Source organism: Mustela erminea, chromosome 15, assembly GCF_009829155.1.
Source record: "Mustela erminea isolate mMusErm1 chromosome 15, mMusErm1.Pri, whole genome shotgun sequence".
Classification (NCBI taxonomy): domain Eukaryota; kingdom Metazoa; phylum Chordata; class Mammalia; order Carnivora; family Mustelidae; genus Mustela; species Mustela erminea.
Genome location: NC_045628.1, coordinates 19920642 through 20064820, shown reverse-complemented (window position 1 = coordinate 20064820; position 144179 = coordinate 19920642). Strand labels below are relative to the sequence as shown.

General features: G+C 34.4%; 1 long non-coding RNA gene across 3 annotated transcripts; it reads right to left on the bottom strand.

Moving 5' to 3' along the window:
* Positions 1-28425: 28425 nt before the first annotated feature.
* On the bottom strand, positions 28426-138409 carry LOC116574545. Of its 3 annotated transcripts, none has more exons than XR_004279368.1 (5): positions 138297-138409; positions 137779-137897; positions 131216-131280; positions 116413-116534; positions 28426-28983 (listed from the first exon to the last, which is right to left on the bottom strand). It is a non-coding gene; the product is annotated as an uncharacterized LOC116574545 (long non-coding RNA). The 3 variants fall into 3 exon arrangements; XR_004279369.1 differs by lacking the exon at positions 28426-28983 and adding an exon at positions 113994-114072; XR_004279367.1 differs by lacking the exon at positions 28426-28983 and having other exon boundaries at positions 115958-116534.
* Between the last annotated feature and the right edge of the window lie 5770 nt (positions 138410-144179).

Below are 144179 nucleotides of genomic sequence, written 5' to 3'. Positions count from 1 at the left end.
ATTTCACTTCACAGATTTTTTTACAAATAAGTTAAATATTAATTAATTAATTGTATTTGTTTAATTCATCTCAACATCGAATAATAAAAATAGTTATATAAAATATAGCATATTCACGATTGAATATTGTTTATGCAACTAATGACATATGCAAAGACTCCAATGAATAACCAATAATAATAGCAATAATGAAGCAGTATAAGTATACAAACACTCCATGTAAAATTATATGAAAATATGAATAAACAAAAGTAGTAGAATCTAGAGAAATAAAAAAAAATCGTGTTTGAGAAGTAAGCATATGAATACAATCCTCTTTGGTCAAATATCTTTTAGGTTACTATATCAGTATTTAAATTATAATAAATATTAAAAGGTATTTGTGTAGGATAGCAGAAATTCAAGCTCGAATTATATCAGGTTCCACAGCATTCGGTAAATTAATCGGTGTAGGTAAGTTTGCATATTTTTTATCATCATTATAAAAATATAAAAGAGCAAATCTTCTAAAGGAAAACTATGTTTCGTTATATACAGTATATGTTCACCATTTCAGTTGCAGTCAGCACATATGTGAGCATGAATATAATGTATAATTAACTTTGTTTATCCACCCTAGAGCACAGGGTTGCTTTAAGTAGTGGAGAAATAAAGATAAAGAGAGAAAATACCATTTTAGCTTGTATCCCTATGAGATAAGTAATTCTCACCCCCCTTTTCATTGATGAAAAGACTGACATTTTATAATAACTTAGTAGGGTTGCCATAACAAAGTATTATACAGTGGGTGAGTTAAAGAAACAAATTTATTCTTTCAAAGTTCTGAAAGCTAGAAGCCCAAGGTCAAGGGGTCAGCAGGGTTGTTTTTTTCTGAAGCCTGTCTCCTCGGTTTATAGATGGTCGTGTTCTCCCTACATTTCACATGGCCATCTCTCTGTACATGTTTGTGTCCAACGTTCTCCTTATAAGGACACTAGTTATAATAGCATTAAGGCCCTCCTTAATGACTTCATTTAACTTCATTACCTCTTTAAAGATTCTTTATCTGACCACAGTCACAGCCGAGCTGCTGGAGGTTAAGATTTCAATACACGAATGTTTGGGGACACAATTCAGCCCATAACACACCTGGTAAAAATAAAGAAAATAACATGGAATGTCTTCTTTACAACGCTCTTAAGATCCATCCTCACAAAATGTTTCATCATAAACTGGAACATATATAAAAATAAATTGATCATCTGTGCCTCAGGCTGACATTATACAAACAATTGGCTTAGACTTTTTCCTTCCAGAAGTAGTCATCTGTATACCAGATATACGTTTATACAAATATACTATTTAGAAGTTTCCTTTCATGAATATTTCTCTTTTGTGGCTTATTAATCCATATCCTAAAGGTTTCAATACGTGCACTTTCGATTTCATCTACTTTTAAAAAAATATTCCTTTCAATATTGCCCATTTTAAAAAATCATATAATTGAGTGTATAGATAAAAAGCACTTTAAGCAACAGATAGTAGAGATTAAATATGTGTTGCAATAGTATTACATGATATGACTACTCTTGTCTGTGTGGTAAGGCAGGCAGTTGAATTCCTCTTTTCTCCTTTTTCTTGAGGAGAAAGAATCCACAATGTTGTATAGCTCATTGGTCTCCCTTCTTATTTATTTATTTATTTATTTTTATTATTAACATATAATGAGTTATTTGTTTCAGGGCCACAGGTCTGTGATTTCATCAGTCTTACACAGACGTGTTCACCATAGCACATACTTTCCCCAATGTCACCTCATCCTTCCCACCCCCTCCACTCCGGCAACCCTCAGTTTGTCTCCTGAGATTAAGAGTTTCTTATGGTCTGTCTCCCTCTCTGGTTTCTTCTTGTGCCATTCATTGGTTTCCCTCTATTCTGTTCGCCACCTTGGGCCTCAGAGCTGCCGCAGGAGCTAGCCAGGCCACCCTTCTGCCCACAGCACTAATCTCTTCCTTGCTTTCTGTCATGTTTGTCCTCTTTCAGGTTCCTGTTCTCACTTTTTCCTTCTCAGTTAAGAAATCTTTTTATTATAAATGGTCAGGTTAGGAGGCAGATCATCTGCTGAAGCAAATTGGTCCCCGACGGCCATCCACTGATGACTATTTGCATTTTATACTTTCATAGTTTTTAACAGAACACACTTCTTTCCACTTAGTAACCTTATAGATTAATTAACAAAAGGTAATCTAAAAATCTTCTTATTCTTTGGATGATACAGGATATTTGTAGTTACTCTCCTACTTCCTGGCTAATGAACCATAATATTTTTTAAACAGCAATGAGGCCCTCCATGATATGACTCATGCTTAATCTAAATCCATAAGCTAGAGTCCCGACAGTGACCGCTGAGGCACAGGGAGGCCTATTTTGCATTGGTGAGGGAAATCTTCAAGGGGTCCGAGTGCCCCTGCCCATTCTTGCTGGGTACACAGAAAGGCAAGACCCTGATTGCTCTTTCCCTGGGCTGATTTTCAGGTTGTGTTTGTAGGGATGAGTCTCGAGGGCTGAGATAATGTCTCCTTCTGGGAAAGACACAGACTTGCTTATGGTTTACTTGCTCACCAGTGATGGCCAGTTGTCCCACAAAACCAGAGCATGTACAACATTCATTGGGGCCCACATTGCATCCTCCCCATGGGACCTGGTGCAAAGGGAGCCAGAGCAAATGCTGATGGTCCTACACTTACATTGTAAGTTAAAAGGCCTATGACTCTGGCCTAGAAACCTTGTGTCTCTGCCAAATCCCTCAAGACTAAAGTTTCTAACATTTTATTGTACCCTACTTACAAGTCAATAAGTTAATCTGTTCCTTTTTCTGGATATTACCAGAATATCTGACAAATATTTATTTCCTGTTAGGAGAGAGGCCTGTGAAAAACTTACTTGGCTCCTCTCAACCCTGTCCCTCCAATAGGCAATTTGTTAATTTTAAATGCATTTTAAATGCCAAAGGAATTAAATGAAGGGTGTGGGATGAAAACTGGGGACAAAAAGGAAGGGGAAACCTCAGGAAAAGTTTAAGATTCATTTCAAGTGTGGGATGCTGGGAATGGCCAACAATCTCTGTACCCATGGATGGAAGATTAGTCCAAACTTTGCTGTGAAAATAGAGGGAAAAGCAAGGGGAGTCAACACTTAGAGACGAAGACCCTTTGCTCTTCTTTGTTCCTGCTTTTATTGGTCCTTCAGGATAATCACAAATCCTTATCACTGTTTCTTAAGCATGTGATGTGTGACAAGGGGTCTTAATGTAATGAGGAAGATATGTTTACGGGAAAGATACACTATGCTAATCTGCGCATTCTGTGTTCCATGAGTGCTGCTAAACATAGCCTAAAGGACAATGCATACATCTCTTAGATCACAGGGCAGCTGTTTGGGCTAAGAAAGCTCCAGGGAAGGCAAATCCCTTGGAGTTTCCAATGCCAGAGTGGTCACGCATTCCAAAGGCCTATGCCCTTCTCAGAAACCTTCCATCACCTTCAGCGGCCTCCATGTTGCAGTTTAGAAAACCAGGTATTGTGGCTGATTTCATGCTCTACATTAATCCCAACAGCGGGGCACCTGCTTGGTGCAGTCAGTTAAGCATCTAACTCTTGTCTTTAGCTGAGGTAGTGAACTAGTGTCATGAGATCAAGCCCTACATTGGGCTCCAGGCTCAGCTCAAGTGAGATTCTCTCTCCTTCTGCCCCTCCTGCTCATGCTCTCTCTCTAAAATAAATAAACAAAGAATATTTTTTTAAAAAGATTAATTTCAAGTGAATTAAACTTGAGTCAAAATTTAAGTGCTTGGGGCACCTGGGTGGCTCAGTGGGTTAAAGGTTAAAGCCTCTGCCTTCGGCTCAGGTCATGATCCCAGGGTCCTGGGATCGAGCCTCTCATCGGGCTCTCTGCTCAGCAGGAAGCCTGCTTCCTCCTCTCTCTCTCTCTGCTTGCCTCTCTACTTACTTGTAATCTCTGTCTGTCAAATAAAATTGTTGGGGTCGATTCCACATTAAAACATGTTAACCCCCTGGGCCTTCCTGGGCCTACTTAGCCATAGTGACTCCATGTTGCCTAGGTAGACATTTTGTTGTCTAGAAAAGTTACTGCTCTTAGTTCCAGGTAACTGTTACTAAAACACAACACCTAAAACAAGGTAACTGTTACTAAAACACACACCTAAAACAAGGCCAATTCCAGGTAACTATTATTAAAGCACATACCTAAAACAAGGCCATTGGTAACCGTTACTAAAACACACAGGTAGGAGACATCCAATCAGCCAAAGCCACATATGCAGATGTCTGCGATTGTGCCCTATAAAAACTAGCCTGTAAGACCAAGGGACGTCGCTCTCTTCCGAGGCGGCCCTGGCCGGTCAGTCTGACTTCTAATGCTTGGCATAGAATAAGGCTTTGCGTAACTTTGTCTCAGTCTCGTTCCTTTGATAACAGACCCAACAAAATAAATAAAATCTTTAAAAAAAAAAATTAAGTGCTGATGTCAGTAGGCATGACAATGGCATGGGCCACCACAGTTACTTAGGTCAATGAGCACAGCTGTCCTTATTTATTGTGTATTTTGGAACGTGTCACCACATTACATCTGTGTGCATTAACAGCCATTTGTGTATCACGTGGTGCCTACACTGTAAAGAAAGGAAGTGATATTTAGAGTCAGACCTATAGACACATCCTTTTCTAACACTTGTTCCTTTATCAAGTTATCATATTTCCCACATTAATATTGTTTGGCTGCGGTGGACAGCAAAACTGATTTATAGTAGGTCACCTAACAAGTCTGGAGAAGATTCCATTTAATGCAGCAAGACCCAATTTCTTGCTCAACTTCCCTATGGCTTATTCTATCATGTTTGCTTGTTTTCTTTAGTTTTCTTTCTCACGGTTACAAGAAGACTCTAAGTTCCAAACATCATATCCTCCTATAAGTATTTCCAAGGGGAAAAAAGACAAGGACAGGGCATCAAAAGTTATTTTGTCTGGCTATTTTATCAGGAAGGAAATGCTTATACACTAACTGTAGTGGAGGCTGGGAGAGGAAATTTGCATTTCTTTAATAATGAACAATTTTGACTCCCTCTTCATGTATCAATAGATATTCCTTCTTAGATGAAATGTAGATTCAAATTATTTATTTTTAACTGAGTCATTTCCTTTCTTCTTATTGAATTTCAAGAATTTTTCATAAATTCTGGGTGCAAATTCTTTATCATATCTGTGTATTTCAAATATTTTGTATCAATCCATTGCTTACCTTCTCATTTTCCTAACAGAGTGTCTTTTTTTTTTCATTTAATTTTTTATTTTTATAAACATATATTTTTATCCCCAGGGGTACAGGTCTGTGAATCACCAGGTTTACACACTTATCAGCACTCACCAAAACACATACCCTCCCCAATGTTCATAATCCCACCCCCTTCTCCCAAACCCCCTCCCCCCAACAACCCTCAGTTTGTTTTGTGAGATTAAGAGTCACTTATGGTTTGTCTCCCTCCCAATCCCATCTTGTTTCATTGATTCTTCTCCTAACAGAGTGTTTTTAAGACACTCTTAGCTTGCTGAAGTTCACATTATAATTTTTTCTTTTCACATTTCATGGTTTTGGTGTCACCCATAACTAATTCTCCATAACCACACATGACAAATTTCCCCCTATTTCCCCCAATAATTTTATAGCTTAGTTAATACATGTAGCTCCATGATTTATTTCACTTTTTTTTTATATCATGGGAATCAGAGTCTAAGTCATGTGTCTTCTATGGATAGGTAGTTAATCAAGCCCCATATGTTGAAAAGAAGATATTTACACGATTGAACTGTAGTGTTTTTGTTGTTGCTTTTGTTTGCTTTGTTTTGTTGTTTTGTTTTGGAAAATCAATTGTCCCTCAGTAGGTGAGGGTATATTTTGATTCTTTTTTCCAGCGATCTATGTTTCTGTCCTTTTGTCAGTACCAAAATGTCTTCATTGTATGACTTTATGATAAATTTTAACATCAGATAGTAGAACTCTACAAATTATGTTCTTCATTTTAAGACTGTACAACAATTTTAGTTCTTTTGCTCTTCCATGTATGTTTTATAACCCAATTATTGATTCTAAAACAGAAAAAGAAACAGTTTAAATTTGTATTGAGATTGCATTGAATGCAATGCAAAAAAATCATATCTTTTTTTTTTTTTAAAGATTTTATTTAATTATTTGACAGAAAGAGAGGGAACACAAGTAGGGGGGTGGGAGAGAGAGAAGGAAGCTTCCCTCTGAGCAGGGAGCCTGATGCAGGGCTCCATCCCAGGACCCTGGGATCATGACCTGAGCCTTAGGCAAATGCTTAACGACTGAGCCACCCAGGCTTCCCAGATCAATTGATATCTTAACATTATGGTCTCTTGTGTCTTCTGGTCAATACACTTCATATAACTCTGTTTTCTTAGGTTTCTTTATTTTTCCATCCATGTTTCTTAATTTCAGCATATATCTTGTGCATGTGTAGTTAGATCTATTTCCAAGTATTTTTTTGTTGATATTTAAATTTAATATATATGCACATTTAATACATGTAATACATTAAATATAAATATTTTCATGTTCCAAATGTTGGTTGCCAGTTAATAGAAATACAATTTATAATTTTATATATTGAATTTTATTTTTGGACCTTGTTAAATTCACTTATTTAAAAGTACAAATTTTTAAAGAGCTTTTAGAATTTTATTTTATAATATATATAATATATAATATATTTATTACATAAATATATATAATTATATATTTTATATAATATATTTATTACATAAATATATATATAATTATATATTTTATATAATTTAATTTACAACCAATCATGCTGCCTGTGAATACAACAGTTTTTCTTTTCTTCCTTTGTAATCATCTAGTATGCCTTCCACTAAAATGTTAAACAGAATGTTATTGGCTTGTTATTAAGCTTAGAGAAAAGCATCCATCTTTCACTATCAAATATGATTAGCTGTAAATTTTTATGGCAAGAGAACAAAATTTGTTGCAGTTTTCTATACCCTAACTGGAAGTCCTGAGGGACCTTTTTGATTGTCATAATGCCCTGGGAATACCATTGCTAACTAATATGCAAGGGCCAGAGTTGCTACAAAATGCCAGTAGTGATTCCCACTGAGCCAGTGTTGAGGCCAGGAAGAAAAAAAACGAGACTTTGCTGAGAAATAATGAAAAAAAAAAGAAGGGCTCTTTTGATAGGAAACTTTTAATGTCTTCTGCATCTCCTTTTTTTATTCAAATGGCTGTAATTCCCACAATATTTCCAACATTTTGTATTTATTTATGAAGTAAATACCCTTGTGTGTATTTACAAATAATATTTTATAAGAATATTACAAATTCATTTAGAATCTGTGTTTCATCAAGTTCTTAATATTTTTCATTCAGTGGTTGGATTACCAAAGATTATACACACACACGATATATTTTATATAAATTATATATATAATTTTTCCTAAACAGTTCATTGTAGGCACTAAGATGACATACTAGAACTAAAATATATGTAATATATGAAAATGAGACATATACATGAAATAAGATCTACAGTGCAATATTTAAAAATCAATATGGTAAATGTAAAATTGAAGGAATGCACTGAGTTCTAGTATTGCAGCACTCAAAATATTTTCAACTTTTATACTTTTATTGTGGATTCATATTAAATAGAGCACTTATTATATAATGAGAATTGGAGTTCTTCCAAAAATGTTCCTTACTCAAATATAACAAGTATTTTAGACTAGAGTAAATGGGAGTTGTTCAGGACATCTTGTGAAAAAAATCAGAATGAACAGAACATTAATCTTATAAGCACTTCTAAAAATTAAAAAAAAAAAAAAAAACAGAATATAAACAATTTGTAAATACTGAAGGCCATGCTTTGGGAAACAACCAGAAACAAGAATTATGAGTTGAATTTTACAGGGTAATATACTCTACAGAATTGAGATTTGTAAGTCATTATCTAAGAAGAAATAGAAAAAAGCCTTTAGCAGAATGTGTATCTACATTCAAAAAGCAAATAAGAATTGGAATCGAATTGCTAAAAGAGTTAATAGTAAAACAACAACAACAAAAGACAGGAGAATTGCTGTTTCAGAAATTAGCTAATATTCACTTAAATTGCTGAATCTCGTATTGGTCATGCTAACTTTACAATAGTGTATTTAGAAAGGATTCTTCATGGACTATCAAAAATGAATGCCAAATCCCTGATTAATTCTTTTTTTTTTTTAAGATTTTATTTATTTATTTGAGTAAGAGAGAGAGTGTGTATGAGAGAGAGAGAGAGAGCATGAAAAGGGGAGGGTCAGAGGGAGAATCAGACTCCCTGCAAAGCAGGGAGCCTGATGCCAGACTTGATCCTGGAACTCCAGGATCATGACCTGAGTCAAAGGCAGTCACTTAGCCAACTGAGCCACCCAGATGCCCATCTGATTCATTTTTAAGGGGAAAATGGAATGAATTTAGTCAAAAGGAGAGCAGATTGGGAGGAAAGAGAAAGTGTATTTCACTTTTTAAGATCATGGGAAATGTTTATTTCACTGAAAATAGACTGTTATTATTGACTTTATTCATCATGGCTGCAATACTTTGTCTTTCGTATGTGCTGTGCCATATTGAAGTAGTTACAGATGTCAGACAAAATGGGCACTAGGAAACATATAACAATGAATGGCTTCTGGACTACACGGCACCCTTACTTATCACCAGATGTGGTTAGAAAACAAATGCTAATTTCCCATTTCAGATCAGATTAAATAGCCAATAAATATTCTTTAAAACTCCTGGTATACGGCATTAAGAAAAACATTCTTTGAACAGTTTTGATTTGCATCCCCTGTTGGTCCCCAGAGCTTCACAGACCACTGGCATTCAGCTCTAACAGATGTCCTAACCCCCAGGGAATTTCAAGAGCCTACTGAACTATTATGCACCTTGTGAAGGTTAAAATATTTCATGTTGCTAACTGACTTTCCTTCTGTTTTGATACCTGCCTCAGATCCTTTCTACAACAGCGGGCCACATAGATAAGACTCTATATTAATAGATAGATAGATAGATAGATATGATAGATAGATGATAGATGATAGAAAGATAGATGATAGTTTATATAGCCATCCCCTCCACACAATAAACACTCATATATATTTACAGGTCAGTTCATTCAAAACTACTAAAAATGAATTACACCTGAGACCACTTAGAGTCAAGTTAGAATAAGCTTCTTGATTTGAAATAGTATTTTAATTAGCTTTGAATTACCTATATCAAGTACAATATTGGGCAGTAAATGATCAAATAGCAAACCCAAAATAACAACAAAAATGAAACAAACTAATGAAGAAAAGTGTTGTTTCAAGTGATAATACGATATACAAACACCCCAAAGAATACTTGATTAGTAAATAAACTGGTTATAGACATCCTACAATTTCCATTGCATAGCAGACAACTTATCACACTTAAATAATCACAAGAATCCAATGTACTATAAAAGCCGTCAGTAAGGAAAGAATTAAGGCTGCCATTTGAGAGTGAAGCATAGGAACAAAGTGTGGGAGTCTTTAATGAAAACTGAGATAGTTACCTCTGTAGGAGGTAACTCCTCAGTCAGGAAAGACTGAGCTAGGAGATATCAGCATCTCGTCTTGAGAGCAGCGAAGGTCCATTTAAGATGGAGATTCTCTATTTCAAGGACGTCTTTGGTCATATTCAGCAACATTGTGGTAGGTATTGTCTCAGTGAAAAATTGGACTTAAGTAGAATGGAAGCAGAAGAGTTGATGTGTATGCAATAGAATGATTTCAATGATTTATCATGGTACTTAAAAGCTAAGAGAAAGCATCAAGAGATCATGGGAAGTGAAAATAGCAGGACCAGTGGACTGAAGAACCTACTGTAAGACAAAGGATTCTTTAAGCTGAGGTTAAAAGGGGGGGTGGTGGTGAATGGAGAGTGTTAAGTGCAAAATTTAAAGCAGGAGATGAAGGATTGTTGATAAGAAGGTAGTGACTATGGGAGACAAATTGAGGTGGGGGGCAGATATAAAGATCATTAGAGAGAAGCTGAAGAAACTGAGAGCCTTAGACATTAAATGTTTCATCTATATGGACCTGGAAATCAATTTAAAAAATAGATTAGAGACCTATAGTGAACTATAATCACTCTTTTACTGATGATAGATGATTATGTCTTTCATTTAACAAAATTAAAATTGAAAATTAGCTAGGGTTTACAATTCGTCAGAGGTCATGCAATATGTAATCTATAAAATACATGATTTTGTGATGAGCAGGAATGCAATTTCTCCAATTTTTAAGTAATAATCTTGGCAACATAATACAACTTATTTGTTTTAAAGATTTTATTTATTTATTTGACAGAGAGAGATCACAAGTAGGCAGAGAGGCAGGCAGAGAGAGAGGAAGGGAAGCAGGCTCCCTGCTGAGCAGAGAGCCCGATGTGAGACTCGATCCCAGGTCCCCAAGATCACGACCTGAGCCAAAGGGAGCGGCCTAACCCACTGAGCTACCCAGGCACCCCAATACAACTTACTTTTAATGGAGGGTATGGTTTTACTTTGAGGGAAAAAGTAGGAAAACAAATCTTTGGAACATTAACTTCTACAATAATAATATAATGAGCTAATTTTGAAAGACTGTAGTTATTAATATCTGAGGTATATTCATAAATAATAACCTTGTTATAGAAATGAATATATGTTATTTAGGACTTTAAACTTATGAATATTTTACAAAATAAATACAGTGAATGGTTATTCAAAATCAAAATAATTTACAGAATATAAGAGTTTTTATATGTATATGCCTTTACAGCAGTTTGAGGAAATTTAATTTTAAAACTAATATTTTATTCTAACTTAATTTATATTTACCCTAATAAAAATGAGTCACTTAGAGGGCACCTGGCTAGTCCAGTGTTAGAACATGTGACTCTTCAACTTGGGGTCATGAGTTCAAGCCCTATGTTGGGCCTAGAGATTACTTAAAAAAAAAAAAAATTAAAAAAGGAGTCATTTAGTAAATATACTGGGCAAAAATGGGCCATTATTGGAAAATAAGTCAAGTGTGTTCATTCTAAGCTTATGGAGGAATAAAATATATACTGATATAATGAATATGCAATTTCTCTTTTATTTTCAAAATGAATTCCCACCACTTATAAAAATCTATAGGTCATACAAAAGAGAGAATATACCCATTTAAAATAGATTTCAAGTAGTACATTAGTCTCATTTTTTAAAAAGTTTTAAGGGTTTCCTGGTGGCACTGTTGGTTAAGCACCTGCCTTCAATTCAGGTCATTATCTCAAGGTCCTGGGATTGAGCCTTACTTGGAGTCCCACAGTTACCTCAGTGCTCAGTGAGCACTGCTTCTCCCCTCTCGGTGTGAATTCTCTCTTTCTTTTGCTCACTCTCTCTCTATAGTAAACAAATAAAATCTTAAAAAGTTCTAATAATGTAAAGGGAATTGAAGATTATGAAGTCAGATGACTGTTAATGTAGCTGCCTACAAATTTGAGTCCTAGTTAATTATATATGTTACATGTTTTCATAATGTTTTATTAGCTTTAAGGAATCATAACTACATTCAACTAAAATATGTTGCTAAATAGTCTACAAGACATGCACTCTATTTAATAGATAAAATATGCCAGGATTCCATTTCTGGTTTTGGTATTGATGCATCTTGTAATCTTATTCTCTCTGAACTAAAAATTTTTCATTAATAAGATGGTAGATTGACCAAGACCATTTTATATTGTTAACACCTTTCAAATTCAACATTGTATGAACAATTTAGATATAGTTAGATTTCTGCTGTGTGTGCATATAGTTAAAAAGAGCTTTGACGAAAAATGAATTTTGATGTTTATTAACACTATCAGCAACTCAGATGTAAGTAATTGGTCCCAAAACTATTCAAATTATAAGAGATTACACATTAGTGAAGTTAAAAAAGTGAAAAAGTTCGAAAAAGTGACTTTTCAGAGAGTCATGGTGATGAAAGGACACAGTTATATTCAGGTAAAGAGAATAGAGAACTTGATTTATTTGGGTTCACTATACATGGTAATATATTTAAGGTGCCTATTTATTTATTTATTTAGAACATGATCAGGGAGGAGGGGGCAGAGGGAAAGGGGCAGAGAGAGAATCTTAAGCAGGTTCCACACCCGGCATAGAGCTGGAGGCGGGGCTCAGTCTCACAACCTTGAGGTCATGACCTGAGCTGAAATAAAGTGTCAGCTGCTTAACTGACTGAGCCACCCAGGCACCCCTTACGGTGACCATTTGTAAGCTTGATTTTTTTTTTTTTTCAGTAACTGGACATTTCTAGATATGTAATCTGAACACTTGTGGGATTGATCTTTTCATTTTTTTTTTTAATCAATGAACTCAGAGAAACTAAGGAGAATCTAATATTTATTTTGGTGTGCTATGGATCACACTTGCTAAAATCACATGCTCTTGACTTCCCCTTCTATCCCAAAGATTACTGTTAACTGTGTTAAAAAATAATAAAAAGAAAAGATTGTTTCCTTAAATATTTAAAAGGAAAAAAATTGATGTAATTTTTTTGTTTTTATTTAAATTCCAGTTAGTTAACATACATTTTAATATTAGTTTCAAGTGTACAATATAGAAATTCAACAATTTCATATATTACCTGTGGTCATCTTAAGTACACACCTTAATCCCCATCACCTCTGGTAATCATCTTTTGTTGTTTATTCTTAAGAGTCTAATTTTTGGTTTACCTCCTTCTCTGTCTTTTTTCCGCATTTCACTTAGCATAATACATTGTAGTTCCATCCATGTGGTCGTAAATGGCAAGATTTCATTCTTTTTAACCACTGAGTAATATTCCATTATACATATATATCACATCATCTTTATCCATTTATCAGTACATGGACACTTGTGCTGTTTCCATAATATGGCTAGTATAGATAACCAGGGCATATGTATCCCTATGAATTAGTATTTTTGTAAATGTAATTATTTTTAAGCAGAAACAAATATTAAGTTCTAGGAAGTAAAATTAAATAACATCAACAAACACACAGATTATACACGTACACACATTTAACTCTGTTTATTTTGCCAGTAATCCAAACCTACACCCAAATTTTAGGTTTATGAATACAATTAATCAACCATTTTTATTACAGTCAAAATTTTCAAAACCAACAAAAACTGTCACTGAGATAATTTAACAGAATGTTTTTAAGTTTTAAAATTTAGAGAAATAGTTTTTAGATCCTGTTAATATTTTTCAGAATATAGTGTAAAACCAGGATCCATGATATGCCTTAGACCATACAATGTCACTGCATGAAAAGACATAGAAAAAAAAGAATGCCTTGAAAGTTAATAAAGCAATGTAGGAATGATGAATTCTGCTCCATTATTTAAATAACCTAGGTCCAACATTGCATAAGAACATAGGTCCAACATCACATTTAGAACATAGATTACATACTTAACTTGCAGTTTTGTTAAATTCTGACAAATTAAATTTAAAAAACTTATCATACCTTACACATTTCTGTAATTAATAAATAAATTAGAACCTTCATATATTAAAAAAATTTTTGATGCAAATTGGAAAATTGCTTATCCTGATAATTTACTTCATACTTTAGGTATTAATAGATTAAGCCATCATGGACCATATTTTAAACAAGTATCACAGTAATTTTGAATGGGCACTGTGTCTCTTATCTCCCTTTACTCATTAGCTTATTTTAGATAAATTATTCATATCTGCTACCTATTTCAAATTGATTATGCTATTACTTAAGATAATGTGATATCTCCAAGTTTAAATTGCAGAAAGAATATTGACAACTGGGCACAGTCTTCTTGAGAATGGTCTTTTTAGAGACTAGCAATGGTATTTTATTATGATTGTGCTCACTGAATGACAAAGGAGTTTATCCTATTAGGATTTGTGCAAATCAAGAACAGTTTTCTTTTGGCATTATCATTTGAGACCAGTAGAACCCTCATTGTGTAAAATGTATCTCTGATTAAAAATGTAGACGCATAGTTTAATGAAAATGCATACTTCTTACTGAGATTAGGATCAAATTCTAAGAAACAAAAACTAAATACTCCAATCTAACATCAATTAATGGGAAATCCTATCACTGTTTGGAACATTAAGATTTAAGAATTGTACTAACCAAAGAATAACAGTGACAAAAGCACAATGAAACAAAGGAGCAACAATAATATCTCTGTGAATTCATGTTTGTATGACCCCTTAGAGAGGTAAAGTGAAGAAACACACCAGGAGATTCATTAGTCCCTTCAGTGGAATGACAATGGAAGGTGTTTACTTTTTTTGTCCTTAAGCAGCTTTGCTTGTTTTAGTAGAACCAAATTTACCTAAAAAGGAGTTTTCACGCTACAATAAAAACTTATGATGTAGTACATGCTGGCTTACTGAACATAATAAAAAATAAAATAAAATAATTTTCTGTCTTTTTCTATAAGTCAAATGTTCAGATACTGTAACACATTATTTTATCTACAGTTTCAACACTTCTATTTTTGTATTATAGACTTTAAATAGTATAGACTTCTGATTATATTTGTTTTTTGTTAAAATTAACATATTAAAAGCAGTAGGTATTTATTGGATTTATTGTAAGGATTTTTTTTTTAATTTTATTTCTTTATTTGACAGAGAGAGACACAGTGAGAGAAAGAACAAAAGCAAGGGGAGTAGGAGAGGGAGAAGCAGGCTTCCCCACTGAGTAGGGAACCTGATGCAGGGTTTGATCCCAGGACCCCGGGATCATGACCTGAGCCAAAAGCAGACACTTAACAACTGAGCTACCCAGGTGCCCCTTATTGTAAGAATTTCTGAATAATTGTTTGTCTTCCTTAAATAGTAATATAGAAAAAGTGACCTTTAAAAATTTCTGTACTAATTTTGTTTCAGATACATTTAAAGATTTAAATCAAGCCAGCACGTTTTATTTTTAAACCTAATATTTAACACATATAATTATGTAAACTATCTTGCTGCCACTTTAAGCAAATCTGTTTTTCTTGCTATGCATTTGAATAATGATTTATGCAAACAGTGACCTTACATTTAGTTTTTCTCTTTCTAAATTTATATCATTCCAGACTTTACACCTCCATGTCATTTCTTACCTGCATATTCATGTTCTTTTTAATGGTTTTTTAATATGAAAAACATCTTTCATTTTTGTCTAGACAAGTAAATGACTAGAGAAAATTATTTGTACATTTTTTCAATTTAAAAAAATCATTTATTTTATAATTAAGTTTCATTTGTGCATTTTTTTCTAAGTTTTCTCTCCCATTTTGTCCCACAGATATTGTTATATTGTGTAATGCAATCTAAGTTGAGCTCTATGATAGCAATCTTTATATTGAATTGAAATTCTTTGTTCATGGAGCTCTCTCCTTTACCCATTTAGATACCAAGTAATTCAAAAGTAAAAATAACCATAACGTATTTCATGAAATGTAATAAATTTTTGTTAGTTATAAGATCACTTCTATTAGTTAATTTCTTTGGGTTTTATATAAGAGAAAAGAATTCTATATTGCTTTAATAAAAATAAATAAATAAAGGAGTAAAATTGAAACAGCATTTGCAAAGGTACCAATAAATACAGTGGAAAAATCTGGGAATAGCTTAAAAAGTTGTAAGGCCTGACTGATGAATCAAACCTGAGAAGACCAGGTAATAGGCCTGTTCTGAGGATATCAAATAAATTTATTAAGATTCCTTCTAAAGGCCAGTCATCAAGTGATACGAATCCAAGCTTTGGATGCCTTGGATTAATATTCTACTTCAATGCAGAGGAAAAAACAATGATAGTCATGGTGCAGTATAAATTTCTTCTTTTAAATTATCTATATTTCTATTTTATCCATACAGTTGAGAAATAATGGCTAGAGGCACTTTCTGGTATATTAAGAGTGATTCCCAGAGAAGATGAATTTGGAATTAAATAAGCAGCCAAACCAAGATGTGTCTAACACATTTGGATTCCAGAGGATTCTAGTGTTTGCTTTGAGGATTATTAATTATAATACTAATCATGATATATTGAGACCATAGTCTGTGCCAGATGATAGGTTGGAAACAATATCCTCCTAAATCCTCAAAGCCACCGTGCAAGGTAGGTAAGATTATAATAATCCCCATTTTATAGGTAATGAATCTAAGGCTTAGATGATTTCATTAGCAGTGTTCTAATATTTTCCCATGTGCATATTTTCCCCTCTGTTGTCACAATTACATTAAAAAAAGTTTCACATTTATTATGATGTATTGGGTTTGGTCACCTTTCAATACTATCATTGTGTGGTAAATGATTAAATAACTGACAAATTTATTGAAAATAAATACATGAAAATTATTTAAAGGCTATACTTATTCCTAATAATGGAGAAATGTACAAATTTACTTTGACAATAACTTTAATGATGAAATAAGAGAATATAATTTTACATTGAGTAAAAATCAATGTACCATTATTTGTATCTATGCCTAATGTAGGGGAGGAAATTTTTTCTCTCTACTCTCTTAGGATTTTTCAAGTGTGCTTGAGAATTAAATTGACCTAAGGTGGGTTAACAGGAGAAAAGCATACAAATTTATCTATGTATTTATGGGAGCACTCATAAGAGATGAAGTTTCTTTTATAGTCGGTCAGTGCTTTTATAGTAGGATAGTCAAACATAGGCAATTGGTGTTTTTGAATGGAATTCTCTGTCTTTACTTCTCATACTTTATGGCAAGAATGTTAGCTTTCCTTCTGGTAAAAGGAGGACATCTTTCACATGGGAATTTCATCCTCTGTTTCTAAGATAAAGAAGGAAGGTCAGAGTGATTTTTATGCAATTGTTATTTTTAAAGTGCCTTTAACTCAAAATAATCTTTATGCCAAAGTGGCATTACTTGGGGTGGCATATTCTGTCCCCCATCCCTTATACCTATACTTACTATGGCCATGCTAATACATATCTCTTATTTAACATCTATGTCATTATCTATCTACCTATATATCTATATCTATATCTGTCTATATCTATATATAAACCTCTATAATTGTATCTGTTTATAATTTACTACAAAACAATAAAAGTAACTTAATACTTTATTTTCTTGCATCAGAATTATTTCTTGCATTTTTCTTGCATCAGAATTGCATCAGAATTATTTCCAAAAAAATAATAATAACAGGGAAAAACTTGAAGAACTTTGGTTAAGATTATCATAAAGCAAAAATTTTATATCAATTTCTGTTGCTTTCATATATGATGTTAGGCATATGTTAGCAATGTCTATGTCCAAAATTGAATATTATCAAAAAATACTTTAAATTATGTTTCCGAGTTAGAAAAAGGACTCGTGTGTGTGTGTGTGTGTGCATGCATATGCACATGCAAGTTTATTTGCTTATTTTTTTAATCTAGGAAATGCAGAATGACATTTTTTTTTAATCCTAAGTAAACCCTTAAAAGAATAATAAACCAGTATGAAATAATGGTTGAAAAACCCACTCTTCAGAAAGTTCTTTTTGCATGTACTATTTGTTTTCTTTATTATTATTTATTTTTTATTCCTTAGACTAATAACAGGACTTGGACAGAAATAAATGATGGAGAAAAAATAATTTTCTCTTAAAGACTCATGTTTTAAAAGGCAAAGATATGCCCTAGTCAAAAATTGTGTGGGTTGGCCTCATTGTGAGTTTGTGTGAATAAAGTAAAAAATTCTTCAATTGCTGCTAAATCTTCCTTTTGTTGATGGTCTATTGACCCTTTTTATTACATAAATGTTCATGTTTAAAGCTGTAATTTGCATTTAAGCAGCACATCAACATTGTAATTTTCTGGAGTTTGGGCATTCTAGTTCTTTTAATTTGTGTACCTACTCCTTCTTGCCTATTACACCCTATACTTCCAGATTGTGAGTTCATGCTCAAAGTGATTTTTTAAGTGAAAATATTGAAAGTTCTGGGTTGAGGGTGTGTCCGTATAGACCGGCCTGTTTGACTGTATCCTAAGAGTTTTATTGCTTTGGAACCAATTTACAGGTGGTGGGAGGAGAGTGGATATTGTTTGGGGGATTTCTGGAACATATTTAGTATAAATTCCGTCCTCAGACTCCTTAAAGTCCAATTTAGGAGTTATAAATTCTAAGAATGAAGAAACGTGTACCCATGCATCTAGCAAAAGCAGTGAGTGTTCTTTGTGTTACTGGGCAGATTTTTTTCCTCAAATATAACTTTTATTTTAAGGTGCAGCTTGTTTTAAGGGTCATAGTCCCAAACCTCCATTAATATTTTATCTCTTTTTTCGTAAGAATGTATGTAAGTATATACTATATATACTTGATTATATATACTTCTATTTCCATAAAAGTATATATGAGGTGTGTATATATATATATATATATATATATATGTCATATATATATTTTTAACATAAATTATAATTCTGTTTTAGTAAATGTTGGGGTTTAATAAAATTAAAAAAGAACAAGTAATATGTCATTATAGCTTTTTTCTATGAGTATTGCAATTTTCATCAAAAGAAATGACTTAATAATGTGTATGTATGATTAAGTAGGGGTGTGTGTGTGTGTGTGTGTGTGTGTGTGTGTGTGTATTCACTATAATCCCATACCCCAAGGTCTGTGATAGCTCAGAATTCCTCCTTTGATTTCTATGAGTTCCATGATGTCATTCATTAGGTATTTTCTACTTCCATACTCAGCACTAAGGTAGCAATCCCAGCGTAAATGGCACTCCATCATCAGTTCCCACAGACAATCCATTCAAACTGAGCACGTCTTTCAATTAACTGCACCAGATTTTGCCTTTCCTGGCAAAGATTCAAATATCCGAGAGGGCAGGCTCCCAGTTCTCCTGCAGGTCTCACTGTCCTACATCTTCCTTCATTCTTTCCGAGTTAGAACACATCCTCATCACCCACTGCATGCTTTTCTCCATCTAAGAATTCTTTCCACACCTAGGTCTCATGCAGGATAAGTTTATATGTCCAAATGCTTTTCAGGATATTTTACAGACAAATGCAGATTCTTAAGAGGAATTCTAATGGCAAATATTGATGGGAAATGATTTCGTACTTTTGGCAAGTGTATATACAGCTATTTTTTTTTTTTTTCTGCTCTCTCTTTTTCTTCTTCCTAAGAGCAAAGAAAGGAAAACTCAATAAGATGAAGCTCATTGTGAGTGTTAAATTTCACTGTACATCAATAATATAGTTCATTAAGTGGTGGTGTTCTAAGGCTGAGGTAATCCCTTGCATCCTTGGATACCTGATCTGTCTCAACTGGTGATACTAGCAATGTTTTGGGATAGTGAAAATATCTTTGTTAAGAGAATATTACTCTCAGGCACTGTAGTAGACAAATGAAGGAGGCTTTTCCCCATCAACATAGAGACTGCAACTCGGAAAGCTATTGCAAATACGCAAATAGTCAGGCTAGTAAACCCCAAATCCAAATGTGCTGGTAACAGGGTGAGATTAACATTTGCTCCAATTGTATTGCTAGATATGCAAGAACAGAAGGCAATTCAAGTCAACCTAAACTTTCTAGGATAATTTTGTATATGAGGAGAAGTTTAATCCATTTCTCGTTTCCTAATCTATGATTTTATTTTAATTTGGGGGGACATATTTGATCCCAAATTTATCATGTTTATTTAGAGATGTATTCTGTTTTAAAAATACATAATCTTCATTTATCTTGTAATGATTTCTTAAAAGAGTGATGCTAACAAAATAAGTAAATAGAAGTTGCTTCAGCCATCTCTTTATAGACATGGCTTTCTTAGAATTGCGTTCCTGTTCCGGAAGTCCATATAACTAAATGCTTTTTTATCTGAAACGGTAAGAAAATAAGGCCCTGGAAATTGTAGTTTCTTTATCAACAATGTCATGTATATTATGAAACCCAATAGAAAAATAAATATGTCCTACCATGATCCTGTGATTTTTTTTTTTTTTTTTTTTTTTAAGAAGGGGTTCTATTTGCATTTTACTTTCTGAGCCAAATGTTTCCGCTTGTGGCCAAAGAGTGTCCTCTGAAAGGTGTCATTGTCAGAGAAAATTAATTCATGGCTCACACTCTGCACAGTCAGCATCAATTGTTATCTTTCTCTTCCTCCCTGTCATTCAGATTAATAACATAAGTGGCGCTATATGCTTACAGCTTTCTTCCCCTTGTCATTTGACTCACAATCTCCTCAGTACAGGTAATTTTTCTTCAGCAAATTTAAATGTTTTGCAATGTATCTGTGTTTAGTTAAAAGTGCTATACGATCATTTCTCTTCTGACTACTCTTATTAAAACCAACTTAATAGACCTCTTTCTGTTGTAGGTTTTTATTTCCTAAACACCTGATTGCAGAATGAATTTGAGGTCTTACAGCCATTTTTGGTTATTGTCTGGGACTAACATTATTTTAATGTTGTCTATGATGCCTCTTAAAGCAAGCTTTTTACTAAAAATATTAAATAACTAACATTATACATAATGTAGTCACTTTTATTAAGTCTCATGGTTATATGATTCTTGCCAGCTATTTATGGAAATCATCCACAAAATGTAAATTTATGCATAAATACAGTGGAAGTGGAAAATTATCTATATTCAAACATAAATGTAATCGAAGAAGTGTAATGCTTAAATGTGTAAGTTTTATGTTCAAAAGAAATTAAGTGCATGTTCCACTGAACAAAGAAAAGACCAGAAACCTTGGAATCATCTTCATTTATAAACCAAGAAGCTATTAAAGCAAGAGACATCATTTTTGAAAGATTTACAGGATAGACTTACATTTTTAAGATGCTTATACAAGTTTTAGTGCAAAAAAAAAAAAAGAAAAAGAAAAGAAAAATCTGCAACAAGTAGTTCACATTTTAATTGTTGGAAGATATCAGTTTGAAGTCAGATCATTGTCCCCAGGTTTCAAGTTCATGCTGTGGCAGCTATTGCTGCAATCCGGAAGTCATCAAAGTCTCCTACAACCACTCAGGCTTCAGGATGCTGCATAAAATTTGCTACTTTCAGAGCTGCCTTGCACCATAAAACTTGTTCTTACACACTGAAGCATAGAGGCTTTCTGTTCTACAAACGTGTATCAGTCTCCTCTACAGCTTAGGGGTGAATAGATCCTGCCTTCCCAATCTTGCATGGGCTCATTTCCTCCTAACAACCTAAGTCATATCTGACACATATATGGAAAGAATCTGGGATTGTGGTTTTTAGTCTTTCTGTCCTTGCAGTACAGTGAGAGCAGGATGGAGAGTAGGAATGAATGCTGGGTGTCTGTGACAATAACCAGGATAGGAAGTAGTCACTGATGCACAAGGCACTGTTATTTGAGGTGTTGAATGTCTCCACTTTGCAGTAGAGACTGGGGACGAATAGAGTCATAGGATGTGTTCTTCAGCACTGCAGTGACTTATCCTTCTGATTATGCACTTCAACTTTGTGAGAACAGTCTTTCCTAAAGAAGGAAATGAAAATCTGAACATCTAGGTTATGTCATCAGGGTCCTGGAGAGAGAGAGAGGAGGTGTGTAATCTTTACAGCTCTCTATTGTGTCCTGGTGAACCTGAAGAGCTCTGGGTTTCCAAAGCAGGGGAGAATGCCAAGGGACTTGTCGATCCTTCCCATATCCTCCTCTGTGACACCGGCATATGACAGAGACACCCGTTGGTAGTCACTCTTACTCCTTTGTAAAATCTTCATCTTTGTGTAGGCAGAATCTGTGACTTTCTTTTCACCAAAAGAATGCAGTTAGACGTGATTAGATGTCATTCCAGTGACTATATAACATCACATATCAAAGGCGAGGGGATTTCACATGATTGTTGTGTTGTGTAAAATACCATCTTGCTAACTGACCTGCTCTACAATCTCTCTCCCTTCCTCCATTGCTGACTTTGAAAACTCAAGCTTCCCTGAATTTTTCAGCTGCAGGAAAATGAAAACAACCAATAACCTGTATGAGTGGGAATTGTACCTTCTCTAATCAAGCCTTCAGATAAGAACCCAGTCCTGAGGACCATCCTGAAGAAGACACAGCCTAACCACACCCAGACTGGTGATCCACAGGTACTGTGTGGGATGTTTTAAGATGCTAAGTTTGTGGGTTATTTGTTATATACCAATATAAATCTAAATCAGGGGATATGGGGAATTGTAAATAAGCTGAAAAAAGAGCAATTTCAGGAGAAAAAAGCTTCAGAAGATCTTGCTATCTTAACAGTAAATAATTACAGTGAGTAAAAGAAATATTATATAGTACGCAAATTTGTGACATTGTGGATTGTCAGCTCCTCACCCTTTTCCCACAGTCTTTTCTTACGACAAGATAGAGATCAGCTATTTTGACATCAGTGAAAGGGATGCTAACATGGTCTTTGCCTTAATGAAAGAACAAAGAATCATTTGGGGGAGTATAGATCTAAGTGTGAATATTATCACAAAATATTAGGGCATTAGCATTGACTTGGTAATTGCTCACTTGTTATAATTTAAGTTAATTTACTGTTCAGTCTCATGAAGCATTTAATCTGTGGTGATTGAGTTTAATAAAAATAATGACAGAATTATGGAAAATACATACCATTTAAAGGTACAAGTGCATCAGAAAATATTTTGGGGTATTGGAAATAATAGCTGTCATGTGTTAAAACTATATTTACTTCATAGTTCAAATCCTAACAATAAAAATGATGGTATCATGCCCATTTAAAAGATGAAGAAAGTGAAGTTAAGTAAACTGAGTTTTCATTTTCTCCAATATAAATTTAATACATTCAATCTTGATTGCTCTCCAAATTATGCTTTATAAAATAAATTTCATGAAGGAAAAAAATACCTTAATCAAATATTTTTAGTCAGCACTAGGTTAAACGATTTCTGTTTGTGTTTTTGGTTGTGTGTTGATGAATTTGCTGTTGAATTATATATTTGGTTGTTTTACCTCCAACAAATTTCTGTGAGCCTTGACTGTGACGCAACAAGGATAAGCTCCTGGGGCATCTGGTTATCTCAGTTGGTTAAGCCTCTGGCTCTTGATTTCATCTCAGTTTCTTGGGATTGAGCCCCACATAGGGCTCCCCACTGAGTGGGGGAGGGTCTGCTTGTCTCCCTCTCCCTCTGCACATGTAATCATTCTCTTTCTCTTTCTATAATTTTTTTTAAAAAACTTTAAAAAAGGGTAAGTTCTTGTAAAGATTAATTTTTCAGATTTATTTGACTACAGAAAGCATTGATCACAGAACACCTAATATTATATAGAGCCAGAATTCACCAAAAACACTTTTCATGAATCATTTGTCTAGATAAATATATAACAACTAATTCCTTCCAAAATTCCTCAAAAAGCTTAATGATTTAAAACATTATATTATATCTTATTTGCCTAATTTAATATAAAGGAAAGCAAGGAAGTCTTACTCTCATATACATTGAAGCTATATGAAAACTATACATTTTTATTTGGTTACATTTATTGAAAGCCACTTATGCTATAAAGATGTGAAATATGTTGCATATTTGTGAAAATTTCAGCATATGGATTATAAAAATATAACACAAGTTATTTTCCACATTTTCTATATATATATGTAGAAAATCAATCTAAATATTCTTATAACAACAATACTTCTATAGTACAACAGTAAATTTATTTTAATAAATTTGGGATTAGAAATAAAGCAATTCAGTAGAATATATTAGTTCAACTATTACCTTAAATATGCCTTGAATGGCATGATTCAGCTCAGTCTATACAAATATTTTAAATAACAAGTTGCAAAATGTAAAATAAAATAACAAGTTGCAACATATATTTATTTGCTTCATTAATTACTTCAGACATTCTGAGTTTTGGTAAATTTGAGATTTTGTGCCTTAAATAAATAAGAATTCAAGAATCAATATATATATTATAGTATGGCTAATTGAAATTGAATACTACCTCATGGTGTTTTGTGGAAAAAAAGACAAAGTATGAAGGAAAAATCCACATAATGAAAAAGGTATTAAAAAACAAGAAGAGGAATGGGTGACCATTATAAATAGTTATGGAAAATCAGATCAATTTTATAAGTGTAATTATACCTGGTCAACCCTAAAATTGAAGCACATATAAGCATTTTCCAGTTCTTTGTATTATTTTTCTAGTTTTTATAATATATTGGTCAATTCTGAATTGTTTTTAACAACAAGAGTAACAATAGAAGTTGATCTCCACACAGGCCATTAATAATTTTCATGTAAATATATTTATATTAAAGACATTTATCAATGAGAGAACTTTCCTTTCAGTGGAACTAAAAAGCCAACAGGAAGTTTTGTTTTGTTTTTAACTAACCAAATATGTAGTTTCCCATATAATCCAGACTTCCAGATTGGCATTTTAAGGAAAACAGGCTATGCAGAGTGTTATGACATTTTATTGCAAAATACGTCTTAGACATTCGCACTAACAATCTCTTAGGAATAGCTAAGTGTATGTTTTTTTTTTTTTTAAGATTTTATTTACTTATTTGACAGAGAGAGATCACAAATAGGCAGAGAGGCAGGCAGAGAAAGAGGATGAAGCAGAGAGCCCAATGAGGGGCTCGATCCCAGGACCCTGAGATCATGACCTGAGCTGAGGGCAGAGGCTTAACCCACTGAGCCACCCAGGTGCCCCAGTGTATGGGTTTTTAAAACAGAAAGATATTATTGAATGAGCATCTATGATAGGTAAAAGACAATTTTGAGTAGGAGGAACCACTGAATTCCTTTCAGATTGTGTCTTCCATTTTTTATAAAATATTGACCCAATTGAGAACATTTCTACATCTAAGACTGGTGATCATTTTATTCAAATTAGATGCAACTCTTTAATTGCCTGGAGCTAATACTCAGTTATCAACATAGTGAGCATATTAGGACGTTTTAAATATTAACATAATACCAATAATAATAATAATTATAAGGACATTAATATATATTTCACCACATATGATGTAAGAATATTTCTAATAGCGTTGAATTGGTGAATTAGTGATATTTCTGATGTGAGTTTTCTTTTGAAACATTAATTTAAATTAAGACTGTTTTGTATCTAATGATGTACTGGATGGCAATTCGAACTTTTAAGACAGACTACTTGTACTGTAAGCTCTCAGTTACAATTTCTGTTCCATCTTCCATCCTTTCATTTTTATGGGGTAGACCCATAGCTAGCAGATTGGCTTGTGGTTTATGAAAAAGACTGTAATAAAAATTTCTGTGTAACCTCAATAGACTCTGTATTGAGAATGTTGATTAAGAAACAATGAGGGAACCATGTGGATGGAACTAGAAGGTATGATGCTGAGCGAAATGAGTCAATCAGGGAAAGATAATTATCACGTGATTTCCCTGATATGAGGAATTTGAGAGGCAAGGTGGGGGGCTTGGGGGTAGGAAAAGAATAAATGAAACAAAATGGGATCGGGGGGCAGATAAACCATAAGAGACTCTTAATCTCACAAAACAAACTGAAGGTTGAGGGTGGGGTGGAGAGGGGTAGGGAGAGGGTGGTTGGGTTCTAGACACTGGGGAGGGTAGGTGCTATGGTGAGTGCTGTGAAGTGTGTAAACCTGGCGATTCACAGACCTGTACCCCTGGAGCTAATAATACATATGTTAATAAAAAAATTTAAAAATTAAAAAATAAAAAAAAGGAACAATAATGGAATCTGCTGCATAGTACTGGGATAGTAGGCAAGAGTAACTGAGCCACATTAATAGTGATGTAACAAAATCATAATTAACGAGTAACTTCTAGAAGTGTCCTCTAGGGTGCCTTGAATTCAGTTACTGTCTCTGTGAAACCGCAACCACTGCCCTCAAGCTCCAGTGAGACACTTGTCTATCTTTAGTAATAAACACCTTTTTTTTTTTTCTGTAGCTAGCATGATGCTTAGCCAAAAATGAAGCAACACCCACAGTAAAACAATTTTAAATCTCACAATACCCAATTACCATGTGATTCTTGTCAGCATTACTTGCTATGTTGTCCTTCCTGGCTACCAAAGAGGATGATACTAATTTTTAAAGTTCTTGTCTGATATTGGCTTGAAGAAATAAAATACATTGAGAATTCACTGAGGGAAGATTTTAAGAATTGAACATTAACTGTGGAGATCTGTAAGACACATTTATAAGATCAAATTAGTGGAAGTCTAGCGCAGTTTACTTTGAAGTGAGTGCTTTGTCAGCCATGCTTATCTGTTATGTCAGCGCAGCGATTGTCAAACAGTAGGTATTTTGGTCACCGTATTACTGATAATGGGAAAACATCCAATTAACATTCCAAGGAAATGTTTTTAGTACTGTCAAGAGCAAACATAAATGTCTAAAACTGAAAATAATTTTTCAAGATTTTTCTCAGTCATTCTGTCTCTGAAGAGGACAGAAATCACTTTGCCGTATATTAATTCAGTAATTTCAGTTCCCCCTGCTCCTGATAGTCATTCTAATTTAAAATTCTAGTTGAAGCTGATTAGGTTAGGTGGCTCAGAGCCAGCAAGTTCTATGAGTTCTGATTTTTCCTAGTCTCAGTTTGATTCCTCGGGAGTTAAGTAGGGAGACCTGATGTGTGTGCTCTCTAATGGTGCATTCAGAAATGGTACTTTTGAGAAAATCAACCAATCTAGTGCACTACATTTTTAAACTTAATTCTGTTATCCCTTCTGTTTAATAGTTAAAAATTAGACTTGTGTAAAATGGAATCCTTGTCTGATAATCAGTATAGCAACGTCTCAAAAACGCATCAACCAAATCTCATGATACTGCTCATTGTGATCTATGTATATTACAATTTCACACATTTAACAGGCTGTGAACAAACAGAAGATGGCCAGCCAAATACTTTATTTCTTCATAATGCATTAAGAGATTCAGATCAGATAATGTATGCACAGCATTTCGAAAAGCACTTATTTAGTAAGTATAAAATAAAAGTTTATTCTCATTTTGTATTTATAAATATGCATCTTTGTTATTATTTACTTTAGCTGATGTCAGTAAAGGAAGATGTTTTGTTCAAATAAAAAAAGGTTTTTTTTAAGATTTTATTTATTTATTTGACAGAGAGAGATCACAAGTAGGCAGAGAAGGAGGCAGAGAGAGAGGGGAAAAATTATTTTTATCACTGTATAGATACTTGCTACTATTCTGTGAAAGAAGAGCTTTCCATATAAACCATCTATTTTTAGTCATCACTAAATATTGTACAGATGTGATCTCAGACACATCTGGATTCAGACAAATTGGCATTGCACCCTGCTCTGCTACATAGAAACTATGACTTTGAACCAGTCATCTAATTTCACTGACCTCACAACCCAACTCAAAGCAAAAGTAGTAAATATTAAGAGGATTATTATAAAAATTATAAACATTGAATAAAATGAAAGAATACAAACAAGGTACTGAACACATTGGCTCTCACAGCAAAGGCACCAGAAGAATTTTCTACCCCAATGTTCACTTTACTTGTTGTCTTAATTCTTCCAGTATACTTTATCTCCTTTCCTTGCTTTATTTTTCACCATAGCTCTTAAAAATTTCCTTCATACTAGATATGCTTATTATAACTGAATTTGTTGTCTGTTTCCTCCCCATATGAGATCTATGCAGCAAATTGTTGTGTACTGTGATCTTTGCTGAGTGTCTACCATCAAGGACAGTGTCCAAACATAACAGATATTGAATAAAGAGTTGTTGAATCAGTGGGCAATATTTCTTTTTTTTTTTTTTTTAAGATTTATTTATTTATATCAGAGACAGAGAGAGAGTGTGTGAGCGAGCAGGGGGAAGGGACAGAGGAAGAGGGAGAGAGAGACTCTCCAGCAGACTCCTCATTGAGTGAGGAACCTATTCAGGACTCCATCCCACTACCCTGAAACTAGGACTTGAGCCCAAATCAGGAGCTATGTGTTTAATTGACTAAGTCACCTAGACGCCCCAGCAGGTAATATTTCTGAACATCATTATTATCATTATTACCAAACAAAAATTGTTGGATTTTTTTTTCTAAAATACTTTATTTATTTATTTGACAGAGATCACAAGCAGGCAGAGAGAGAAGAGGAAGCAGGCTCCCCACTGAGCAGAGAGCCCAATGTGGGGCTCAATTCCAGGACCCCGGGATCATGACCCGAGCCGAAGGCAAAGGCCCTAACCTTTATGTGTTTACCATTCTCAGCCATCCAAATTGACTAAATGTATAATCCAAAATATCAATCCTTTTTTTAGACAAAAATAATTAAATAATTGCAAATTTCCTTATTAATTCAGGAGTTTAATATAGGATAGAGTTATGTTTTTAAAAACCCTTTAAGTAAATAATAAATGCTTAAATCCTATTTGCCTTTATTTGAGTTTTGAATAGACTAAAAGATACAAATTTTAGTATAGAACAGCAAATATCCATACACACTAAATTCACACAATCCTTTCTCGCAGGTGCTGGAGATGTAGTCGGGCAAAAGAATTCCCTCTCCTTGCAGAGTTCACATTTTATGTAGGGAGGTACACAACAAACAAGTTAAAATACAAAAGAATTAAAACAAGCAAATACAATAGAAAATTTGGGGTAGTTAGTAGTGATGGTACAAGAAACCCTTAAAGAAATAAACACTGATTGGTGACTTTATTATATGGAGTGTTCAGAATTGGTCTCTCTGAAGAGGTGACTGCTGAGCCAAATCCAGAGCAAAATGGCAGTGTTATCTCTGTGAATAAATGGTGGAAATACTTTCTGGATAGAAGGATCAGCCTCTGTAGAAAGCCTAAGGAAAAAAGCAAAGCAAAACAGTTGAGAACATTAATAAAATTATTTTGATTATAACTGAGAAAAATTAAGTTCAAAAATGAGATTTTTAGGCATTGGGAATAATTTCAATATTATTTTTAGTATAATAGGAAGTCAGTGAACATTTTAGTTCTAGAAATGAAGTCATGTTTATTTGTTAAGAGTACAGATTTTAGGAGACAAGGGTAAACACAGAAACACTAGCAGGAAAGCTATTGCAGTTGTTTCGGTGACAGATGACTGTAGCTCTCTGACTAGATTGTACTGATTGTGACAGGTGATGCGAAGTCACTGGGTTTGAGATAGATTTAAAAGTAGGGTTGAAAGGAATTACAAATGAATTGGATGTAAGCACGAGAACAGTAAAGGAATAGTGAGAATCCCCAAGGTTTTTAAGGCAAGCCATTCTATGAAGAGTGTCATAACTAACAGAAGATTAAAGAATGAATACGTGTGTAGTGGTCAGGAGCAGTGGTAGTTGAAATCCAAGAGTTCTTTTTGGACATACTAAATATGATAAGCTTTAAAATTTCCAAGGGAGTTGTCAAGTATTCAGGTGAATATATTATTCTGTGTCGGGGAAAGAGATGGGGGCTAAAGGTTAACATTTTGGGAGTCACTAGCAGAGAGACATGATTAAAGCTGTGGAAGTGAATGCTATCACCTAGGAAGTGAGCGTAAATAGAAAAGGCAAAAGATCTAAAGAGTGTGCCTTAGGCTGTGGCAGCATGTGTACTTTAGGAAGAAAAGGAGAGACCAGCAAAGGAAACTGAAAAAGAAAGGCTGGATGATGGTGGCAAGACAGGGTTATGTGTTCTGTAACTCATTGCCAGAAGTATTTCACGGAATAGAAACTGATCCAGTTTGTCACACTGGTGAAAGATTACATTCTAGAGTGACTAAAAATTAATGCTTGAAAATTTAGCATTTAGGTTAGCATGATAGAAGGAATGCACATTTAATTGGAGTAGGTTAATAAAGGATCATGTGTGATTAAGTATAGACATTGATGAAGAATTATAGTTTTGTTTTGGGTGTTTTGTTTTGTTTTGTTTTGTTTTGGCTGGGAAGATGGGTATACATTGAACAGAAGGTATACGATGACTTAAGTGAGTTCTTTTTTTCCTCTTATAATCTACTATGCTAAAGACAGTTGTTGAACAAATAAAAATATTGTAGAACATAAAAAATAACAACTACATGCTTTTTGTCCTTACTGTTGGGAACTAAAGAGAATCCGGTATACCTTAGAAAGGTTGTCTTTGACTGGAAACACTGACAGGTGAATGAATTTATAAAGGGGATGTACACACACACATACACAGAGGTTAGTGTATATGGACACATTGGAATTCAAGTAGCCTCATAAATTCATAAAACTGATAAGCATGATGATGATAATGAGGATAAGCACTTCTCCACTTTCCTTTTCTAAGTGAAATAAGAAAGATAATTCCCTAAAAGTGAAGAAGAGAGAATTTTATGGTAGTCTAAGGAGTTAGAGATTCTTTAGTTTATTAAATGAGTAGGAGAGTGAATATGATCATAATTTGAAACATCAACAACAACGACAACAAGACAGCATAATTAACTTTTCCCAGCCATTTTTAGCTATATGCAGGTAGAAATTTGGGTATAATCATGGCCAGGGTCTTGACCAGGTAAGCATATGGAAGACAATGACAAGAGAGTTTTGAACATGTGCTGGAGTGATTATATAACACTGGGTTTTGTAATCTAACGTGGATAAGAAGAAGAGGGATAGAAGCAGAGCAAGGGAGGGTGGAAAGTCAATTGATAGGATATCCAAGTAAGGTCAAAGACTCTTTGGAGAAGAGTTAATGGGCAGAGATCTGGGGTTCAAAGAATCTTTGGAGAAGAGTTAATGGGCAGAGATCTGGGGTTCAAAGAAAATGTTACTATAATCTCGGTATCAATAACAAGGCAGTAGTTGATGTCGACAAGGTCTAGAGTAGAATTTGTTGGCTGAAGTCCATTGAAGAAATAGATAGTGCGAGGAGGTCAAGGAATTAAAAATCAAGGGATTGGGATCAACTGACCATGTGACTGAGGAAGCTACAAAGAATAGGCTGTAGGAGCATGCAATAAATATTCCAGCATCTATTTAGGAAAATTCGATGTTTTTGGAGAGAGACCTAAGCTGTTTCTATAAATCATTCTCATTTTCTTACACTTCTTTATGTACACTATTTACTGAAATCCTTAACTGTATAAAAATACTTTAAATACATTCATTTAAATATATTCATTTATTCAATTTTTATAACAAACTTAATAAATAGGGAGCTGTTATGTTAATTTTAGAGAAATGCAAATCAAGACTCACTATTTAACTCTATCTTAATAGAGTCAAATGTAGTTTGTTTGTTTTTAATCTTTGTAGGATACCTGCTTCTTAAAATATTACTGATTAATATTCCTATCGTGTTAAAGTGCTATCTTTCTTTTAAAGAATCATGTTATCTTGGAAGTCAAAGACTTTTGCAACATGGTGCTAATTAAATTAATCTAATTAAATCTTCTCCGAACTCTGAACTCAAATTCCTGCTGCCTTCTTAAAACCTCCACTTGCACATATGAGAATCTCAAACAGTAGGTGTCCCAAAATGCAAATATTTGCTTACAAGATTTGTCCACCACCCACCCACCCACCCATTTCTTCTCCCATTTTAATAAGTGCATCCTACTTTGCTCTTCTGTCCAAGACATAAATCCAGGAACTATCTTTGATTTCTCCATTTCCCTAAGTTTCCACTCAAAGTCTGTTTAAAAAAATATCTAAACTTAGTTAATCTGTCTGCATTGTGATCATCCTAGGCTAGGCCCACATAACAGATTTTCCAAATTTTACATCTTATAACTGGTCCTTCTGATTCCTAATACAATCCATTTATCCCTCATAAGTCTGAATTTGCTTCTTTCTCTCTCTCTCTCTCTCTCTCTTTTTAAAAAAAATGTTTTATTTATATATTTGACAGAGAGATAGCACACGTAGGTAGAGTGGCAGGCAGAGGGAGAAGGAGAAGCAGGCTCTCTGCAGAGCAGGGAGCCTGATGCAGGACTTGATCCCAGGAGCCTGGGATCATGACCTGAACCACAGGCAGTCACTTAACCGATGGAGCCACCCAGGTGCCCCTGAATTGGCTTCTTAAAATATAAATTGAATTATGTATTGCCAACACACTTAGGGGAAAAAAAGCAAACGTTTTTTGCCATGGCCTTAATGTGTTACATAATCTGACACCATCTCTAGGAATTTGCTTGGAAAATTGCCCCTGGCTCATCAGTTTTCACCTACATAGGATTTGAATTAGTTTTTTAAACGTATCTTTGTCTATGTCATCTTAGGACTTCTTACATTTTATTCTTTGCACCTAAAACGTTTTCTCAACTTCATGTTACTTGAATACAATTTTCTCATCTTTGCTCTCTGTTCTTCAATATCATCCTTTTAGAAAGACTTGTAAAACCCTATTTAATGAATTCTGTAAACATTGTTCTTTATCACACACATAAAAACACAATAATAATACCAAGATCTACAAAGAAGAAAGAAAACTTACCCATAAGCCCACTACTTAGATAAATATTGAAGAGCATCACTTCTGTGTACAGTGTTTAAAAGGAGAAGCACAGAAAATATATTCAGATTTAATAAACATATACTATTATGCAATATGAGTATTTTATTCACTATTTACACAATTCTACATTTTCAACCTGCAGTTTCTCTTCAAAATATTTATGTCTTCTTCATTACAGAAGAAATAAAAATAAAAACTCATAAAAGCCAATTTATAGAAATGAGAGTCCTCAAAGGCAAATTTCTATTTCAAAAAACATAGAAAACTTTGTTCTCATCTCTAAATTCTTAAAGAATTTTGTAACAATCTATGATAGTATGAGCTAAATCAGACAAATCTAAATCAGACAAGGACTCCACGAAATAAAGAGAACTATAAGCCATATCTCTGATGAACGTGGATGCAAAAATTCTCAACAAAGTACTAGCAAATCGAATCCAATAGTATAGTACGAGAATCATTCACCATGATCAAATTATATATATTACTGGGCGCCTGGGTGGCTCAGTTGGTTAAGCAACTGCCTTCGGCTCAGGTCACGGTCCCGGAGTCCCAGGATCGAGTCCCGCATCGGGCTCCCAGCTCCATGGGGAGTCTGCTTCTCCCTCTGACCTTCTGGCCTCTCACGCTCTCTCTCACTGTCTTCTCTCAAATAAATAAATAAAATCTTTAAAAAAAAAAAAATTATATATATTACTGGGTTACAAGAGTGGGTCAATACTTACAAATCAACCAGCATAATATACTACATTTATAAAATAAAGGATAAGAACCATCTGATCCTCTCAATAGATGCAAAAAAAAAAGCATTTGACAAAGTACATCTATGCTTGATAAAAACCCTCTACCAATTAAGGATAGAGAGAATATAGTTCAACATAATAAAGCCCATATATGAAAAACCAACAGCTAATATCATCCTTAATGGGGTAAAACTGAGAACGTTTCTCCACAGTCAAAAAGACAAGGATGTCTACTCTCATCATTGTTATTTAACAGGTACTGGAAGTCCTAGCCTTAGCAACAAAAAGAAATTTAAATAAATAAATAAATAAATAAATAAATAATAGGCATCTAAATCATCAAGGAAGAAATCAAACTTTCACTATTGACAGATCACATGATACGTTATATAGAAAACCCAAAACACTTCACTGAAAGATTCCTAGAACTGATATATGAACTCAGTAAATCACAGGATGCAAGATCAATGTACAGAAATCTGCTGCATTTCTGTACACCTATAATAAAGCAACAGAAAGAGAAATCGAGGAATTGCTCCTATTCACAATTGAAACAAAAATGATAAGATATTTAAGAATAAACCTAACCAAAGAGGTAAAGAATCTGTACTCTGAATACTACAGAGCACTGATGTAATCGTAGATGACACAAAGAAATGGAAAAACACCCCATGCTCATGGATTGGAAGAACAATCTTTGCTTGTCTATACTACCCAAAACTGTATGTGTTTACCTTCTGCCCTGCAAACTTTTTAAATGGATTTATTAGCCCTAGATCTTTCTTGTGGATTCTTTTCCACTTTCTATACATAGGACCATGCCATCTGTGAGTAGAGATTTTAAAAAATTTATTCCTTTATAATTTGAAAACCTTTTCTATCTCTTGCTTGTCCAATTGCTCTGGCTAGAATTTCCAGTAGTATGTTGAATAGCAGGTGGTGGAAGAGGATATTCTTGTCATATTCTTGATATTAAGGGGAAATTTTTCAGTTTTTCAGTGTTGAGTATGATGCTAGCTATGGGTTTCTCATAGATGTCCTTCCTGATTTGGAGGCTCTTTTTTTCTTAAGCTTCTGAGTGTTTGTGTTATGAAGTATTGTTGAATCTTTTTTTCAAGTTACTTCATCAGTTGAGATGATCAAAAGTTGAGACTCTTACCCCATTCCATTAATGTGATATATCATATGGTATTAATTTTCTTACATCAAGTCACCCCTGCATTGTTTTTTTTTCTTTTTTTTTTTTAAAGGATTATTTATTTATTTATTGGACAAACAGAGATCACAAGTAGGCAGAGAGGCAGCCAGAGAGAGAGGAAGGGAAGCAGGCTCCCTGCTGAGCAGAGAGCCTAATGTGGGGATCTGTGATCATGACAAAGGCAGAGTCTTTAACCCACTGAGCCACCCAGGCACCCCTCACCCCTGCATTTTCTGGATAAATTCCACTTAGCCATGGTAAATAATAATTTTTTATATCCTTTTAGATTTGGTTTGCTAGTATTTTTTTTTATCAATTTTGACTCTGCATTTATAAACTGTATTTATAAGAGAAAAGATCTGTACATTTCTTTTTCTAGATAATGTTAGCCTTATAGAATGACATATTTCCTTCTCTTCACATCTTTTTTTGGAAAAGTTTGAGAAGGATTTCTGTTAATTTTTCTTTAAATGTTGAATAGAATTTTACCAGTGAAGCCATAGGGTCCTGGACTTCTTTTTGTTGGGAATTTTTGGTTAGAGATTCAGTCTGTTTACTTATTTTAGGTCTGTTGAAATTTCCACTTCCTCTTAAGCCAGTTTGGGTAATTTGTGCAATTTTCAGAAGCTTTCGCATTTCATCTGGTATGTCTAATTTGTTGGCATACAAATCTTTATAAACCTTTCCACAGTGTCCCACAAATTATCAGTTCTACTTTTGTCATTTGTTCAGTATAGAAAATTCTTATCAATCTGTCTTTGATTTCACTGATTTTATGTTCTGTGTTCTGCTGAATTCTATCAAGTACAATGATTTGTATTAATAATTAAATATAATTATTCAGTACAATGATTTAAGTACACCAACAATGATTTCTTGGTGTCAAATTTTAAATTTTTAATTATGTAATGTCCCTTTTTTCCAGAGGTATTTTCTTTTTTTTTTTTTTTTAAAAGATTTTATTTATTCAATTGTCACAGAGAGATCACAAGTAGGCAGAGAGGCAGGCAGAGAGAGACAGGAGGAAGCAGGCTCCCCGAGGAGCAGAGAACCCGATGCGGGACTCGATCCCAGGACCCTGAGATCATGACCCGAGCCGAAGGCAGCGGCTTAACCCACTGAGCCACCCAGGCGCCTACCAGAGGTATTTTCTTTGTTGAAATGTATCCTTTTATTCACTCTTTCTTATATCATTTAATTTTTTTTTACTAATTCTGACTTGGCTACCCTTGAGCCTACTTGTGTTGTCACATTTATTTCTGTTGATTTTGAATCTCATTTATTTTATTCTATATATGTTAGATTTTCCATATAAAAGAACCCTGGCATGAAAGTTATGTTACTTCTTTCCACAGAACATTGTTTTCTATTAGAAAAATAGCATAAGAAAACTGAATAGTTAGATCCATTTGGAACTGAACTAGGTCAGGGCTGGGTTGTATGTTTTGTTGACCCAAGTTCACTTGTGGCTTTAAATGTCTTGATGAAAGAACTGTTGGATAATTGTCTCTGCTTCTTCAGCCCAATACCCTATCCACAAATGTCACCTAAGCCCTCAACATGCTCAAGGGTCAGAACATCAGATGGGGAAACCAGTCATGTGTTCTAATCTGGTCACAAGGCCATTAAAAGCTTCCTTTCTTTTATTTTCACCAGCAGAGTCCTCTTACAGATGGCAATCCTGACCTCCTACGAGTGTTCAGAATCATACATGTACATCAACAGGAAAATAGCTATTGCTTTCACTGTGTGCAGGGGTCTGGTGCAAATTTCCATATCCTAAACAGAAGAAAACATCCTCTTTAGTTTTCTGATGTCCATTTTTTTCTCATATTTTAACATCTCTAACAATGGAATACATCTGAATCCTTGATATTGCACAACTACGGTTGGTTATCATTCAAACATAATTATATCAGCCATGCGTGTCTATGGATGTACAAACTAGGACATGACTTTTCATATTTTTGACATTTCAACTGAACTGTTATTGATGCTATATGTCTGCTGTATTTAATTGCTTCTCAAATGTTTTTGAAAGATGACATTATAAATTGGATTGAAATACTAAGTCATTTTAATTCAGAAAGGTACTAAAACAAAGGAGGGACAACAACTTTTACTAGTGAAGCAAATAATCATCGTCAGAATAATGATTACAATTTGGTAATTTATTTCAAGAAACAAAAACAAGTACTTAATGAAAACCAAGGACAAGGGTGTCTGGGTGGTACCATTGGTTAGCATCTGACTTGGTTTTGACTCTGGTCGTGATCGCCGGGTGAGATCAAGCCCTACACTGAGCTCCACACTCAGCACCGGGCTCCTAACTTGGCTTGAGTTTCTCTCTTCCTTGCCCTGCTTCCTCGTGCTCTGTCTCTCTCTCTCAAATAAATAAATCTTTAAAAAAAAAAAAGTAAGTAAAAAGAAAGAAAAAGAAAGGGGAAGGGAAGGATAGAAAAGGAAAAGAAAGGAATGGAAAGCCAAGTAATGCCCACAAGCAGATAAAACTTTATTTTGTTACTGAGATATGTGAAAAATATGGACTATTACAAACTGAGCAAAGATAGTCAAGACAGGAGAATTAGTCAAATCCCACAGAAGAGATGATAGATATTTTAAAGTAATATGAGGCTGATCACATTTTGCTTAGGACTGTCATTAAAACATGAATATCAAATTTGACAGTGGCTTCTTGTCCCTTACACAAAAGGGATTTAAAATTTAGATAAATGTGAATCTATTGAGGGACAGATAAAAAGGTGATTTTAGAAATAAGGAAAAGGGGCACCTGGTGGTTCAGTGGGTTAAAGCCTCTGCCTTAGGCTCAGGTCATGATCCCACGGTCCTTGGATCGAGCCCTGCATCAGGCTCTCTGCTCAGCAGGAATCTTGCTTCTTTCTCTCCTCCTGCCTCTCTGCCTACTTGTGATCTCTGGATGTCAAATAAATAAATGAAATATTTTTTAAAAAATAGAAATAAGGAAGAATTGGCATCTAAATTTATAGAATAGGGGGTCAGTGTCTTGGAAGACTTCTGGGAAAAAATAACCGAAATAATATTTTAAGAAAAAAACAGATGGGACAATATTTCAAGAAATGCTATATCACCAAGAGTTTTTGGATTGTGCCAACAATCCTTTGATGGAATAAAATGTCATATTATGTGGGGAAAGATGTTATTGATGACAATAAGTAGTAAATGACTAAAAACAGCCATTTTAAAAAATTTACTTTTTATGTGTATATGCACAAGAATTACAATGTTAAAAAGATAAACACTTTCAATAACTATAAAATAAATTTTAAGTAATAAAGGATAGCATTAAAGTTTAATTTATAGACATTTTTTCTTGATGTATAAAATAATGTTAATTTTTAATATTTATAACACCTTGGATTTGACTAAATGCTGCATAAACTAATATGTTAAATACCTGAAGAAGGTTTTCTCAATATCCTTGATAATGTGAAATTACCTGTTAAATAAATAATAATGTGCATATATGAATAATGTACATATACACTTCATATTATCTTTTACAATTAAATTTCCTATATTAAGTCACATTTTCTTTCTTTTTTGAAAGATCTTATTTATTCATTTGAGAGAGAGAGAGAGCATGAGTACAAGTAGGGGGAGAAGCAGTGGGAGAGAAAAAGGAAGAAACAGACTTTGCTGAGCAGGGAGCCCAGTCTGGGCATCCATCCCAGGCCCCTGGGATCATGACATGAGCTGAAAGCAAATGCTTAACTGACTGAGCCACCCAGGCACCCTTAGTCATATTTTTCTGTTGTTTATTAATACCCATCCCAACCATATTAGCCCCAGAATTTAGCACCTTGCTGGTACATCGCAGTTGCTTTGGAACTACGTATTTAGTGAATGAATGCACATAGTATGGAGGTTTGCTGAGGATGGAAAACCACTCAGATGGAGAGAAGAGTGAAAGTAAATATATGTGTCTTTCATGTACTGGGTTGAACTCTAGAAGAACCTATAGAGTTCAGAACTTCTAGAAGATATTGACATGATGACGAAAAGCTAAAATTAGGAGACTGTGTAGAAAATGAGGGCTTAAAACAATATTCAGTTTTTGTTTTGAATGTAACATGTATATGGTATCTGTATTATTTTATAACCCTGTTTTTCAAAAAAAGTTAGTAGTAAATTAAAATCATTAATCTACACTCACCTCACTATAAAAATTCTCTAATTATTATGAAATTTCATTGGGAGATTTTTAATAGTTTCACAATATTTTAGTGATTGTGTGATTCCACAGAGTAACCCAAGGAGGAAGACTTGTTCGGACTTCTAAAATGGAGGGTTTTTTTTTTTTTTTTTTAAGTTTTTATTTTTTAATTAATTTTTATCTATTTATTAACATATAATGTATTATTAGCCCCAGGGTGCAGGTCTGTGAATCTCCAGGCTTACACACTTCACAACACTTGCCATAGCACACACCCTCCCCAGTGTCCATAACCCAACCACCCTCTCCCTACCCCTTTCTCCCCTGGCAACCCTCTGTTTTGTGAGATTGAGATCTCTTATGGTTTGGTTTGTCTCCCTCCCAATCCCATCTTGTTTCCTTTTTTACCTTTCCTACCCCACAAACTCCCCACTTTGTCTCTCAATTTCCTCATATCAGGGAGATGATATGATAATTGTCTTTCTCTGATTGACTTTAAAATGGTGGTTTTAATATTGTTTGAGTCAAGCACTTCCATTTCTTATTTGATGAAGTGCATCCAACTTAATTTTATGCAAAACCATGATGCACTTGCATATCTGAATCAGCTCATGTTTCATTTGTTCAGTGGGCTTTAAAAATTAATTCAACCAATATTTGTTTATACTTATATCAAACAAGTACCAGGAACTGCTGTTAAAATGGAAAATAGGAAAACAAAGTTTCTCATTTCACAGTAGTAAGACAACATCAATAAAGTCATAAAAGTCATGGTACTTTTTATTTTAAAGGTAACTAAGTATCTGAGAAAGATAACTGGTGAGTGAGAGTCTACTTTACTTAAAACATATGCCAGGAAAAGTCTCCCAGTGAAATTTCATAATTCAACAGACATCTAAAGGATAAAAAACATAAAGCTACAGGACGAGGCAGGTATGGAGTTGTTTCCAGCCTCACGTGGATAAACGTCCCAATATGAGAAAAACCTTCTATGTTCAAAGAACTTCAAGAGGATCAAGCTAGAGAACAATAAGCTAAGGAGACATTGCAAAAGTTGGGTTACCGAGAAAATGATCACAAAGCAGAGAGAATCGGATGTTAAAACCATCATACAGATTTTTGCAACATTCAGTAGCACTTCAGCTGTTCCTTAATAGGAAAAAGTCTGAGAAGACTAAAATATCTATCGTTGAAGCAGATTTAAGTAGAAACAATAATTGAACACAACAAATAGCTTCTAAGGCAGTCAGATGTCAATGAGAACAGAAGCTCATCGAGCTAAGTGTAATTTTTTTGCACTCCACTTCTCCTCTTGGGCATTTACTATTTCTTCTATGGAGAAAGAAACTGATGAGAATCTGGACAGATAAAGGCTTCTGGGAGACAGAAGCTAGAATTGTTTAAGCAATCCAACGGGAGATACAAGCTGCAGTTTAAGGTTATCAAAGCAGCCAAGTCCTAAGTGACCAAGATATAGGAGGTAAGGGAATGCAGAGAAGCAGGCCTGATACTCATATCAGTTTTCCCCTTCAAAGAGTTAGCGAATTAAATTGCAAAGACAGAAAGTTTACAAAGTCTAGAATAGTTAAGATAGCTAGGATTTTGCTATTGTGAACATGGAAGCAATAGATCAATTTCTACGGATTATTTGCACATTTATTAGTTGACATATCCCTCAGTTGTATATTGATTCAGAGAGCACCTCCGTCCCTATATCCTGTACTGTTTTCCTTAAGTGTAACTTGCATGATCACCCTATTTAAGATGACAGCCTTTCCCCTTCTGTGCTTTATTCTCTTCACAGCAATTAGCATTATCTAATATGCTATATATTTCATCTATTTTATGTATTACTTTTTTTCATCCATTCCAGAGATTTTGTTGGGTTGTGTTAGTGCCTGGCAAAATTCATGTCCTTCCTGGAACTCTAGAATGTGGAGTTTAGAAATGGGGTCACTACAGATAAAATTAGTTAAGCAAGATTAGGTTGTGCTAGCGTAGTGTGGATTTTAAATTCAATATCCTCAGAAGAACAGGAGAAAAGACACAGGTAAAATGCCAAGTAAAGAAGGAAGCAGATATTAGAATCCTATTACCATAAGCCAAGGCATGCTGAGGCTTGCCAACAACCACTGGAAGCTGGGAGAGAGGCATGGAGCACCTTATTCTTCTGAGACCCCAAGAAGGAATGAACCTGCCAGCATCTTGATTTCTCACTTCTGAAATATATATATATATATATATATATATATATATATATACATACACACACACACACATATATATACATATATGTATATATTATATTATATATTACAATATTATATATTTATATTATATATTACATTATATATAATGTAATATTATATACATTAATGTATGTATATAATGTATACATTATATATAATATATGTACATATATAATGTATGTTAATGTGTATATATAGTAACAGATTGAGTAACTTAAAATAATAAAAATATACCCTTTCCTCTGACCCCAGGTGGTGGGTATCATGGAGGGCACGTATTGCATGGAGCACTGGGTGTGGTGCATAAACAATGAATTATTACACTGAAAAGAAATAAAAAAGAATATATATGTATATATATACACACACATATATGTATATATACATATATATGAATATATATAATTGTATTTATTTATATATAATTTATATATAATTTTATAAAAATTTATATATAATATATAATATATAATATATAATGTTATATATTATATATTATTATTAATTATATATTATATTATTATATTAATATCATATTATTATTTATATTAATAATATTATATTATTATAATATTATTATATCATTGTATATTATTATAGTATATTATTATATAATATATAATATTATATTATATATTATTATATATTATATTATATAATTATATATAATTAAATAATATAATATATAATTAAATTATGTAATTATATATGATTATATATATAATTCTGTTACACTGAAAAGAAATTAAAAAATATATATGTATACATATACGTATATATATACATATATATACACACATATACACATATATATACACACATACATATATATATTTTAATTTCTTTTCAGTGTTCTAGAATTCATTGTTTATGCACCACACCCAGTGCTCCATGCAGTATGTGCCCTCCATAATACCCACCACCTGGGGTAGGGGAAAAGAACATATTTTTATTATTTTAAGTTACTCAAATTCTGTTACTTTGTTCCAGTAGACCTAATAAACTAATACTATGGTATAAGATCCTTAAGGGCGAAGATTTTTATCTTTTTTTTCGTTGCTGAGACAGAACCTTCTAGTATGGACTGTATTGTTGTTATTACATAGCCTTCACTTCTTGAGATAATATACCATAAATTTATTGATACAGACTTTTTTTTTTTTTGACACAGAGAGAGTGAGAGAGCACAAGCAGTGGGAGCTGCAGGCAGAGGGAGAGGGAGAAGCAGGCTCCCTGCTCAGCAGGAAGCCTGCTGGGCCTGGATCCCAGGACCCTGGGATCATGACATGAGCCAAAAGCAGTGGCTTAACTGACTGGGCCACCCATGCGCCCCATACAGACTTTTAAAATTCACACAACACCTACGAACTACTTTCAGATGAGGAAACATTTTTTTGTTTTTTGTTAAGTCACATAGTTTAATGTTGATCTATAATTCATATTAGAGTTTATGTGTTTTCAAAGCCTTTATTGTCAAACAGCGCTGCATTGCAACAGTCAAGTTTCCTTTGTCTTTCTTCCCATTTTCCTTCCACCTTTCCACCCTTTTTTCCTCCCTCCCTCCCTCCTTCCTTCCTTTCCTCCATCTTTCCTTCCTTCCTTATCCCTCCCTTTACTCTTCCCTCTCTACCTCTGTCTCAGTCCTGAACTCGGATCTCTAGCCCCGCAGATCAGCTGCGGTACTGAAACTTTCCTCAATGTTTTCGTATTTGGTCAAAATGGATGTTATGTTTCCCTTTTGCTTTTGTCAAATGACTTTAACCAATAACTTTCTACTTAATGAAAGATCCAGAGTTTTAAATTAAGTAATTCAGTTCATCACCACCTCAATTACGTTTTCAAGTAATATATTACCAATTCTTACAAATTTGTTATTTGAGTAAATGTTAGTAGTGCATCTGTATTATATGACTCTGCCATAGGTTATATATATTTTGAATTCATATATATCTTTCCTGGAACCAACATTCACATTTTAAGAAGCCCAATATTTAATTTTTTCACTTTATCAACACCCCATCTTCTAAAGAATGTAAATGTTTTGTAAGATGAATGGATGTTTCTTCTGAAGTGTTAATGACTGATAAAATCATCATTTCATTTAAGTAAATTACACTCATTTTATTTAACAACATTGAGTATAATTTTCCAAATTTCTATTATGCCATGGTCAACCCATATTCAAATATAAACAACCAAATTTATCTTCAAACACACTTAAAATTACAGTAGAAGCAGTTGACCAAATATTTAAATTGGCCAGAGTGTACATTTAGCAGACTTCTATTTTATCTTGCTAAGTTCACTCCACCCATTATTAGAAGCAAATGCTTAGACATTATGTACGTTTAATTTATTTTTGGGGTATTATTTTAGTTGCAATGAACCTTCTCTGTGAAGATAAACTTTGGACATCCTGGCTTATAATGTGCTCTACCTGATTTTTGTATTACCTTTTATGCCTACAGAGATTTGCATTTATTATTATTGTAGAAGGCCTACAGATTACCTTTGAATATCTAACAGTGACATGTGCTTTTGATACATTATGGGTGTGAGATTTAATAGTCCTGGGAAGCTTAAATTGTATTAAACTTTTATTAAGTAAGGATTTTCTCCATATAATTGAATAACTCAAAGCTCTGACAGCTAACATGACTTAACAAAGATTAAATCTTCACATTAAGTTAAAAATAACTTTCATATTTTGAGCTAAGAAAGTAAATAAGTGGAGAAAAACTTCAGTAAACATCATTTATGTTTGTTGCTTAGTTATATTTACTTACATCACTCATGACCTAAATGATTCTTCATAAATATTAATTTAAAGTGTTTGTCTTTGAATATAGTTTTGGATTATAAATCCTGATGCACCATAAGCAATAAAAATTCATTTTTATTTCCTATCAAAGCAATTTTGCATTTTGCATTTGTTCATGAGCAAATGATACTTGCATATTTTGATGCAAATCATATTATCATATTTTCAAGATGTTTAGTTTTCTGGTATTAGCTTTTAAATAAACTAAATCAAACATATCACCTTATTATGTTCATCGACTTACTTCCCTTGATGCATTTTATGTTACTTAAATTCTTAAATTGTATTTCGGTGAGACCAGGAGAGCCTTTGGAAAAGCTTAATGTGCTTCATTGCCTGATTAACTTCTGAAAATTCATATTAAGATGTAATTTTACTACAAGTTAAGACTTCTTTATTAATTACTAATTGCCTTTTATGAATTGAGGTGATATAATTTGATACATAGTTTGAATCAGGAATTGTGCATATCCATGCATATTATATGTATATAAAATGATGAAATAACATTAAAACTACTTCTGCATGCTTTTTAATGGATTTAATTTTCTTCATATAAGATGAAATCCCCCTTTTTTTCCTTCTCTTTCTCAGTCTCCTCTTTATTTTCATATTTGTCTGTTTTTCTTATCCATTGTTTTTAACCTCTTACACTTAAAAATTAGCCAGTATTAGCACAGACATTGATTCAGATAGTCCTGAGCTGCACTCTTTTCTCCACCAATACTTACCTGTGCAAACTCAGAAAAGTTACTACTATTTTCCTATAGAATTTAAAGTTCTATAAAATAGGAATAATTACAGATTCTAACTCAAGGTTGCTGGAAGGAATATTGCAAAAATATATAGAGAGTATACACTATGCCCACACACATAACATTAATGTATTAATATACATTTAATACATTGCATATTAAAATTAATGTATTATAACATTAAGAATCTACTTATATGCTACCTAAGTTCTCAGTACCACTTATCTGATATTGATGATAAGGCTGATGAGAGTAATCATTTTATAGTACCATCTATGAGGCAGTAAGTTGACATATACTATCCAGTTCCATGTTAATGTTCCCCTTAGAGGTATTTGTTACTATGGGCTATTATGACCATTTCACAAATGGAGCTAGAGAGGTAAAGTGACTACCTCATGTTATACAGGTATTAAGTAACAAAGCTGATTTTAAAAACCATACTGTATTAAGAATATCATGCTATTTCCGCCTCATGAAGGATTTTTTTTTTAATTTATTTTTATTTCCAGCATAACAGTATTCATTATTTTTGCACCACACCCCGTGCTCCATGCAATCCGTGCCCTCTATAATACCCACCACCTGGTACCCCAACTCATGAAGGATTTTTAATTATTTTGAAGTAAATAACAGTTGGAAGATGAAGAAAAAAATATATATGTATCATCATGCGATATATGCCAATATATTATCGGGCATGGACCATGTTTTGAGTTCTGAGTGTTACAGACAATACAAAGACAATCAAGTTGTTTGCTTCTTTACTGAGGAGGATTTGTGGAGTCAAAGGAGCAGTAACTGGAAAGAGAATTCCAGTGACGGTGTGGGCACCGGAGACAGACCCATGGAAACGAGGCCCCTATACGGGGCATAGTGTTTGAAAACAGGATAGTGACAGTAGAAAGAAGAAAGGGAATGGAGTTGAGGAAAATAGAAGGATCAAACAGAAGATAGTGTGTTCCCTGACAGATGAGTCACCCAGCGGGTGATGGGACTCCCAGGACCATTTTAAAATCAGAGATCCAGGGGCTCCTGGGTGGCTCAGTGGGTTAAGCCTCTGCCTTCGGCTCAGGTCATGATCTCAGGGTCCTGGGATCGAGTCCCACATCGGGCTCTCTGCTCAGCAGGGAGCCTGCTTCTCTCTCTCTCTCTCTCTCTCTCTCTCTGCCTGCCTCTCTGTCTACTTGTGATCTCTCTCAGTCAAACAAATAAATAAATCTTTAAAAAAAAATAAAAAATAAAAAAATAAAATAAAATAAAATCAGAGATCCAAAATGACAACTATGCATTTGGAGTTTAGGAAAGTCGTTTAGATGTTAGCAGAGATTATACTATATGGGGGAAGACACTCTCCATATTTTTGAGGGAGAATAGCTTGAATTTAGGAAGTACTAGAAATAAACAACTAGAGCACTTCACCCACATGAAGAAAGGAGCATGAACACGGGCAAATGAGGCCTAACTACTAACTACTAACTATTCATCGACAGACTCAGGGCATAAGATGGACATCCTGTGACTTGAACAGATATGGCTCTAGCTCAAGTTCCTTGATTTACCCTTCCCTGAGCCACTGTTTGGCCTGAAATCTGAGCCTACCCACAGAAGTACTTTTCTTTGTGTTTATACCATAATAACCAAATAGAGGGTCTGCTATTCATTCATTATTTTCTCATTCATTTACACACTATTTATTTATAAATATGTGTTGAACAACTTCTTCCAGTCAGGCATTGGTTGACACACCAGGAACTTATAAATGAATTAAATGCCGTACTTGCTTTCAAGAAGCTTATTATTTAATGAGGTATTCAGAGAAATAAACAAACTATTACAACATAGTATGATGTATTTAAGTACATGTTTTTGGGAAAACACAGAGGAAAATTACTTAATCCAACATTCAGTATAGCAATGTTATTTGGAGAGGATGAAGCTTAACTTGTCTTGAGAATAAATTATCAGTTTTCTACTTGAAAGGAGAAGAGAATGCAACCTTTGAAAACACCTTAAAAAATCAAAGAATGTACTTATATTAGGGAACTCTCATATGTGCACTGAGACTAGATAATGGTCTGCTAATGATCAAAGTATGGAAACTGGTAAAATACTAGGCTAAAAAATGATCAAGAATCCAAAAATGCCATATATACCACACAAGTTAGTTTTCAGACTAACTCAATACAAGGGAGAGTAGGTAAGGTAGGGTTTTTAGAAAGGTTGCTGGGACTGATGTGAGAAAGATCAACTGAAGAGGAAAAGGTTCGAGAAGCAGAGCAAAGAGTATATAGTTACCATCTTAAAATGGCATTTAGGGCAGATGCCAGTACACGAGAGATAGAGAGATAGGTAGGTGACTGATAGATGGATGATTGACAGATGGACAGACGCGGCTTATACAGAGACTTCATTCCTCTGTGGTAAGAAAAACAAGGTCCCATTTCCTTAATTTCCATAACCAAGATATAAATACTTGAGCCTCAGACAAGCTACTTGTCAAAAATAATTTCAATAACACTTTATTTGGGAGAGGTTTCAAAGATATAGCCTCATATATGTGTTGCTGGCGGTGGGGGGGGGCAAAAAATCTTTCAGGTTATTATCAGGCTCTCTCATTGTCCACCAACCTGACGTTTTTGTTGTTAGCCAACAGCCTAATCCCAGCCACCTCATCTCTGTAACTACCGCTTTTGTTTGCCAGAAACCAGAGGGTACAGTGCCCTCTTCTGTACTTCTCAGTACGATCAGAAGTCCCTCCTAATTCTCCAAAGCACAAACTGATAACGGCATATAAATTTTAATGAGTATTTTCTCACAGTCCAACAATAATGAGGCACAGTGCAATAAGGACCAGTAGTTCAAGGTCAGTTTGCATAAGAATTGCCTGGAGAGCTCGTTAAAACAAACATGTCCAGACCCTTCTCCCAGGAATTTTGGTTCAGTGGGGCTGGAGTGGACTCCAGTGTACTGCATTTCTAATAAGCTTCCTGGTAATAATGATAATTCTAGTCTACAGACCTCACTGTGAATAACAGAGATCTATAGAACTGCCCAAACTAAGCCATAACCTCATGTCTCTTAAAAGATCTTGTTCTCTCATTTTTATCTGCCTTTAAATTGTACAGGAGTTGCTGATCCCATTTCTAAATGTAACTGACCCTATTTCTGAGAAATCTTAAAGGAAAAAAATAGCAATCCCTGGTCTTGAGAGGTTTCCTCTGATTTTATGTAAAGAATGTGTCCTTCGATTCCTCACATACTGTCCCAGATTATCCCTTTCTAAAGATAAATTCTAATAGAATATTTAGTTTCCTTTAGGAAACCTTCTTAAATACGTGGTCTGCTGTCATCAGGATACTCTTTATCCCATTTATTTAAGTATTTGTTAATACCTGTATAGAACTTACTATGTACTTCTAAACACTATACAAAGATGGATTCATTTAACCTTTATAAATTTATTATAAATTATAAAATGCTACTAACCCTCTATACAAATACAGAAACTGAGATATAAAGGGTTTAAGTCAATTTCTCATCCTCACCGTGGCTAATGACAGAGAATGTGGTCTGGTTCTAGACTCTATCCTCCTAGCTATTATTCTCTGTTTTCTCTCCATGTCTCTCTACAGCCATTAAACATCTGTATTATTTGTCCTAGAAGATCACTGAAGCTTGTGCAGAAGGCGGAGAGGCAATGGCACGGAGAACAGGGACCAAGGTGCAGAACGAGAGGTAAGCCCACAAGTGCAAGTTGCGTTTCTCCTGTATTTCTGGCATTATGAACGTAGAGCTTGTCTTTAAAGGGACCATTGTGACATAGGGGATAGAAAAGAAGGTTGATCTCAACTTCAGTCAAATTAACACAAGCAAAAGTCAGAGAATGAAGTATGAACCACCTCTAGAAAAAAATAAGGAAGACCTTGGGGGCTGGATTTCAATCATAAAAAGAGGAAATAACAGCACAGAACAGAATAAACAGAAAGGAATTTTGATAGAGATTACATGAATCTGTACATTGTTTTGGGTAATATGGGCATTTTTAAAAAATATATTATTTATTTATTTATTTCACACACACACACACACACACACACACACACACACACATACACAGAGCACACAAGCAGGAATGGCAGGCGGAGGAAGAGGGAGAAGCAGGCCCCTTACTGAGCAGGGAGCCCCATGTGGGGCTTGATCCCAGGACCTTAGATCATGACTTGAGCCAAAGGCAGAGACTTAATCGACTAAGCCACCCAGACACCTATTTGGACATTTTAATGATATTAATTTTTCCTATCTGTAGGCATGGAATATCTTTCCATTTATTTGTGTCTTCAATTTCTTTCCTTGATGTCCTGTAGGTTTCAACTATAAAGGTCTTTCACCTCCTTCGCTAAATTTATTCTTAGATATTTTGTTCTTTTTGGTGCAATTTTAAATAGGATGATTTTCTTGATTTCTCTTTCTGATAGTTCAGTATTAGTGTGTAAAAACAATAGATTTTTGTGTATTGCTTTTATATCCTGCAACTTTGCTGGATTAATTGACAAATCCTAACAGTTTTTTGATGGAGTCTTTAGGGATTTCTATGTATAATAGCATGTCATCTGTAAATAGTAACAATTTTACTTCTTTCCAATTTGGATGCCTTTTATTTTGTTTTCTTGCCTAATTTCTTGGACTAGGACTCCAATACTATGTTAAATAAAAGTGGCCAGAGTGGACATCCTGGCCGCGTTCCTCACCCTAGAGGAAAAGCAATTTTGGCTTTTCACCTTTGAGTACAATTTTAGTTATGAGATTTTGATATTAAGCCTTTATTATGCTGAGGTATAAATTTCTTGAATTTGTTTAGAAATTTACCTTCTAACAATGTATTTCTAAGGACTTATACTTCAGAGATTGTTCTTATTTTATGAATTTTACTATAACAGTTTCTCTTGGTTAATGTTTCTATGTAATATATTTTTTCCAATTTTTACTTACAGTCAATACGTATCCTTTTGTCAGAGATGAACATATATATAGTTAGAAGTATATATCCAGTCTAAAAATGTCTTTTTATAGAGAATTTACATCATTTTTTAAAAGTACTGGTATACAAGTATCCATTGGTATCTCAATGCATTAACTACTTAGTTTAAGTAATAAATGGAGACAGCTGAGAAGGTGACAATGAAGATGGCAGGAGAGATCGTAAAAGTTCATCTGACTTTTTTTTTTTTTTTTTTAGTTCTGAGATTTCATAGTCAGACTTTGAACAAGGGCTCAGATGATGAAAAATCAGCGTATTTGGTTTCAACTACTTTTTTACTAACTGATTTCTTTTGGTATAACAGTTTGATATTTCTATCTCCTTTGTATTTTTTTGGATTCATATTTTTTGTTGTTGTAGAGTTCCTTATGGTATTAGTACTAAATTTTTGTTTGTAGTCTGTATCAGGTGGAGGGTTTTCCTTCTATCCTTAGGTTTCTGAGGGTTGCTTTGTATTTTTTTTTCTAATTATGAATGGGTTTTGAATTTTGTTAAATACTTTTCCTGTTCCTTTGAGAAATTGGTATCATATACATTTTTTCTCTTTTATTTACTAAGTGATAAATTATACTGAAGAATTCTCAAATGAAGAAAACAATCTTTGCATCTAAGAGATAAACCTACTTGGAAAGTAGCATCATATTTTCTATATATAGCTGGAATTAATGTGTTATATCTTACCATTTTTGTGTGGTTCTACATCAGGGTTGTGTTGGCCTAATAAAGTAAGTCAAGCATTGCTCTCTTTATCTCTGTTTTTCTAAAATTTTAGATATTATTTCTTTCTTCGCTGTTTTCTAAAACTCACCAGTGAACCTGGAGTTTTCTTTGAAAAGTTGTTTTTAATTCAATTCAATTCAATTCTTCAGTCAATATAGTGGTATGCAATTTTTCAATTTCTTTAATTCAATTTCTTCAATCAATATAGTGGTATTCAGATTTTCTAATTCCTCATGGTCTTAGCTTCAGTTGTCTTTTCTTCTTCCTTGGTCAGTCTAGTTAAAATTTGTCAGTTTAATTGTACCTTTCAAAAACTAACTTTTCATCGCTCTGTGTGTTTTTGTGTGTGTCTATTTTAAATTCTTTTTGTTTGTTTTCCAGTTTATTTATTTCTGCTTCTGTAATTATTGCCTACTTTCTGCTGAGTTTAGTTTAATATGCTTATTTTTCTCTAATTTCTTAAGGAACTCTTGGACATTATCTTAAGCCCTTTGTCTTTTGTAATATATGCATTTATAGCTATAACTTATTTTAAACATTTTTTAGCTACATCCTACAAATTTTGACCTTTTGCTTTTAATTTCTGTTTAAAATATTTTCTCATTTTATTTGTAGTTTTCTCATTTTTTGTTGTTTCATTTCGAATTATTTGAAGATTTTTTTTTAGACACCTTCTGCTTATAGATTTCTAATTCAATTCCAGTGTGGTCAGAGCATACACTCTTCATATTTCCAAACGTTGAAATGCACTGGGCTTCTTTGTTTTATGACCCCATCATATGGCCTATTTAGTACACTTAAAACTTAGCACAATGCACTTGAAAATTATGTGCATTTTGCTCTTCCTGAGTGCAATGTAGTATTATTTATATCTTCAATATCTTACTGATTTTCTGTCTACTTGTTCTATTTCCTGCTGGGAGGACAGTAGTGATATTTCCAACTATAATTGTGAGTTTATCTAGTGTCCCTCATTTCTGTCTCTTTATTATTATTATTATTTATTTGACAGAGAGAGATCACAAGTAGGCAGAGAGGCAGGCAGAAAGAGAGGGGGACGCAGGATCCCTGCTGAGCAGAGAGCTTCATGCAGGGCTGGATCCCAGACCCTGAGATCATGACCCGAGCTAAAGGCAGAGGCTTAACCCACTGAGCCACCTAGACACCCCTTCTGTCTGTTTTGCTTCATATATTTTGAAGCAACATCCACAATCATGTTCATATCATTTGTTTAATTACTGTAATTATTTTCTTACAGATTTTCTTAAGATTTTTTTTTCCATTTATTTGAGAGAGATAGAGAGCATAAGGAGAGGGGAGCAGCAGAGGGAGAGGGAAAAGCAGGCTCCCTATTGAGCAAGGAGCCCAGTGCAGGTCTTGATCTCAGGAACCCAGGATCTTGAACTGACCTGAAGTCAGAAGCTTAACCAACTGAGCCACCCAGGCACCCTATTTTCTTATAGTTTTAATAATTGTTCTGGTCAATAGAATACTGGCCTCTCAAAGATACCCATGCCCTCATCCCTAAAACCTATGAATATTTTAATTTACAGGGAAGAAAGGTATTTTGTGGATGTGATTAAGGTTAAGGACCTAGATATGAGGAAATTAGCCTGGATTATGCTGATGGACCCAGTAAAATCGCCTGAGTCCTCACTATTGAGAAATTTCCCTGCTGGTCGGAAAGCTGCAAATATGGAAGAAGTGTAAGAGTAATTGTAATTGTGGTCTGAGAAGGACTCACCTTTGGGCCTCAAGAATGTAGGAGGAGAGGGACGCCTGGGTGGATCAGTGGGTTAAAGCCTCTGCCTCGGGTCATGATCCCAGGGTCCTGGGATGGAGCCCCCCATAGGGCTCTCTGCTCAGAAGGGAGCCTGCTTCCTTCTCTCTCTCTCTCTGCCTGCCTCTCTGCCTACTTGTGATCTCTATCAAATAAATAAATAAAATCTTAAAAAAAAAAGATAAAAAAAAAAAGAAGAATGTAGGAGGAGAGTGTGAGCCAAGGAATGTGGTGGTCTCTAGAAACTAGGAAAGACCCTCAGTTGTCAGCAAGAACATGGGAACTTCTACTCTACAACCACAAAAAACTAAATTCTGCCAATAACCTAAATGACTAGGAAATGAATTCTCCCTTAGAACTGCAGAAAAGAATGCAGTCTTGTTGACACCTTGACATTAGTGCAGTGATACCATCCCAGCCTCCTAGATTAGACATGTAATACAATAAATGTGTGTTGTTTTGGAGTCTGCAATTTGTTATGGGGACAATAGAAAAGGAATACATCCTGAATTTAAAATACATATTTTTACCTTATTACAAATGATATTATAACACTTCATATATAACAAGACGTTCTATTTGTGTTCTTGCCATGCTTTGTCCTATTTTGTCATATATTCTACTTCAACATACTCAAACCTATGACACATTCTAATATTTCATTCTTGTTCAATCTACTTTCTCATTCTTAACTTACTTTTCATATTCCCAAATGTCTAATTCAAGTTCACTTTTATTTTCCATGTCAGGATTTATCTAATATGTTCTTGAGCTCTTGCGGTGAGTTTATAATTTCAAGTATCTTTTTCCTTTTAGTCTAGAACTCCTACTTGGTTCTTTTAAAATATAATTTCCACTTTTTTGTGATATTCTCTTTCTTTCTTTGTCTTTATATTATCGAACACATTTAATAGAGGTTAGAAGAGTGAAAGTCCCGGTCATTTCATTCCATTGCCTCCGTCACTTCTTAGTTTTTCCTATAAACCCATTTGCTCCCTTGTTTATTGTCTTGGGTTTTACATCTTTGCATTGTCAATAATTTATGACTGAATGGTGGGCATTATGAATATTACTCTGTTGAATGTTTGGACTTTATTGTCTTCCTTAATAGAGTGTTTGATTTTGTTCCAACAGATAGTTAAAGCCTTATGGACCATATTTTATAGCATATTTTGAAACTTTTCCTTACATGTCTTGAGCATCTTACAAGCCTAGATTAGTACTGCCCCTAAAAGACAGCTTGTCTTTAAATTTACTGAATGCCCAGCTTGTTCAATAATGTTTCTCATATGTGGCTTTTGGACCCATTGGTCCTATGCCAGCTCCTGTAGTTTTGTTGTTGTTTTGTTTTGTTTTTGCTCTCATGCTCTAGTATTTGTTCCCTTCCCCGTAGTTGTTTTTGTCTGGTCTCATGGCATTTCTCCTAGAGCATGTTCAGTTTAATAGTTGGCTAAAGACTGGAAGGAACCCACATGCAGATTTCTGCAGCCTCCTTGCTACATAGTTCCCTCTTCTCTTAAACCCAGCCCACCACACAAATTCTCATCACTTTAGTACTTCAAATGTCAATCTTTGTTTTCTTACCTCAATGAAACCCTGTCTTTGGGCTTCTTCTGTCTGCATTGCTGCCAGGAGAGCTTCCTGTAAGAACACTAAGGCAGTGATGGATCTTGTATTGCCTGTTTCCATTTGCTCTCAGGGATCGTAATTTTCTGCTTCTTGTTCTTCAGATTTGAAAATAGTTATTCTGTTTGATTTTCCAGTTTTTACAGTATGTATAGCCAATTATCCTGCAATGGTTAGAAATGAATATCATCGCACACATACTACAGAAAATTAAGTTTATTATACGGTAGACATTGACTTAGATCTACCGAAATTTGTTAAAAGTTTCATAGCTCTTTGTCATTTCTTGTATCTCTGATATTCCATTTTGGATACATTTCTCTCTGACTTAAAGAATAACCTTTAGTGTTTCCTTTATTATGGTTCTATTGGCAATAGAATCTCTCAGCTTTTGTTATCCTGATGATGTCTTTATTTCATCTCCATTTTTGAATGTTGGCTTTCACAAAAGAGGAAAAATGAGGCTATGAATTAAATGAATGGTTATTTTTCAAGTTACAGGATTAAACACAAGTTTAAATTTATTGATAAAATGGCCTTCCAGGGATTATATAAAAGGTCGTTTAAGGGCAATCAATGCCTTAACCAAACATTTTGAAGGCTTATTTTTTTAAATTTTCTTTCTGGGAGCAGCCAATTTACACATAAAGCTTAATAGTATTTATTTCTACCATAACATTGTATTGCAACAGTCATTTGGTCTTGTATCATGCAAATAAGTTCTGCTAATTTACTTTTCAATTTTAGTTATTTTCCAATATTTTTCCAATAAAATTTTTAAGCATATAGAATTTGAAATTTGAGTACAATGAATAATGATATATTCCCTAAGTAGGTTCAGCTGATTTAACAATTTTTGCTCTCTTTACATTATGTTTAATAAATCAACTATATATAATTGTATATTTAAGTTTTTTAAAAAATTTTATTGGTGTTGCAAAATCATGTGAAAGTAAGATATAGATATCATGATAGTTCACTGCTAAATACCTCGAATGGTTATGCCAAAAGTAAACTATTTTGCATAACCACATTACTATTTTTGTTCATCTATCCATTTATGTTCTCCTTACATCATATAATAATATAATTATCTGATATAATTATCTGGTACCTAGTTCCTTTAGAAAATTTTCTAATTTTTATAAGAATAACTTCAGTATTATGAATCATTGTAGGTTCATGCTTTACAATTATTTTACTTCTTGTGTATCTTTTAGTGTAGAAGGGTTGGGCTCTCTCATTTATTTTTTCTAATGGCAATACTTTGAGTAATCCAGGTGAGCTGTCTTCTGTGTTATGTGTGTATCTGATTACTTTATTTTAAAAACATGTGACTTATTCATCATAACCTCTATATTTTCTCTAATGTAGACTTTAGAGATTAGAGGCTTGATTAGATTAAAATGTAGTTAAACACTTTGGAGTAAGAATATTTCACAGGTGATATTCAAACTTCATGTTGCATGATTCATCTACTGTTAAGTAGTGTGGTGGATAAAAATTTCCACTAATCTTTTGTGATCCTACTATCAGTGCAGATAGATCTGGGAAGATATTCTAACTACTTTAAATAATATTATACTGTCTAAAGATTTAGTGTTAGTTTCTCTTCCCAAGCCTTAAGAGACTGGAAACTTCAAATTCTTCTGTTTGTGACAGTTGACATGTAAGAAATGTGTCCACCCCGAGGCCACCAGACAGTGAGAAGCTTAAAAACCATAAGGAGAAGCCCAGGATTAAGAGACACTATGTGAAGAGAGAAAGAATGGTGGGGAAGGGGAGGGAAAGAGAAGAAGAGGGAAAGTCAAAGGAACACCAAAGTGTTAAACATGTCACTAGGGAGACCATCTTAGAAGAGAATCATTGTCATGGATTGGACAGTATCGTCCCAAGATTCATGCATACGTGGAATTCCAGAATGTTACCTTTATAGAGTCTGAAGATATAATTAGTTAAGGATGGCAAGATTAAATCCTAGATGAATGTGAGCCTTAAATGCAATGACTGACATCATAAGAAGAAGAGAGGATACTGAGAAAAATACCATGGTGAAGATAGAGGCATGGAGACACAGAAAGAGACAAATTGCAGTGATAGAGCTCTAAGCCACAGACTGCCAAGGATTTCCAGGAGCCACTCTCACAGATAGGAAGAGAAAGTGAGGGACTCTTCCCCAGAGTCTTCAGAAGGAGCAGATGGATAGTGTGATTTTGAACTTCTAGCCTCCAGAACTGTGAGAAAATAAGTTTCTGATGTATAAGATCATCAACTTCGTGGTAATTTGCTATGGCAGCCCTAGGAAACTAAGACAATCTTTTAGTTTGATAAGGTGCATGACACTGATGATGTGTGAGTCACAGATGAACTACTGAGCTGAGGCTTCCTGAATTTCTGCCACCAAAATTGTGAACAAAATAGAATAGTTGTTTTAAGCCCTAAGCTTTTGGATGGTTTGTTTTGCAGCGATAGATGTTTACAGCAGAATTTTCTACCTGGAAGTGAAGTACTTCCATACCAGTAACAAAACATATGGAACTGACTTCAGGATGAGATAGCAGGCAAAAGTAGGAAGGGCTTTGAGGAGATGATTGGTAAATACTTGGGGGATGGTGATCCAAATGTTACTAGAGGTTGGAGATGGAAGATGCTTATAGTAGCGCAACATTTTAATTGAAAGATAAGAGACCTAATTGGCTTGGGGAAATGTTAAATCTGGTCAGGCTGTTGAAAGCACCTACTGGATTCCTCTCACTGCCTATAATAAAATAAGAGAAGAGAAGATGAACCTTGTAAAGAAATGTTCAGTTTTTAAACAGGATTAATTTTCAATACAGAGTCTAAAACAACCTGGCCAGAGAGCAAGCTGTCCTTGAAGAAAGTAGGCACTTCAGGCAAACACCAGTTCCAGATCTGGAAGATTTAGTTTAAAGGTAAAGAAATTAAGAGTGTAATACAAAATGGTACTCAAGCTACAGAAGATTTCAGATGGAATTCCATTTACCATCTGAGTTACATGAAGCTTTTCAAGTATCATAATAGTGAAAACCTATGGACTAGCTCTGTTAATAATAAAACTTATAGGAATCTTAAAGGTGTCATATCATCATAGATTTTTAGGGTACCAGAGGCACAGAAAGGTTTTGTTTGAATTGATTTGTGTGTTTGGCTTTTTTCTAATAGAGTCCATTATAGTTTGATATATAGGGAATTACTAATATTTTTGAAGCCAGTATATAATAAAATTGGACTGAAAAATGATAAAGGTTTGAAATTGAAAGAGCCTTTGTACCTACAACCTATTACAGTTAAAATGAAGATTGAAATATTATGTATCTGCAAAAGAAAAAGAAATCCAGAAGGAAAGAAAGAAAGAGAGAGAGAAAGAAAGAAAGAAAGAAAGAGAGAGAGAGAGAGAGAGAGACAAGAATTTTTCTTATTAAAGGATGACTTAGAGAATAAGAGAAAAAGCAGAGAACAGAGACAAAATCTTCAGATTCCCTTTTATCCTTCTTTTTGAGTAGAATCATGAGTACTCTCTCTCAATTTCAAGTTGATATTTCCACTTCAGAATTAACATCCTAAGACTTTTCTTGATCTTTCAAAATTCTGTGTTTGCAGTTTGTTTCTATTACCTTAAAAATCAAGTTTCAAAAAGAGACATATATCTTAAAAACTTTAACTCATATTTGTTTATAATAAGCATAAACATTTTCTAAACATGTAATACTAGAAAGTTCCTTGGTGAAATTCAGTATTTCTTTGCTGTTCCTTTTGTGTGTATAAAACATCTTGGTTAAAAAAAAATACTATACTCAAAAGTTATTTGAAAAAATATTTTCTACTTGATTTAGAGTTAGGTATATTTACCTCTATGTACAGTTTTAGGATTAGATTTTGTTCTTAATTAATGTTTAATAAGTTATTTGCATGGATCCAAATCAAAGTTTTGTTAAAAAAAATTTAGAAGTCTTACTCATATTCCTATTTTCTCCATTGAGTTCAACACCATTAGAGAATCATCTGATTAAGCTTTGGTTTGCTTTTCTATATTTTGATGACCTAAATGAAAAAAAAATTAATTATTTAAAACATTTTAAAATATGATTTTTAATTATTTATTCTAAAATTAAGGGCGCCTGGGTGCCTCAGTGGGTTAAGCCTCTGCCTTCAGCTCAGGTCATTATCTCAGGGTCCTGGGATCGAGCCCCACATCGGGCTCTCTGCTCAGCAGGGAGCCTGCTTCTCACCTCTCTCTGCCTGCCCCTCTGCCTACTTGTGATCTTTCTCTCTCTCAAATAAATGAATAAAATCTTTAAAAAATAAATAAATAAACAAACAAACAAATAAATAAATAAATAAATAGAATTAATCCTGTAGGGGCAGCTGGCTTGTTCAGTTTGTGAAGCATGTGGCTCTTGGTCTCAGGCTCATGACTTCAAACCCCACATTGGGTGTAGAGCTTACTTGAAAAACAATCATGAAACAATAAAATGAATAAAATTAATATTGCCCTATTAATACCATATATTACTATTATACTTTAATATTTATTGCTTAATTTAAAATATATATATAAATAATTGTATGTACATATGTACATGTGCATGTTATGTTGTAAAATTAGAACATCCATATCTATATAACTATATACTTAGAAATACATCTTTTTTCTAAAGGGGATTATTAGGTGATGAAATAAGTAAATATTTTGCCATGGCTTGTCATGAACTAACACTATAAAATCCCATTTTTGTAATTACATTTTGTGAAAGTTACAATCACGACTACTTTCATATCTAAACCTATAAGATGACTAGTCTGAAGGTTTATTTTTTTAAAGAGAGAGAAAATGAGCTGTGGGAGAATGAGGGTGGAGAGCAGAACAAAGAGAGAGAGAGTGTGTCTTAAGCAGGCTCCATGCCCAGCACAGAGCCCGACAAGGGGCTCAATCCTACTGACCCTGAAATCATAACCTTAGCCAAAATCAAGAGCTGGAGTTTCAACTGAATGAACAGGGGCCCCTGAAGTTTTCTTCCTTTTTAAGAGAGACAGAAAAAGAGAGAGAGGGGAAGAGAGACAGGGAGAATCTTAAGCAGGCTCCATGCCCAGGGAAGACCCTGAGTTGAGGCTCAATCTCACAGCCCTGAGATCATGATCTGAGGCAAAATCAAGCGTTGGATACCTAAGTGACTGAGGCACTTAGGTCCATATCCTTAAAGATTCCACCAGAAAATAGAAAACACTTTAAATATTGATGGACAATATTTTTTGATCAATTGATTGATAATCTCCTTTAATATGCATATATGTATGCAAATATTTAAAAATGTACATATGGAAATGACAGATGCTGGCGAGGATGTGGAGAAAGGGGAAACCTCCTACACTGTTGGTGGGAATGCAAGCTGGGGCAACCTCTGGAAAACAGTATGGAGGTTCCTCAAAATGTTGAAAATAGAACTGCCCTAGGACCCAGCAATTGTACTACTGGGTATTTACCCTAAGGATGCAAACGTAGTGATCCGAAGGGGCACGTGCACCTGAATGTTTATAGCAGCAATGTCCACAATAGCCAAACTATGGAAAGAGCCTAGATGTCCATCAACAGATGAACGGATAAAGATGTGGTATATATACACAATGGAATACTATGCAGCCATCAAAAGAAATGAAAGCTTGCCATTTGCGACAACGTGGATGGAACTAGAGCGTATCATGCTTAACGAAATAAGTCAAGCAGAGAAAGACAACTATCATATGATCTCCCTGATATGAGGAAGTGGTGATGCAACATGGGGGCTTAAGTGGGTAGGAGAAGAATCAATGAAACAAGATGGGATTGGGAGGGAGACAAACCATAAGTGACTCTTAATCTCACAAAACAAACTGAGGCTTGCTGGGGGGAGGGGATTGGGAGAAGGGGAGTGGGGTTTTGGACATTGGGGAGGGTATGTGCTTTGGTGAGTGCTGTGAAGTGTGTAAACCTGGTGATTCACAGACCTGTACCCCTGTGGATAAAAATATATTATATGTTTATAAAAAATTAAAAATTAAAAAAAATGTACATATGTAGCAATTCTCAAATGTTTTGTCCCTTACATGTATCAGGGTCCAAAAAGTTTTGAACCTGGGCACCTGGATGCCTCAGTCACTTAAGCATCTTCCTTTGGCTCAGGTGGTGATCTTAGAGCCCTGAGATACCATAGGGCTTTCTGCTTAGCAGGGAGTCTGCTGCTTCTTCTTGATCTCCCTCTGTGCTCTCCGTCTCACAAATAAATAAATAAAATCTTTAAAAAACAACTTTTGAACATGTTAAGTTTCAATGTGTGAGTTACTTCTTCTTTGTTTGCTATACTAAAAACAAAACTAAAAATTTTTAAATATATTATTCATGTAAGAATATAAAAAATAAATCAATTAGATATCAATATAAAATGTATTTTTAAGGAAAATAACTGCATTTTTTAAAACAAAAAAAGGAATTAATGAGAAGAGTGACATTGCTCCACATTTTTGCTGATCTTTTTAATGTCTGACAAATAGAAGGCAGCTAGATAAAAAAGAAGAATATTGTAATAATTTTCAGGTAACTGTTAATATTTTTGGTACTATACCATAAGGTGACAGATGGTAGTTTCTTAAAGTTTAGCTATAATGTAGAATCTGAGAATATGACAATGAACTTTTTCTATTCTTTTTATTTTTAAGATTTTATTATTTATTTGACAGAGAGAGAGAAAGAGATCACAAGTAGGCAGAGAGGCAGGCAGAGAGAGGGGGAAGCAGGCTCCCTGCCGAGCAGAGAGCCCAATGTGGGGCTCGATCCCAGAACCCTGAGATCATGACCCAAGCTGAAGGCAGAGGCTTAACCCACTGAGCCACCCAGGCACCTCTGAATTTTTTTCTATTCTTAAACATTAAAATTCACTGGACTAATTTTAACTTTAAAAGCATCTTTTCCCTGTACATACTTTTCTATTTTCATGCATTGGTCATTTGGAATATATTGGTTCACTGAGTTATGGAGATGTTCTCAAAATGGACATATGTAATTATTTAATACAAAAATATTGTCAGTCTCATTAGAATTTTCTTAAGTATTAAGAATCTGTGAAAGTTACAGTGGCAGATACAAGCTTTATGAAATTCTATTATTCCTCAAAGATTGGTTTTTACAATTGGCAGCAAATACCATCAGCTTTCTTGAAGTGGATGGCTTACTTTGTTTATTTTTAAGAAATTCCCTAAAACCCAAAACTGAGAGCTATATTTGTCACTCATTCTTTCAAATAAAACTGGTATTTTGTGAAAAAAGCAGCTACTTGAGCTTATAACTCAATCACAAAAAATGCTTTTCCTGAACACAATCATTGCAATTTTATAAGTACTTATCTTTTGTCACACAGAATATTTTTGTAAAGTACTTCAGAATCAAGATGTGAGAAAATAAATTATTTCACTGTTTCATCAGAGAAAGACTCCTGCGAAACCAACTCCTCCCCACCCTTCCACCAGTGAGTGTATGGTAGTACAGAATATAAACTATTAATCCAGTTTAGAAAGACTTCCCTTATTAATGTCAAGATAGAAGCAGTTTTGTCCACAATTTCATGACAGTTTTACAAGAGTCAACATAGTGAAAAGGCAAATATTGTCTTACCGTTAGTATGAGAATGATCTTGACCTTTTAAAACCTGCAAGTGTCTCAGGAAGTTTCAGAGTCACTTAAACCATATGATGAGATCCCATGATTTACTGATTATTTGTGTGTGTGTGTGTGTGTGTGTGTGTGTGTGTTCAAAATCCATTTTTCCTATATAGCACACTTTCTAATTTCTAACAGGTTGCTTATTTGATTTATATGTAGCTTAAAGTTTCACAAAGTTTGTAATTTTTAACTTAATTACTATCATTTATGCTGACAATGATTTGTATAGATCAGTTAATTGGCCCTTTCCAAAATTTTTTTTTTCAAATTTTATTTATTTATTTGACACAGAGAGAGAGAGTACAAGCAGGGAGAGCAACAGGCAGAGGGAGAAGGAGAAGCAGGCTCACTGCTGAGCAAGGAGCCGGATGTGGGACTTGATCCCAGGACCCTGGGATTATGACCTGAGCCTAAGAGAGATGCCAAACCAATTGAGCCACGCAGGTTCCCCTCCATAATATTTCTAGTCTGTAAAAACTTAACTACCTATGACCTGTTTGAAAGTGTTACTAATCGGTATTCCAATAGCACAAATTACTGTTTTTTTCAAATAATTTAGAGTTCACAGAAGCAAGTTGAATTTCAAATTCTCAAGGTTTCTGCTGAAAAAAATAAATTATGAGCTATCTTTACTGAATTAAGTTCATAACTTCTCAGCAAGAGTTATTGGTTTATATCTCATTCTATAATGTTATTACTGTATTTATTCACAGGAAGTAAATCAGTGGAGAATATTTTTATACTGTTTTAAACAAAACATTCATGAGAAATAAATCCTTGGGTATATATTTCTCTAACATTAGTCTGGGACGGGCGCCTGGGTGGCTCAGTGGGTTAAGCCGCTGCCTTCAGCTCAGGTCATGATCTCGGGGTCCTGGGATCGAGTCCCGCATCGGGCTCTCTGCTCAGCAGGGAGCCTGCTTCCTCCTCTCTCTCTCTCTGCCTGCCTCTCTGCCTACTTGTGATCTCTCTCTGTCAAATAAATAAATAAAATCTTTAAAAAAAAAAAAAAAAAAAACATTAGTCTGGGAAGATGTGTCATTGATTTTTTTGTTTTGTTTCTTATTAGTACTATGGTTTTAAAAAGGATGTGGTTCAATTGAAAAAATACATGAGAAGAGAGTTTTGGAGAGGTTTATTTTGTTGCCCTATCCATCTTGATCACAAGTTGTTTCTGCATGAAATATTTATCTCCCTATTTTCCCTTAGGTAAACAAAAATTCTGAATGGTAATGGGAAATATGGGGGAAATTTTATTTAATTTTTTCACATTATTAATTATTTAATGACTTTTTTATTAATGAGTCTTTCAGTTATTTTTTTTTTGAAGTCTTCATAAAAATTTATATCCTAAAAATATATTATATTCTAGAGAACTTTAGAATCTCAAGATTGGCCTCCAGAAAATATTTAGGATAAACTTTCTGCTCTTTTACATTAATAGATATTTGTTTAATAAATACTATTTATAATATTGTTTTGATATAACCTAAAAGGAAAATGTTCCCTAAGACTTTATTCATAAATTTTTAAATAATTAATTTGTACCCTATAGTACATCAAAGGTATCCAAAGTAAACTTAGTTGTATGATTAAATTTACACTCATACTCAGTTTAGATCTAATGCTGATAGTAATGATTTATTATATTGATCTTAGATATTAACCTGTTATCTGATACATAATTTGAAAATATTTTCTCCCATTCTGTAGGTTGCCTCTTTATTCTGTTGATTGTTTCCTTTCCTATGCAGAAGCATTTCAGTTTGATGTAGTCCGTCTTGTTTATTCTTACTCTTGTTGCTTGTGTTATTGGAATTATATCCAGAAAATCATTGCCAAGACCGAATGTCAGGGATCTTTTCCCTCTGTTTTCCTCCTGGCATTTTAATGTCTCAGTTCTTATGTTTATGTATGAAATGCATTTTGAGTTTATTTTTGTGTGTGGTGTAAGATGGGGTCTAATTTCAGTCTTCTGTATACAGTTATCCTGTTTTCCCAATACATTTTATTGAAGAGACTAAGCTTTTGCCCTTGAGTATTCTTGGCTCCATTGTAAAACATTAGCTGAATGTATGTGTAGGAGTTTATTTCTGGGCTCTCTATTTTACTCTATGACCTTTGTGTCTGGTTTTATGCCAGCACCATGTTATTTTGATGGCAATATCTTTATAGTATAGATTGAAATTAGGAAGTGTGTTGCCTCCAGCCTTGTTCTTTCTCAAGATTGCCTTGTTTATTCAAGGGTTTTGATGATTCCATATGAATATCTATATTGTTCTTTTCTTTTTTTTAATTTTTATTTATTTATTTTTAATTTATTTATTTATTTATTTATTTATTTATTTATTTATTTATTTTTTATTTCCAGCATAACAGTATTCATTATTTTTGCACCACACCCCGTGCTCCATGCAATCCGTGCCCTCTATAATACCCACCACCTGGTACCCCAACCTCCCACCCCCCGTCCCTTCAAAACCCTCAGATTGTTCTTTTCTATTTATGTGAAAAAATCGCCATTGGAATTTCAATATGGATTGCCCTGAATCTGTAGATCATTTAGGGTAGTATGGGTGGGCATTTTAACAATATTAATTCTAATCTGTCAACATAGATATCTTTCCATTTATCTGTGTCTTCTTTAATTCCTTTTATCAATGTTTTATCGTCTTCAGTATAGATATTTCACCTCCTTGGCTAAATTTATTCCTAAGTATTTTTAGTTGTTGGTGCTATTATAAAGGGATTATCTCCTTCTTGGATGGTTTGTTGTTAGTGTATAGAAATGCAACTGATTTTCATATATTGATTTTTATATTCTGAAACTTGACTTAATTCATTTTAGTTCTAACATTTTATTGGTGAAATTTTTACAATTTTCTTTAAACAATATCATGCCACCCACAGAGACAGTTTTACTTCTTCCTTTCTGATTCCAATGCCTTTTATTTCTTTTTTTTGCTGAACCCCCTTGGCTAAGACTTTCAGTACTTTGCTGTGTAAGAGTGGTGATAGTGAGACGTCTTCTCTTATTCTTGATTTTAGAGGAAATGCTTTTAGTTTTTCAGTATAGAAAATGATGTTAACTGTGAGTTTACCATACATGGCCTATGCTATGTTGAGGTATATTTCTTCCATACTCAGTTTTTTTAGAGTTTTTTTTTTTCAAGAAAGGGTTTTGAATCTATTTCTGCATCTCTTGAGAGAATCTTATTATTTTTATCCTTCATTTCAACATCCTGCAAATGTATATTAGTATCGAAAGAATATTCAAGTTTATTGTTGAAACATATTAGATTAAGCAATCTATAACAATAATAGTTGATAAATTCTGAGCAACAGTGAGACATCTTATAATATATTTCTTTTTAATAAAGAAGCAATCCTAGAAAACCCTCAAAGAGGATTCTGTATGTTTGCTGTTAATGGATGTTCACTTATAATAAGAAAAATTTTAATACTTCATAAAGTCTCTAAGAAAAGAGTTGTCAGAAATTAGCAAAGTATCTGTGTAACAGCACACTAAAGAATTTTATTGTGAACTGAAATATCAAATATGAAAAAAGTCAATAAATGAAATTCAAAATGTTACACAAACTTTAAAATTATATTTGATTATTAATTAGTGGGTTATAGAGTAGAACATTACACTGCGCACACAGGACAAATGTTTTAAGCATAGCAAAAGATACTGACTGAAATAAAGAATAACTGGGACACCTGGGTGGTTAAGTGTATTAAGTGTCTGCTTTGGCCCAGGTCATGTTCCCAGGGTCCTAGGATCAAGTTCCGCATCCTGCTCCTTGTTCAGACGGGAGCCTGTTTCTCCCTCTGCCTGCCTGCTGCTCCCCTAGCTAGTGCTATCTCTCTCTCTCTGACAAATAAATAAATCTTTAAAAAAATAAAATAAAGAATAACTCATTAGCACAGAAATATATAGATTTGTAATGGAATCAAAAATTGCCAGTAAAATAAATCACAGTTGCAAAGATTTTCATAGTTTGAAAGAGAAGCAATCACCATCCTCAAATGTATCAACCAGAGCTGGCAAAGTGCTTTAACATATCTCTATCACTTATGCAATAATTATTTTTAACTAACAGTAATTATGTTCAATGTTGGAATTTGAAGCTAAATATATTTGAATAATTTGAATATCATATAAATTTGATAAATATAACTATAATTTTATTATTATGCATTATTCTAGTGATATTAAGACTATGAATGTTCATTTTTCCTGTTAGGCAACGAGTATGTCAAAAATATAATCATTAAAATTTCCAGCTTTTAAATGATAAAGGAAGTTAAAACATCTTTGAAAAAGACAGATTCTACTGCCACAATGTAAAATGAATTGAAAATTTGAACATGAGGTGAAATATGAAATGTTAATTCTTTCTGTTTCACTGATACAGTTAAATATAAAATGTACATGAGATTTTTTTAGAAGAATCAGAATTACATAAATGTTAAAGTGTATTCCATCTTATTTCACATGACAAAATTCCTTACTGCTATGTTGAGAAAATTTATTTTTGAAAATAATTTTCTTCATGGGGCGCCTGGGTGGCTCAGTGGGTTAAGCCGCTGCCTTCGGCTCAGGTCATGATCTCAGGGTGTTGGGGTCGAGTCCCACATCAGGCTCTCTGCTCAGCGGGGAGCCTGCTTCCCTCTCTCTCTGCCTGCCTCTCCGACTACTTGTGATTTCTCTCTGTCAAATAAATAAAAAAATCTTTAAAAAAAAAAAAGAAAAGAAAATAATTTTCTTCAAAGGTGACTCCACAGACAAGAGATCTTTACTAGACTTTAAGAAAAGTTAAGAAGGCAAATGGGGAAAGAAGAAGAAAGACATTCCAAGAGAGACATATGAAAGTGGAAATGCTTTATAAAAGTTAGGATTCCTGATCTAGTGTAGGCAAGTTTTATGGGCCTCAAGGGACATTTCTTCAGCCAAAAATGTAGTGGCCGTAGACTTTATGTCTCTAAAATGAGAAAAAAAGAGAGCTAATAAAACTGACACTTTTCGTTCACAGACTTTGAGACTCAATAAGTGTGTATGTATATATGTGTTTTAAGACTTCTTAAAGAACACACATAAGAAATCAAGCAAAATGGGAGAAAAACAAAGATTGAGGGAGAACAAAATTAGTGTTTAAATAAACTTATCACGCTACCTTTTCCTACTGTTAGCATAGTACTATTAGCATATTTTGAAGTAATAAACACTTTCAGAAGTTTATTCCTTAAAAGGAACAACAAAAGAAAGACCAATGCAGAATGACCAATTGGGTCACTGCTGTGAAATTTGAATTAAAGGCAAGCTATAGACAGTGCTTATCACTGTTCTCTATGTGAGCACTAAGGATAGAGAAAGAGTGAATGCTGAGCAAATTAAAGGGACTCTGGGGAAATGATAAAGGAAAAATGGACATAGGTCATATTCTCTTAAAACTTTTTCATTAAAGCAAGGGACTTTTGTAAGGAAAATCTATATTTGAGAGACACTAAAAAATACTTGTCCTTGAACTTAATATTTCAACAATGAAATTGGAGGAAGAAAAAGTTTTAACATGGTAACTGAAAAAAATCCATAAAATTCTGCTTCAGAGATACAGTATTAAAAAACAATTTTGAATTTAAGAATAGTATACATGAATTCTCACATGACTTTAAATAGCCTAGACAAATGCATTGAAAACTCATAATTTGTCTACAAAACAACTCTCTTTTAATTGAATTATATAAATTGGAGATGATTTAACATGTTTTTACAAAATTTTGAATAATCTGAAGGCTAAAGAAAAATAAATTCACTTACCTGAATATTTCTAGTGATTTAAATATATTCAACCAACAAAAATTCTTACTTTATTATTACATTTACATTATTGTCAGTTACTATCTTCTAGGTCCTATAAATATAAATACTTCCCTAGAAGCTCTACAACCAGAAGCAGCATAGCACGGGAAATTATAATGATATTTGAAGCCAAAAGAACTTGAATTCAAATCTTATTTCTTAAGTTAAATAGATATGAAAGTTTTGGTTTACCTAAATTTACTGAGACTTAGTTTGCCTTCTGGTAAATTGGGGTTAATAATATGTATCTCTTAAAGTGATATAAAATTATGTAAAAAACTCTCCTGTGCATAGTAACTATAACAATACTATTTCATCAAACTACAATTGGCTTTTACTAGATTGTGAACATCTTGAAACAGGAACCAGTTGATCTTTATTATCCAAGTATCTAAAACATTGTTAGAGTATGGAAATTGTTTGAACTTAATTATGCTCTGGATGCATTTGTTGAATTCAATTATTCACTGTAGCTTGATTTTACATATTACTGGAATATTGAAAACTAAGTAAACAAACCCAAAACAAACTCCAAATGCCACAAAATCTGGGTAATACAACAAACACTACAAATTATTTACATAAATGTACACTGGTTATTCTAGCCCCCTTCCCATGTTTATCTACAAAACTACAGAGAGAGAATAGGGTGACAGTTAGGGTAACAGAATAGGAGCTCTCTCAGCTTCTAAGTCCCTGACTTCGTAACAACCAGCCTATTACCACATTAATAGAGTTTACAATTAAATAGTGACTTGTCTCTTAGAGGAGGGTGGTTTGGAGATGATTGGCTATCACTGCTAGAAATGTATTATTTTCCAGTGTGGAAGTTGAAGTAATTATGGATGACTAATAAATTATATTCTTGGTCTTGAAATTTAGTCTGTATTCTCCAAGAGTCTAATTAAAGTGGTTCTTGCATCTTATCTGTATATTAAAAATGTCCAGGAAACTTTAAAAAGTACCGTTGTTTCCTTTCAGGTCAATTCAGTAAAAATCTCTAAAGTTTTAGGGCTCTGATAGCAAAAGTTTCACAGATGGTTCCAATGGACACCAAGGTTTGAGAATTACTGTACTGACAAAATCATGTCTTTTTTCAATTACCCCTATTTCTTTAGGTAAACTCAAGATCATCTGGAGAAATAATTTAAAAACAGGTTTGTTGATCTTAGTTACTACTTAGTAATTTAACACTAAACTTTACTACCATGTTTACTGAGTCTCACAGTTTGCCTGGTTCCCACCTCCTTGGTTTTCTTAGTGTTCTGCTGAACAAGGTACTGGTCACAATATCGATGTTATCATTTTCATTGAACTTGGTGACCAGAAAGTAGCAGGTACATTAGATTTCCAAGTAAGACACATGTATGCCATGGGCTTTCCACAATGGTGGAATTTTTAGGAATCAACAGATCTGGAACATGGCAAGAGATTTCCTTAAGGGTAAAGGAAGAGTTTTTGTATCTTGTACCTCCCACCACTAAGGATGCCCAATTGTCTAAGGGTAACTATCTTAGGAACAACATGATAGCACTGGAAAATAGTTCTGAAGTCCATTTGTCAACTGAAGTCTGAAAAGCAGGATTTGCAGCATATGTAGGCTAAAGGAAAAAAGACCTTTCCATTTATGCTGCATAGCCTAACATATACAATTGTTTAAGAGCCCCTGGTGGGTAAAAATTCTTTGTGGAAAAAAAAATTCTTTGTGTAATTTCTAGTAAGTCCTTACAGAAGAGATGTACATAAATCCCAAAGACTCTAGAACAATGCTAGGCCTTCTGCTGTGGAGAACTGCACTCTATCAGAAAACCAGTTTCATAGTGTCATAGGATAACAAGTGACTATATGCAGCCTTTAATGAGATAAAAGATGAACTAACCATGAGTCAGAAGTCCAATCAGGTCAATTTCATGTCATCCTGAGCTGGTCCAGAAGGTATGAATAAAGTGTGTGAAGAAATGGCCTAGACTCCCACATCACCTATCTATGTTATACTGACACTGTTTTCTCAACCCAAGTCTATGGCCCCACAGGGGATTTTCTATGACAACAAGGAGGTGGAAAGAAAATGAGCATGGCTTAAAGGCAGGTGGTATAATTCATTAGCGGTAGCTGAAACTAAACTGTTAACCACAATATAGCTTATTTACATTCTGAGGTGAACCTAAAGAGATGTGATGAAAGGAAATTTTCCTCAGTGGGTAGAAGAATTCTCATCAGTAGGTAGAGCTTCAAGTAGTATAAGTGCCATCCAATTTGTATAAGTGGCATGTGGCCTGACCTGGGGATATACACTGACTCTTGTGCAGGAGGAAATAGATTGGCTATAGCTCAGGAGTCTGAAAGGAAAAAGCCTAGAAAATTCAATGTCAAGGCCATCTGGGGAAGTTTCATGTGGAAAGAACCTATGGGAATGAGAAAAAAAGTATGCATTTTTGCACTTTATATTAGTACTTTCCAGAAAATATCTACTGCAGTCTTGTCAATGCAGTAGACATATTGACTCTTTCCAACAAATCAACCATTCTCCCTCCAAAGAAAGCAGCCATGCTAACAGAAATAAGGCTCTTTGTAAACCCAGATCTATCAATTTCTTCCCACTAAACCTTATTTAGCTAAAATAACTGCTCAGAATCTCTACTTGTCAGTGGCAGAAACCAAAACCAAGATCTTATTATGGTCCCATTCTTCATGTTAAACTGCCAGGAACCTGAAACAGGTTGATTACACCAGGTTTCTTCCATGTTGGTTGGGGCAGTAATTTTTCTAACAAAACAATATATGCTGTAGACAGGGGTTTGGTTTCCTTGTGCACTAGGCTTCCACCGTACACTGCTATTTGTAGGCTGTCTAATAAATTGACCTAGTATCCCATACAATTGGCATCAAGTAAATGGACCCATTTTAGAGCAAAGAAGTAGTAATGGAAATGACTATATAATTAAAAAATTCATTCCAATATACACCAATACCCGAGCACTGAGCAGTTACCAATGTACAGTTTGTGTTTGGAAGTACTCAGAGTTTGGAAAACAAAGGGTATGACTGACTCGTCATCATTCCCAGGGCATTGTTTGTGAAAATTTTTGCTTCTCATCTCCACAACCTTAAGTCCTATGGTGAAGAGTTCCTGGTTCTTCTTTGGTAAACTGTCTTTCCAGAGAAAAGCACAGAAATTTCACTGAACTAGAAGAGGCAATACAACTAGGCCATTTTAAATTCTTTCAGTCAGAAGACTAGGATGCAAAGAAAGGCATTACGGTACATGCTGGAGAAATAAAAGCTGTCAGTGTTTATGTTTGCTGATAAACAGCAGGAGTTGAGAGTAATATGTCCAGAGCATACACAGTGTTCTTGGGTATGTTTTGGTACTTTTTATGCCTCACAGTAATGATGAGGAGGTAATGGTAGCAAACATGGCTTAACAAGCACCCGGCAGATAGAGGTCTGGGTCATCCAGCAGAGGTGAGATGATGAGGAACTTTCAAGTCCATAGCAATGATTGTAGATCCATTTCAGTCTTTCAAGAGAATACAACTGGCCTTGATGTTGAAGGATTGCATTTCTATGAACCCTCTTAGGAACGAAATGAGGGCTTTTTTGTTCTCATAGAACATTCATATATTATAAAAGGATGGGAGTGGATAGAAGCCCAAGGAGAAACTGTGATTGACTCAAGAGATGCGCCTTCTCTGGTTTTGAATGTTTGGTGACTGTTATCTCCCAAAGGGCGATAGTGAGCTGGGGCTCACTCAGCTTCAGGGTCTTCACAGTCACCACGTGTCTGTGGGTACCTCCAACTCAGTTACTAACCCAGGTTCTGAGCATTCTACCATCTGTTGTAGGAAGACCTCTCTGCTTTTTCACTTACTGGGCAAGCATCGAGGAAGAGCACACGACTAAGAAGCAGGGAAGAGTTAGTTCTCCAAGGGTTGGGCTTTAATGTCCAGGAAACAAAATTTCTAGGGATCTGTGACTTAAATTCTTCCCTCATCTTCCATTTAGATAGATAGTTCTAAGGTGCACTTGGCTTCTGTGGACATGTGGTCTGAGACCAAGCAATCATTCGTTACAAAAAATAAAAAGACAAAAGCGCTTTTTTCCTTGTGTGTTCTTCACTTCCCTTTTCCCTGGTTTCCAGGGAATTGGGTACCTCCATAGAGTTTTCCATGCAAGTTCTTCCTCAGGTTCTGTTTTCTAAAGAACCTGACCTAAAACATCAATCATGGACTATCTGCAAACACATACATTTATGAATAACTTGTACTCCAAATAATAACGTAGACCAAAGAAGTAATTGAAATGTATCTTGTGATTACTTATTGTATTTAGTTGGTGGTTTAAAGCAGGCTAATATATCTTGATTTAATAATAAAAAAAAACCTAGGAAATAAATCCTCTATAATTAGAATACTTTGTTTTTCCTCCTCTTTTATAATCAATATTCATTGCAGGATATCACTCTGGTCTCTCTCTCTCTCTCTCTCTCTCTTTCTAAATAAGACCACATCCCTCCTTTATGACTTCATCACTAGAAGAAAAAAATAGGGACCCCCAAACACTGAGTGACTCTGATAAGATCACCTCTCCTCTGTACCCTTATCATGCACATCAATACTGCAACTATTAGTACCAACCTCTTAATGTCAGTGATCACAATAAAACTGGTATCCTCATTGCTGAGACTCTAGTTATCATGATGTCATTCTCATCTCCTTCTCTAAACCTATTTTCCAACCCCAAATGACTTTGAAAACTTATCAGTGGTTTCTGGAACACCGAGTTGGTAATTAGTAAATTCCCTTATAACCTGAAAATCTCTGAAAATTTCCTCTGCGTTCTTGTTTTAACTGAAGTGTAGCTTTCCCCGGATACTCTTCCCCATTGTCTTACCAGGGTTGGATGTTGTTACATACACCCTCATATAGTTGTGTTGCCAGGTGAACCCTGGAAACCCTATGCCCTGAGGACTTGACCCAGCCTGTTCCAAAGATGTTGAGGAAGGTTCTTGGTCTCCTTATGAGAAAAAAACTCAAGGAAGACACGCAACACAGCAGACAAGCAACTCAAGCAGGAAAGTTTATTAAAGTGAACTTACACTCACAAGATGTAAAAGTAGGCTACCCAGGGGTAGAGGATGCAGAGAGAGAGATAGAGAGAGAGAGAGAGAGAGAGAGAGCGCACAGAAGTGAGAGAACAATGTGCCCTAGGGTTTGTGTTTCTATCTTTTACTGATAGTTCTTAAGTAGGGGGCAGAATATTCCTTATTTGGGGGTGGGAGTTTCTTGGAAGCAGGGTTTCCAGCCTTTCCTTCCTTATTTGGTCAGGGGGTTCCTATCATGGCATCTGCCTTCTTGGGCCTGTCTGGTTTGATCTTGCTTCTTGTGGAGTGTGGCCAGGATGGGCCTCTGACTTTCCCAATAGCTGGCTATGACTTCATCTTTGCTGACCTTCCGGTATCCTTTAGAATCTAATGAACTGCCTACTTTAAGTTTGGAGTAGGGTTGGTGTCTTCTTTCATCTTCACTGCTACTTCCAGGCCATTCTTTCTCTCTCGTCCCTAAAGACGTCAGGTTCAAATTCAATGGTATTAAAAATTTCTAAGTGGGGGCGCCTGGGTGGGCCACTGCCTTCAGCTCAGGTCATGATCCCAGGGTCCTGGGATCGAGTCCGGCATTGGGCTCTCTGCTCAGCAGGGAGCCTGTTTCCCTTCCTCTCTCTCTGCCTGCCTCTCCGCTTACTTGTGATCTCTCTCTGTCAAATAAATAAATAAAATCTTTAAAAAAAAAAAAAATTTCTAAGTGAAGTAATCTGTCATCCCCAGAACCTCTCCTTTCGATTCCCCAGCCTATAGCTTCTGACTTGTAGTCACTCTTTCAATTGCTAAGCCTACCAACATCATTTGTGATTTCAGTTTATATCTAGATTGCTGCAACAAGCAAGTCTCTCAGTTCTCTGAACACCTAGATAATAATAGTCTCATCCCCTTTCATACTTCATCCATTTACTTCTTTGGTCAAAACCTAAGACTTGTCATTATTTACATATTTTTGTCATTATTTATAAATAAAACTTCGTGATTTTGATTTCCAACATTCTAATTTCAAAGGCAATATTCTAGATTATCCTGAAGTAAATAAACATAATGATGTAAGGATTAAAGGGAAAAAGAGCAACAAAATTACCATTATTTCCAGATGATGTAATTTTGTTCACAGAAAATCCAAAATAAATCTATCCAAAAAAACAAACTACAAACAAATTGCTAGAATTAATAAGGAATTTAGTTGGTTGGAAATGTGATAAATTAAAAATAATTTATTTTCTTTGCATTTGCAAGAGAAATTAGAGAATACAGTAAAAATAATACATATTTACAATAACATAAATATAAATATTTAGAGAAATTGTTAATAATTTATGAAGGAAATTTATGGGGAAAATTTAGTTTTTTTGAAAGATATTAAAGAGGGACACCTGGGTGGCTCAGTCTGTTAAGCATATAACTCTTGGTTTCTGCTCAGGTCATGATCATAGAATTGTGAGCCTGGGCTCCACACTGGGCCTGGAGCCAACTGGAATTTCTCTTTCTCTCAATTCCTCCTTGCAACACACCTTCCTGCCCCACTCACACATGCTCTCTTTCACTGTCTAAAAAAAAAAGAAAAAGAAAATAAAATTTACATATGAAAAGATTTTGTCTCCACCAAATGAGAGGCAATATTGTAAAGATATTTATTTCACCCTTATTTACCTAAGAACTTACTTTAAGTTGTAGATCTCATGGAAGTTGTATTGTTTCATTTAAATGTTATCCCAAATTTAGCCAGAAGGCCAAAATTCCATTAAAAAAAATGAAAAATATGGTTTTGGGAATACAACAGGCTACCAGAAGACCTTGAGTTAGACACCAGGATTGTAATCATGAGAATTTTATCACTGGTAGAAAATACTACTCTTTGGGAAGAACCGTAGATCTAATACATTTCTATTAGTTCTAACTGATTTTTTTTAATTACTTGAACAAACTAAAAACTCAGGTTATCCAATAAGTAAATGTTTTATTACTTTCTGAGTAGTTGATGTAGTAACTATAGGTAAATAATCTTCCAATTCATAAAAATAAAACAAAACAATAAACTCAAGATGCAAAACAATGATTTCTTCAGGAAAAAGAATATTTTTCAATAATTTTTGCAAATTATCCTTTTGATAGAAAGGAATTCAGTCTGCATAGTTACAAAGCATAAATAATTAGTTTAATAAGGATGTATTATCTTCCTTTATGCTTTTTTTTACAGTCAGTTCAGGTTGGTAAGAAATTATATGCATTTTTTGTCATATTTTATTTACATTGCTGTGGAATATACATGCAGGGAAAATAAAATATGAAGTGATACTGGTTTCAATTTAACATAGTTTAACTGCTTGTCCTTGGATGATACATTATTTAAATAAATCGCATAAATGAATGTTTCCATTCCTAAAAATGGGGACAAGCTCCATATATAATGTATAATTTTTAATATTGCAAATGACCAAGTCATTCTTTGGCCAATTTCTATTCTCTAACACTACTATGATGTAGCATCCTAATAAATCATTACTGGGACACTGCTCTGAAGATATATTAATGCATCATCAGAACTACTGTGATAAAGGCTGCCCTTGTGATGGTACGTTGGTCTGACTCATACATGCACATTTAGAGCATACTTGCTAGAAAATTAGACTCTTCAAAGGACCTAAATCAGCAACACACATAGATGATAAGGAATACTGCATGTTTGATTGCTATACAATTATTCATCAAACAATAGCTGAGTAGAGAGATGACTCTACAAGAGCCATTGAAGAAAAGTTCTTTATCGTGTGTTTTCTGAATGAGTCATATTTAAATTTTTTTTTAATTTTAAAGATTGCCAATTAAAAGGAAGAGGAAATGTTCACTGAGATTTCCTAATGCCTGGAGTTTCTAGTGCCTAAGAAGTCTACTATATATAAGATAACGGTTGGCTGATTGAATGATAGATTTTTTTCTTCCACAATACTTCAATTAGTTAGTAAATCTTTTGTCAGTAGCAGAGTCATGATTCAAATAATGGTCAATCTAAATCCAAAGCCAATACTTGAAATTACCATTCCCTAAAACCCTGTCAGCAGTCATGTAAAGGAACTTAAATTGTTTTTGTTTTGTTCTTCCCAGTGGAATGCTTTATTGGTGCAATCTCTGAAGGGTTATTAAATGCACTATCTCAGCTTATTAGAAATCTTGAGGCATCACCTACTTGCTTGATGAACTTCTTAAATACCTTTGATTGTTAACTCTACCTCTTGAGTAGTAAGAAGTAGGGGAAGATTCTTATGTTATCCTTTCTGCTTAATGTCCCATCTCTGTAGGGATTCTTCCAGCAAGATTAAAGGATAAGAAGTTTAGGAAATTTGTCAGTTTGCCAAGAGGTTAATGTCAGCCTACCTCACAGTAAATCTAGTCCCTCCATTTTTCTGATAAATTCGTACTTTCTGATTGAATGAATGATTGTCTAAATCCTTCCTTACTGTATCTAAAATGATTTTAAAACATTTTCTATATGCTGATAACTATGCTAAAGGTTGAAAATAACAGAGTGGGATGAAATTGGTTCTCTGCTTAAGGGTCTCACAGCCTAGAGGAGAAAGCAGATAAACAATTCTAGCAAAGTCAGAAATTATAGAATAAACACTTAAGCACTGATTAATACAAAAATTTTTACTTTTTAGATTTTTTGGTAAGTAAAATTATAACTTATTCCTTATTTCAATATAGGATATTAATTTGGCTGTTTCAAGATGGGTATTTTTATTTTCCTCTGTAAGAAAATTTTAACTTTTGGGGCACCTGGGTGGCTCAGTGGGTTAAGCCGCTGCCTTCGGCTCGGGTCATGATCTCAGGGTCCTAGGATCGAGTCCCACATTGGGCTCTCTGCTCGGCAGGGAGCCTGCTTCCTGCTCTCTCTCTGTCTGCCTCTCTGCCTACTTGTGATCTCTCTCTGTCAAATAAATAAATAAAATCTTTAAAAAAAAAATTTAACTTCTATATTTTTGACAATTTGGTTCTAAATTTCTACAGACATATTAAAATAGTATTGTGTTTTCCACTATTACCATAGGATGTAAGGTATTCAAAGTATCAAGTCTGTAGGAGTATAGAAATTGCCTCCTTAGGATAAGAAAAAGGGACAAAGCCTAGATACCTTTTTCCAGTTTATTTGCTCTTGTGCTTAAGATGTTCCCTGTTTTGTTCCAAAATAACTTGTCTAAATGTATTCACTATGTTCTTGTTGCAGGTATTTGTCCTTACCTATAGTCTCATCTTCCTTTCCACTCATGTCCTTCATAGTCCTTTTCACACACAGCAGCCAGAAATATTAAAATGTCAAATAAAATTGTAAGAGTGCCCTTGGCTCACAATCCTCCACTCAGTGGTTAAAACCAGTACTCTGGGAGCACCTGGGTGGCTCAGTGGGTTAAGGCCTCTGCCTTTGGCTTGGGTCATGATCCCAGGGTCCTGGGATCGACCCCTGCATCGGGTTCTGCTCAGCGGGGAGCCTGCTTCCCTCTCTCTCTGCCTGCTTCTCTGCCCACTTGTGATCTGTCTGTCAAATAAATAAATAAAAATCTTTAAAAAAAAAAACAAAACAAAACAAAACAGTACTCTGTGGTGGCCTAAGGCTCCATGTGACCTCCTACATCTCTAACTCTTCTCCGGTGATACATTGCAGTGTCTTCAACATGCAATTTGAATGCAACAGGAATACTCTTCCCTTCCCCCCTCATCATACAAAGTGAACATTTTACTCAGTACCTATACCCTTGCTATTCCTTTGAACAGGAAGATGATTGGAAAGAAACTTGGTGTTTTCCATAATCAATAGTAATCACAATTTAGATAACACTACCAATTACATGTTATGTAACAAACAAACAAACAAACAAAAACAATATTTTTCTACACTGGCAATTAAAAACAAAAATGAATTTTGACAATCTATACCAGGGAAAAGACTGAATTATTTTTCTACCTTTCAAGAAAATTCCATAAACTCTATAATTGGAATAAAATGTGTGCCAGAAGTATACGATCCAATATACAACGAGTATACAGTCAAAAAATGCAAAGAAGGGATGCCTGGGTGGTTCAGTGGGTTAAAGCCTCTGCCTTTGGCTCAGGTCCTGATCCCAGAGACCTGGGATCGAGCCCCTCATCGGGCTCTCTGCTCAGCAAGGAGTCTGCTTCCCTTCCTCTCTCTCTGCCTGCCTCTCTGCCAACTTGTGATCTCTCTCTGTCAAATAAATAAATAAAAACTTTTAAAAATGCAGAGAAAAATTATAGAGATGCACCAGGCAGTTAATTATAAATATTATAAATATAGATTATATTTGCATGCATATCTATTTATAAAATTTAAATTCATCAATATAATGTGTTACTTTTCTGGATTTTGACATGTGTTATTTCCAGCTTATTTAAATTTATGGTTGGTTGTGATTTATTTTCTCTATCTAAATAAATGTTTACTTTCATGAATAATTTTGCATTATTTTTCTTGAAAAGAACTCTGTAATTGCATAAACTTCAAGTTCCACAAGACTGGTGCCTACCCTGCTTTTAGCTCACACAGAGGCACTAACAATCTCTTCAATTCTTTCTTAAGGTTCCCGAACAGCCTTAGTCCAAAACGTCCCTATCTCAGTTGTGTGCTTTCTATCTCAACCCTCATTTTCTTTTTCTGTTACTTCTATATTTGAAAATCCTATAAATCCAATCTGTGGCATATTATTGGAATTGAAGCTGAAAAATACTTTCATAAACTGTGTAAAACTTACTCATAGATAAAAGACAAGAAAGAGGCCCAGCTAGTCTAGCCATATTCGTTTTTGAGAAAAAAATGAACATGAATTAACACACCATCTGTTTCTTCCCTTAAACCTTGCTGTCCATATTATGCTATATTTGATAATAATAAACACATGCATGGTTAATATTTTAGAGGCAACATATTTACTCTTTTTCTTCATTGTAATACTGACTTTACTAATAATTGCCAATCATGGCTTTATATTTTGTCCATTACTTTCAGAGGGTACAGAGTTCTAGTCAAAGAGATTTTTTTTTTTTCAGTGAAACATGGGTATACCTTTTGTCCTTAGTTAGAGCCACTTGCATGGTCACATTAGTCAAGCTCAATTTCCTAGAACACTTCAAAAAGTTTTCCATGCTAAGCCTCCCAAAGAAAGCTAGCTAGAGGGAACAGGGATTCATTCAGTGGCAATATATTAAATGTTTGCTTTTAATTAAATTTTGTGTCACTTAGCATTTATGGAATGAAAAATGCCATGGCAAATATGAATCAATAAAAATATTTTTTTATTCTCTTACAGGATGCTCATTGCTAAATTAAATAACTATGAACTAGAAATAAAAGCTTAAAACCGCATTTTGCTATTTAGAGTAAAATCAGTTCATCTGGCCAATGAGGAGAAAAAATGTTTTGTTTTGTTTTGTTTTAATATTATTTATTAGAGCTGTCTAACAAAATGCTGGTTTTAGCATTTGATTCCATATTTATAAGATATAAAAATGTTGCCATGATATCATATTATATTGCTGTTTTGCTATTCCCTCAATTCTTATTTAAATAAAACACTAGTTCAACTACAACAAAGTACCTTTGTCTTTTTTTTTTTAAGATTTTATTTATTTATTTGACACAGAGAGATGACAAGTAGACGGAGAGGCAGGCAGAGAGAGAGAGAGGGAAGCAGGCTCCCTGCCGAGCAGAGAGTCTGATGCGGGACTCGATCCCAGGACCCTGAGATCATGGCCTGAGCCGAAGGCAGCAGCTTAACCCACTGAGCCACCCAGGAGCCCATACCTTTGTCTTAAGTTTAAAACTCATGTTGAGAATTTTATACTAATATCTATTTTTTATTGGTTTGCACTGTTTTTCTTAATTCTTCTCATACTGTAGTTATTGACAATGTTAAACTTTACCCAAGCTCTGTGACTTTGGAAGACAGTTATGGTTAAACTGTCTCCCTCCCACCACCCTTTTGTGTTCTGGAAAATGGTTCACCTTAAAGAACCACCTGTCCTCATAAGACTTGGATAAAACTTAACTATGACAAGGCCAAGCATGGTCTCCTAATTTCCACTTGTCATCTTATAAACTATTATCCGAACAGTTTTGTCCCTAGTTATCAGCACCAAGGCCAAAGTTCAGCTAAGGGTTTTCTCCTTCCCTTGGGAACCCTGAAATTTGGTCCACCCTCAGACTGAGCCAGCACAGAGCCTTTCCTTAAGGGCCACTCCTGGAGAGAATGTCTCAGCATTAATTTTTTTTTTTCATCTAATCTCCAATTATACACCACTCCTTCACTTTACCCCTCCACCCCTAGTTCTTTCTAGAGATGTTTATTCCAAATAAAAGAAAAACCCTCTCGCCCAGCTCTTGTAAAAATGAAAGACTATATATTCAGTGTTTTTATTGCAATTGTCTTTTCTTTTTAAAGTTTTTTAAAAGATTTATTTATTTGAAAGAGAGAGAACACAAGTGGTAGCTGGGGTAGAGGAAGAGAGAGAAACTCAAGTGGATTCCTTGCTGGGTGCAGACCCTGAGACAGGGCTGGATTCCATAACATTGAGGTCATGATCTGAGCTGACATCACCAGTAGGTCACTCAACCAACTGAGCCACCCAGGTGCCCCTGCAACAGTCTTTTCAAATGAAGTCCCTCCTCACCCAAGTCCAGATATATTGTTAATTTAATTTTATATAATTAGGAGAAGTTCTGTGGAGGCATATGGTGTCAACCTTGAAAGTACAAGCAGTTATTCTTTTCAGCAAAATTATTTATTCAGGAATAATAGGGGAATGGAAATTTGAGACATGCAAGCTAGGTAAAAACACAGGCAAGTCTGGAGATCAAAGGAGAGAAATAATACCTTATCAAGAAAAGGAGGAAGTTGTGAAGAGCTGTTTTAAATGAAAATCCATTGATAGAAAGGGAGAGTTCAGGATGATGACAGTTTCTTATTGGCTGAGTTGTGGTATTATCTTATTGACAGTGCTTGTTGCTAGGCACAGAGAAACCCTTCCTTCTGCTGGGGTAGTAATGCAGACTACTTCCTGCTGAGACTGTAAGGTGTGTCTTCCTATTGGGGTCTGCAATTGAGGAGGAGTGGTGGTGTGTAAAATCTTTTCCTCAGGCCTCCTAACGTCATTTTTAGTGAGGTTTCCTTTATTCCATTTTACAGTGGGGAATGAAAATCCCCTGTACTATCCTTATATTTCTTATGTAAGATTCTTGAAAATAAAAAATTAAAGAAACCAAAGGATGTTTTCCAGTGTACATTCTAAATGTTTGGAAATTGTTTTATTAACCTGATAAGTTGATAGTTCCTGAGGGAAAAAAAAAAAGACAGGAAATGCAGCGAGTTTGAAATATGACTCTATATTGACTCAGTATCTACATGAAGACATTGATTAGGGGAGTGGTCATAAGCAGGTTTCTGGGAGAGTCTCACCTTCTTTCTTGATATATTTGTATTACAAATTTTTTTCCACATGACAATAACCCATGATTGCTCCCACTCCTCAGAAATTTCTTTTGATTAGCACCTTTCAAGGGTCTTGTACTCTCAGATAACAAAATTTTAGAAGGTTATTTTAAAAGGAAAACTGATCATGTATAAGTGGGAAAAATGGTAAACAAAAATGGGGTTAGATATTTTTAGGTATTGGACAGGGGTTATATTTGTTCAAAAGAATGTATAACACTAGGTATTTTTGTTTGTTGTTTGCTTTACTTTTTAACTGAGTATTATGACCTATCCATCTTTTAATTATGAAGGCATGAATTCTTTACTTTCTTTTCAAATACAAATATTATTTTCCTGGGACTATTTTGATATATTTTTCTTCCTACTTCTCCAGATATCCATTTGTCCCATAGTGGCTATTTCTCTTTGTTCTTTCTAACATCCCTAGATGCCTCCATTTCTATACAAACTATACATCAATGTCATCTTCTCCTCCCACTATATTTATTCCCACATCATGGCATCTTACTTTTTCGTTTGCTTGTTTGTTTGTTTTAGGGCATATTTGGTATTGTTTTACACATACACATTGTGGAATTTAAAAAAAAATCTTTATGGTAGGAATGCAAATTGATATAGCCATTTTGGAAGAGAGTTTTACATTGTAGGGGAGGAAAAATAATTTTCTTCTACACCTCATTCCTCTTGGCTGAGACTTTTTCTATAAAAAAGATAGACTAAGAACAGGAGAAAAAAAATTCGCCTGCCTATGTTTGTATGGACAGGAGCAGGATAAACTGTGGAAGATTTGGACAATGAAATATTATGAAGCACTTAATAGAAATGAGCTAAGAAGCTGTGAAAATACCTGGAAGAACCTTAAATGCATGTAAGGAATGACAGAAGCCAATCTGAAAAGGCCACTTGGTGTATTCGGAGTCCAACAGCAGTAGTTTCCCCTTATCTGCTGTTTTGCTTTCTGAGGTTTTATTCCAGAAGCAGAACCTTACTGATGTATAGTCAGAAAGTTAGGAGCAGCCAGATGGTGGGTCACGATGCCTGTGTCACTCACCTCATTTCAGCTCATCATGTAGGCATTTTACCCCCTCACATCATCATAAGAAAAAAAAAAAAAACATGAGTACAGTAAAATAAGATATTATGAAAGAGAGGGAGAGATCACAATCATGTAACTTTTGCTATAGTATATTGTTATAATTATTCTCTTTGATTAGTATTGTTATTAATCCCTTCATGTGCTTAATTTATGAATTAAGCTTTATGATGGATATGTATGTAGACCCCGAAAACAGTCTATATAGGGTTCTGTGCTCTCTCTGGTTTCAGGTATCCACTACGGGGTCTTAGAACATACCCCCAAGATAAGGGGAGACCTACTGTATATGACATTCTGGAAAAGGCAAATCTAGGGAGACAGTAAAAATCAATGGTTACCAGGGGTTCATAGGGAGGGAGGGGTGAATAGGCAAAGCACAAAGGATTTTTTAGGGCTGTGAAAGTACTTTGCATGATTCTGTAATGATGGAAACTTGTCATTATGTATTTGTGTACACTCATAGCTTGTATAACAGGAAGAGTAAACATGTAGGTAAACTATGGAATTTGGGTGATAACGATGTGTCAATGTCAATTAATCAGTTTTAATAAATGTGCCATTCTAGTCTAGGATGTTGATTATGCAAGTGGCTGTGCATGTGTGAGAGCAGGCTCTTTATGGGAAATCTCCGTCTTTACCTACCAGTTTTGCTGTGAACGAAAAACGACTCTAAGGATAAAGTCTTTAAATATGAAAAAGAATCAATGATTTTGAAAGCAAGAACAATAGCAAAAAAGTTCCAACCGGTGCTATGATGATAAAATTTGTATCCTGAATATTTCTTAGCTACAATTTGTTTGGAAATTTAGGTGATTTTGTTATTGTTATTGTTCAGAATACATGTGATTGATGCTTTGTAAATCCTCTTTAATACAGACCAGATAAAGATTGTCATTATAAAAAGAATGTAAAGGAATTGTTCAAATTTGAAAAGCTTTAAAATGTCACAGTTTACACAAAATTACAAAAGGTGATTTATATTTCATTATTGTTACATCACTAGTCACTTTATTTGCTTAATGAAATAGAATGATTATAATAGCAGAAGATCTACAGGCTTGTGACTGCCAAACAAGAGGCAAGTTGACAACAGAAATGAGAAGTGGATAGCAAACAGAGTGCCTGAGGCCAGGTGCAAATAGTAGCTGAAGTGAGAGATGCCAGAAAACGTTATTTAATATAGGTAGGCTTGAGTTGAGAGCCTCTAGAGGTATGCTTTTATGTCACGCCTGAGGTACTTCCCGAAGGAATTCCCTGAGAAATGTAACAGTATTTTTAAAACCTAAAGTGGTAGTCATTTAACTCAAATGCCCCTAAGCCCTTCTGGGAGAGGTTTAAGAAAGCCACAGGTACATAATGGAAGGCAACTCAAGAATTAAAACTTCAAAAGTTATTGAAAACAATCCAGCCCTGGTCATTGCTCAATATAGGCTTCTAATTGAAGAGCAACGATTGAATTCCAAAACATCTTTGTGGGCTATGGAAACAGGAAAAAGGAAAGAGGCTGTCTGGCCAGTGAAGGGTGGTAGAATAGGCCACCCCCAAATGCCACCCCTGTGAGCCTGTGTCAGTTCAGGAAATGCTAAAACATACGACTTTGTCAAGGTTGATTATTTGGAGCTCTAACCAATTGAAATACAAGAAATGCAAGAAGAGGCTTTCTCAGAACTCCCCTTGTCTGCCTAAAAACAGATATTCCAAAAGGAGCTTAGTTGTCATAAATCTCCTCCCCAGCAGTTTCATTAGCCAGAGAAGAATGACTTTTATCACAGAAGAGAAGGCTAGACATCTGCACCACACCTGGACAGATTGTCCCAGCCCATCCTACCTCTTATCTTTTCTTCTTCAGGCCCATTCATCTTCTCTGAAAATCATTCATTCTCCCTTAAAAGACCCACATGCCTCTCCCTTTCCCTGTTAAAATGGTATTTAAGCCTGAATTCTATGTCACCTGGGGAGTTAGTCATTTCCTTGTAACCATGCGAGGTTACAAGGTAATAAACTACTGTTTTTTGTTTCTGGTTTTGGTTTTGTTTTTTCCTGTTAAGCTGTCGTTTAGTACAGTGGTCTCCGCTAAGAACTAAGAAAAGTAGTGGGAAGATTGTTTCTCCTTCTCCCTACCATCGATCATATTTAAAATCTAAGATTCTAACATTTTATTCACAATTTAAAACTAAGTGTATGGGACAGGGGAGAATATGAGAAAGAGAAACACATATACCAGAGGGTAATTTTTTTTAATCATACAAACACAATATTAAGTACCACTGAAAAGAAAAATTGAAGTGAGACGTTTTTGTGTTTCTAAGAGTTGCAAGCTGAATAAAGTAATGTGAAACTATTAAATGAGATGACCTGACCCTCTAAAAGCAATTTAAATCTCACTAAAGGAAACATTCAGCACTTTTCACATGTAGATGGAAAGAGTTGTCTTCCAAAGGGTCAGTTATGTTAGAAAGACTAAAACATATGGGGGAATATCAGAAAATTGCCCTTTGGATACTTAATGGAGAGCATTATAAATGACCTTGTGCCTGGTGAATTGAGTCTGAAAAGATTCAATCAGCTTGCACTAGTGAGCATAATACAATTTTTTAAAACTTTAATACCTAGTTATTTTCAGCCAAGAGGCAATTATTTTTTTCCCTGGTAGAATAGGCATTTTGTGGGTCCTGTTTTATTTTGTGGCTCCAGAATATATCAGTTTTTGAATTCTTAATTTGAGCAAAACCTGTCTCAAATAAATACCTTTATATAATTACCCTAAATATATTATAGCTTATACTAAGAAATATATATGATGCACAATTGTTTTGCTTTCTGTCAAGTAATATATTGAGTCTATATTTCAAATTATCAGAAAGGAGTAGTCTCCATTAAAAATTTATTTTAAGGGAAAGGTAAAATAATGACTTGTAGTTGTAAAATACATAATGACATAGCGACTCAGGAGAAGAACCCGAAGGAAAAATGAGAGTAACAGAAATGGAAACACTTTATGACCAATATCTATTTCATAAAGTATCTGCAAAGCTAATTGTAAACAGCAAATAGAAACACCCTAAATAGCAAATATTAGGTTTCTCTATTTTACATATTCTTTTATTTTATATACAGCAAGGGATGCAATTTGAAATATATTTACCACTCTGAGGCATATCTAGCCCTTTAGAATTCAAACTTGCCTTCTATATTATGTTTCTGAAAATGGTAACTGTTTAGGAATGATCATGTGATAGCTTAAAACAAATACAACTATAACCTCTGTCAAGGGCAGGGATTTTTGTGCATATCCAGAAGATCTGGGACATGGTAGGCATTTAATATTTATTGGTTGGATGTATACAGTATAGGAATTAATGTTCAAATATATAAAGATTTTTCTATCATATCAATGTTTCTATTTTTACTCTGAGAGTTCATCTGAGAAGATATATCATCATGTAATAATAGAAAAAATAGATTTAGACTGTTTCACTTCTGATAATTATCAACTGTGTGACATTAGATGCATCACATGGCCATCTGAGTCTCAGTTTCCTCATTTCTAAAATGTAGTTCATATTTATTTTTTAAAAATTCTATTCTTCCTTCTCTGGGTTCCTACAGGCATATGTGTAAAGTTACTTTATTAACCTAAAGCTCTAAAAATTGGGATAAATATTCAATTTGATGATCTTTGAAATTAAAAAAGTACATTTTTAAAATCTTCCTGTTTATTGCACACAATAAATATATATATAATTATATATATATATGCTTATATGCTATATAGCTTTCTCATATATATAACTATATATACATATATAGTTATATATATGCTTATATTCTATATAAGATTTCTTTTTACCAACTATATTGCCTGGCATAATTCTGAATATAGTTATTTATAAAAAAAATATGCCTGCTTGGCATCTGTTCAAATGTTTGCCTGAAATTCAAAAGGCTGTTTTAAAACTAATTAATTTTATATATTTTCCCACATTTCTCTTAATCATGGCTCTGATGTCTTTGATAGCAGTATCCACAGTTTGGAAAAATAATGCCATATAAATTCTAGTACTATTATTCTGCCAAACTGTTATTTAGTATATTTTACAAAAAACCTAACATTTCAAATCGTGAAGTAACCTATTTAATTTTACACCCATAACTTTACGTACATGATTGTTTTTACATTCATAAATAGATAAAAACAAGTACATGTTAATTCTCTTTATCAAGCTGTGCCTTTAAAATAAAGTGACTGTATTCTTCACATAGCACTGTGATTTTCTGTTATATTGCTATCCTGTTTGACTCTCAAAGGCTTTCACACTTAACAAACTGATTTGTTTCACAATTTAAGCCTGCTTGTATAGGTGTTCAATGGAAGGAAAGAGAAATGTCTATATCATAAGAACAAATTTAGCCATATCTCAGTGAAGCCTTAGACTCGTTAATCTGAACAAAAGCATCTTTCCCTTCTTCTGCTAGTGGTGAAGTTCTTGGAGACTTGGAAGGGGTTTCATTATTGCAGTGCTGGCTAAAATAGTACATTTGACTAATAATTATTCACATAATGGTATTTCTTGAATATTCTTATATGCCAGGCACAGGGCTAGCTGATAGGAATAGAGCAATAAATGAAAGAAACCTGAAGGCTACCTCAAATGGTAACCCATAGTTTCCTATGAAGATGAACATTGGGTAAATAATAAAATAACTAGCTGTATTATAATAAATCCTATAAAAGACAACATAAGGTGCTTAGAAAATGTGTATCCAGAACACATGGCCTAGTCTTAGCAGAGAAAGTGTTTTTAGAAAAATGGCAGGTATGTTAAGATATGGATTGATTCTTATTTTGTGATGCAGATTATCACAGATGTTTCCTTTAAAGTGATGTGTAATTTTCTTCCTCAGTTTTAATTGGAATTATTTTATTGAAATTTGCTTGAAATAAACAATTGAAAAATATTATTTATGTAAACCTTGAAGGATGTTACAATAATACTTCACAAAAATATTAAAACCTCCATACTCAGGAGCAAACCAAACAGAGAAATAAAACAACAACAAAGACAACAACAACAACAACAAAATCAAACAAATAAACTCACCAGATTTGGTGTTTCATTAGAGTAGTGGACTTTGGAAATACACTTTTCCTGATTGTGAATTTGACCACTAACCAACACAACAATTCCATGCTAATAATCAGCAGAAAGACCTTATATATTTACTAACTGATTCATTAAATATGTGCACCATTGATTTTACGTAACATTTAAGATTTTTTCTTTTTATCTTCAAAATTAATTCTAGTTCCTAAAACTTGCAATTACATCTGTTTATGCACTCTGTTTATGAATTGCTCCTTGCAGAAAACATATTTTCTGCCATTTTAAGTGGATCATTCAGTTGTACTGTCTTTAGATTTGCTCTTGAATGTTTCATGATGTATTTGTCAATTTATATCCTTTAGGACTATATGTAGACTTCGTATATTTAAAATGAAACTTAAGGGGCACCTGGGTGGCTCAGTGGGTTAAAGCCTCTGTCTTCGGCTCAGGTCGTGGTACGAGCGTCCTGGGATTGAGCCCCGTGACAAGCTCTCTGCTCCGCAGGGAGCCTGCTTCCTCCCCTCTCTCTCTCTGCCTGCCTCTCTGCCTGCTTGTGATTTCTCTCTCTCTGTCAAATACATAAAATCTTTAAATAAATAAATAAATATAATGAAAATGAAGATTTTAATTCTCTATTTTATTTACTCAATTACTTAGAAATATAGCCATTATCAAATTGTTTTATTTCATGTGCTTTTTATTTAAGAATTTCAATGTAAAAAGTACTAGAGAGAAGCATAACTTTGAAAAATAATTTATTTGCTATTATTTTATAATAATGTAACTGAAATATAAAAAATATCATTTTGTAATTATGATAGTCTTAACATAATGAATTGTTTCAGCTAATGTACATGAATGATCGAATGGATTTTCAGTAAGTATAGCAGTTAGGTGCAGAGACAGGAAGAGCTTGAAGCACATTTGCATCTGGGTGGAGAAAAAAATTGATTCATGTTCTGGGCACTTGTTCTAATTCCTATTTTCTCCTCATCCTATATGAGGTTGATTAAATTATGCCCTAGTGACAAATAGTCTCTTTAAGCAGTCATTCATTTAACGGAATGAAATAGCCCTAATAGGGGATATGGGTCATTTGTCATCTTCTCCAAACTCCCATCTGTGTGAGGGGCTGTCTCACAGAATCTGCATGCTTGGGAGTCCTGTGATGAAGGAACAGTGCAGGCTAGGAAAGGGTTCTCGTGGACTAATCTCAGCTGGTTGACAGGGCCCTATTAGAGAACATCAGTGAACATGACCAGGCTCAGTGGCAACCCTAAAAAAGATGAAGTCTTTTATCATACAGTCCATCTGTTTGGGGGCTCTGCCTCCAGACCAAGAGGCTGGGAACACTGCTTTAGGAGTCAAAGCCAGTGCATGGATTTGAGATATGATTTTCAGTGAGTGAAGAGGGTAGACATAGAGTTTAATTAGAAACATACTTAAGATAATATGTAGGATAAAAGAAAAGCAAAAAACTACCAGATACAATGAGGGGAGATTCAAAAATCAATGGCAAATTTTGATGACCTATTATGTTCTCTGAATCAAAGACAAGAGATTTTTTTTTTAATTTTTAATTTTTAAAAACATGTAATATATTTTTATCCCCAGGGGTACAGGTCTCTGAATTGCCAGGTTTACACATTTCACAGCACTCATCATAGCACATACCCTCCCCAATGTCCATAACCCCAACCCCCTTCTCCCAACCCTCCTCCCCCCAGCAACCCTCAGTTTGTTTTGTGAGATTAAGAGTCACTTATGGTTTGTCTCCCTCCCAATCCCATCCTGTTTCATTGATTCTTCTCCTACCCCCATAACCCCTCATGTTGCATCTCCACTTCCTCATATCAGGGAGATCATATGACAGTTGTCTTTCTCCGATTGACTTATTTCACTAAGCATGATATGCTCTAGTTCCATCCACGTCGTTGCAAATGGCAAGATTTCATTTCTTTTGATGGCTGCATAGTATTCCATTGTGCATATATACCACATCTTCTTTATCCATTCATCTGTGGATGGACATCTAGGTTCTTTCCATAGTTTGGCTATTGTGGACATTGCTGCTATAAACATTCGGGTGCACGTGCCCCTTTGGATCACTACGTTTGTATCTTTAGGGTAAATACCCAATAGTGCAATTGCTGGGTCATAGAATAGTTCTATTTTCAACAGTTTGAGGAACCTCCATGCTGTTTTCCAGAGTGGTTGCACCAGCTTGCATTCCCACCAACAGTGTAGGAGGGTTCCCCTTTCTCTGCATCCACACCAGCATCTGTCATTTCCTGATTTGTTAATTTTAGCCATTCTGACTGGTGTGAGGTGATATCTCATTGTGGTTTTGATTTGTAGTTCCCTGATGCCGAGTGATATGGAGCACTTTTTCATGTGTCTTTTGGCCATCTGGATGTCTTCATTGCAGAAATGTCTGTTCATGTCTTCTGCCCATTTCTTGATTGGATTATTTGTTCTTTGGGTGTTGAGTTTGCTAAGTTCTTTATAGATTTTGGACACTAGGCCTTTATCTGATATGTCGTTTACAAATATCTTCTCCCATTCTGTCAGTTGTCTTTTGGTTTTGTTAACTGTTTCCTTTGCTGTGCAAAAGCTTTTGATCTTGATGAAATCCCAATAGTTCATTTTTGCCCTTGCTTCCCTTGCTTTTGGCGATGTTCCTAGGAAGACATTGCTGCAGCTGAGGTTGAAGAGGTTGCTGCCTGTGTTCTCCTCAAGGATTTTGATGGATTCCTTTCTCACATTGAGGTCCTTCATCCATTTTGAGTCTATTTTCATTTGTGGTGTAAGGAAATGGTTCAAATTCATTTTTCTGCATGTGGCTGTCCAATTTTCCCAACAGCATTTATTGAAGAGGCTGTCTTTTTTCCATTGGACATTCTTTCCTGCTTTGTCAAAGATTAGTTGACCATAGAGTTGAGGGTCTATTTCTGGGCTCTTTATTCTGTTCCATTGATCTATGTGTCTGTTTTTGTGCCAGTACCATGCTATCTTGATGATGACAGCTTTGTAATAGAGATTGAAGTCTGGAATTGTGATGCCACCAACTTTGGCTTTCTTTTTGAATATTCCTTTGGCTATTTGAGGTCTTTTCTGGTTCCATATAAATTTTAGGATTATTTGTTCCATTTCTTTGAAAAAATGGATGGCATTTTGATAGGAATTGCATTAAATGTGTAGATTGCTTTAGGTAGCATAGACATTTTCACAATATTTATTCTTCCAATCCAGGAGCATGAAACATTTTTCCATTTCTTTGTATCTTCCTCAATTTTTTTCATGAGTACTTTATAGTTTTCTGAGTATAGTTTCTTAGCCTCTTTGGTTAGGTTTATTCTTAAGTATCTTATAGTTTAAGATACTTAAACTATAAACTATAAACTGTAAATGGGATTGACTCCTTAATTTCTCTTTCTTCTGTCTCATTGTTGGTGTAGAGAAATGCAACTGATTTCTGTGCATTGATTTTATATCCTGACACTTTACTGAATTCCTGTACAAGTTACCAGCAGTTTTGGAGTGGAGTCTTTTGGGTTTTCCACATATAGTATCATATCATCTGTAAAGACTGATAGTTTGACTTCTTCTTTGCCAATTTGGATGCCTTTAATTTCCTTTTATTGTCTGAATTGCTGAGGCTAGGACTTCTAGTACTATGTTGAATAGCAGTGGTGATAATGGACATCCCTGCCGTGTTCCTGACCTTAGCAGAAAAGCTTTCAGTTTTTCTCCATTGAGAATGATATTTGCGGTGGGTTTTTCATAGATGGCTTTGAAAATATTGAGGTATGTGCCCTCTATCCCTACACTTTGAAGAGTTTTGATCAGGAAGGGATGCTGTACTTTGTCAAATGCCTTTTCAGCATCTACTGAGAGTATCATATGGTTCTTGTTCTTTCTTTTATTGATGTTTTGTATCACATTGATTGATTTGCGGATGTTGAACCAACCTTGCAGCCCTGGAATAAATCCCACTTGGTCGTGGTGAATAATCCTTTTAATGTACTGTTGAATCCTATTGACTAGTATTTTGGTGAGAATTTTCGCATCTGTGTTCATCAAGGATATTGGTCTTTAGTTCTCTTTTTTGATGGGATCCTTGTCTGGTTTTGCGATCAAGGTGATGCTGGCCTTATAAAATGAGTTTGGAAGTTTTCCTTCCATTTCTATTTTTTGGAACAGTTTCAGGAGAATAGGAATTAGTTCTTCTTTAAATGTTTGATAGAATTCCCCTGCGAAGCCATCTGGCCCTAGGCTTTTGTTTGTTTGGAGATTTTTGATGACTGTTTCAATCTCCTTACTGCATATGGGTCTGTTCAGGCTTTCTATTTCTTCCTGGTTCAGTTGTGGTAGTTTATATGTCTCTAGGAATGCATCCATTTCTTCCAGATTGTCAACTTTGTTGGCGTAGAGTTGCTCATAGTATGTTCGTATAATAGTTTGTACTTCTTTGATGTTAGTTGTGATCTCTCCTCTTTCATTCATGATTTTGTTTATTTGGGTCCTTTTTCTTTTCTTTTGGATAAGTCTGGCCAGGGGTTTATCAATCGTATTAATTCTTTCAAAGAACCAGCTCTTAGTTTCCTTGATTTGTTCTATTGTTCTTTTTGGTTTCTATTTCATTGATTTCTTCTCTGATCTTTATGATTTCTCTTCTTCTGCTGGGTTTAGGATTTCTTTTTTGTTCTTTCTCCAGCTCCTTTAGGTGTAGGGTTAGGTTGTGTACCTGAGACCTTTCTTGTTTCTTGAGAAAGGCTTGTGCCGCTATATATTTTCCTCTCAGGACTGCCTTTGTTGTGTCCCACAGATTTTGAACTATTGTGTTTTCATTATCATTTGTTTCCATGAATTTTTTCAATTCTTCTTTAATTTCCTGGTTGACCCATTCATTCTTTAGAAGGATGCTGTTTAGTCTCCATGTATTTGGGCTCTTTCCAAATTTCCTCTTGTGATTGAGGTCTAGCTTCAGAGCATTGTGGTCTGAAAATATGCAGGGAATGATCCCAAACTTTTGCTACCAGTTGAGACCTGATTTAGGACCCAGGATGTGATCTATTCTGGAGAATGTTCCATGTGCACTAGAGAGAATGTGTATTCTGTTGTTTTGGGATGAAATGTTCTGAATATATCTGTGATGTCCATCTGGTCCAGTGTGTCATTTAAGGCCTTTATATCTTTGTTGATCTTTTGCTTGGATGATCTGTCCATTTCAGTGAGAGGAGTGTTAAAGTCCCCTACTATTATTGTATTGTTGTTGATGTATCTCTTTGATTTTGTTATTAATTGGTTTATATAGTTGGCTGCTCCCATGTTAGGGGCATAGATATTTAAAATTTTTAGATCTTCTTGTTAGATGGATCCTTTGAGTATGATATAGTGTCCTTCCTCATCTCTTATTATAGTCTTTGGCTTAAAATCTAATTGATCTGATATAAGGATTAAGGCCAAGAGATTTTTAATTCAAATTAATTTTCATTGAGAGTATACTATATACAAACAATTATAACAGACAGACTTCCTTAAAACAAACAAAAAGGCATAAACACTCATGGAATTTATGATCTGCTGAAGAAAGCAGACTTACAGAATAATCTTTAGGCCAGAGTAAGAGCTTTAGAGATGTATACACAGGTCATAAGCATCATGTTTATAGGAAATATGTCTGTTTGTTCATCAGTGTATCTGGGGCCTAGCACATTTTTTGCACACCATAGATTTATAATGATATTCACTGATTTAGAATGAAGATATTTAGGCCACATTATACCAGACCTTAAATACCATGCTAAGGAGTAATAATAGGAGGGCTGGGGATGGATACAAGAGGTAGTGTTCATTTTTTTTAGTATACAGTCAACTCACCAGAGGCTTCTAAAGTCTTGGCTGATACTGCTCTGCCCCAGTTAATGTTTGTTGTGTGGGACACTGCATTCCATATTGACACATGCCTTCTTCCTATGATGTGGTGTCACCACAGTAATCCCTGGATTTACTCATAGCCTAGAATGGACCTTTGTTGTTTATGGTTTCATAGTACCATGCCCTTACCATGTTTGGCTATACACTTTAGTATCTCTTGTAAATATATTAATATATCTATCTCTATAACAATTTTACTAAGATGACTTTTTTTTCTCATTTTTGTTAGGTCCTGTTGCTCAAGCTTATGTTCTTCAAGGGCTAGAGGAAAAGAGAAGTGAAAGAATCAGAGCCATGAAGAGCAACACAATCTGAAATCAGTTGTTTCTTTGAATCCTCTTTGGTGTTGGACCACTCACTTTATTTTATTTTATTTATTCATTTTTTTATTTACTCACTTGTTTATTTACTTTGCTTTTCTAGGACAAAAGTTATTTATCTTGTCACCATGGGTAGGCTGTAGATGGTTCACAAACACTTTCAAAGATACAGAGATGAATACAAATATTTTATGGGGAAGAATATATAAGGATTTTGTAAGTTTCTCAGGATTTCTGTAGTTCAAAATTCAAAAAGTTGAAGAAAGGAAGAAAGGGATGAAAAAAGGAAAGAAGGAAGAATGGAAGGAAAGAAGGAAGGAAGGAGTGGTCAAGGAAAGAAAATAGCCAGAGAGTATTAGAAGGCTATAATCATTTAAAAACATGATGTGGAAAAAAAAAAAAAAAAAAAAAAAAAAAAAACCATGATGTGATAAGTTATAGAAAACATCTCAAAGTTTTCCAGAGATCTAAAATAAGAAAATTATTTGTGAAATTGAGAGCAATTTTAGCCAAAAGAGAGAGGAACCTTACTGAAAGGAATTTAGAAACGTAAGTTATTAAATTCTTTTAAAATATCCTTTTAGTCATCTTTATTGTTCAGAAATGCTTCAGTTATGATCAGATAATTCTCATTTTATTTATAGGAAAATAACATTTTAGAGGAGTTTAGAAATTCATTCAGGATATATATGAAAATAAGAAGTCAGAAATAGAACTTTGGTCATGTGACCATTAATTTCCTACTCACAACACTACAGCTTTCATCCTTTATTATATTTATATCTGGTTTATTCACATTTTTCTGTGGTTTAGTTTACTTTACTTAAATTCACAGTAACTTGCACTATTGAGGATATGTGCCAAAAAACAGTCTACTTTTTTGGCTGTATCCATATGAACAGACTGCTTCTTTGATAAAACAGAACAAATCAAAAGGAAAAAAAAAAAAGCACTACTTGATCAATGTACACTTGGGAAAAGTTCACTGTGCAAAAATATAACTTTAAACTAGGTATTCAGACTTGTACAAATGAAACCTCAATAGCATTCATTCCACTGAAGATAAAAAATCAATAAACTATGTTTAATCTGGAAGAACTGTGCTTCTTTGATTGTATTACTTCAAAAGGTGTTGAAATTATGCAGAAGCAACAGTTTCATACATTTTTAAAATATTTTTAGAAGTTATCATGCTCTGGGATCATCTGTTCTTCTTCAGATTTTTTTTAATCACTATCCAAAATGTTTAGTGGTCTCCATCTTTCATCCTCCTGCCATAACAGTTACTTTATAACATAGTTAGACACCTGCTCCAGGCATGACTTTCCTTATGAGTAAGCTGCCACCTAAGACTTATTTGAAAGGTAACAGGTAGGCCACCTTCATTTAAAAACAAAAATCTCCTTGTGACAAATGCTTGGATTCCATTAAATCATTTACTCAAATTAAACATTGCTAAAAATGAATACTGATGGACACATTTATAAGTCAGTTATCCACTAGAATGAGAGAGTATTTTTCCCCAAAATTTATCTTTTTTTTTAAAGATTTTATTTATTTATTTGACAGAGATAGATCACAAGTAGGCAGAGAGGCAGGCAGAGAGAGAGAGAGGAGGAAGCAGGCTCCCTGCTGAGCAGAGAGCCCGATGCAGGACTCGATCCCAAGATCCTGAGATCATGACCTGAGCCGAAGGCAGCGGCTTAACCCACTGAGCCACCCAGGCGCCCCCCCAAAATTTATCTTTTATAAGAACTGGAAAGCCTTGTAAATGGGGAAAATGAAGTTAGAAGTCATTGCAAGGTCAAGTGCGTCTTTGAAAGCTAGGGTGTATCAATCAGCTACAGACACTAACACATTCATAAGAAATTAACCTGTATGGCACATGAAATGACAGAAAATAAATATGGAATAAGAAGCAATGTTTTAATAATCATATTATCATCTTATTAAAATTTTTCTAGTCCTCCCAAAGTCCAAAAATTCATTTCTTAAGAGCAGTAAGCAAAATCAACGCTATGGAAATAAGCTGAAAATCAAGCACACAGCCGACTTTGGATGCACCTAATATGTCAGCATTGATCTAGTTTTATATAACTTGTCAATTTAATTCATACACATACGATATTTTTCAGAAGCTACAGAGTTTACAATCTATATTACCTTTGCATTCTTCACGACATTGTTGCAATGCTGGTGTCATACCCAGTTCTTTCTCTCCTTCAGTATTACCTTCATTTGGGTGTTATTATCAGTCAGGGAGGCTTTAATCACAAGTCACAGAAGAACTGAGTAAGAGAAACTTATGCTTTTATCATGTAGGAGAAGAAAAACACTTTTTCCTCTACCCTTTTGAATTGTTAGCTGAGACTCCTATAATAAAAGACAGATTAACAAGAGAAAAACAACCAGAACTGTGTTAACACAGGTACCTCATGTATACATGGGCGATACCCAGGAAAAAATGAGTAACTCTCTGAAGTGACTTACATTCAGGTTTAAATACCATCTCCAGGGGAAAGGGGGGTATAGGATGTAGGCCTCTTGGAGGATAGCAACTGATTTTTTAAGAAAGATGAATGTGCCCCTAGAAGAACAGATGGGAGGTATGATAGTTTTTGACAAAGTCTATCTAGATGGGGTGTCCATTTCTAGTCTCTGAGAAGCAGACTGTGATAAAAGTCACTCTTCCCCGGTTGATGAAACTTTTAGAAAGGGGATTTATGACAACTGAGTTTCTTTTGGAGGATCTGTTTTTAGGCAGATAAGGAGAGTTCAGAGAAAGCCACTTGCTGCATTTTTTTAAAGTGCCTACAGCTCGAAATAATCAATACACCAAAGCAGTACATTCTGGGAGGCATATTTTGCTACGTTTCACTCACAAAATTTGTAGGCAGGCGTTTCTAGTTTGGATGCAGCAGCCTTGTGAAGTAGTTAATGTACCAGAACCTTCTATGTATTTATTTTGAAATCCTCAGAGACTTGGCATTTGGTCCTATTATTTCACGATCACATGAACATTATAATTATCTCCTGTTATCACGTCCTTAAATCATGTTCAAAGAGGAGAAGCAAAGTGGGCAGCAGAAATTAGTTATTCTCATGGTATGTCTGCTATCAGAAAGCCATAGCTTCCCCACAAACCACTCTCCATACCCTGCAGGTTTCCCTTTATGCTATACTTGCCAAAAGTTGGTTACGTGACCACCCCTGGCTACAGAAGGAAAGCTGGATACATGAATATCTGGCAGAGGAGAGTGGGCTCACTATAATTGCTTAAGATTAATCAGGATATATCCCTGTGATGAGGGACTTAGTAGCCTTAAACAAAATTAGGATTTAGTTGGCAAAGAGGGAGAGAGCAGCTAATAGTGCTTTTACCACAAATGAATACAATTCTTCAGAGAAAACTGATGATTTTCCATGCTAAACATTTGTGATATATGACTCTGTTCTCTTGAAATGAATATAAAATGTGAATAAACATATTGTCTCTGTCAAATTTTAATGGTAAATAAAACTGACCTAGTACCTGAGGCTGTGGTAGGAGGGTTCTACCATATCATTCTATCACATTCCTTCACAGAGTTTTATTTTTCTGAGATGAAGAGAGAGCTAGATATATGCATTTCAACCAAGAAAAAAGAATGGTATTTACTTGCATCTACAATTGGGCAGCCAGTAGGAATGTAACTTTTACATATGTTTCATTTAATTCTCAAAATAAAACGTGAGTTATCTGTGAGCATATACACTTTGCATAGCAATAAATTTAGATTCAGATATGTTAAGTAAAACATCTTTATGTAATATTTTATGAGTAAAAACATCAAGAGAAACTTAGAAGAGGGGCTCCTGGGTGGCTCAGTGGTTTAAGCCTCTGCCTTCAGTTTAAGTCATGATCCCAGAGTCCTGGGATCGAGCTCCGCATAGGGCTCTCTGCTCAGCAGGGAACCTGCTGCCCCCCCCAGCGCCTGCCTCTCTGCCTACTTGTGATCTCTCTCCCTTTGCCAAATAAATAACTCAAATCTTAAAAAAAAAAAAAAGAGAAAGAAAGAAATGGAAGAGCTTCAATACATGAGTTCTTCTCACATCATTTGGAATACTTCCATATCACTGAACAAGATTTCACATTAATATAGATCATTTTTAGATCACACTTTTAATGATGTCTGCCAAATGAATTAAGGTATGACAGGGCATTGGGGCGTAAACATACAAAATATGCTCATCTGTTCATTCATGCAATAAATGACTTTTGAGCATGTAGTAGGCTGTGTTAAACACTCCAGATATTAAAAGCAATGAAAATATATTAGATAAAATCCCTTTTCCAAGAGGCTTTCAGGTTAAAGAGGTAGATAGACAAAGGGCACCATCATTTTCTCATAAATGTTATGGAAGGGATGTTCACATGGTAGCATCAAAATAATGAGAGCACTTCCTAAGCCTGCCATAGGCTTCCTGGATATTTATATACCTGAACAGAGTCAGCTCTGTGTATATCGGGGGGATGGCAGGTAGAGGTGGGGGCAGTGTTTGAGGTATGTCCCTGGCAAAGGCAAGAATATGTGAAAACAGTAAAAGTCTGGAGATCGCATGGTCTAGATACCAAGGAATATTTGAATTTAAGAGCAGCTGAAGTATAAATAGTATAAATAGGGACATGAGTAAGGACAGGCATGAAGGATCTAATATGCTATGGAGAGAGTTTGGACTTTTTTGTTCAAGGTTACACAAAATCACAGGAGTGAGCTCTATTATATTTGTGTCTTAACTAGATCACTCCTGGTGTAGAGCAGAAAATGGGCTTATGGTTACTAAGGGTGTAGGCAGGGGAAACCTGGGTAGCTTCGCTGATTGGACATCAGACGCTTGATTTCAGCTCAGGTGGTGCTCTTGGAGTCCTGGGATAGAGCCTCTCTTCCAGCTCCCAGCTCAGCAGGAGTCTGCTTGTCTCCCTCTCATTCTCTGCCCCTCCCCCCCCCATTCGTGTGCACTCTCTCTCTCTCTCACTCTCTAGGGTAGTTAGATGAATCTTAAAAATAAATAAATAAATAAAAGAATGAAGACAGACCAGTTGCTGAAAACTGGGTAAGAGTTGATGATTATTTGAGCTAAAATAATAGAAAGAAGGATTTGAAAATGACATGTGCGGATGGATTTGGGGAGGGTGAAATGTCTGGATATGAGACTATGTACATAGCTCTATTATGTTTATATTTACTATGATTTTAAAATATGTGTTATGTGTGTGTTGGTAACTTCATACTTTAGCACTGTTATTGCTCTTGCATTAGCCCTAACTCACTGATCCTGCTCAGGATCCTAGACTGTAATATAAGCAGTCCTATCTTTGTAAGTTCTGAAAAATTCTCAGCCTTTAATCTTTGAATGTTTTATTTCCCTCATTCTTTCATTCTAAAATTCCTGCTCAGCAAATATTTAACAGAGTCATTATGAGACTTTCCAACCCTGCAGTAGATTTTCATAAGTATACTGTAAGAAGCACTGAACTTCCCAAATTATTTTTTAATTGTCTAGCTGTTGACTCTTGAGAGTGGTGAATATTTTAAGACTTTCTTTTTTTCCACTTTAGGACATTTTAGGTCCCATATAATTTAGAGAGACTTCTAGAAGAGTTAGCTTTTCAACTTAGACTAAGAATTGGATTAACACAATTTCAGAGCTGTGTAACATATAAATAATGTGCCCTATTATTATTTTAGTTTCCACATAAAGCATATAGATTAAGAAAATCTGCTCCAACTTCCTATCTATTGTTTAGGGTAAATAACTTCATATGTAATATAATACATATATAATACAAATATTACATATGTGTTATCATTGTGGTCGTCCATTTTATTCTACTTGGGTTTGAGACCAGGTGCCTATTCTGATCTAGTGCTGAGTGTGTGGGTTCCTTTATATTCACTTATTCATATCTATAAAAGTCATTCACAAATTTCAAGTTAATAAATATCATGTTATCAAGATACATGCAGATTTCTCCACTTGGTATGAATAGTATCAATCCACACAAGGATTATGATGAAATATAGTTTAAATGATAGCCTTCAAAAAGAGTTTCTGGGTGCTCTGCGACTCAACACCACTGATAATATGCTTCACCAAGCCGTGAAGTCTAAGGGTTGGAACATTCAATCGGCATGAGTTTATTTTTGTGAGCACCAGGCCCCTTTACCTCTTCCTGAGCTTTCCATAATTTTCTGCAACCATAGGAAGTTTACATAGTTTTCTCTTTAGCTCTAATACATTTGCATATAATCTTTTGGTTATATGGGTCAATTATTTTTCCCAGCTCTCTGAGTATAAGAGCTAGAAAAAAGCATCTCCAATCTCCCCTTTCCCCACCTCCAAACTCACATGTCTTTTACTCGAAAGCCTGTAGAGCCATGGGCATAGTTTCCAACCACTGAATTAAGTCCTCTGTAAGAGTCACTGTTCTCCAGTGGTACATGACAGAAAGTCAATGCAAACTAGCTCAAGTTCAAAATGAGATTTATTGGTCCACATATCCAGGAAGGGCAAGGGTGATACTGAGGTCGAATGGAATTAGGAAACTGAATGTCTTCAGGATTCTCTCTACATTAGTCTTTTACAATTTTCCTCCTAGGTTATTTTAGTTACATTTTAGAGCAATCAGGGCTATCTTCATGAAGGATATGTTGCTGGTAGTTCTGGATTCACACTAACAATTTCATGGACTGTCAGGTAAAACCTTTCCCACTCATACTTAGTAAAATCTTGAAAAATGAATCAAGTATCCTGGTTTGGACCATGTTCATCTCCTGATTTTAAGAAGTGAATTGGCATGGGCGCCTGGGTGGCTCAGTGGGTTAAGCCTCTACCTTCAGCTCAGGTCATTAGCTCAGGGTCCTGGGATCCAGCCCCTCAGCCTGCTGTCTGCTCAGCAGGGAGCCTACTTCCCCCAACCCCGCCTTCTCTCTACCTGCCTCTCTGCCTACTTTATCTCTGTCAAATAAATAAATTAAATCTTAAAAAAAATTTTTTTTTTTAAGATTTTATTTACTTACTTGACACAGAGAGAGAGAGGTCACATGTAGGCAAAGAAGCAGGCAGAGAGAGATGGGGAAGCAGACTGCCCGCTGAGCAGAGAGCATGATGCAGGGCTTGATCCCAGAATCCCAGGATCATGACCTGAGCCGAAGGCAGAGGCTTTAACCCACTGAGCCACCCAGGTGCCCCTGGACTGACATTTTTTAACAGAATAAGAATGAAAGGCATGTGAGATAAACCACACAAAGACATAGTAGAACACACACACACACACACACACACACACACACACGTGTTCTTCCATGAGTACAAGAAATACAGATCTCTAGCTCCATACTTCCAGAATTATCAAAGCTTTCATGTAATCAACTTATATTCCCTTGTTTGGTTTTCAACGTTTATTTACCTTTTGCATCTTGTAATACAAGTATCATAAAGGCTGTCTGTGGTGTGGTAACTTTTTTTTTTTTTAATAAAGTGCACTTTTCAGGAGTACTGCTCTTAATATTAATGCTTCTTTGAACAATCCTTCCTTTTTAAGCCATCATCTGTTACAGTGTCTTTTACCTTAATACAAATGAGAATTAATTTATTTTTCCTACCTTCTTATTATCGACATTTCTACATGAAGAGGTACCACCTGTATCTGTGCAGGTTGGAAATGCCACATATCTAGGCTGTGATTTTCATCTAGACTACCAAGTAATAGTTGGTTTTAGCATGAATTCAACTATCATCAAACATTTGCCCATTGTTACTGAAAATTTTATACTACAGGAGTATAGTTAACTCCCAGTGTTGGATATTAAAGCATTCCCTTGAACATTCTTAGCTTTTAATACTCCTGATACTCAAGCTAAATTGAACAGTTACATCACTTATTGCCCAATATTGCATCTCTGATTCTTAGAATACACCATGTTTAAGGTCCTTACGGCCAAGGTCTTAGGTTATACCTGTTAACAGATACAAACTTTATAGAAATTAATATTACAAGTAGGAAGGCTTAAAAATTCTTCCAAATCTTTCCTTATTTTCTTAAGTTACCAAAGAACAACTAATATCATGAGGAAATTCTACTAAGACTGTGTTCAGTCTTTCTGTATGCCTGAACATTCAATGAAACCTAGGGGATTTAACCTATGCAGTTTTTGTTTTGTTTTATTTATTAGCAACTTCAACATTTTTCAGTGGTACTTTAAAGCTAATAAATAACTCAAAGAATGCATCTGTTCTGGGATATTTGTTTTCTCTATTACTATTGTTTTCCTACTTAATTCCATTTTTGGTAATTAGTATGCAGTGAAGATGTGCTCCATATAATTATTCAGAAAATTCTAGATTAGGACCTTAGACATATCTATAAAAAATTTTCGATCTAAAGATTAAATATTTCCTTAATATTTATTTTAAGGAGTTACACTCTCCAGAAATGTCAAATATTGACAAAAGTCAACAAGTAGATGAAAGATGCTCAACATCACTACTTATCAGGGAAATGCAAATCCAAATCACAATGAGATTTCACCTCACACCTGTTAGGATGACCATTACCAGAAAGATAATAGATAATAAATGGTGATGGGGGTAAAAAGAAAGGAAAATTCTTGCACAGAGTTAATAAGAATGAGAATTGGTACCAACACTATGGAAAACGATATGGAGGTTCCTCAACAAACTAGAATAGAATTGCTATATGATCCTGTGACACCACTTTTGGGTCTACAATCACATGAAAAGAAATCATGTGTTGAAGAGATATCTCTACTCCCAGGTTCCTTGCAATTGCTCATAACAGCCAAGTTATAGGAACGACCTAAATGTCTATGGATATATCAATAAAGAATAGATAGATAGATAGATAGAATGAAATGTTATTCAGCCTTAAAAGAAAAATATCTTGCCATTTGTGACAACATGATGGACATTATGCTACGTGATATGAACCACATATAAAAAGACAAGTAACTGCATGGTCCTATCTATGTGTAAAATCTTTAAAAAAAGAAAAATACATGAAGTCATGGATGTGTTAACTTTCTGAAAATAATCCTTTCATAACATATGGGTAGAGCAAATCATCATGTCGTAAAACTTAAATATGTTATAACTTTATTTGTCAAATACATCTTAAGAAAGCTGAAAAAATAAAGGAAACTAAAAAGCAAAAAGGGAAAAAAAAACATGGTAAGTAAATCTGGAGAATTTTATATCTAAAATATCTCCATTCTACCTTAATATTCTATCAATAATATAGTTTACAAGTATTCTGGGAGTAGGTCAGTGGAGGCTAAGTATGTCTGTCCACCTATTTGGGTTAGGAAAGGGTTTTATTTGCTCATATGGTAGCAGGAAATGATTGAGACCTCTGGAACTTTTAATTTACAGCTTGAGAGTGCTTGCGGGAAGACTTCTAGAACTTTTCAGTCTGGAACATTGATATGATCTCGGTTGTTCTTAATTTGTCATTTTGTGTTACAGTTCCTCTCTTTAATAATTTAGAAAAGTATTGTTTTCCCCCTACAGTGGATGATTATGAAGTAAGATCATATGTGGCACAAACATGGCATAGTTGGGGGTTAGAGCATATTATGGTTAAGAACTTGGGCTGAGGAATCTAGATCTGAAACTTGGCTGAGTCATGCGCTTGCTTATGTGAAGTATGCCAAGTTATATAACTTTTCTAAGCCTCAATTATTCACCTGTAAAATTAGGAATAATAGCAATTTCCTCATAAAATTGTTGCAAGGTGTGCATATTATATAGAATCATTTGTAAAGTATTTAGCACAGTTCTGGGCACAAAGTAAAGTACAATAGGTAGTACCTGCTATTATCATTTATAAAGACAGTATACTCAGAGATTGATGAGATTGACAAAATCACTCAAAAATGCATTTTTTTTTAAGTTCTCACTATTTTATTTGTTAATCTTTTAGGAATCCATAGCCAAAACTTAGCTAGGTAATTCAAGACTTTTTTCAAAATATAACAGTAATTGAAACACTACTGTGAACATTCTTATTGGTATTTGATGTGAAATAATATTCAATGAATAGACCATTTTAAATGTTTGAACCAAATACACCACCAGGTAGCTACGTTAGACATATATTGCAAGGAAACTGTAGAATTTCACGACAAAGCATCATGGAACAACTATGAAACTGGTTTTTAACTACCCATCATTATATAGTTCTTTTTCGAGGAAATTGAAGACTGACAACCTTGTTTCCATCTGGAAACATCTAACATCTGTGATTGTAAACATCAAAACACAGCTGTTGTAGCTCTGAGTAACCACTCCAATTTATTTATTTTTGACTTAAAAAAATCTTGAGTTTTCATCAAACATCACAGTTGTTAAGCCATGTTCTTACAGCAGGAGGAAAAACAATTAAGAGAAATCACTCTATCAAAGATTTAAAAACAATACTTGAAAAAAGCCTGAAATGTATTTCACTTAAAGGAGATACGATCTTGCATCAATCAAACAATATGTTTTGTGGATTGCCTTTTTTTGGAAACCACAGAATTTAAAGCTATCAGGATGTTACAGATCCTGAGTTCATTTTATAGTTAGAATATTATAAAAAGTTTTCAGCAGGACAGATTGAGCTACTCAAAGTTACTCAGGCAGGTGACGACGAACAAGGTACAGAAGAATCATATATATATATTTCTGTAGAATCATATATTGTATGCGTAGATAGGATAGGTAACACCAAAACTTGAATTAGTTTTACAATTCTTAATCATATTTCAAATTCCATTTCAGCTAGATGAGCTCCTCATCTGCAGCCAGGGAGACTAGAGAAATGTCCTTCAGCTACTGTCCTTCCTGGATGCTCACTGGGTTTAATTCCCCACTCTCGCATCAAACCCCAGAAGGCATGAGGTTTCTGATTCCTAAGTTATGCGTTGCTTCCGCATTTAAACCCAGGCTCTTCCGATGGGTTCTTCATTTGGTCTATCTGCTTTGTTCATTCTAGCATATAGTCCTCTCTACAGTGGATGATTATGAAGTAAGATCATATGTTCTCTACAGTTCACAGGCAGGTCCCCCACATCCTGAGCTCAGCCTACATCCCCATTTCAGGCTCTAGGCTGCCTACTACCATTTATTTGTCTGGAAGGGAGAAATCGGTAGAATTTTCTTAACTTCAAGAACTTGAGATCTTGTGATTGTTTCTGTATTGAGGACACAGTTGAAATAGCAATACCATTCTAGTAAAACTGGGTTCTATTTACCGATATTATTGACTTAGATGTGTTTGGAACCTACTTGCAAATTCTCCAGTGTGGTTTATGCCTCTGTCCTAACCTTCGAGTCTCCTAAGAAACCAAGTTCAAGGTAGAAAGTTTTGTCCTGTGGTGCAAGGGTGCCTCCAAGCGGCAAAAAATTAAGGTGCGTTGGGTAGGTCTGAAGAGTAAAGGCCATGCTAAGGTCACCCCAGTGCCACTAGCACCTTGGCAGTAGTTATTCCTGACACAACTGATATCAGAGAGATTCACAGGTGATCTAGTAATATTTACCCGTTTTTTAGGGCTTATTTCAGGTTTTTAACTGTAAGCATAAGAAATGAGAACTATATGGTTGGCACAACTCTTCTCAATCTTCATCTGCAAGATTTTGACAATAATAGTTTCTAACTCATAACATCATTGTGATAATTAAATGAATTAAAACACATATACAAATGGCTAGTATGTATAATACGAAATTTATAATGTATAGCATATTATATGTGGTATAGAATATGTTGTATACACTAAGTAGTAGGATATATATTATATATTCCTTGTGTAAATATATAATATTAAATACAATCTAGAATAATGATATTCAGTATTTGTAATGTGGGATATAATATTTAACATATAATTGATAATATTATTATAAGTTGCAAAAATGTGCTTTTTCCTCATTTCTATCTGCTGGAAGTAGTACTACAAAAAACTTGACCTTTTTTTTGAGACATGTCCAAGAGAGCTGTCCATCAGCTGAGACAGATTCAGGGACCTAATAAATTATGGAGTTTTTGGCATCTTATCATGGAAACTAAGTGACATTATTGAAACTTCCCTCTCAAGTCCTCAAATTGAACTCCAATATGATACAATGACAAAGATCCAGAGCCCTTCCTTTCTGTATCAACATTCCCATGGACTAAAAGGAATTTTCTTAAATCTGTTGAAGATATGTGGTACTCTCTGTTTCCCAACTGTGGCCACAGATAAATGAAAATATCTGAGGCTACTTGTCTTTCCCTATTACCCAGTGGCAGCTATACAGCAGGAGACAGCTGGACTGAGCCATTATGCTATTCTAGTTGACTCAGGGTTGGCATTAACACGTGGGTGACCAGTTTGTGAATGGCCAACTCACCCTTCCAGGTGATACATTTGCTCTTGTCTTATACAGAATTCTGGTTCTCAGTTCTAAGTATAGTATCTGTAATAGAGTAAAGCAGCTGTTTTGTGACTTACGGGAAACTGAATTGTTTTGGATTGAGACTATAGTAGCTCTACGGGCTTCAGATGACAATTGACTTCATAGACTGTTCTTTCAATTAATTCTACTTTCTCTAGGCTACTACTTTTTGCTGTGGTAGATATTGATGATAGACAAGTTATTTTGTGAATTTGGGGAGAAGAGAATCAAAACATGTGGATATTATTATCTGATTCTGTACACTAATGTTCCATAACATCCCAGAATTTAGCCTGGGTAAGCCCTAATTTGGCTCACTGTTCTGAAATCCCAGTGGATTGAGATGATCCTACTCTTTATGTTTTTAAGAGCTTTGTATTAAAGCCATTTGATTTCATTGGCCTATGTGTGTAGTTTAATTTCAGTAGAAACTCCAAGGCTAAAAGGAAGATACGGAATTTTGTCTTAGGACTTTTAAAGGTTACCACCAAAATTCTGTTTAATAAAAGAAGATGAAACATTTATATAAGAGTAATAAAAAATAAAATTATAAAGCATAGCCTTCGTTTTAATTATGTATTTTACTTGAAAAATATGTTTGTTTCATTGGAATAAGTTGCTGTCATAATTCAATTTCAAATATTAAAAATTTATTACAGGTGTGTCCTTCTGTTACTAAAGCTGATTCAATAATTTTAAAAAACAGAAAATGAAGAGAAGGTTTCTCTTGTCAAAAAAAATATTTGCTTCACAAAGAATTCACCTTGGAATTCACTGTAATAAAGAACCCAGCCTTTAATTTAATCTTCTTCATAGTGATTTAATAAATATGTACTATGGTTTCCCATTTTATACATTGAAGAGCAGTGATGTGTGAAATTGAAACAGATGTTGGATATTAAATAACAATCCATGATATACTTCACAAAGAGGGGAAAGAAATAATATTTATTGAATGCTTACATGGTGCCACATACATAGCAGGGCCACCTAAATCTCACAACAACCCTATAAAGCATATCTTATTATCTCAAATTTTCAGTGAAAGAAACTAAAATCCAAGGAATGAATGTAATTTTTTCCAAGGTCAGTAAGGAAATCTGAGATGGCTGAAGAATCCCTATCATCTGTCAGTTGTCAAAGTCTGTCCTTACATCCTTCTATTTTATCTCAAAAGGGAATGTTTTTTTCTAAGATAGCACCACAAAGGGTCATAATGAAAAAAATTTTTAGGTGTGTAGCCCGAAGAATGTTGCCAGAAGGTGCTTTCTTTGGTGGTATGCTGAGGAAAATGTGGTTGAAATGAAAATAGTTTCCCAGATATCAAACTACTAATTTGGGTGCTGCTTCCATAGGAATAATGAGAAAATTTGGACCTTGGAATTCAACTTTTGAATTTATTAATTAGTCAAATGAATATCTCTTAGCTTCATAGTTAAGAGCTTATATATTCAAGCCAGACTGCCCCCATTTGAATCCTAATTCTACCAGGAACTTACCTGCATAGTCTGGAAAATTCACTTAAAAATGTCTGCAGATTATGAAGGATATAAGTTATTATTTATAAGAGTGTAAAAACTTTGTTTCATGATAAGAACAAAATACATCTACCAGTACTACTTATAATATTTTAATACTTGGAGCAAACACCCTCTGGTGCTGGTTCTTGGATAGAAGAAATTAGTTTAATATAAGCATGGTTCTACAAAGTAGTGAAGTTGATTTTAACCTTGGCTAATCTGCAAAATGTCTACCATGAAAGAAAGAACACAATAAAGTAGATAACCACAGTACAGCAGAAATCATAGGTCCAGAAAAGAGAGTAAATGCCTAAGGGGGAAGTTGTAGGAATAAGCAAGTAATAGATAAATTTTAAGGTACATATTAAAAATGTTGAGAAATTTATATAGAATAGTTGATTAGGTGAGACATAGTTTTAAAATGAATACCAAAAATAAACTTCTGAGCGTTTATAGGCAAAAAACTCTGAGAGTTTAGAAATTTAGGAGGATTCAGATGCAACATGGGGGCTTAAGCGGGTAGAAGAAGAATCAATGAAACAAGATGGGATTGGGAGGGAGACAAACCATAAGTGACTCTTAATCTCACAAAACAAACTGAGGGTTGCTGGGGGGAGGGGGTTGGGAGAAGGGGGGTGGGGTTATGGACATTGGGGAGGGTATGTGCTTTGGTGAGTGCTGTGAAGTGTGTAAACCTGACAATTCACAGACCTGTACCCCTGGGGATAAAAATATATTATATGTTTATAAAAAATAAAAAATTTAAAAAAAGAAAAAGAAATTTAGGAGGAAAGCAAAATAAGTCCACCTACCCTCCTCTGTTGAGTGTCAGAAGACAGAGAAGCCTGGCCATCTGGCACACTCTGCAAGTGTGTGCAAGGACCCATGATGGACTGCCTCCCCAAAGAAATCATGTTCAGTGCTTATTTTTGTAACTTTCCTAAAGTGGGGGGTTAAATAAGACCCCCTCAAAGTGTTGCCACAGCAATGCATCAGCACTGATGGAAACTACAGTTAAGAATCTTGTTCACAGCATGGGAAGAAAACCACCAACTCCCCAAATGTGATTTAATGGAGGCTTATTTTTCTTTTGGTGAACTACATATTACACAGAGAAAAAAATCTTTAGCTTTAGCATTAATTCAATACCCAAACTCATTATGCAAATATCAAACAGTGGCCCTAATCATATTTTAATGATTTATTCTTGTCCTTATTTTACTACACATGTTCTGTGATTGGAGCAGAGGCTTGATTTGTATTCATACTCTATGAGAAGTAAGACCTTTATAACATGCAAGCTATTTTCAGAACCCTGAATTTTTAGGACCCAAAGGAACTTAAACATCTCCCATTGTAGTCTTCTTTTTCTTTCTTTGTGATTTGTTAAAAATATCATTACAAACATTTGGTGCACATCCTTTCTTCATCCCTTATAATTAAATTGTGCACTACTTAATCAAATTGAAAATCACATCTTTGGGCTCAGTATCTAGTATCCGTCCGTAGTACAAATAGCATGGAAGTTATTTATGTGAAGATAATATATTCAGTAAGAATCACTCACTCTGGTCATAGAAATCTACTTATTTTGTTCAAAGATTATGAATGCAAATGTACATATTTCGATGAGCACATATACTACTATAGGACAATTTTAGAGCTTAAAGAACATAATTCATAAAATACTTAATTCTGTGTGAACTTATTGTGAATTATGACTCCAAGCGAAGTGGAAATACAATTTTTGTTAAATTATGTAAATAACACCATGTCATAAATTGCATTGCCATAATTTGTATAACTTGCAAAGATTGCAAATATCATTATTTTTCCATTGAAAAAATAAAAAAATAAAATAATATAGTAACTCAAAACATTTTTAGTGTGAGTCCTAGTTCAACTTTTGTTAATGGAAATATATCTAAGTAAGTCATGGAAATAGATATTATTGAGAATCTATTATTGACAATCTATTATTACCTGAGAAATCTGGAGAATCAAATTTTGTACTCTCTATAGCCTTAAATACATTTTAAAAATACATATTATACATAGCAAAAATATATATTTACTATATACTTACCATCAATAACATGAATTATATTAATATAGTCTATTAATGATCATGATAAAAGTAATAAAAGTACTATTAAAAGTAATAGTGTTAACTATTCATAGATACCAATAATATCAATAATTTATATTAATTCTTTAGAATAATAAAAGTATAAAATTTCATATTATATTTTATACCAATATAAAATATAATTTTAATTTATATTAATACCACTAAGAATTATAATCTTTACATTCTATTTTCTTACCCTCCCCTTCTTTTTAGACCCCTTCTTCCCCATCAAAAAATAATCATTGACTTCAGAGTATATGTAGAGCAAAAGTTTGTGCAATAGAGGTGTTTTCACAGGTATTGAAAGTGGTGTATTGAGTGGTCATTACAGACAAATTACTGCTTTAAAAGAAGTCACCTGAAAAGTTAAGGATGTTGCTGGGTGTCCCTAACATTTCTTGCTTGATTGGCTCATGTTCTTAATCACAGGATAGCAACTTTTCCATAATATTTAAGAAATGTTTCCCTATTATAATTGTCATAATGTAAAAATAAGTGCTGTTTCGTATTATTCTGCCTCATAAACAGATTTATATAACATAACTGGGGTATATTATGAATTATTTTATTTACATATTTACTTATGGCATATTTATATGACATTAATATCATTAATGTCATTTATATTATTAAATGAAATATTGTCTGTTTATATGAAGATGATTTTATGTATATTACATTCATGATATATTTAAATTGCAATTTAATATACTATTGAATTATAACAGTTTATTATTTTAGTAATAAAAACTTATTTTAAAAACTTACTTAACATAACTAGTAGCTTTGATGACTTAATATGCCTAACAATTTTAGAGTAAAAAAGTATTTACAATGAACTTAAAAAAAATTACATTCTTAGACTTTCACATCATGTAATATTCTTAGTATACTGTTTGGCAAATTTGGAAGTTAAGAAAAACTACAGAATAGCACATCATGTTGTTTAGTGAGATTTATTGTTGATGAAATTGCATTAGGAAGAACAGTGATTCTTTTACTAAAAATGTAATGATTGTTAATGTAATATATTCTTTCTGAAAATCAAATTATTGTATAAAACAGAGAAAACAATCATAGTGTTTTGAGATTAAAAGTATTGACATAATATATTGAAATGACTTCTTTCATTTCATGGAAATTAAAATATAGCACTTTTAAAATAAAAGCAACTGCTTATAAAAGTAAAATACAAAACAATGTTAGCCTTAATAAATCACATACCAGGGATCTAAACACACACGAGGTCTCATTGTAACTTCCTTAATATGCCTATGGATTGTAAAAAATATACATGATCACTCTTTCTACTGAGAAACAAAATAAAGAAAAAAATAAAAGGATAAAAGGAGAAGACTGAAAATACAAATGGATGTTATTTCAAAATGACATTAGAACCAAATGTGCTAATGAAACAACAGAAATCACTATCACTGGGCATAAATTTGCACCAATTACTTAAACTGTGAGAATTATTTCTATATTTAATCCACAAATAATATATCTTTGAAGATCTACTTTTTATGAAGTATTTGAATAATTTTTCTCTGCAAAGACATCAAATACTAGTAGTTTTTTCTCCATATAGTAATGTTCCAGATATACCATTATGGTTGTCTTTATTTTTCTCTCTCATAGTAATCAATAAAATTGCATAAAGAAAATGTTGTTACATCCCAATTAAAAATAGTGCATTGTATTTGTTAGATAGCTGGTAGAGGAAGTTATTCTTTGAATATTCATGAGTTCTATTTACTACATATGTATTCCTAATTTTCAAATAATTTTACTGCTGTAAATAAAGTATATTAAATAGTAGATATGCACTGTACTGAATTTTATATTTTAAGGATTTAAAAAGTATTTATCTCAAAACCGTCATTTCAAAATTGACTTCTTATTATGGATATTTCTTGAAGGTCTCACTTCCTTACATAGAGATCTTTTGCACATGAGCAGTTTTAACTGTCGTCTCTGTGTAAAATATTTCCACATCAATATATTCTATCTTGTTCTTTATTACAAGCCTAGCTCTGCATTTCTAACTGCCAAGATTTCTTACACCTAAAATTTAACATAAATTCCTCAAATGACAATCATCATTATTATCCCATAAAATATGTTCTCATCCAGGGAAGTTGATCAAGGATATCATTTTAAGCTGAACTTTGAAGACCAAGAAGTGTACCACAAGTGGAGGAGAGTCAAAAAGACACTCCAAAAGTGAGAAAAACAGAACTACAAAGATAAATGGGATAAAGCAGGTATTAAAAGTAAACAGCATATTTAAAAACATGTTTGGGATTTTGTGTAATTTAGACTGTCTCTCATGCTTTCCCAATAGCCTACTAAAATAGAGTTTGAAAAAAAAAGAGTTTGAAATTGCATACAATTTATCTAAAACTGTAGTGCAAGCTCTTTAAATAATGTGTGTGTGTGTGCAGCAAAAAGAATTACACTCACTTTTAAGCTCTAGTCTTCACATCCTGGTTCATAAATTTGAAGCAGGATCATCTAGTGCCATCAGAACTCTTCCAAAGAAATTGTTTGCTAGTTCTTAGTTTTAGGAGGGTATGAGTATGATGAAGTTCTAGAACCTAGGTGAGGTTTGGTGGGCAGAGTTCTGGAGCCAATGACCAAGAAAGAATTCTTGAGACATCTTTGGTGCAAAATGGTGGTTTATTAAAGCATGGGGACAGGACCCGTGGACAGGAAGAGCTGCTGCCCCGGGTTGTGGGGGATGGCAGGTTATATACCTTGCGGTTGGGGGAAGGTGAGGGGAAAGGAGGTTTCAACGGAGTTTTCATATGTGAAAGAGGGCCTACAAGGTGCAGGGAGGAGGTCTTGCCCTTGTGGCTTGATCAATGTCATCTTTAGGTCAGCCATTAACATCAAGATAGTTGGGAGATTCTTGGTGGGGTGTTATGATCCTGCTATCATTTACATTCCCTTCTACCTCAGCCTCCTCCAGTTTATGGTGGGGAGGAAGACATTAGGGCTTCAGGAACTGAGAGTTATTTGCCTCTGGAAATTTGTGCTATTGATAAGGTAACCTCCCTGTTTGTAGATCTCTAGGACATCTGTAGAGCAAGGGAGATTCCTGTCTTGCAGGATTGTGATCTCTGCAAGTTAACTATTTGTTTATCGTTCATGGCAGTCAGGGATGCTTGAGGAATGCTACACATATTATGGAGGGGAGCAGGTGGAGAGGGGGGTGCAAGGCGCCAGCTTTTGCTTTGTCTTCAGCCAGCCTCATGCTCCCTCATCAAGTAGACAATTCAGAGAAGACCTGGACAAAATACCCAAACAAACAAACAAAAAACCTCAGCAGTTCAAAATTACTACTCAAAAGGCAAATTTTAAAAATCAAGTACACACTCAATATGGTATTATAGTCTTCAGAGAGGCAGTAATTAGAATTATTAATTTAACATTCTTTTCTGGCATCTATAAAAGGAAAAGGGATTTATATATATAATGGTACAACTTGGATGGGTTGTTGCTTTTCAGAAGGAAATTTGTTCCTATATCTTGAATATTTAATAAAATTAACATGTTAATAAGATCATATTGTGTTATTAAAAATATATAATATCACATTATTGTGTGATATATATGTTGGGGTTAAAGTAGAGCATGAAATCATCTGTAATACCTGGCTTGCTACAATGTAACAAGGAGGCCAGTGGGGCAAGGGAAGATTTGGGAGAAGAGGGTGGGTCTTTGGAATGCCAAGGCCTGGAAGACTACTCTGCCTTAGAAATGCCTCTGGGGCATTCCCTTCGGGGAAGTTGCCTTTGGGGTAAGCTTTTTTAGCCAAAACGTCCCGCCGCACCCCACCCCTTGAGGTAAGAGTTGTATGCTCTGTTTAGCAGACATGCAGATTAGCATATTTTATCTTTTCTGTAAACAGATCGCCCAGCTTCAGGAAGACCCTTTGTCACACATCACTGTGCTTGAGAAACAGTGATATGGACTTGTGATTATCCTGAAGGACCAATTACGGTGGGAGGAAAGGAAGAGCAAAGGGTCTTGTCTCTGAGCATTGGCCCCCTCGCCTTCTCCTCTCTTTCACAGCAAAATCTGGAGTCATCTTTCATCCCTCCCTACAGGGACTGCTGGCCACTCCCAGCAGAATACATATAAAATTGTTCTGTGATTATATATATAATTTCCTGGGACCTGGAAATTTCATACATGGGAACTATCACATAGAGAGAATCCTGATATTCAGGGATGCGTGTAGAAAGATATTTGTTGAAGCACTATTTAAAGATCTAAAAACTGGAAAGTCTCTCACTCCCACTATCTAGCTTGAGAATCCAGTAATAGAAATTCCAGAGATTATTTTCTCTCACTCTCTCATTTTAAAGCTCAAGAAATGAAGATGAGATATTAAAGTCACACAGCTGGTAATTTGCTCAGTCATCTGGAATAGAAATACATTGACACACAGTTTCATTTTTACGGAAAAGGAATTTATGTACTGACATAAAATTCTCTTTTTGGAATTAATCTCTGAAGGTCGATGAGACATATTCTCTAAGGGTTCTTATCAGCATGCTCTATAAGAAGAAAAGAAGATGTTGAGGGAGACAGTGTTTCCTTAGTGTAAGAAAAAGCATTTATTTTTCATACTGCATTATTAAGATGCACAGATCATGGTTTCAGAAAATAGCAAAGAATAAACATTTTCATAATAAACACTTTATTATAAAAATAATATAATCTTAATTAGGGATTTTGAAAAATGCAACAACGCTAGGAACACATTTTTAAATACCATTTAATGATATTTGATTAGAGATAACGTCACAGGTAATTACTGCTAAAATACTGTTAATGTATGTTTGTATGTTTTATTTAAAAATGGGCTCATGTGCTGTCTACCAAATTTTTCAATAAATTCTGAACGTTTCTTCATGCCATTAAATACTTTAAATATTTTGCATGAATAGTTACTAAGTAGCTGAAGTAGATTTATTTATTAAATAAATTATCCATATTTGAAATCTGGCCTCTTCCCAAAGGAGTTACCAAGAATACATTGCAAATATCCATTATTTAGTCAATAAGTATCCATAGAAATAAAATTTAAGATGAGAAATCCAGGTTGTATAAGTTTCTTTTGTTTATTTTTTGTTAATTTTAGTTTTCTAATTGTTTAGGGTATTATTTATTTTTCCTTGCTTATTATTAAATAAAAATATGTTAGCAATTTGATAAATGAAATGGATAGATCATTATTTTATTTTGCTATGTCCTGAGATTGAACACTTTATTTTTTTTAAGGATTTTATTTATTTATTTGATAGACAGAGATCACAAGTAGGCAGAGAAGCAGGCAGAGAGAGGGGTCGCTGATGAGCAGAGAGCCCAATGCAGGACCTCAGGATCCCCAGTCCCAGGGACCTGAGATCATGATCTGAGCCAAAGGCAGAGGCTGAACCCACTGAGCCACCCAGGCACCCTGAGACTGAACACTTTAAAGTGATATATTTATTAGTAGCTGATGTGTGGTTCTTGTAATTTTATTTTTAGTAACTATTTTAGGCCCTCTACAATATTTCATTCTTATTTTAAAGTCTAGAATTCATATTGTTTTTTTTTTCTTTCCATTTAAGAATTCACATACTCTCTTTTCTTAACATTGGTGTTTGTCTCGTATTTTTTTAAGAATCATATTTTCTTTCTTTCTTTTTTTTAAACAAGGATAAGAGAAGTTCCCTGGCCTTCAGAAACTTTTATTATTTTGAAGAGTCAGAGTTTTGTTGTTGTTTTGTTTGTTTGTTTGTTTTTAAAGATTTTATTTATTTGTTTGACAGACAGAGATCACAAGTAGGTAGAGAGGTGGGCAGAGTGAGGGGTGAAGCAGGCTCCCTGCCAACCAGAGAGCCCGATGTGGGACTCTATCCCAGGACCTCGCAATCATCATCTGAGCCGAAGGCAGAGGCTTTAACCCACTGAGCCAACCAGATGCCCCTTCTTTATTCCTAACGAATTATTTTGTCTTCATAATTCAGATATCAATCCCTTGCATTCATTTTGCCGTTTATTTTCTCCTGGCTTCAGAACACTACTTAATTCATATTCATGATTTGATGATAAGCAACATTTTATCCTATAGTTTACTCATGAATTTAGCAATGGTCACATTCTCTGTATTTCAATGTAATATTGTGTTTATTTTATTACTATTTTTTAGTATCGTGTTTATTTTTAAATGTCTACATACTTTAATTTTCTGCTTAAAACAAGAGTTAAATAATATAAAATGCTCTTTTCTCCATATAACCTTATGTCTCATTCTATATTTCTGCTGTAGTTTGCCTAATAAACACATATCCATTCTTTGCATTATACATGTTATTCTTGCAATTTTTTTTTTCTGTTTAAGAGAAAAGATTGTCAAATTGCATCATTCAGTGTTTCTCTCCTGGAAAACACACACACACACACACACACTCTAGAAATTTTAAGTGGGAAAGGAATCAATAGCCATGATTAACTGCTCACAAAATTATGGGAGCACTTGGAGGATCAAGGATTCATGCTGACCCTGAAGGACCATGTGAACATTTTCATCGTAATTATTAATGTATGACTCTGATTCAGAACCACTCAAATCAAGAAGCATTAAATCATAGTCAAGGATGTTTTCTGGATACACGAACTTTCTGTGATGCTGGAAAGCTTATGTCAGAGGTCTTTCTCCAGTGGGCAGTGCCTCTTTTCTCTCCCCATGAGAGATGTGAAAGGAGTGGTGTCTATGTTGTTATCCAGTCCGGTTTGATACTGATATCTTCCTTACATGTAAATGTGTTGAATTCATGTCAAAACCAAGTATTTATGGGAATCTTGAGTATATGAAGGATGTGGCATTTCTGCATTTGGTAATAACCTACCATGCAGAAGAAGAGACACCAAGAGTTTCATGTTTCCCCAAGAACCTGTGAGCTAAGGAAAGTTCTGCTTAGTGGAGTGCAGTGGCTCCCACTCTTCTCATCAGTCTTGGATCTCACAATTTCTGTGGGTTTAAGTAAGCAATTAAATTAGACATTTTGGAGGTGTGCATATGTGCACGTGTGTGGATCTCTTTATAGCTATTAACAACAAAATAAACAAAGAATAAAACCAGGGTGTTTTTTTTTTCTTTTCCTTAAACTCTATAAAAAACACCATACTGACTCCAGTAAAGAAACATATGCAAAAATAAAAGGGTAATTCCTTCCATAATCAAAACATGCAGCAGTTTAAACCAAGAAATATAACTGTGTATAATATATATGAGGGACAGAGAGAGAGATAAAGCAAAGACTTTTTAAAGAAGAAAGATCTTAATAAAATTATTCCTGGCTTAACTTTATAAATTGAGTTTGAGTTTGCAATTGTCTGATTTCCTTCTCTCCCATTCTCTCTCACATATAGCATACACAAACACACATACTTACCCCCTATATAATTTCATTAAATCTTCTCACTTTTCTATTCATTGTCGTTACCTATGTGCCTCATATGGAGTCTGGGGTCTGAGATTGTTCCATCTAGTCTGTGTATCTCTATCTCAAAGTGAACTTTTCTCCAGAACTCATGAACCCAAATGCAATGCATTCCATATACACTTCCCCGAATATAAACCACTCATACCTGCAGAAACCCATGCCATTGACTGTTGCCTGATTCCATGATAATATGAGAAATACTTTTTGAGCTGGGTATATGCACATAATAGAATGAAAAACATCAAATTAATGGATGAAAGATGGACCTTGTGGACTGCATATCCAAGGTTGCTTTAATCAATGAAATATTGTCAGATTATATAATCACAACATATTTGGAAAATAGTTTAAAAAATTTAGAAGACAGAAAACAGTGTTTGATCTTTCTTAGAAATATTTTTAGAAGGCAATAGGGAGGGAGTAAATCAGGTTGAAGTATGCCAAATATTTTATTGACATTACATAAAATGTGAAAGTAAAATGATCAATTCCCTCTCTCTCTCTCTCTCTCTCTATATATATATATATATATATATGGGATACCTTAAATATATCTAAATTTAGACTAAATTTAGACTATGTTGCCAAAATGATAAGCCATATTACAAAGAAATTATTATTTACAGTTATCTTTGTTAGTTATACTCAGAGTAAATATTACAACAAAACCCAAAGGAATATATCATAGTTTAAAATATATAAAGGTAGTGTGTTCTGATTCAAAAGAAAAAAGACAAATATCCTTCATTTAAAGAACTTCTAGTCTATAATATCCATAGTACGAAGGAACAGGAGACAGATGAATAAACCCAAAATTACTACAACAGGTAGAGAAAAATATATATAACAATGCTAAGAAGATACAGAGAAGAGAATTTAACCCATCTTCAGTGTTAAGTAAACTCTTGGACAAGTGAGTGTCATAGATTCTAGAGTATAAATTTAATTTACATAAATTCATTTTCCAGGAGTTTGTTCATTTTAGGTCAGCAAGGTCATTGAGTTGAACAAGATATTAACCTGTTACAGGCAGTGTATAACAGTGATACATTTCCACAGAACTGTGAAAAGTGAGGGTGCAATGCTGAATGATGTGAGTTTCAGTGAATGCAGTACTGTGCAACGCGAGAATTGCTTGTACTTAATAATAGATGATTATTCCATATTTTTATTATATAAAATTATTTTAGAGCTAGAAACTTCCCTATGGTTTGTTAGAATCAATATATATTATGCATATGAGTGTGTGTTTACTTTTATGGACTCAAGGACCACATTGTCCAAAAATAGCACTCTGGAAATTACTTTCTTAAGAAAATTATCATTATGCTCTCTAGCTTGCTATTATTCTGAAGAACATTATGCAGAAAATTGTCCTATCCATTTCATGGATATTATGAATAATTGGAATCTAACCAACAATAACAATGATTTCCGTAGAAATTTTGTGTAATAGACTGGTAAGAACTAAATTGACCCACTTTCAGCTTATGTCATGTGTGGCCAATGTCTTCCAGGGTTCTGTATTAGCAAATTTTAATAAGGCCAAATGTGATGCTCTGTTGAATATTCAACTAACGGATGGGGCATTTTAAACACCACATAGCTTAATATTATTTAGCCCAGCAGCCAGGATTCCACAAGTGCTGTGCCAGAGAACTTTCTCGTCCAGCGTGCTGCCACCAGATGGTATTCATCCTACCATATGTTTCAATGCCTAGATAAGCATAATGGTACAATGCCTGCTACTTAATTCAATACTGAAATCATGTGAATTAATACATGCTGAGGGTAAATGATAGAAGTGAAGTAATGAATATGGAAAGAGAGCAATAAAATCCGCTGACGGATAATTCCAGTAATTTTTTCCTACTCTGTGTGGCTCTATTTAGGGGAAACAAGATTGAAAATATAAATTAGGATTAGTGGATAACATTTTGTGCTTTGTTAACTTCTACAAATACATACATACATATATATATATATATATATATATGTATATATATATATATATACATATATGACTTAAATACTCAGCAACTAGATTTTTCAATGTATAAAATGAAGAAAATATAGATGATGGCTAGCTTAAAATATTACCTGATGCCTTAAATCTTACAAAGTTTCTGAGTTTCCTTAGCCAAGGTCTTCCAGTATCTGACGTGACTTTTTCTGCATAGCAAAATTAACTTGGGTTTTCATCAATTTTTCTAATACAGGTACAAATAGTGAAGTACATTTTTTTCCATTGTAAATGCATTGGTTATTGCAAGGAAGTTATAATATTCTAGTCACAGATAATTATTCAATCAAATTTTTATAATAGAGTGAAATAATTTTATTATAAAAGATTTAATATACAAAAGAGTTGTAAGTTAGTAAAACACATATCTGATTTAATGTCTCATTATAAACTCACATGTGCCTGCTGTTGCTAAGACCCAAACAGCAGAAGCTATTCATACAAAATAATATTTATTTTTCCATTGAGGATAATGGGTTTGCATTTTTCAAAGCACATTCTTTCAAAAGTCCTCTTTTCAGCCAATGACATGTCTTTGCAGGTAAGCTAACATTGAATCCTAAATATTACTCACTAAAAAGTGACATCAGCAAAATGGTGGAGTAAGAGATCCCATCCTTCATTTTCTCACAGAAAGCAGCAATTACACATCTATCCACAAGGGAAAATAGCTTTGTGAGAGTGCAGGACACCAGTTAAGAAATGATAGCACATAGTGTAGTGAAAACATGGAGAAAACCACAAAGAAAGGGTAGGAAGAACAGTTTCACTTGGTCTGCATCATTCCCTCCCACCCCAACCCCACCCCAGGCCTACACAGCTCCTGGCCAAGAGGAAATCCCAAACCCATGAGTGCTCCCTCACAGGGAAAAGGAGAGTAGGGTGAGCAACCAGCTTCCCCATCTTTTCAGATGGGGGAAAGGACCCACTTTGGTTTCTCCATACCCAGATTGCTCAGGAGATCCTCATAGCTGAGATGTCTGGAGAAGGCTAAGATCAAAGAAGAAGGTCGGGGCTCCCTGCCCTGCAGCAGGGGCCACCATGGGCCACAGGGGTCTGTTCTACAGAGAACACCAATAGCCTGCACTGCTGAGAACCTCAACAGCCATCTCAGCTGCCACAGACCCACAAAGCAGGAGATGTTTTGTACAACCCAGGAGAAGGAGTTGCTGCTGGGCTGTCCTTGGTCACAGCCATCTTCCCTCCATGACTCTCTCTCCCAACTGCACAGGCAAAAATTCCAGATCCATGGTTGCTCTGTATGTGTCTATGCTCCAGAAGCTAACTTCATAGTCACTTCCCAAGTGCCCACCCTTCAGATATTAGCATACTGCTTCAATAGGCTTACTTGTTCCTTAGACACTGGCATTATTCCCCCTTGGGGCAGGTCAGCGCCCTGAAACACGAGACCATGGTCACCTTTTGGAAGTCCGTGCTTTGACCACCAGTTGCATAGCACCTCACTATTGCCAATACCTGGAACGGCTCTAGTGTAGGCATGCCTCTGTCCTAAACACTGATGCCACCATTTCAGGGACGAGGCCTGTCCCCAGGCCCTAAAGCCACAGTCAGTCAGTGTGGGCCTGCACAGGGACACCCCAGTTCAATGGCTGCTCTATGAGTGCCCCTGCCTGACACAATACTCCACCATCACAGTGAGTTCATCCGTTCACCGAATACTGCAGCCACTGCTGCAATGAGCATGCCTGTACGCTGGACCTAAGGCCAAGAGGAATGCCTTTGGTTATGACTTTCCTCCACAGTGGAAAAATAGAACAAAAGGACCCCCCGAGCCCTTGCTGCTGTTGTGGACACCCCTAGCTTTGGCCACTGAGGACCTGCACAGTTTTTGCCAATGCTGACTTCAGCTGATGGATCCACATGGAGACTCTTCCACTGTCCCTCCAAAGAGCTAGAACCACTGCACCTCACCCCCACAGCACTTCCACCCACACATAGGTGAAGGTCTTTCCATAGTCATTCTGTGAAGTCTGGAAGAGGTAAATTCTTCCTCAAATGTACAGACATAAATGTAAGGCTACAGAAACATGAAAACATCATAGAACCAATGAAACACAATTTAAAAAAAAATGGAGATCTTCAAGTGGCCCAGCAAATAATTTTTAAAAATTAATCTTTAAGTACCTGTGTGGCTCAGACAGTTAAGTGTCCAACTTGTAATTTCAGCTCAGGTCATGATCTCATGGGTCATGGGATAAGCCTTGTATTGGGCTCCTTGCTCAGCATGGAGTCTGCTGGAGATTCTCACCCTCTGCCCCTTCCCCACCTGCTACATGGGCATGTGCTTGCTCTCTCATTCTCTCTCAAATAAACACATAAATCTTAAAAAAAAAAAAAACCTTAAACATTAAAAAAAAATTTAAAAATCATCTTAAAGAAGCTCAATGAGCAAGAACAAAACTGGATATATCATACTGCTTGATTTCAAAATATATTACACAGCTATGTAATGATGCAAATATAGTGTTGTCATAAAAATAGTCATACAGACCAATGGAACAGAATATAAAGCCCAGAAATAAATCCATGTATTTATGGCCAAGTGATATTTAACAAGAGTGCCAAGAACACATGATGGGGGAAAGGCTAGTTCCTTCAATAAATCGTGCTGGGAGAACTGAATACCCATATGCCAAGGGATGAATTAGACTCTTATCTCATGCCTCATACAAAAATCAAAATAGATTATAAGCTTAAACATAACACCTAAAACTGTAAAACTTTTATAAGAAAGCATAGGGAAAAAGCTTCCCAATAATGGTCCTGGCAAAGATGTTTTTTGGATATGATACCAGAAGTACAGCTAAGAGAAAAAAATTTGCTAAATTGGATTGGATCAAACTTTAAAAAGCCTCTGCAAAGCAAAAGAATGATCAACAGAGTGAAAAGGCAATCTACAGAATGGGAGAAAATATATGCAAGCCATATGTCTGATAAAAGATTAGTATTCAAAATATATATGGAACGCATGCAACTCAATAGCAAAAGAAACACATCACCCAATTAAAAAATGGACAAAGGACCTGACACAGATGGAGCTATGCTAAATAATTCAGAGAGAGACAAATAGCATATAATTTCATTCATATGTGGACTTTAAGAAACAAAACATGATCAAAGAGAAAAAAAAAAAAAGGAGAGGAAGAGAGAGAGAGAAGCAAACCAAGAAACAGACTCTTAACTATAGAGAAAAAAATTGATGGTTATCAGTGGGGAAGTGGAAGGGAATGGGTTATATAGGGGATGGGGATTAAAGAGTACACTTGTGAAGAGCACACAGTGCTGTATGGAAGCGTTGAATCACTGTATTCTACACCTGAAACTAATATCACACTGTATGACAACTAACTAGAATTTGAGTAAAAACTTAAAAAAAGGAAGCCATAAAGATAATAACAGGTCAATGAAAAGGTACTCAATCATGAGGGATATGCAAATCCAAATCACAATGACATATCACTTTGCATAAGTTGGGATGGCTGCTATTAAAAATACAAGAGGTAATAAGTGTGGCTGAGGACATAGAGCAAAAGGAACTGCTTCTACATTGTTGGTAGAAATATAAGATGGTAGCTTCATTACAGAAAACTATACGGGGATCCCCGCAATATTTAAAATAAATTATCATATGATAGCAATTCTACTTCTGGGTGTATATCCAAAGGAAAGGAAATCAGTATCTTGGATAGATAGATACCTGTCTTCCCATGTTCATTTCAGCATTAACAATGGCCAAGGTAAAGAAAGTGTGATACACACACACACACACACACACACACTGAAATACTATTCAAACTTAAGAAAGAAGGAAAATCTGCATTGACAAAAAAACAAGGATATACCTGGAGGATCTCATCCCAAGTGAAATAAACCAGACAGAAAGATGAATACTACATGACTTCATTGTATGTGGAATCTAAAAATGTCAAGATCATGGAAACAGAGAGTCAAACGGTGTTCACCCTAGGTTCAGGAAAAGGAATATAGGCAGATGTTGGTCAGTACAAAGTATCAATTAAGTAAGTTAAAAAATTGTGATGATCTAATGACAGTGTGACTATATCAAATTATCAAGTTGTACACTTTAAATATATATGATTTTTAATTGACAACTATACCTTGATAAAGTTTGAAAAATAAATATAAATAAATATATTTATTTGCCAATTGTAAAATGAAGACATAACTATGACCAGTCATTGTCATGTATTTTGCCAATATATAATTTATGAGATCTTGAGACTATTCCTTAATAAAGATTACTATTTTATTACCACTGGTGGATACTATGCTTATCATTTCATGGTTTTGTAAAACCAGAAATCTTCAGTCCATACTATATTCTTTCACTTTTCTCATTCATCTTTCATTAAAGAAATGACAAATCTATGATTAGTATGCAAATCAAAAACAAAATCAGTACACTGTTGGAATGCCCTTTTTTTTTAATTAAATGTACTTTTCAGCAAGAGAGTTTGTCAAAGTGAATGCGATACTCTCTCTGCAATGGCAGTTATTTGCAAGCAGTGAAACATTAACATCAAATATTCAAAGGAGACTTTTCACAGCTGCCAAGTTAATCTCCTTTAAACCTAAATTCTGTTCATGTTACTCTTTTGCTCAGTAACCATGATTTTCTCCCCCATTGCTTACCAAATTAATTAAAATTAAGATATTTTGATATTTAATCCTGGATACAATATGTTCTCAATCTGCCCTTCCCATGTTCTCTATCATAGTTCCTCTAAATTGTAGTATACACTTCAGCTAAACTAGAGTACTTATCAACTATAGTCTTTAAACATCTGGACATTCCTAATTTTGAGTGTCTTTAGGTTGTTCATTCTGTCAACTGGAAATTCTTTAGGCATCATTTACTGTCAATAGAAATCCCTCTAAAAATATCTGAAATGTTACTTCCTCCAGAAAATCTTTGTTATCCTACCCGTGATTGCATGTAGCTTCCTCTCAAGACTTTTGATCGTCTCTGTTCTGTGTAGGTATGTAATGACTTTAATTTATACTGTATTTCATTCTATAACTTTTGCTCTCTACACTCCAATACACTATCTTAACATCGGATGCCTGATTAATTACAACTAAATAAAGCCATCTGAACCTTCAGCTATAACTTTCCACTGCAGGTCAACTCTGTGTAGTCAGCCTAGTTGACTCTACCTGACCACCTGCCTGTGTCAATGAGACAATGCTTTCATCATTCTCTTTCCCGAGATTGTAGATAAACATTGAACACTGACATTCTCCTTCATTATTAACTGGATGTCTTCCTCCTTTTCCTAGTTCTTGCATCTGATATCTCCCAGAGAGTCATGGATTTCCTCCTTGATTTACAGCTCAAAGGAAACTAATATGTCATTGTTTAGGATCTCATGGCTTGATGCAATCTCATGAATCAAACTCATTACATATATATATCAACCTGCATTAGATGAATGTATTTTATTATCCCTTGGTAGATTTGTTCATTTGCACTGCTGAACTTTCTCTTAAAAGGGATGATCTTCTCATTCTGATCAATTTTCCATCTCTATCCTTTATCTCTCTTAGTATCCACTGTGCCTAGAATTTCACCAAACACGACAACAGATTTCAACTGAGAGGCCATTTATTTATCTTTTGCTTCAATAGGAACATCTACTTAAAAGGTATTTTATAAGGACATATAACCCTAGCGCAAGCTCATATTAAACTGATATTCCATTGGGATGATACATGCACTATTTCTGACTTGAAAATTGGTTGTGTTAGAATCAGCATCTGTGTCACTATAGGATAGCTCTAGTTTTTCCTTACTTTCATGGGTGAACAAACTGTATGATTCTAAAAAATAAAAGTCACGGAGACTGTACTACAACTTCCCTGTTACTGAAATGATTTTTACCAACCCCTTTCCCTGACCTACTTAACTAGCTCCTAGTAGCTATTCAGAATTCGGTTAATTATCACCATGGAGTCCACCATGATAATTTCATCTCAAGAATCTGCCTACACAGTTTTCATCATGGTAATCTATAATAATAACACCATTATTATTATTATCATTACCGCTTTGTAATCTATATTCTTTTACTCATAGGCTTAATCACTTCCTAAAATTAATTGTTCATATATTTATTCACATGTAGGTATTCTACTATTATTACTTAAATAAATGGAGAAGTTGACCATTATGCTATCATTATAAATAGCATTCTATACGTAGTTATTAATTCTGACTGGGAAGGAGAAATATTGTGAAATCCTTGGAAAGATGTTAGGTATTGAATTTGGCCCCAAAATGGGTAAAACTTGTTCCATTTGGAAAATATTTAAATATTTTAAAATATTATTTGTATTGGAATTGGCTTTATATATACAGGCTGCAATATAATGCTGTTTCCACATTTTATATAATTTTTCAATCATTTTTCAGGAGATTTTTTTTATAAATGTTCCTTATAAATTGTCAATAAATTTGCAAATATGAAATGTGTTTTGGGTTCCTTAATCCTATCATAATAAAGTGATTCAATATCACTACAAAATCTTTTTACTTTAAACCCATCCGGTTATTTTTTGCATTATCTTTTATATATCATTTAAATATTTTATCATATTTTTAAGTATTTAATATTAAGAGAATAAAGGGTATATAGATGTGAGAGAAAAATTAAATTTCTGAACTCATTCTTATATTGAGAAACAGTAATTCTCTCATCATTTCATGTTTGTTTCTATTTTTGCAGGTCTGCTTTTTTATTTCTAGCTTTGATGATCGCCAGAAGTCTTTGTCACATTTTTGTCCTACTTTGTGATTACTTCAGACAAACTGCAGCTCTGAGAAAACAATCTGTTTTCTTCTCTTCTCCCTTATTCCTTGCACCCTTGTTCAGCTTCTCCACTGTCTAAGATGAGAGGTCAATGTCATTTCTAAACCTAAACTCATCCATTCTATTTCACATAGCAGGGCTGCTTTCATTTTGTTTGTGGCCATTATTTCTCAATATCCATTCAAAGATACAGGAAGATAATGCTCATGCTTTTATCACATTTTTATTTATTTTGAACCTGTCACTCAGTTCTTGCAGATTTTTATCACAGCCTTTGACTTCCTGTTGATGTTTTTCCTCCCCATGGTCAGATTTTTTAAAATTAATTTTGGTCAATATCAATTTTGGCAAAGAAATTTCAAATTGAAGGGTTTTTTTTTAAGACAACATATAGGGCAGCCTATGCTGGGTGAGGTATCTGTCATAAGTTATATTTTGCAATATACACATACACACATTTACACACACTCAATCACTCACTATTTTAGTTTTCTTTATCTGTATTCCATGAATATAAACAAAAGGGAATGTAAGAATTAGGACAGTGGAGAATATAAATCTTTCTGTCCTGATGCATACCACAGATCCTATTACCTGTGTATCAGTTAAAAATTAAGAGAAACAAACAATAAATTAAGGTATAAATGTATGTCTCACATTTATCATCTCATACAAAGAGATATAAGAAGCAAATGAGAAGTTACCAACTTAGCAGAGTTAACAGAACCATAATGTGAATCTTATAATCCCACAGTAGACTCAGTTGAGTCCACTGTTATCACGCATACACACACACACACACAGAGAAAGTTTTATTTAAATGACATATTTATTTGGATAAGAGATTATTGAAAATAGTCATTCAAAATATCAGGGCCATAGTAGTTTATTATTTGCATTTTTATTCTTAATAAGCCCCTATTAGTGTTTTATTCTTAATATTTTTTTGTGGTATATGTTGAAATGATTCACAGTAGAGTTAGCGATTATATTTTTATTCATTGAAAAAGTCAATCTTTTTATAAATGTTTCTAGTTAATGTGGAATAAAATCATGAGTAATCAAAATCTGGTTTTTATTTGGAAAACAAAATGTTAATTTTTTTTTTTTTTAATTTAGCTAGTGTCTTGAGTGCCTAATTCTATCTCTTTTTCCTTCGATAGAAACATATACCAAAGACTTATATTAGGAAGAGTAGGGGAAGGGCAAGAAAGAATCTTTCAAAGGGGGTGTGGTTTTTGCTTTTGCACAAGGTGAACAAGGAAACATCTTCAATAGACTGTTACTTGATAGAGTCCCGAGGAATATGAGGGTGTGGGAAAGATTATTCTAAGTAGAAGGAAGACCAAGTGAATAAGGTCTAAAGAGTAATTTTCTCAGTGTTGTCAAAGAAGGGAAAATAGTGCCCTGGATGGAGGTGAATGAGAATGACCAAGATTTCTAGACTGAGCAGCTAGAAATACTTAGTTGCCATTAACCTGATTGAGAGAAGAAAGTAGATGAAACAAGTTTGGGGGTGGGGGTCAGCAGAGTAAAGATTTGGACATGTTATGTTTGAGATAGGAGATCAATATTAAATTAAATGTCAAGAAAGAAACATGTACTTTAGAACATCTGTCAGAATTGGAGATATAAATTTGCAAGTTGTTATGGAATCTGGAAAAAATCACAAAACAAGGCTCTATAGTATGAAAACGGGTGAAGGCTAAGGCCTGTGCATTTGCGAACTCCTCCAAAAATAGAATAAGTGGAAGAACCAGCAAAGAGACTAGAACTGGATAAGAGGGATATATGAGGCCAAGGAAAACCAAGGCAGTATGCAATCAAAGAGGAGAGAGACACCTCTTTGAAATATGATATGAATATTTGATATGTTGTCATTTACTGGAATGAGCAATGGGGAAAGTAAGTTGGAATGCAGATTCAAATCAGACTGTTGCAGTTTCTGACAGGAATTAAGGAGTATTTATAGATGATCCTTGAGATATATATATATATATATATATATATATATATATATATATACACACACATTCACAAACATAGACACACACACATAGACAGATAGATAGAGATAGATAGATAGATAGAGATAGATAGAGATATAGGTAGGTATAGATAGATGATACATATCTCTATCTCTATCTATATAAAATATATAATTAAAATAAATTTTAAGGAATGGCAAAGAAATGGGCCAATAGTGAGGCAAATGGAATTTTGAAAGTTTGCAGAAGTTATTTGGTTCAAAAGGAAGAAATGATATTGTTTTGACATCGACAAGGATATTTTAGAAGATGGGAAACAGGAGATACTCTAGAAGGGAAAGTGTGAACAAACACAAATGGAGTGGTGTCCTTGAGTAAGGCAAGAAGGTCTAGGGCCTGAGTGCACTGCACGGGTAGAGATTGCTCATTTATGGTTCTAGGAAAAAGGAAGGCATATGGGTGCAGTCGTTGTTAAGAAAGTACCGTGTGCTACATTAAAGTAGAGCAGGACCTTGAGCAATAGAGCACCAGGAACCATCCTTCTCTTAGGTGCAATAGCATTGACCTGTATGATGTCAGAGTTAAGAGGACATAGGATTTGTAAAACCCATGTGATTTTTTGGGTCACTTTCTGACCATTCCTCCACAGTGTAATTTTTTTTTTTTAAAGATTTTTATTTATTTATTTGACAGAGAGAGATCACAAGTAGGCAGAGAGGCAGGCAGAGAGAGAGGAAGGGAAGCAGGCTCTCTGCTGAGCAGAGAGCCCGATGCGGGACTCGATCCCAGGACCCTGAGATCATGACCTGAGCCGAAGGCAGCGGCTTAACCCACTGAGCCACCCAGGCGCCCCCTCCACAGTGTAATTTTAATTGTATAGTTAGTAAAACAGCTAGGATTCTTGTTACTGATAATTTTCTGCCTTACAATACTAATGAATTAATTTGCTAAACAATACAAAACCTTTTAATATGAGATTACATGCTTCTGGTTGTTTTTATTACTATAACTAATGTTTATTGGGACTTAAAATATACTAGGCATAGTTATAAACACTTTACACATATTATCATTTAATATATGACTTTTTGAAAACCAATGTGCATTTATTAGCATTCATTTTGGATTAAGGAATGCAATGCCTAGGTTAATTTTTTTTTTTCCTCTTTGTGTCCTGTTCTCGTATGCTGGTATTTTGAGTATTAAAAATGAAAATCCTAGCCATTGCCCTGTCAATATTTCTCTTCTACCACTCTATACAAAGCAAAATGTCCACTTCCTTTTCTCACAAATCATACAAAGATTGGGGGGGGGATAAAAAGATTTTGGTTTGATTTAGTTAAGAGAAGACAATAAGTTCCCATTCAAATAAATTGTTAAATCTCAGAAATACCTAAGCCAGCACTTTGATTTTAACTGAATGCTGTCACTCTGAATCTTATCTTGCCATATGGCTTCTTGTGGATTTAAAAAAAAAAAAAAAAGACAAACAACTTTATATGTTATTACTTTTTAATACACCTTTCTTCTTGATTCTTTAATTTCATTCTATTTTATTTTTAAAGATAGTTGTATATGAAAATTTAATTTAAAAAACCGGATTTATACACTATTTTTTAAAGAATTTGATTGGATTTAAACAATCATTAAATGAAATATCCCAGTAAATAAATGTGAACAAGAGAATAACAGTAGAATTGAATTCTTTGTATAGCATTCTACTGAGTCTTCTGGGTTTTTAGAAATCACATAGTTCACAAACATATACTGATATTTGGGATGCCTAGGTGGCTAAGTCAGTTAGGTCTCTGCCTTTGGCTCAGGTTATGATCCCAGGGTCCTGGGATCTGGAGCCACATGGGAGTCCTTACTCAGTGGGAAGCCTACCTCTCCCTCTGCCTCCTGCTCCCTCTGCTTGTGCTCCTGATCTCTCTCCCTCTCTCTTTCTCTGACCAATAAATAAAATATTTTAAAAAATACATTGATATTTAATATTAAATTCAATATCCATGCAATTTCAAAAATAATTCTGCTTGTATAGTATATTGAAATCAATATACAAAAAGTTAATGATATATATAATATTTTAAGCCACTGTGATCATTTAAAATCCTACCCAGGCAATATTTAATTTTATTATAATACTCATAATGTTATTAATGAGAAATGTTTGCATTTGCTTTGATTTTTTTAACCTGGAGGAGGAGAACACCTGGTAAATAGAATGTAAGCAAATTGCTTTTAATTCTTTTATATTCGTTATATTCCATAAGACAAATAGTAGGATTACTTGGATGGACTAGAAACAAATATTATTTCTGTATTTCTGTTTAATTCTCATTTCTAGCAGTTCAATTTGGTTACCATGATCCTGATGAAGACAACAGAAACTGATAAATACTTAAAATACTTGGAATCTCTTACTTCTTAAGAGAAATCCCCCAACAAATGGTCATTAAATAAAACTCTCTGGAGGTGCGTGGGTAGCTCGGTCCATTAAACCTCCAGCTCTTGGTTTTGGCATGTTCATGATCTCAGGATCCTGAAATTGAGCCCCACTTAGGTGGCTCTGTTTGAGATTCTCCCCCTGTCCCCACCTTTATCCCACTCACACATGTGCACACACACTCTCTGTCTCTCAAATAAGTAAATAAGTGAAGTCTTTAAAAACAAAAACCTCTCTGGATTAGCTACATGGAATGTGTTCCAGTCTGGGGACAAGAGCTTGAATAACAAGTATATATAGAATTAGTTCACAATAAAAGGGCAGGGATTGAGTAAAAATTAAGGATCAACTTTTAGATCAGACTGGAGTTATCTGGGTTGTATGAAGGTACTGCTTTTCTCCACCCTAACAGAGAACAGAGGAATAAGGGAATTGGAGAAGTGAAACCTGAACCTAGAGCAAAAAAGGAAAATAGTAGCAAAATATACCAATAATGAAATTGAAGAGAACTTTTACATGTAGTTGACTCTGTGTGTGGTGTGTGTGCGCGCACGCACGCGTGTGTGTGTTGGGGGAGGAGCATGTCTTCTTTGAAATGTGTCTTAAAAATCAATGCTAGCCAGTAGGTATTAGAAATGGGTACTTCAGTGATGTGAGTGTGTATATCTTTGTGTCTGGGTCTTGGGAAAAGTTTACTTGCCATGAAAGATATTCTATAAGGAACTGAGAAAACAAAGCAATGCTAGTGTGTTTTAAGATTGGTACTGTAATCGTGCTCAATGAATCATGCAAGGAAAGCAGAGGGAAAAGGAGGTAAGGGCAGTTTCTGGGTATGAATCATGTGAAGTTCTTATCATGGTGACAGGTATTTGTATACACAGAAAACACTAAACTTTACCTTCCAATATAACGTAACTTGAACTTCAGGCCTCTGATGTATTACCAGTACCAGATGTTTTAGTTCTGGAAAGAAATATATATCATTAGTCTCTACAAATAACTATAATTATTAGATTAAAATGTCATTACACAATCTGTAAATAGAATGCTGGGAGTGACTACATTCTGTGATTATTTAGTTCTATGCCACTGTTTCACTGTAGTCTTAAAGAGGCTAAAATGTAGAGTGGGTGAGCGTGTGGGGTCCCCAGCCAGGCTGCTGTGGTTCTCCCTCCCAGCTATGAAACTGACTGGCCATGCTACCTGACACACAGGTCATAGTCTTCTTTGGCCCCTATGACTTCATCAGTAAAATGAGTACAGAAACAGTATCGAGTTCATGGACATAGTGTTAGAATTAAATACACAAATACTCATAATGGGCATGAAAAGTGCTTGACATTCGAGAACCAAATAAATGTCCAATCTCATAAATATTGGTGAGTAAAAATGTGATTTCAATGTGAAAGATAGAAAAGAAACCCTTTTGCAAAGTATCTATGCAGTAATTTAAGCTAAAGATTGGAGGAAATTGCTATTTATGACAATCTTCCAACTATCAAAATAAGACTTAAGATTTTCTCATTTAAATATCACTTCCATTTCTGTGTAAAATGTAATGATTCTTAATACGTAATGGTATGGAAAATTTTAGCTTGTACAGAAATTATCAATGAGAACTGTTTTATCCCTAAAGAGCAATTTGCTATTAGTGATAGTGAGATGGCACAACGCAGGTTAGGTTATCTAAAGCAAAATTATTTTTTATCTTTTACTCTCATATGTTAAATTACTATGATATTGCTACATAGCACCTACATATCCTCGGGATTTTGTTTGTAATTCTAGAGCAATATTAACATTAAAAGATTAGCCAATAAAGTCATTTTGACCCAAATAACCGAAAGTTTGAAATAAAGGAACAGGTAATCTCATTTCATTTAAATAAGACAATTGTAACACAAATATTTTTTTTTAATGTATATGTTGGGATTTTTTTAAAGATTTTATTTTGGGGGCACCTGGGTGGCTCAGTGGGTTAAAGCCTCTGCCTTCGGCTCAGGTCATGATCCCAGAGTCCTGGGATCGAGCCCCACATCGGGCTCTCTGCTCCGCAGGAAGCCTGCTTCCTCCCCTCTCTCTCTCTGCCTGCCTCTCTGCCTAGTTGTGATTTCTCTCTTTGTCAAATAAACAAAATCTTAAAAAAAAAAAAAAAAAAAGATTTCATTTTTAAGTAATCTCTATACCCAAGATAGGGTTTGAATTTACAACCCTAATTTCAAACATGTTATCCCCTACTGATTGAGTCAATGAGACACACCTATATTAGGATTTTATATAGAACTTGGGATTCCAGTTTATATTATTATAGCCTTATGGTGAGCTTTGATAACAAAAGTTTAAAATCGCTTAATAATTATTTTATGAAAGGAAAAGTGGGATATAATAGTAAAACAAAAGATATAATGTAGTTTTTAGCAATACTGAGTTCTCTCACACCACATTTCCATGGCAAGATGAGAAAATTGGGCCAGAAGAAGAAATAAACCAAAAGTTTTCTTTATACAGAGATAATTAACATTTATTATATTGTGGTTACCTTTGGTATTTAAGGAAAGATAAGGTCAAAATAATTAATATTAGAATTCAGAATGGGATATATATTTCAAATATATTGAGACAATAAAGGTGAAAAACGTGATTCAACCAGAGAAAGACAATTATCATATGGTATCTCTGATATGAGGAATCTGAAAGTCAGACCAGGTGGCTTGGAGAGTAGGGAAGGAAAAAAATGAAACAAGATGGGATTGGAGGGAGGGAGACAAACCATAAGAGACTCTTAATCTCACAAACAAACTGAGGGTTGCGGGGTTGCAGGGGTGCGGGGGGAGAGGTGTGTGGAGAGGGTGGTTGGGTTATGGACATTGGGGAGGGCATGTGCTATGATGAGTGCTGTGAAATGTGTAAGCCTGACGATTAACAGACCTGTACTCCTGGGGTAAATAATACATTATATGTTAATAAAAATAATTTTGAAAATATGATCCATGTAACAAATAAATAAGAGAAATGGTTGAAGGAACTCATTTCTAGATTGTTGGTAAAATATAAACTGCTAATCTTTGTTAACATAAATTAAAAATTTTGAAAGGGTTTTCTACTTTTCTATTGCAAATTCTAAGTTTAGGAACTTTTTTAAAAAGCACCATATAGAAGCATGATCTCTTAAAGGTATAATATTCCCCCTTTTCTCTGTAATAGAAACTATTTAAAAAACAAAGACCTAATATATCGTGAAATACTCATATAATGAACAAATATAAAGCTGTAACAAATTAAGAAGTGGTGTGTCTGGATGGCTCCCCTGCTTAAGTATCAGACTCTTGGTTTTGGTTCAAGTCATGATCTCAGGGTCTTGGTATCAATGGCAGCCCATGTAGGGCTCTGCACTCTTCACAACGTCTGCTTATCTCTCTCCTTCACCCTCTCTTCCTCCCCAAGCCCACGAGTGGGCTCTCTCTCTCTCTCTCAAATAAATAAATAAAATCTTTTTATTTTTTTATTTTTTATTTTTAATAAAATCTTTTTGAAGATAAATGAAAATATTAAGTAAAAACCTTCATATTCTAAAAGATTACCACAGAATTATCTTTCACACTAATGAAAAAATATCTTAAGATAATTGTTTTTATTATAGGATTACTGGGTGGTTAATTTTCTTTTGGGTGATTTTTCTTTTCCTTAATATTCAATATATATTTGAGGAATACAAAATTCCAAGGATGTGTTAGAATGTCTGCAGTCCATTTAGAGTAGGGTTGTTCAACCATGGTGCCATGGTCTGTCTTTCTTTCTTTCTTTCTTTCTTTCTATTAACATTTGTTTCAGGGGTAGAGGTCTGATTCATCAGTCTTACACAATCCACAGTGCTCAGCATAGCACACACCCTCCCCAATGTCCATCACCCGCCACCCCATCCCTCCCACCCCCCTCCCCTCCAGCAACCCTCAGTGTGTTTCCTGAGATTAAGAGTCTCTTATGGTTTATCTCCCTCTCTGGTTTCATCTTGTTTTACTTTTCCCTCCCTTCCCCTATGATCCTCTGTCTTCTTTCTCAAATTCCTCATATCAGTGAGATCATATGATAATTGTCTTTCTCTGTTGACTTATTTCGCTTTGTTTAATACCCTCTAGTTCCATCTATGTCATTAGAAATGGTAAGATTTTAGGTTTTTTAATGGCTGCATAGTATTCGTCTTTTTTGTACTTTCTAAAGATCTAGGAAAAATATGTTATCTTTATGCTCAAAAAATATTACCATCAAAAAGTAAATTAGATTGCCAAACTTTTACATTTATTTCACATTAATAAAATTATCAAATTAAAAATAATCTCAGAAAGGCTTTAATAGATTTTTCCTAAAAAAAAAAATGAACAAATGAAATAATATAAAATAAAAAGAAAGTTGATTTTTCTGTAACAAATCAACATTTAGAAAACATAACAATAGGGGTGCCTGGGTTGCTTAGTTGGCGAAGTGACTGCCTTCAGCTCTAGTAGTGATCCTGGAGTCCCAGAATCGAGTCCTGCATTAGGCTCCCAGCTCGGTGGGGAATTGGCTACTCCTTCTGATCTTCTCCCCTCTCATGCTGTCTCTCACTCTCCCTCTCTCTCAAATAAGTAAATAAAATCTTTTAAAAAAAGAAAACATAACAATATACTGCAAAGAAAATTCTAAAAGACACACAAGTTAAATGGGAAAAATAATTATATGTTTATAAGGAAATGTCATTTAATATATGAAAAAATTCTTTTAATTTACAAAAAAACCCACAAACAATATTCCCTATCTGCTGGAAGAGATGGGCAAGAAAAAGAACACATAGTTAATATAAATACTAGAAGCTATAAGGTACTGTATTTATAGGAAACCTATTTTCAATATTGCAAATGAAAAATTGAAGTTAAGACAATAAAATATCAATTTTTATGTCAATTAGTTGATTTTTTCCAAAATGATTTCACATATTTTGAAATTTATATAAATTAAATATTAAATATATTTTGAATTTATTAAAGTATACATGTGTATCAGAGAATTAAAGAAATATACACAATATAATAACTTATTATTCTTTTTATATTTTGATATTTTCTAAGGTAGCTGCAATCATCATGCTTTTAATCAGAAAGCTACAGTAAGAAAAGAGTATATGTAATTTTAAAACAAAATATTTATCCATTTTGAAAAGTAAATAGTTATTCAAGAAAATTTCTCACATTCTGGTTATTCCTGAGTCTAGATTCTAGCCTAGAAATATCTGATATGAATATTTTCCTTTTTACAAACTAATTGTAAAATATCACAACACACACTAACTGTTTTCACTTGGTGTCCTGTAAAATTGTGGTATATCTTCCTCTTCCCGTTCTTTCTGTTTTTTTTTATTGTTGAGATACTAAAACATCCTATTTTCAAATATGATATTAATATATGTTAAAATTACATTGCATTTCATTACTTTTGGGGTTATTTACTCCTGCCATATGGCGCTTGTCAGTTCTGGCTGCTATAATGCAATTCAGTATAATGGGTGGCTTAAACAGGGATTTATTTCTCCAAGTTCTGGAGTGTTAGTCAATTTGTCTCCCCAGTGAGGGATATCTTCATGGCTTGTACACAGCTGTCTTCTTGCTGTTATCTTTACGTGGCAGGGAGAGAACATGGTCTGTCTCGTCTTTCTCTTCCTATAAGGACCCTGGTTTCATTAGGGGACCCACCCTCACAACATCATCCAAAATTAATTACCTCTTACAGGCCTTTCTTTTCAACACCTTGTGGGTCTGGGCTTCAACATATTATGAGGGGGGGGAATGCACACATTCAGAACTTAACACAGACCTAATCATTTTCCATAAGTCTTTGTGTAATCCTTGGCTTTTGAATACAACCAGTTACTCTGCTTGCTTTCAGTGATTAGATATTCATTTATACAAATTTATTTCTGAGTTTGCTAAATATTTGACCTACAACTACAGGGTACCTTAATCTATTCTAATTGTGCTTTTTGAAATTCTTATCTCAACTGATGAGAAAAAAATGTGGGAAACTATTCTGAGACAAATAATTATCTTTGTAATTTCACTTATTGTCTCATAAATAAAACAGTAAACTATTCAGCTGGAGGCTGTGTTATGCTGGTAGAAAATCCTACAGTATGAGATGTTGAGCCTCCACTAGAAACACAGAAAGTAGGGGGCCATGTGGCTGGTTCAGCAGTAGAATATGTGACTCTCGTTTAGGGGTTGTGAGTTTGAGCCTCACATGGGATATAGAAATTACTTTAAAAAAAAAAAAAATGGAAAGTAAGAAACACTGAGCACATCTATTTTCTCTTTTTAGGACAGGATTATAAGTGGAAGGGTAAAAAACACAGGGACTATATTAGATTCATGTTACATGGCACAGTTTGAATCTTCCTAAAATAAGACCTGAGTTAAAAATGAATTTTAAAAATTAGTTATATTAATGTACTGGATTACAAGGCATTTAAGAGGAGGGGTTGACAATAGGATACTAGGTTGACAATAGGATACTAGTTATAAAATAGAAGGAAATCCTGCCATCTGCTACAACATGACGGACCTTGAGGGGATTATGCTAAGTGAAATAAGTTAGAAAAAGACAAATATTCAGTGATTTCACTAATATCTGGAATCTAAAAACAAGCAAAAAAAAAATTCTGAAAATTAAAGAAAAAAAAGAGTTGGGATTGCTAGTCTGGACTCTGATGACACAGGTCAGGGGCAAGAAATGAATTTTTCCTGAATTTATTTGTTAGTTACCTCCAAAATGGGAATTTCAGCAGTTATCAAAGTTAATCTTATCATCTAAGAATTAAAGATGCACTTTAATTAAAGGGGGACAAAAAAAGAAGGGTGAGAGTTAACAAGGAATTGATAGTTGTTATTATTAGATCTATTTTGCTGGTAAACAACTTTTAAAAAAATGAATTGAATTAGAATTGTTAATTATCTTTAATTCCCCACCTATTTAAATATGTATAATAAAGAAATGCAAATCCAGAAAATGTCCAGGGCAATCCCCACAACTGAAATCTAACCGAACAATATGATTAGAACAATAGGTGTCTGATGTCTGTTCCTTTACTTATTACAATAACAGCGATAACAATAACAATGTTGATTATATTAGGCAACAACGAATGTTTATTATGAACCAGATACAGTTCTGTGCACTTTATAGGTATTAATTCATTGATTCATTCTTATAATAACCCAGGATATCACAAGATTTTTTATTTGTTCCATATTTCATTCAGTTATTAAACAAATATGTTTTCTTTGTAATTACTTTTTATTTCATCCCATCTCTGTCAAGGAATAAAATAAATATACCACATTTCATAAAAAGCAAATATTTTCAATAACTGAATAACTAGGTAATGCTGACATTTCTTTTTCATTCTCTAGAAATTTACCTGGAGCTTAAACTTACCCAATCTTTCAAATATCTTGCTTTTCTTAACAACTTCAAAATGTCAGAATATTGGGTTATTCTCTTCTGGCTTTGGATTTCTGTGCTTCTCTGAAACAGTTCCTAGTTCCTTTGCAGAACTGAAATACCAAATATTGATTTTTTTTAAAAATCATGAGAGCTTTCAATGTTTTAAAATTTGCCATTCTAATAATTAATATTATAATAATATTAGAACACTTAAACTCGGCCTTTCTCAGTGAGCTGAGCTTTTTTTTTTTTTTTTAAGAAAAAAATAAGCTAGAGCCTTCAAAGTTTTTCCAAAAAAAAACAAAAAACAAAAAACCAATCCATCACCTCATTATTTTTTAGAGAACAAACTTTTCTTGATTTTAATAACTACCATTATCCTCTCCCACACACACTACTTTTTGGTTAATGATCGTGGTTCCATTTGATATCATTAGAAAATACATGGATCATTTTCAATAAATCATGACAAATATCATACAACAAAAAATATTTTAAAAGTTACCTACCATCTGTTCTAAGGTAGTCTGCTGCAAAATGAAATGTCCATTGAGATCAACACATGAGTAATAAGTAAGCTTCAGAAGCACTCTTGCAGATAGCACACTGAGGGTGCAATGTCCTAGTTTCTGCGGATCCTTGCTCACTCTTTAGAACATTCTGCAGAGGCAGCATGGAACCCACTCAAAATCTGGTTTGTATGTCAAAAATGATGATGCCAGCCAAACACAGAGAAGAAAGAATGGAAAAGTTTATTACCAGCAAAATAAGAGTTTTGGGGGAGAACAGAGTAAGCCTCCTGAGTGTGTCTGAAATGGTTTGTGAGAGTAGGGAAGGGTGATCTGCGTGGGGCTTTTATGGGGTGTGTGTGGCGGGGGATATGACGCTGGCCGCAACCTTTCCAATTGTGGGCACTGGTTTCCCAATTGTTTCTGGGGTTTGAACCTCACACTAAGTGACTTAACCATGTAGACTTTGTTCGCTACCTGTCCAAAAGAGGGCCAGGAAGGGAGGACGGAAAGCGAAACTTGAAAATATATAGCACCCAATATTAAAAACTGAAGTCAGACTAGATTACATTTGTTATGTAGGTATTTTTCTCCAAGTACTGCCACATTTGTTATTAACACAGAAAAATCGATCAATCTTTATAGATTTGCTTTAATAAAATAGGAAAACTGTATAGATGAATCAAATCTGTCAGCATCCTTATTTCAAACGACTCCTCTCCAGTTTGTGATTTGTGTACTAATGGTAGATCGAGAGTTATGTATGTCAGTAGATATTTTAATAAAGGTGATATCCTCAAGGAAAGGAATTTAGTCTGTAAAATGAAGATGATGAAGATAAAGTAGAGGGTTTAAATGATGGAGAATGATGGGTGCCTGGGTGGCTCAGTGGGTTAAGCCGCTGCCTTCGGCTCAGGTCATGATCTCAGGGTCCTGGGATCGAGTCCCGCATCGGGCTCTCTGCTCAGCAGGGAGCCTGCTTCCCTTCCACTCTCTCTGCCTGCCTCTCTGCCTACTTGTGATCTCTCTCTGTCAAATAAATAAATAAAATCTTTAAAAAAAAATAAAAAAATAAAAAAAAATGATGGAGAATGACAGGTCAAATTAAGCAGTGTGATGAGAAAATAAATAAATTTCATCCACAAAGGGAGGAAGTAGAATACTAGTATTTAAAATGTAAATTTTGGTAAAATAGATTGGAAATTTAAATATAAATCATGAAAAGCCTTATAATAAAGACTATCCAGTTTCATGGAGGAGTTGGGTGTCATAGATGTTTTTCTGGGGGCTGACAAGAATATGAAAAAGGTAAAACATAAAACATAAAATAAAAGAAGGGATAGGTCTTCTCATACACACAGACATATATATTCTTTTTTTTTCAGACATATATATTCTTTCTAAGTATTTTTATTTTGTTTTTAATAAACACATTGATTTATTTTTTGCAACTCTCTCATATTGTACACTAAATGAATCTTTCTTCTTGTTATTAGCAGAATGCTATATTTTCCTGAAGCTCATTATTATTTTCTGAGCTTTTCCTTAAAATCCTCTCTAAATTCCCAATACCTTCTTGTTTTTGATTGGTTTTCTGAATTGTCTTTTCTTACAAGTATCAACTACTCATACTTAATTGTCAGTAAACTACTAATCTTATTCCCTGTATTGTTTATTTTATTAAACTGTCTGTCAGCCACATTATGCAAAAATATTTGAAACAGATTGTATGCTGTTCTGCCGTGTTTTCAGCAGATGTCTAGTTAATTGGAATTTCTCATAGGTGGACCAATTGTGCTAGCTTCCTAGAAATATAGAAAGACCACTACTGTATACATTTTCTGTTCGAAGTAAGGGGTCTAGCTCTGAAGGAGAGTCATGGACATACCAAAAGAGATGACACTCGAATAAACGATATGATGACACAGCAAAAAGTTATCCAAACTAAAATGTGTTGGTTTCTAATAAGCACTGATTTGTGAAATGGGAAAAGCAAATAGCTGAGCTCATTTCTTCTATGCTAAACTTGGGTATAGAGAAACCATGTTTATCAAATTTGTAAATGATACAGCTTTCTGACGTATTTTTACAGAAATCGGAATTCAGTATTATTTGATGACCTTATATAATGACATAAATATAATTTAATGAAATGTGTATTTAATAAGATGAAAAAATGTAATTTAAAGTTTTAGCAGGTTATAGTATATGTGTATGTGTGTATGTATGTGTATGTATGTGTGTGTGTGTGTGTGTGTATTTTTTTTTCCGCAGTTCAGACCTTTCCTTTGAATTCCAAATTTGTGTTTTTAAATGCCTCCTCATCCCCATGTGGATATCAATCTTTTTTAAAGTTTAATATTTTATTTATTTATTTGAGAATGAAGGACAGAGAGAGAGAGTGCAAGGGCAAGGGGGAGGGGTAAATAGGAAGAAGCAGACTCACCACTGAGCAGGGAGCCCCACTAGGGGCTGGATCTCAGGATCTTAGGATCAAGATCAGAGCGGAAGGCAGATGCTTAACTGGTTGAGCCACCCTAGGATGTCACTCTTTCATTCAAACTCTTCCAGTGGTTTTCCTTTTCATTCCAATTAAAAGCCCAATGTATCACAGTACCCACAGGTTCTATGCCATTAGGTGCCCGTTATCTTTTGGGAACTCTTATTGCTCTCCATAGCATATACAATTGTCCTCCATATGTATTAAACACGTACTTGTGTTTGTGTTTGTTTTGATAGCAAAACAATCTCAATTTTCCAGTCAACCCTGTATCCATGTGTTTTGCAATGTGACTTTGCAGCTTCTCTTTAAAAAGTAAAACCTGTTTCTCCATGCCTTGCATCTGGACTGGTCCTGTGATTTTCTTTCACTTAATAAAGTGTGTGTGGGGTGATGGTTTGTAATATTTTTTTAAAGATTTTATTTATTTAAGAGAGAGAGAGAGAAAGTGAGGAATAGAACATGAGCAGAGGGGGAGGGGCAGAGGAAGAGGGAGAAGCAGACTCTATTGGGCCCAATATGTGAGGGATGATCCCAGGGTCCTAGGATCATGACCTGAGCCAAAGGCAGATGCTTAACCAACTGAGCCACCCGGGCACCCAATGGTGTGCAATTTTTGAGGCTATGTCTTATGTGCCTGATCCACTTCTATCGTTTCTCTTGAGTACCTGCCTCTCTTATGAGAGGACATTAATCTAGGATGATGGAAAATAAGAGATCATTTGGAGAAGAACCCGTTTGCCCTAGCCAAGGACATTCTAGACCAGCCTGCAGCCAGCCAAGCCCCAAATGTGTGAAAAGCGAAAACAAAAACTCCGGACAAATTTACCAGAGTTGCTTACTTTGATTCACAGCCAAATGCAGGCACATGGTTGAGTCCAGCCAAAACTGGAAAAGCTACCCAGATGATGCATAGATTCATGAACAATAGAAATGCTTATTGTTAAAAGGTTCATAACAAGTTTTTGTTTGGTTTATTTGTTTTGATTGCTGTTATCGCTACTACTTCTCGGCATACAAATAATATCTGATTCATTTTAAGTGCTCAATAAATTATTTTATATGTTTTGGATCATTTTAAAATCTAATTAGAATATTTTTTTCGTAGAATATGTGGGTTCTAAATGACTTTTGATATCCATACTGAGGCTTGTGTTTTTTTTTTTTTTTTCCTGAATATATTTTGAGTACACAGTCTTCACCGTCAGGGAAAAGAACACTTTATATAAATTATAAAAGCTTTAATACATACCAGAATGGTAAAAAGTAAAATTTCACAATGTAAATAATTTTGATGAAAATAAATGATACAGAATTCCCATTGTTTGCTGAAATGAGTATAGACTGATGCAGATATTCTGGAAAGAAGAATGGTGGTGGGGCACCTGGGTGGCTCAGTGGGCTAAAGCCTCTGCCTTCGGCTTGGGTCATGATTCTGGGGTTCTGGGATCGAGCCCCACATTTGGATTTCTGCTCAGCAGGGAGCCTGCTTCCTCCTCTCTCTCTGCCTGCCTCTCTGCCTACTTGTGATCTCTATCTGTCAAATAAATAAATAAAATCTTAAAAAAAAAAAAGAAGAATGGTGGTAATAAGTAAAATTAAATACATTCATTAGATACCCCAGTATTCCTTCCAGGTAAATATCCAAAATAAAGTACATAAGTCTCTAAAGGCAAATTTACTAGAATGTTCACCATTGCTCTGTTTTGTTGGTTGGGTTACTGTAGAGGCAATGGTGATATACTCATCAGTAGTGGAATGAATTAGTAGCCTGCGATAAATACACACTTTTGAATGATAATGGTATTTAGTAGCAACATACAAGGTGAACAGTTGTAAACATGAGTAGAGCTTAAAATCATGGCTCCTAATGAACAAAACTAGAAAGATAATAAAGTCTATACCACATTACATTTTATTTTGCATATTAAAACCTAAAACCATAAGACAAAATAACACATTGTACAAGAACACACACAAGTGAAATTATTCTCATCAAATACATTCAAATCGTTTCTTATGCTGCAAATAGGGGATGGAAGTAATAAGTGGAAATAAAATGGCATGAATAAATATATAAACAAAATAAATGAGGGTATTGTGCAAACCAGTGCTGTATTGTACCATATACAAATTATGATTAATTCTCTGTATCTGTGGTTTAAAAAGATATGTAATAATAATTAGACTAAATAGAAGGATAAATTTTACACATTACAGATCTCTTTTTTGAGAAGAAATAACACAAAGAAAAATTGATATTTATTTCTACAATATTTGTTGAGATTTGAGATAGAAAAATTTGAGAGTCCTTAATGTTTTGTAGAAACAATTTATTTTTTTATTCTTTGGCCTTGTAACTTTAAATTGTTGTACATTATTAACCTTTGAAATTTAAGTGTGTATGTGATTCAGAACAATTAATTGATTGAAGATTTAAGGGGAAATATTTACTACTACTTGAGAGAATCATAGGATTCAAGCACCTTCAAATATTTCAGAACCTCTTATTTGTCAATATTTGATATTTAATTTCAAACAATTGCTCTTTGTCTACTATCGTTAATATAAAATGAGTTTTCTTGGATTGATTTATGTTCCTCTGATAATGCTTATTGCATTCAATCTAGATTTAATGCTATTCTCTATTTCAAAATACTATAATTTAAAATGTTCAATTAATTCCACTTGTGCTATCTTCGTCACACTATTGATTTTTTTCTTTCCATGCTTATCACTGTATTTTCAATATCCAGAATGTTTTCTCTGATCATTGTGTTGGTCTACTCACTTGCTGTCAACATAGTTGATTCCCTATTGTGTTTTGAAATACCTTCTGATTTCACTCTGAAGTCATTCGATGCTCTATTGAATTCTTTCTATTCTTTTTCCTTAATGGATTCCCTTACTCTCAACTTCTCTAAATATTGGTGGGTTCAAGATTCAGTTCTGGGTCTTTGCTCAATATATTTTTGATATCTCCATTTAGATTTTGCATAGGCATTTCAAGCCTAAATTGAAATGGATATTTGGTTACTATCTCTATCACCCATATCTATTAGTAGACTTCTCTCAGATAAAGTTATTAGTATTTAACAAGTTTCACAGTCCAGTGATCTTGGCTTTGATCTTGTCCTGAAACCTGTACATAAACAATCTTGACATTTCTAATTCCAAATCATATTTCAAATGCATTTGCTTATCTTCATCTTTACTACTACTAATATATCCCAATTCCCTATCATCTCTAGTCTCAACTATAATACTCTTCTAATTTGTCATACAGCCTCTTCTGTCTCCAAACCCCCAATTCATCACACTTAATTTAAGTTAATTCACTCTTAAAAGAATTAATGGCCTTCCCTTTGCTCCTCACCAGCACT